Source organism: Loxodonta africana, chromosome 19 (assembly GCF_030014295.1).
Source record: "Loxodonta africana isolate mLoxAfr1 chromosome 19, mLoxAfr1.hap2, whole genome shotgun sequence".
Lineage (NCBI taxonomy): Eukaryota > Metazoa > Chordata > Mammalia > Proboscidea > Elephantidae > Loxodonta > Loxodonta africana.
The window spans coordinates 14344407-14488265 of NC_087360.1; the positions used below are offsets into that span (position 1 = coordinate 14344407).

General features: G+C 45.7%; 3 protein-coding genes and 1 non-coding gene across 7 annotated transcripts; 2 read left to right on the forward strand and 2 right to left on the reverse strand.

Annotated features, from left to right (window-relative positions):
- Positions 1-9276: 9276 nt before the first annotated feature.
- Positions 9277-37982, reverse strand: SPRING1 (SREBF pathway regulator in golgi 1). Of its 3 annotated transcripts, XM_064272259.1 has the most exons (6): positions 37745-37860; positions 36743-36837; positions 26371-26527; positions 22802-22953; positions 22325-22438; positions 9277-20465 (listed from the first exon to the last, which is right to left on the reverse strand). In XM_064272259.1, the coding sequence occupies exons 2-6, from the start codon at positions 36785-36787 to the stop codon at positions 20382-20384; spliced, it is 552 nt and encodes a 183-aa protein (XP_064128329.1). In that variant the 5' UTR covers positions 36788-36837; positions 37745-37860; the 3' UTR covers positions 9277-20381. The 3 variants fall into 3 exon arrangements, with proteins under 3 accessions (XP_064128329.1, XP_064128328.1, XP_064128330.1); XM_064272258.1 differs by lacking the exon at positions 36743-36837 and having other exon boundaries at positions 37745-37951; XM_064272260.1 differs by lacking the exons at positions 26371-26527; positions 36743-36837 and having other exon boundaries at positions 37745-37982.
- Positions 37983-38112: 130 nt separating this feature from the next.
- RNFT2 (ring finger protein, transmembrane 2) lies at positions 38113-109142 on the forward strand. Of its 2 annotated transcripts, none has more exons than XM_023559465.2 (10): positions 38113-40767; positions 41289-41347; positions 45936-46420; positions 49122-49198; positions 52887-52987; positions 63153-63306; positions 98728-98877; positions 100379-100444; positions 100588-100689; positions 108095-109142. In XM_023559465.2, the coding sequence occupies exons 1-10, from the start codon at positions 40744-40746 to the stop codon at positions 108227-108229; spliced, it is 1353 nt and encodes a 450-aa protein (XP_023415233.1). In that variant the 5' UTR covers positions 38113-40743; the 3' UTR covers positions 108230-109142. The 2 variants fall into 2 exon arrangements, with proteins under 2 accessions (XP_023415233.1, XP_064128331.1); XM_064272261.1 differs by having other exon boundaries at positions 38113-38316; positions 40591-41347.
- LOC111753158 (small nucleolar RNA SNORA15) lies at positions 56034-56174 on the forward strand. Its single transcript, XR_002788021.1, has one exon. It is a non-coding gene; the product is annotated as a small nucleolar RNA SNORA15 (small nucleolar RNA).
- An 8931-nt stretch (positions 109143-118073) lies between the features above and the next one.
- Positions 118074-139398, reverse strand: HRK (harakiri, BCL2 interacting protein). The gene is made up of 2 exons (XM_003419277.4): positions 138970-139398; positions 118074-118289 (listed from the first exon to the last, which is right to left on the reverse strand). The coding sequence occupies exon 1, from the start codon at positions 139299-139301 to the stop codon at positions 139026-139028; it is 276 nt and encodes a 91-aa protein (XP_003419325.1). The 5' UTR covers positions 139302-139398; the 3' UTR covers positions 118074-118289; positions 138970-139025.
- Between the last annotated feature and the right edge of the window lie 4461 nt (positions 139399-143859).

Consider the following 143859-nt stretch of genomic DNA (forward strand, 5'->3'; position numbering starts at 1 on the left):
TCTGGAAATGTAAAAGCCCAGGGGACTCTTTCTCCCTTCCGTGGTATCTTTTTCATAAGAATCACAGCATCAGCCCTCCCTGGCAATTTATCCCCCTCTCCAATGCCCACCAATGAAAATTCCATCTTTGGGCATTTGGTCCCCGGTCTGAGCACTGCCCACTGGGTGGGGCCTCTTCTAGACACAGGTGGTTGAAGAAGAGCCTTGGTCTTTGTGGACGGGGCTCATCAGGTCACCTGGATGCAGCGGGTGGGGGCAGTGATAACCTCGATTTCATCCGGGTCCTAGGGCATCTGATGACAGGACCAAGGCAATGTGTCGGTTTGGGGATGGCAGGAATATATCTAGTTACCACTTACTTTTTTCCCAGCCAAAATACATCCTTATTTACCTTTATAAAACACATAGTTTACGTTGAGTAGCTTGAAGGGTCCTTATTCATTAGGGAGAGAGCTACTTCAGAGAGTGTAGGAAAGACTGCTGGCTGCCACACCACCAGGGTCCCCCTTTGTAATAAGGCCCCTCTGTAAATCAGCCCCTTACAGAATGAGTTGGTAAAGGGAGGGCTGGGAGTCACCAGCCTGAGGGGAGAAAAGTACCCGGCCTAGAGACGGTGCAAAGTCCCCGGGTGATGCAAACGGCTAATGCACTCACCTGCTAACCAAAGGATTGGAAGTTCAAGTCCACCCAGGGACACCTTGGCCTGGCAATCGACTTCCAAACATCAGCCACTGAAAACTCCGTTGAGCTCAGTTCTACCCTGACACACATGGGGTTGTCATGAGTCAAGGTCAACTTGATGGCAACTGGTTCTTAGAGACAGTGCACTGTCAGTTCTGAATCAGCCGGAGACAACGGTGTGGGTCCCACAAACTCACAGAGCACCACTCTAGGATCCTGTGATGTAGAACAGAACCAGTCTAAGCCAAACACCTAATTCAGGGAGGGCACCTACACAAGGAAACCGCTGCTGCGACTGCAAGGATTTCAGCTTAGTCCAAACCCCTTGTTTTACATTTAGAATCCACTCAGCTACACTGACCACTAGAAGCTTTTGAGGGCCAAGTGTACTTAAGAGAAAGCCATTTTACTCGCGTGAAGGTCACAAAAGCATAATATCTGAGGGTTGGAAGGAGATGGGAAAGAATATTTGTTGAACGCAGCGTGCACAAGAAATGGTACGAATGTTATCTATTTAATCCGAAAGCCTGTGAGGAGGTATTTTCATGCCTGTTTTACAAACAGGGAAACTAAGATTCAGAATGAGGAATTATTAGTATAAAATCATGCTCCAGGAAGAAGCAGCAAACCCGTTGCTGTTGAGTCAATTCCGACTCATAGCAACCCTATAGGACAGAGTAGAACTGCCCCAAAGGGTTTCCAAGGAGCAGCTGGTGGACCTTTCAGTTAGCAGCTGAGCGCTTTAACCACTGCCACCAGGGCTGCAGTAAGGGGCAGGGCTGGAGATTAAGCCCAGGTCTGTCTGGCTAAAGCCTGTGCTCTCCACGCTGCGTTCCACTGCCTCCTTGAGGGGCCCCAATTAAAACCTACCACACACACACATTACCCACTGCCATCAAGTCAATCCAGACTCACGGAGAACCTATAGGGCTGGGTAGAACTGCCCCACACGGTTTCCAAGGCTGTAATCTTTACAGAAGCAGACTACCATTATCTTTCTCCCTCGGAGCGGCTACCAGCCTTTTAGTCCTCAGCTGAGCACTTTAACCACCGCACCACCAGTGCTCCTTCCTACATACACACACACAAACATACACATCTAACTCTGTACAAAGCTTTACAGTGTACGTTTTTAAACAGCTTTATTGAGATATAATTAATATATCATAAATTCTTATCTATTTAAACCAATTCAACGGTTTCTGGTATATTCAGAGTTGTGCAACCATCACCATAATCCCAGGACATTCCCATCGGCTAACAGAAACCCTGTACCTATTAGCAGTCACTCCCCAATCCCCGCAACCTCCAAGCTCTAGGCAACCACTAGTCTACTTTCTGTCTCTATAAATTTGCCTATTCTGGACATTTCATATGAACAGAATCATAATATGTGGCCTTTTGTGTCTGGCTTTTTTCACTTAGCATCACGTTTTCAAGGGTCATCCATGTGGTAGCACAAAGCAGTACTTCATTCCTTTTTATTGCCAAATGATATTCCATTGTATTCTGTAGACCACAATTTGTTTATCCATTCATCTGCTGATGGAACGTTCGGGCTCTTTCCACTTCTTGGCTATTACGGTGAAACCTGAGAGAGCAGGAACTCGATGACAATGCCTTGTGTTTTCGGGTCCCACAGGTTTTCCGCCTTTGACAGGCTGCAGTCTTATCACTTCTCTATCGCTTCTTTTAATGGAAAATATTTGAGTTTTCCTTCTCTGACAGGTTCCCACCTTACATTGGTTCCAGCTCCTGCAGGTTTTACTGCATAAATAATTCCGCTATGAACATGTGTGTACAAGTTTTCCTGCACATTTTTAAAAAATCACATTTTTACCCCTTTCACGAAAGACTGAAAGAAAAGTTATAAACACATGCTCTCACTGAACAACATTGCAGGTACTTACTGAAAAGACTGAAGCATTTGAGAAAGAAAGCAGCAGCTGAGTACGCTGAAAAGAAAACTGGGTTAGGAGTCAGGACACAGGAGTCATTAATTATTCTTCATTCGTCCAATAAATACGAGTAAAACACCTCCTAAGTATAAGACACTACACTAGTCACAAATGATTTTGCATTCTGACTTTCTATCATTTATTTAAAAAAAAAAAAAGTTGTTGTCTGTGCTGTTCCAGGAACAATCGAAGGTCAGTCCTTTGGCCTCATTCTCCTCATCAGCAAAGCAGGGAAAATACAGGTACCTGGGTGGGCTGGGAGAAGCAGGTATGATGACACACGTGAAAGAACTCTGGCATTATCAGGGACTCAACAGATATAATGACAATAACACAAACATTAATGATACAAGAAGTGATCTGTACCTTCCCTGCAAACAGGACAAAGTATTGCTGCCTGCTCGATGATGAAATACCAAGAGTTATAAGCTTCCTTCCCTTCTGGAAAAGATACAATTTTAGTAAGTGGTTTAATATTTAATACCACCTCCAAAGGTGGACGGCCACAGGTGCAGGGCAGAATGAAAACAATCAGCCGATGGTACCTGACAAGCGGCGATAGGCAAGTGAAAGACAGAAAAGAACGTCTGTAGAATCTTGATTCCCGGCCTTGCACTTGCTCGGCTCTGCCAGCAGATGGCGACAAGGTTCTGCATGGTGGCATTAGTGCAACCATTGGCAATGAAATGACAAGGACGGGGGCACCTGAAGCTGTGCCACTTGGAGACCTGTGCACCTTGTCAGTTACCTGGAGAGGTTTAAACACTGCTAAGCACACTGTAAAAAAAAAAAAAAAAAAAAGAGGCATGTGGAACAACGATGTGTTCACAACAGCTACAGGAATCTGATAAAACTTGCAAATGGTTTGAACTTCAACTCCAGACAGTCCCCAGAACAAAGACTTCGGGGGGGGGGGCATTTAAAACAACTTCATGCAAACTAGAATCAAATAATTAGTTTTCTAGGGCACATCCTACTGAGTTTAGGGCACATCCATTCTAAGGAATATCATCATCCATTAAAAATCAAGTGGTATTAGGCAACAAAAGCAGAAGCAACAAAAGAAAAAACAGATAAACTGGACTTCATCGAACTTAAAAACCTTTCAGCTTCAAAGGTCACCACCAAGAAAGTGAACATACAACCCACAGAATGGGAAAAAATATTTTCAAACCATCTATCTGACAAGGGATTTATATACAGACTACATAAAGAACTCTTACAAATCAACAACAATCAAACCAATAACCTAATTAAAAAATGGGCAAAGGATCTGAATAGCTATTTCTCCAAGGAAGATATGCAAATTGCCAATAAGCACATGAAAAGATGCTCAACATCATTAATTGTTAGGGAAATGCATATCAAAACCACAATGAGATACCACTTCATACCCACTAGGATTAAAAAAAAAAAAAAAAAAAACAGATAACAACAAGTGCTGACAAGAATGTGGAGAAATTGGAGCCCTCACATGTTGCTGGAAGCCCTGGTGGCATAGTGGTTAAGAACTATGGCTGCTAATCAAAAGGTCAGCAGTTTGAATCCACCAGGCACTCTTTGGAAACTCTATGGGGCAGTTCTACCCTGTCCTACATGGTCGCTATGAGTCAGAATTGACTCAGCGGCAACGGGTTTGGTTTTTTGGTTTTTGCATGTTGCTGCTGGGTAGGTAAATGGTGCAGCAGCTTTGGAAAACAGTTTGGTGGTTCCTCAAAAAATTAGAGTTACCATGTTGTTGTTGTTAGATGCTGTTGAGTTGGTTCGGACTCATAGCGACCCTATGCACAACGGAACAAAACACTGCCCGGTCCTGAGCCATCCTTACAATCGTTGTTATGGTTGAGCTCATTGTTGCAGCCACTGTGTCATTCCACCTCGTTGAGGGTCTTCCTCTTTTCGCTGACCCTGTACTTTGCCAAGCATGATGTCCTTCTCCAGGGACTGATCCCTCCTGACATGTCCAAAGTATGTAAGACGCAGTCTTGCCATCCTTGCCTCTAAGGAGCATTCTGGCCACACTACTTCCAAGACAGATTTGTTCGTTCTTTTGGCAGTCCATGGTATATTCAGTATTCTTTGCCAACACCACAATTCAAAGGCGTCAACTCTTCTTCGGTCTTCCTTATTCATTCTCCAGCTTTCACATGCATATGATGTGATTGAAAATACCATGGCTTGAATCAAGCACACCTTGGTCTTCGCAGTGGATTAATTACTTTTATGTGTTATCTTTCTAGCCATGATCTTGAGTTCCCACACAGGTGATGGGGGGGAGGGATGTATGATAGGGCAATTGTGGTTCACCAAGGGGACTGGTCAGTTTTGCATTAAAAAAGAGCATATAGGGAGCACAACAGAGAATCCCTGAGGGAGCAGGAGAACAGTGGGATGCAGACCCCAAATTCCCATAAAAAGATCAGACTTAATGGTCTGACTGAGACTAGAAGAATCCCGGCGGTCATGGTCCCCAAACCTTCTGTTGGCCCAGGACACGAACCATTCCGGAAGACAACTCATCAGACAAGGATTGGACTGGACAATGGGTTGGAGAGAGACGCTGGTGAGGGGTGAGCTACTTGTATCAGGTGGACACTTGAGACTGTGTTGCCATCTCCTGTCTAGAGGGGAGATGGGGGGTAGAGAGGTTTAGAAACTGGCAAAACGGTCACGAAAGGAGAGACTGGAAGGAGGGAGCGGGCCGACTCATTAGGGGGAGAGTAAATGGGAGTATGTAGTAAGGTGTATATAAGTTTATATGTGAGAGACTGACTTGATTTATGAACTTTCACTTAAAGCACAATAAAAATTATTAAAAAAAAAAAAAAAAAAGAGCATATAGGATGATCCTACCACCACCAAGGAAGAACAGCTAAGAGCAGAGAGCACATCCTTTGGACCTGGGATCCCTGCACTGAGAAACTCCTGGCAGCAGCTGTCCAAGAGGGAGAGAGAGAAAGAAAGGTGTAACCCCGAAGACCGTGAGATGCAGTGGCAAGAGACACCCAGCAGCAGAGACCCGGCAGCAGGAGACAGCGGGTGGACTTCCCAGCCAACAGAGAGAGAAAGCTGAGCACCTTTGGGCAAAGGCCTAGGGCCAGGGAGAGGAGTGCCTGTGAGCACAGCTGGGGAGAGGCTGTCCTGATGGAAGAACTGTATCCTGAGTGTTCCTGAGCCTGCACTGTAACTGTTACTTCTCTAATAAACCCCATAATCATGAGTATGATCTGTGAGTTGTGTGTGGCCACTGCAAGGAATTATCGAACCCAGTAGAGAGAGCTATGGGAGGGACGGTTGGTGTCAGAATTAGTCAAGATGGGGGAGAGAGGAGGCTTGTCTGGCATTCACCTCGTGGGAGTCAGCCTTGTGCTATTGATCTTGGTTCTCCTTCCCCCTTGTGAGGTTGGAGGTCAGACACTGCTCCACACAGTTTTTATGGTCCTCAAAGCTACATCTTCACTTTTGAACACTTTTTAAAAAAGGTATTCTGCAGCAGATTTGAGTCCCCCAAGGGAAGGAGACGCGGGGCCGCTGAGCCTCTGGAGGAGAGTACAGAAGGTTCCAGCACTACACACTGCCCACTGATGAGTCACCTGGAGCACTGAAGATCACTTTAAAATCCACGGTCCTTTATGCTCTTTTGGAAGCCTGTCCTACAGACTGCAGACCTTGACAGAGCAGAGTTGACTTTGGGGGACACGTGGGCTGTCTTGAGCTTAGATAAAAGGGCCCTGGGTGGCACAAGCGGTTTTTAATCAGCTGGTAATCTAATTCCGGCCGTACTTCTTCCAAGACAGATTTGTCCATTCTTTTGGCAGTCCATGGTATATTCAATATTCTTCGCCAACACCACAATTCAAAGCCGTCAACTCTTCTTCGGTCTTCCTTATTCATTGTCCAGCTTTCCCATGCTTATGATGCAATTGAAAATACCATGGCTTGGGTCAGGCGCACCTTAGTCTTCAAGGTGACATCTTTGCTCTTCAACACTTTGAAGAGGTCCTTTGCAGCAGATTTACCCAATGCAATGCGTCTTTTGATTTCTTGACTGCTGCTTCCATGGGTGTCGATTGAGGATCCAAGTAAAATGAAATCCTTGATAACGTCCATCTTTTTTCTGTTTATCATTATGTTGCTTATTGATCCAGGTGTGAGGGTTTTTGTTTTCTTTATGTTGAGGTATAATCCATACTGACAGCTGTGGTCTTTGATCTTCATCAATAGGTGCTTCAAGTCCTCTTCACTTTCAACAAGCAAGGTTGTGTCATCTGCATATGGCAAGCTGTTAACGAGCCTGCTTCCAACCCTGATGCCCCATTTTTCTTCATATAATCTGGCTTCTTGGATTATTTGCTCAGCATACAGATTGAATAAACATGGTGAAAGGACACATCCCTGATGCACACCTTTCTTCATTTTAAACCACTCAGTATCCCCTTGTTCTGCCTGAACAACTGCCTCTTGGTCTATGTGCAGGTTCCTCATGAGTACACCTTTATGTGTTCTAGAATTCCCATCTTTCACAATGTTATCCATACAATAGAATATTATTTAGCCATCAAGAGAAATGAAGTTCTGATACATACTATGACATGGATGAACCTTGAAAACACTACGCTGAGTGAAATAAGCCAGACAAAAAAGGACAAATATTCTATGATCCCACTTATATGGAATGTCTGGAGGAGGCAAATGCATAGATGGGAAGAGGGAGGAATGAGGAGTTACTGCTTAATGGATACTGAGTTTCTGTTTGGGGTGATGAAAAGTTTTGGAAATGGATAGTAATGGCTGTAAAACATGGTGAATGTAACATCACTGAACTGTACATTTAAAAATGATAAAATGACAGATTTTGTTATATATATACTCTACCACCATTAAAAACCAAACCTGTGTCAGAAGACGGTGCAGTTTGAACGTGTCACTGCGTGTGGAGAATGTCACACAGGAGGTATTACATACATGTTGGTTTTCCTTGCCTGGATAAAAATGGTTGAGGCCCATCCCACCTTTTGTCTTGGTGAATGACAGGGAGAGAAACAGGGGTGGCCATGGGCTACAGGCGATTATTTAAGCCTTGGGTCTTACCTGGCACCAGAGGAACCCCTGTCTTTCTTCCCCGAGGGCTACGTTCCTGAGTCCCTGTCTACAAAAATGACAGGACCCAGGGAAGAGTCCTGAATTGTCAGCACCACCAGATGGTTCTGCAGCTATAAAAATGGTTTCATTGTTTTAGAAAGAGGGGAGCTCCGCACAGACACGGGTCCCACAATCCTTTGACAAGGACCTTACTAAGGGCAGAAAACCTGTGGAATTGGTGCCACCAAGTGGTACAGCAGGCAATTGTTGGTGTCCGTGCTCCTCTCCCATTCCTTTTCTTCCCATTCCTCAGTCCTCTCCCCCATCCCTTCCCCTGAAATAGTGCCCACAAGCGTCCTTTATCTCTGCTGCTGTCCTTCAAGGTCTGAAAAGGCTGCAGTGAAAAGAGAGGGTTTTAAGATCACATTGAACTCCACCACACAGTTCCTCCGGGTGCTCAGTGGGGTCAATGAGCTTATTTGTGTCAAATAAACGAATCCGCCTTTCTGCTCAGCTGCCTGCAATAGTGTTTATCTCCGGTTTCCAAGTCGGCACGGAGCAGGTTGAAGGCAAAGGCCAGGAAGGGTCCGCATGCTACAGGCTGAGTTCTAAGAGCACATTCAGAGCTGCTGCCAAAATGGAAACCTCCCGGAAGAAACTGAGTCCCCCAAGGGAAGGAGACTCAGGGCTGCTGAGCCTCTGGAGGAGAGTACAGAAGATTCCAGCACTACACACTGCCCACTGATGAGTCACCTGGAGCACTGAAGATCACTTTAAAATCCACGGTCCTTTATGCTCTTTTGGAAGCCTGTCCTACAGACTGCAGACCTTGACAGAGCAGAGTTGACTTTGGGGGACTCGTGGGCTATCTTGAGCTTAGATAAAAGGGCTCTGGGTGGCGCAAGCGGTTTTCAATCAGCTGGTAATCTAATCACTGGCAGTTCGAACCCACTCAGTGGCACTGCAGAAGTAAGGCCCAGGGATCTGTTTGCATAAAGATTACAGCCGAGAAAACTCTGTGGAGCAGTTCTACTCTGCCATCACATGGGTCGCCATGAGTTAGAACCAACTTAACAGCAATGGGCTTGGTTTTCAGGTTTTTGAGCTTAGGTATTTCTCTCACTGCACCAGACACCCAGTAAGACTACCCATATACCCTTCCCTGACCCTTTTTTTTTTTTTTAATTTCTGCATTTACTGATTGACTAAAATGAATGCCCTGCTTAAGAGTCTTGGAGTGGAATTTTCCCCATCTCTCTCAGCTCCCTCAGGAAAGTGGGAGTCGAAACGCCAAGATGCACTGGCCTGCGTAGATCAATTCCGGTCGCGGGGGAGGGGGGGACGGGGATGGCTGTAATTTATTTGCCAGTAACAAAAAGACTTCTCTCCCCACTGTGCATAATCAGTCAAGGAAAACGGATGCAGAAATTCAAAGCCAAACTGGTGTAGAAAGGTAAAACGGCTTTAACCTCTCTCTTGGCTTCAAATTTAGATGCAGGAAGACATAAGTAGCTTGTGCATTTTCTGCTCTGCAAATGAACTGGCTAAAATGGGATTAAATCAACCCATCGGGAACTGTTTATTTTACAAATTATACGTATGGCAGGAGTCTACTTTTATTTACATACAAATACAAAATACACAGTTATTTACCAAATCCAGGCAAAGCTTTATGTCACCACTTCAATGAGTAGTTACCTTTGGGGGGCAGGAAGATAACTAATTTGGAACAATTTCATTTCTTTGCAATTTCCTACGTTTTATGGTTTCTGCTTTGTAAGTACAAAGAAGTGGAAGGAAAACCTTTTACTGAGCAATGACTACGTAAGTCCTAAATAGGATTTCCAAGACGCTCTGAGTAGCTGGGGTTAAGCACACCTACGTAATTTAGCACTGTATTAAGGTCCAACTATTTTTTTTTTTATGTAGAGCAGCTCTGTGCTTCCCTGCCAAAAGGCAGCTGTTTTCATGATGGAAAACATGGCAGCTGTTTTCACAGGCGCAGAGCAGCAGTGATACGTTGAGAAGAACATGGCGTCTATTTAAAAATTTCGGAAGAAGAGGCAGAAGCAGTTAAAAAAAGCAGTTAGGTGCAGTCAAAATCATCAAGAGTGCAGGGTGAGAGCCCTGGTTTGAGGAAAGCAGGCTCCACGTGGCTCGTCCCCACTCACCCCGTGAGAATCAAAGCCTAGGACCAAACTGCTGGGAGACAAGGGGTCTGAGGGGTCTGGTCAAGCTTTGGGGCCTTTGGCTACATGCAAAACCCAGAATTTTAAAAATCTGTAAGCTACCTTGGCAATCACTCTCATTTGACAAACGTGGGAATCAAAGCCAGAAAAGGTTAATTTACTCAAGGTCATTAATGCCTGTGTGGTTCTAGTCAATAAAATTAGGATGCTATCACATACTTCCTGTTGTTACCTACACACACACACACACACACACACACACACACAGCCAAAGTATGGAAATATACCCAGAGAAGCATATATAATGTCATCACATTTACCATTCAAATTAGCATCAACTGACCAGATACTTACAAAGGGCTAAGCGGCAAAGAAGTATTTAATTCAACATTTCTTTCTATCTTGACATCCCCCCAATAAAACTTGATACAACACCCCAATCCTTTATAGGATAGAAAACACATCTCGTCAGAAATAGTAAGGCGTGGCCAACATAGTCTAAAATCTTGAATTTCGGTGACAATAGTGACGTCTCATTTAGACTTTCCACCCTTTTGACTTTTGATTTTGGGATTATTTGACTGCAAACTTACCAGAAGCTTGCTTACTCCACCCTGAACACAAAATTTACCTATGAAAAAATTCCAACAAATTTGAAGAAACTATTTACCCTACCAAAAACTTTGAACACATTCACTTACAAACAATGCGTTTTTAATAGCGGCATGTTTTGGTCCCACCAATCCCGTAAAATATGCAGTCCTGAGAAACCAGGGAACTGAACTTCTGTTAAAGTATTTGAAAACCTATCTCACCCATTGGCTGTGACTGGAAAGTTGTTTTGTTTCTTTTACTTTCATTTTATAGAAAGTTTTGGAGTTGAACTTAATAAAGTTGTACGAACAAAGACAACAGCCGGGGTCCCATTCACACACAAGTCTGCCCGCGTGAACAGAATCCCTCTGCTGCACCCACCACCTGGCCGCAAGACTGCTGTGGGCCACTTGTTTAACTCCCTTTATGTGAAAGCAGACTGGACCAGGAGTGTGGTAGTAATCTGACTAAATGAAAATGGGGTCATTGATACACAAAGCTGCAGTCAAACTGTGACTCTATGGGGAAAAAAAGCCTCACAGGAAAAGAGCCTGGAAGACAACACACCCCACATGAGAAACACTTGTGTTAGGAAAGAAAACACCAATAACTCCACTATCTTCTTAACTTTTTTATTGTTACTATTTACTTAAGTGGAGCCCTGGTGGCACGATGGTTAAGAGCTCAGGCTGCTAACCAAAAGGTTGGCAGTTCAAATCCACCAGTAGATACTTGGAAACCCTTTGGGGTAGTTCCACTTTGTCCTATAGGGTTGCTATGAGTCAGAATCAACTCGACGGCAATGAATTCTTGTTGGATTTATTTACCTAAGTACCCTGGTGTCGCAAATGGTCTTCGCTAGACTATTAACCTAATGGTTGGCGGTTTGAATTCACCCAGAGGCACCTCGGAAGAAAAGCCTGTAGATTTGCTTCCATAAAGGTTAAAGCAAAAAACCAAACCTGTTGCCGTGGAGTCAATTCTAACTCATAGCGACCCCGTAGGACAGAGTAGAACTGTCCCATAGTTTTCTAGGCTGTAATCTTTACAGCAGCAGGCTGCCGTATCTTTCTCCCGCAGAGCGGCTGGTGGTTCAAACTTCAGATCTTTTGGTTAGCAGCCAAGAGTTTAACCACTGTGCCACCAGGGCTCCCTCCATAAAGATTACAGCCAAGAAAACCCTATGGAGTGCAGTTCTACTCTATAACACATGGGGTCACCATTATTTGGAATAGACTTGACAGCAATAAGCTTGTTTTTTGTTTCATGTAATATTTTCTTTATGGAACAACTGGTTTTCTAACTGAGATCAGTTAGCACCTTTTTTCCATCCCCCTGTCCTCAAAGTAACTCCATTCAAAATACAGCTGCCGAGGCAGTGATGAGAGCAAATCTGTCGTGGAAGGGAGGGGAGAGGTTTACAAGCCTCCAGTTCGTTCTGCAGACAAGAGGCTTTCTGCACTTCGTGGATTATGTTATTGCAGTGAGAACACCACGGCAGAGTAATAATGCCATACCTGGAGGCAGCGCTGGGCTGGTAGAGACCTGCAAGGAAGTACACGTGTCCTGTGGGAATTTCAGGGTAATTTAATCAGCAGCTCTTCAGCACAGCAGAAAGCAAGTGCAGGGAAATAATAAAGTCAGCACTAGGTTACTGGTGGCTCCTCTGTTCAGCCGAAGGGAGATATACGACCTGAGACAGGGTTTCTCCTCTGTGGCGCTACCGATATTCTATGCCGGATAATTCTTTGGTGTGGGGGGCTGTCCTGTGCGCTGTAGGATGTTTAGCAGCATCCCTGGCCTCTACCCTCTAGATGCCAATAGCACGCCAAGCCTTCACCAAGTTGTGAAAAAAATGTCCCTAGACATTGCCAAATGTCTCCTGGGGGACAAAATCATCCCGTTGACAATCACTGCCCTAGATCAACTGGAAAAGCTGGCTTGTGATGTATGAGCTACTTGCTTCTGAGTAATACAGGACTTAAGGAGAAAACGCAACAGGCTCCAGGCTTCCTCCGTTTAAGGACGTTCTGTAGTAATCAGTATGAATAAGGCAGAAAAACTGGCCAAGGTCACACACAGGCAATTCACCAAGTATGAATCACAAATGGCCCATCAAAACATGGAAAAGGGTTCACCCCACTAGAAAGAAAATAAACTCAAATTAGAACACTGAACATCATGCTTGGTAAAGTACAAAGTCAGTGAAAAAAAGGAAGACCCTCAACGAGATGGACTGGCACAGTGCCTGCAACAATGGGTTCAAACACGACAACGGTTGTGAGGATGGCACAGAGCCGGGCAGTTTTCTTCTGTTGTATGTAGGGTTGCTATGAGTTGGGACCTAACAACGACAACAGAACATTGAGATTCACCAGCAAAGAGTTAATACACGATAACACAGGATTATCAAGGATATGGATTAACAGATACTCCCATAGGCTTCTAGGTAAGTGTATAAATATACAGAAATAAGTATACAAAAAGTATGTAAAATGATATCGATGCATTATTTGTGGTTAAAAAAAAAAACCTAACCTGGAGACAACATAAATGTCTTCAATACAGGGTTAACTACGTTATTGCATATCCAAGCAACTGAACACTATGTGACCATTAAAAATAATTATATACTCAGCAAAAAAATAAATAAAATTTTTAAAAAATGATTATATAGTTTGTCGTACTGTGGTAGCTCGTGCGTTGACGCGATACTGGAAGCTTTGCCACTGGTATTACAAATACCAGCAGGGTCACCCTTGGTGAAGACATTTCAGCTGAGCTTCTGGACTCAGACAGACTAGGAAGAAGGACCTGGCAGTCCACTTCTGAAAAAAATTAGGGAGTAAAAACCTTATGAATAGCAGCAGAGCACTGTCTGATACAGTACCAGAAGATGAGCCCCTCAAGTTGGAAGGTACTCAAAAGATGACTGGGGAAGAGCTGCCTCCTCAAAGCAGAGTTGACCTTAATCACGTAGATGGAGTCAAGCTTTTGGGACTTCATTTGTTGATGTGGCGTGACTCAAAATGAGAAGAAACACCTGCAAGCAGCCATTAATAATCTAAAAATGGAATGTATGAAGTATGAATCTAGGAAAACTGGAAGTCATCAAAAATGAAACGGAACACATAAACATTGATATCCTAGGCATTAGTGAGCTGAAATGGACTGGTACTGACCATTTGGAATCAGACAACCATACAGTCTACTATGCCGGGAATGACAAACGGAAGAGGAATGGCATCTCATTGTCCATTGTCAAAAAAACATTTCAAGATCTAGCTTGAAGTACAACACTGTCAGTGATAGGATAATATCCATACGCCTACGAAGATTAGTTAACAATGACTATTCATATTTATGCAACAACCGCTAAGGCCAAAGATTAAGAAATTAAAAGATTTGAACTAACTTCTGCAGGCTGAAATTGATCAAACATGCAATCAAGATGCAGTGTTAATTACTGATGACTGGAATGGAAAAGCGGAAAACAAAGAAGAACTGGTAGTTGGAAAATATGGCCTTGGTGATAGAAATGACGCTGGAGATCACATGATAAAATTTTGCAAGACCAATGACTTCTTCATTGCAAATATCATTTTCCAACAACATAAACGACTATTATACACATGGAGGAAATCCTGGTGGTGCAGTGGTTAAGAGCTACAACTGCTAAACAAAAAGTCCGCGGTTTGAATCCACCAGGTGCTCCCCGAGAACCCTATGGGGCAGTTTTACTCTGTCCTTTATAGGGTCACTATGAGTCAGAATTGACTCGACAGCAATGGGTTTGGTTTTATACACACGGACCTTACCAGGTGGAATACACAAGAACCAAATCAACTACCTCTGTGGAAAGAGACGATGGAATATCTCAGTATAATCAGTCGGAACATGGCTCATAAGCAAGTTCACGTTGAAGCTGAAGAAAATGTGAGCAAGTCCACGAGAGCCAAAGTACAATCTTTGCGATATCGCACCTGAATTTAGAGACCATCTCAGGAACAGATTTGACACAACGAACACTAATGACAGAAGACCAGATGAGTTGTGGAAGGACATCAAGGACATCGGACATGAAGAAAGCAAGAGGTCATTAAAAAGACAAGAAAGAAAAGACCAAAAAATGTCAGAAGATACTCTGAAAGTTGCTCTTGAATGTCGAGTAGCTAAAGTAAATGGAAGAAATTGATGAAGTAAAACAACCAAACAGAAGATTTCAGAAGACAAAGTAAAGTACTATAATGAAATGTGCCAAGACCTGGAGACAGAAAACCAAAAGGGAAGAATACACTCGGCATTTCTCACGCCAACAGAATTGAAGAAAAAAATCAAGCCCTGAGTTGCAACACTGAAAGATTCTAAGGGGGAAAATATTAAATGACGCAGGAAGCATCAAAAGAAGATGGAAAGAATACACAGAGTCACAGTATCAAAAAGAATTGGTCAATGTTTAACCATTTCAGGAGGTAGCATATCATCTAGAACCGATGGTACTGAAGGAAGAGGTCCAAGATGCACTGAAGGCACTGGCGAAAAACAAGCCTCCAGAAATTGACAGAATACCAATTGAGATATTTCAACGAATGGGTGCGCCGGTGGAAACGCTTACTCATCTAGACCAAGAAATTTGGAAGACAGCTACCTGGCCAAAAGACTGGAAGAGATCTGTGTTTGTACCCATCCCAAAGAAAAGAGATCCAACAGAATGCGGAAATTATCGAACAATATCATTAATAGCACAGGAAAGTAAAATTTTGCTGAAGATCATTCAAAAGCAGTTACATCAGTACATTGACCAGAACTGCCAGAAATTCAAGCCAGATTCAGAAAAGGATGTGGAATGAGGGATATCACTGCTGATGTCAAATGGATCATGGCTGAAAGCAGAGAATTACCAGAAAGACGCTGTGCTGTGTTTTATGGACTATGCAAAATCATTCGACTACATGGATCATAGCATGGCAAAGAATGAGAATTCTAGAACACTTAACTGAGGAACCTATACTTAGACCAAGAGGCAGTTTTTTAAACAGAACAAGGGGATACTGAATGGTTTAAAGCCAGGAAAGGTGTGCGTCAGGGTTGCATCCTTTCACCACACTTACTTAATCTGTATGCTGAGCAAGTAATCTGAGAAGCTGGGATATATGAAGAACAACAGGGCATCAGGATTGGTGGAAGACTCATATTAATAACCTGTGATATGCAGATGACACAACCTTGCTTGCTGAAAGGAAGAAGACATGAAGCACTTATTGATGAAGATCAAAGGCCACAGCCTTCAGTGTGAATTATACCTCCACATAAAAAAAAAAAAAAAAATACAACTGGACCAGCAACATCATGGAAAAAAGACTGAAGATGTCAAAGACTTCATTTTACTTGGATCCACAATCAACACCCACCGAAGCAGCAGTCAAGAAATCAGAGGATGCATTGCATTGGGCAAATCTGCTGCAAGAGATCTGTTTAAAGTGTTAAAAAGCAAAGATGTCACTTTAAGAACTAAGGTGCGCCTGACCCAAGCCAAGGTGTTTTCAATGGCCTCATAGGCATGTGCAAGTTGGACAATGAATAAGGAAGACCAGAGAAGAACTGATGCCTCTGAGTTATGTGTTGGCGAAGAATATTGTATACACCGTGGACCGCCAGAAGAACGAACAAATCTGTCTCGGAAGAAGTACAGCCAGAATGCTCAGTAGAAGTACGGATGGCGAGACTTCGTCTCACATACTTTCAACATGCTGTCAGGAGGGACCAGTCCCTGGAGAAGGCGATCACACTTGGTAAAATAGAGGGTCAGCAAAAAAGAGGAAGACCTTCAACAAGATGAATTGACACAGTGGCTACAACAATGGGCTCAAACACAGCAAGGATTGTGAGGATGGTGCAGGACTGGGCAGTGTTTCTTTCCATTGTACATCGGGTCACTATGAGTCGCAAATGACTCAAAGTCACCTAACAGCAACAATATGTAACATTGAAGGATGTCCACTATAAGGCTGTTTTCTAGAGGAAAAATGTCCAGAAAAAAGTCATGCATAAGTTGCTTTTAAAACGGAATAAAAAAGAGATGTAATGATTACCCTTCCACACCAGGGGTCCACTTTCCTCCACCTTTGCTTATGACCTGACATTGTCCCCACAGGGTCCTTTCCCACACTGACACCTCACAACAACCCAGGGGAGGCAGACGTCGTTATCCTCATTTTTCAGATGAAAGGCCAGAGACTCAGTAAGACGCCTGCCCAAGACCACACCATTAGTAACCCGTAGTCACTAACTGTTGTTCGTTGCCATCAGTCGATTCCAACTCACGGCAACCCCAAGTGTGCAGAGCAGATGCTCCACAGGATTTTGAAGGCTGTAACCTTTCCGGAGCAGATCACCAAGCCTGTCTTTAGAGTCACCTCTGGGTGGGTTCGAATCCCCAACCACTCAGCTAGTAGTTGAGTGTTTAAGCATCTGTGCCACCCAGGGACCCCTAGTTACTAACTACAAGGTAGGATTCTACCCTGCCTAGGAATAGTATCCCAAATAAGCAACATCTCCACACATTTCCAAATTATCTGCGAATCCTACGGCGGTAAAAGCTTTGCTAGAAACCCTTCCCCCAGTTCCCCTGGACTCACAATCACTGAGGCATTCCCCTGAGGCCCTCTGAATCATCTTTGGGGAGCACGCTGAAAGGTGTAATCACTACCCTAAAACCCTGCCTCTTTTTCCAAGAGCTACCAATACCAGCCCCAGGGTTCCAAGCCATGGAGGTGATCACGCTCTCCTTTGGATGTGCCTGTATCAGAGCCCAAAGAGCCCTAGTGACACAGCGGTTAAACACCCAGCTGCCAACAGAAAGGTCTGCGGTCCGAACCTCCCAGCCACTCCGTGAAACCAAAGAGTAACAATCTGCCTCTGGAAAGATTACAGCCTTGGAAACCCTGTGGGGCAGTTTTACTCTGTCCTATAGGGTAGCTGGGAAACGCTGGTGGCATAGTGGTTAAGTGCTATGGCTGCTAACCAAGAGGTCAGCAGTTCAAATCCGCCAGGCTCTCCTTGGAAACTCCATGGGGCAGTTCTACTCTGTCCTATAGGGTTGCTATGAGTCAGAATTGACTCAACGGCAGCGCGTTTGGTTTTTGGTTTATAGAGTAGCTGGGAGTTGGAACTGACTTGGCAGCAATGGGTTTAAGTTTTTTTGGGGGGCGGGGGGAAGTATCAGAGCTCTGTTCATACTCTACCGTACGTTTCCTTTCCCGCTAGGCCCATAGCTCATCTTTATAGCTCCGGTAAATAAAAGAATCAGAACGAGGGGAAAAGACTTTGAATTACCAAATTACCTTTAAGCCCAAAACACCCAACAGATAACACATTTTCTCCTAACCAAAGATGTTTTCTCCCCTTCTATGACCCTTTCCTAAACTCTAAGCATGTATCACACACTTTGCTGGGCTCTGGTATACAAAATATGACAAGGTCCCTATTTCTAGAAACAAATCAGAGTGGAGAACAGGGAGTGGAGGGCAGAGAGGAATCTTGGTTGGAAGGTTAGGGAGGCTGACGACATTCCAGGTCCTTCAGTGTCCTGGCTTCATTATGCAGTCTGAAGTGTCGCGAATTTGCAAAACAGTGAACATACCCCTAATAAACTAATAGACAGTACAAAAAACATATTCCATGGCCAAAGGAAAATGACCTTTGGATTATCAACCTAATTTGGTATTTACGCCACCTCTTCCCTCTTCTGACCTGGACAACTGAAACATATACACCCTCGAGGGAGATGTTTACAGATGAGTCAGCCTAGGAACAGATAAGAAGCGGTGGAAAGTGCGTTGGACCAGGAGTCGGAGATGAAGCTCTTGTTTTGGCTCTGCCATTAAGTCTCAGTGGGGACTCTGGGAAGTTAGTTCGCCTCTCGCTGTTTCCTCATCAATGAGGTGGGAATACAAGCAGGCTTAATTCTCTCTCCAAGGGTGACAGTTATTGTTTGGGAAAGCATTAGAAATATACAATGTGTTTTTCAAATACCAAGCTGGAGAGGACTGGTCAGTAGACGTGGTTGACCTACAACACAATCTCGTCATGTTAAATCTGTGTTATATTGCTCAAGAGTTAAAATAAGCTCAAAGAAGAAGTTGACACCAATGACAACCTAGGAAAGACACTCAAATTCTGAGTTACCAAAAGGAGTAAGATGGTAAAACATCTAGACGTGCCACAATTCTTTCACATGCAAAGATTTAGCACCACTGAATACAGAGAGACTCCAAGAAGTACAATGCCAACAGAGTAAATTCCTTTGGGTCTAGCATTAAAAAAGAACTGCCTCACAGTTCTGCCTCTGTTGTTGCTGTCAGGTGCTGTCAAGTTCGTTCCAACTCATAGTGACGCTACGTACGACAGAATGAAACACTGCCCAGTCCTGCACCATCCTTATAATCACTGCTGTGTTGGAGCCCATTATTGCAGCCACTGTGTCAATCCACCTCGTCCAGGGTCTTCCTCTTTTTTGCTGACCCTTTAAGAAGGCTTATTTAGAGAAGCAAAGTACTTTGGGAAGGTAAGTGTGAAAGGTAGGAGGAGGAAGTTAAGGATTACCACTACATACTGTAAAAACATACTGGAAGACAAACACGGCCAAAGGAGAAAGCGTCACAGAAAAAAGCACTGAAAGCTCCTCGTAAAACTAGACGTAAGTTCAACGTGATGGGTAAACTCCACGTGGTAAGATGGCGAGTGGTGAGCCCTGTTCCTAGGTCCACGATGTGAACAACCAAGAAAATGAAAGAGGCTTGTCCAATCCCAGGGATAGTGGGGGATTCTAAAAGGGTTGTGAGTTAACGTGGCTCCCGAAATCAAAAAGCAGTACTATTGAAGGGGCACAATAGCCTGACCTTAGGACCTAATACTTTAAGCCTCAAGCTAGAGAGATTCAGTGTTACAGCAGAAAAACAAGGAGCCTCTCAAGTGTGTGGATCCAGGACATACCGCAATCCACCAGCCCGCATCCTCTAAGCCGTGACAGTCAAACACAGCCCCCTCCCCTGACCCAGGGCACGCCTGAAAGTCTTTTCCAGCGCTTTGACAGGAAGTTGGGCTTTCTTTTCTTTTTCTAAACACAGGCTAGCTATGCACTTTTGCAACTGCAAGTCTTAGAGTACCAACTGCTGTAGATCTTGCATGTGATTAGAATGGAACAGTGTCTTCAACTTTTCGGGTAATTTTATATGTCAGTGTATGGTTAGAAGGTTGGTGTTCAAGGCCCACTCTGGAAGATGCTGTTAAAACAAAAACAAAAATAACCTCCTAGAGAGAAAATCCACGTTCTAAGAGACAAAACATTTTACCTGGGCAACAGGATAATTTAACTCATGAAATACAAGAACACAGGACAACAATAAACAACTAAATTTCCTTGAATATAGTCAACTAGAAAGGCAATGCATTTTCCTACACAAAACATTGTACCTTTCCTACTACACCAAAGAAATTCAATAAATAATTTTACAGTGGAAGGGCCCAGGTCAAAAGTGTAAGTGAAAACTTGAGTTTTGACATGGAGGTAACACAAGTCATGGAACCGTAGAGTCATCCAAGAATGTCAACAGGCCTGGAAGCTCGGCCCGCAGTTTAGTCTTTTCCAGGTGAGGGAGCTAGAGTTTCCAGGCTGCTTTACAGTACAGTTCCATCTGGTAAAGCCCAGGCACTGAGTGAAGCCAAAGCGTACAACACAAGAAAGGGTCAAAGCCAAGGTTTCTTCACGCCGCCTTTGTCTTCTTCCGCCGAGGCAGCGTGAACACCGAAGTCGGGCTTCAGGCTGGTAGTTCTTCTGCAGCGCCCTCTTCACCCTGCTTTAAGTCCTCTGTGCCCATCACGCAGGGAAGAGTTCGGGAGGGCTCTCTCCATAGCAGTACTTTGCTATGGGATCCCTATAGGTGTTCTCGTGCTGCACGCTCTGTTGGCAAGAGGGAAGATAAGACCGCCGTGAGAGACAGTAGAGTTTCGCTGACACCTCCCTCACAGAATGGCAAAAGTCACAACAGGACTGCCATCAGACACTCCCTGTAGGAGCCTGCCTGCATCCATCTCCAAATATCACTAAAAGGCTCCAAGGCACTTTCTGGAACAAGGAGGAACACTTGACACAGGCTGTCACAGAAGAGTATTAAAATGGAAATGCACATTAAAATGGCATGCACACTTCTTTTTATGTACACTAGTGAGTTTTTTTTTTAACAACCTGACTGTAACCTGGGTATCTCAAGACAGCTGATTTTTCTCACATTATATTAAGTGAGATTAAGAACCAATAGGTATTTTGTGCCTGATCCTGTGCTTCAAAGAAATTCAGCTCTGGGTACCGAACCCTGCAGAGAGATTAAGGAGATGCACTTCGAGTCGCTGCCACAAAGTTTATGTACCTACAGGTCTGGCACACAAGCCAAACCCCACACCACCACTCAAGCCTTATTTGGCTCAGCAAATTGCAAGTGTGCTTTCAAGCAGACAATCATCCCCAATGGCTAATTTTTGAGCAATTTGTTTTCATACAAGCAACTTGAGTTTTTGGCTAGTCTGGAGTTCGTTAATTAGCCCAAGAACAATGCTAAGCAAATAAATTGAAAGTATTAATCCAATTTGATAGACACACAGCCAAATCTTCTCTTTCTTGGGATACTGTTATCAACACAAATTGAATGGCAATTGGGAAGTCTCTCTTTACAATAAAAAAACAGTCAGAAAGCATAGCAGCTTCACTGAAGATTGGAACTCCTGGGTTTTATCAGTTAAGGAAAAAAACACTTCACCTTTTCTAGCATTTCTCAGAATTAGAGAGACTCTGAATCAAAATGAGTCATGTGTTCAGCCTTCTTCCACATTTCCTTTAGAGCCCATTCAAGTGGAAAGCTCTTCAAGCAAAACAAGACTATCAGGAATTTCTTAATGTTTTCAAATGCTCGTTATAATCCCTGAAATATTGATCCAATGATGCTGAACGTGCTCAGAGCAAAGCAGAGACATGAAAGAGGGGTAAAATCAAAAGGTGAAATACAGAAGCCTGACCAAGGGTACGAGGGTTCTGGAGAATGACAAATAACTCGGTTATCATAGATGAAGCCAGGACAATCTGGGACGCACCATGAATAGAAGCCAGAAGAAGCATGCCTGCGTAAAAAACATGTCTGGGGATTGCACAAAGAGCTACGATAAATGCCCAATCACAAAAGCAGGGAGACAAGAATACAGAGAGCGAAGGGAAGACTAAAGACTTTCAGACGCTGGCAGCAGCAGGTGCAATATGTGGTACCCAAAGGACAAAGCAGTTAATGACAGCATGCAAATAAGTATTGAGAGCTTGACAGCCAGCAGATTTACTCATGTATTTTTGAATACCCACCTGCCCATCCCCTTGAAGTTCTAAAATAAATCGCAACTCTGCACAGAACAAATTACTATTTAAACAAGTGGCTGCTGCAAAACCTTAGTCAAATTTCAGTCTGACAGAGTGGAGAGAACTTCTCTCAGGAATTAATGCACACCACCCAGACTTAAAAATAATTTTAAGCTCCCACTTAATGCACAGACATGCAATTCAGATAGGAGAGATACGAGCTGATTAGACTTTGATTTATATAAATCTTACTTTACCATTCTAAATGCTACCATTATGCCACGCAAAACCAAACAATGCTTGACATGGCTTCACGTGAGTCATTTCTCCCTAATCATATCACAAAAATGACCTGAGCACACCTTGTCTCGCCCCGCCTCTCACCTGCCCATCCCCCAGCAAGAGAAATTACAGCTTCTGACCTGGGATGAGGTCCTGCATTTAGCCAAGCACAATTCAAAGTGATCTTCTACCGCCATGAAGAGGTTCTGGAACGCCACGGCTGCCCGGCTGAGGAAGCGCTCCAGGAGCAGTTGCTATGGAAACAAAAGTTTGCACCTGTAATAAATTCCAGATGAAGCCAGCAAAAGGTAACCTTGGATATCTCTCCTTAACTAAGAGAATGTGGCTACAGGGACAGAGAGGGAGCTGGGTATCTTATTCATCAGCTACCTGAACAGCAATACAATGGTCCACTCTGCAGAAGAACCATTCGAGCAACTGAGCACCACCTCCTTCCCTTGCAGACAAAGGCGACTTCACAGCAGCAATTTTCTGACACCTACAAAGCTCCGTTCCCAGTTCTGTTTTCAAAAGACTCTCACACGAAGAGTCTAGCACTCACCATGAAGTAAAGGCAGAAAGGAACAGGGGGTGTAGCACGAGGCGACGCCACATACCTTGCTGGGCTGCAGACAGCAGGAGACACAGTACTCGTACGCGCTGCAGCAGCCGTTAGACAGGCAGCCGTTGCAGCAATACTGCTCTGTGCTGGGGACGTTGACATTACAGCAACCGTTCACCAGCAAATCCTTCCTTTCACAAACATACCCTGAAAGTCAGAGACTAACCTTAGCATAAAGCCAGCAGTCCTCCCATCCCTGATCGTGCAGAAACAATGCCAATACCGCGCTCGAAGAAGCCAGAGACAGAATCTGCAGCCCGGAACATCCCAAGCACCAAAGAGCCAGAGGTCAGACAGAATGTGTTACGGGAAATGCGCACTCCCGGGTTATAACCAGGTTCCACACCACAGCCCGCCTACGCTTCAGTCTGCTGTCACACATCTGATTTAACCACGTCCACATTTTCCTATGCTAACCTCTGCAAGGCTATCTTTCATCACGCCTGAAGAAAAATGTCAGTCTTTTTCAGACAAAATCTGAAAATAAAAAAAAATCAAGGTGAGAGCCTTCTAAGTTAGAAAAAACTCTTTAGAAGTATCTTTCGAATTCCTGCCATTTATTCAGTGCCTTTAATTTTTTTATATATTTTTAAAGAAGTAAATAGCTATTACCTGACCTTCATAAATTAACTTAGGTTGTTTATAAGTACAAATGCCAGGATTCAATAACCGTCAGCATTAGGGAATACAGAGTTTTCTAATACGCAAGGCAGAGCAACTTCTTAACTCCCTCTATCCCTCAAATCCCATGGAAACCCTGGTGGCATAGTGGTTAAGAGCTACGGCTACTAACCAAAAGGTCAGCAGTTCAAATCCAACAGGCACTCCTTAGAAACCCTATGGGGCAGTTCTGTCTTATAGGGTTGCTTTGCTATGAGTCGGAATCGACTCAACAGCAATGGGTTCGGTTTTGGTTCTCAAATCCCATCATTTATCCACATACATACCCTCCGACCCAGTTAATTCATGCTCAACTTTAGGGAAAGAATCTCTTTACAAGAGTTAATTTATTGTTCAGAGCTGCTAAATTGACATTTCTCTACATCCTTCTGGGAGTGGGGTAGAAAAATGTAGAATAAGTCCATGAGGGATACCACCTGGCCCTTGGGAAACCCCAGGTGCACGCACGGGCCCATGGGTGCACGCACGGGCTCTCAGGTACAGAGCAGCTGTTACTAGCATCACTCCAGTCCAAATGCCCCAGCTTCTCAATCCTCAGAGACTGAGACTTGGTGAAGTGTAAGGTTGTTGTCAGTAACTACTCTGGAAAAAAAAGGCTGAGCAAAAGCAAGCGGCTGCCAGTAGAATGATGACTGTGGGAAGAGACTAAAGAGGCCCTCACTTAACAGAACCAGGCCCAGTTACCTGGGAGCTGATGCCTTTTTTTTTTTTTTAACCAGGCAATTCTGTCTTCTAAATTAAGACGGCAGGATTCTAATACCACAGTAAATGTTTCCGGGAGTCACCTTAGCTATTCCTACTAATTTTTGTCACGGGGGTTATAAACAAACAAAATGTATCCAAATAAGTCAGCATTTTTCTCAAAATTCTGCCCAAAATAACAAATGCACAACAACCCTATGGCCTCGGCATCCAGAAGATACCAGATATTATGTGATCTAAGCTCCGCTTGTTGAAATTATTTTTTTCCCCCTTCTTTTCCGTATCGTATCATAAGTGTGAGCTTCTCAGGCCCTCTTTTTCCTCCCAGTGCTAACTTCCAATACTTGGCCTTGAAAGCCACACAGGTCCTTCTAACTTCTTCTCAAAGAAAGCTCATCAAGAGTTCTTATTCTGCATCATCAATCTACTCGTGCAAATGTTACTTCCAATGAGTCCTGTAAGATCACAACCTCCAAGTGTGTTACTATGACCTGGGAAAGTAATTCCCAGCCTCCGGAAAGTTTGTAATTCTAATTGGTTGTCTTATTTAATAATGTGTTGCTCTGGCAATATTCACGCTGGCATCTAGTTTTCTAAATGGCATAAATTCTTGGAAGTTTTCTTTATTAAGCCAACTTACCTCTTCTCCCCCTTTCACAGAGCTGAGGTAAAACCTGTGGCTCTTGGATTTTTATGTATTTATTTTTGAATCTTGGGAGTTTTTTACGCAAGGAGCCTGAGAGTGTGTTTTGCCTAAATGAATCAGAAAAAAATCTTTCTTTTGATAGCTAAGACAAAAGAACATGACAAGCTGTTCATAATTCAATGCTAAATATTAAAATATAACATCTCATATTTTCTCACTGAATGTCATACAGTCTGAACTCGAAGTCAAGATACTTGGTCCTTGTCCAGTTTTACTCACTGACATGCTGTATAAGTTGCAGAAGTAATTTTCCTCTGCTATTCTCTTAAACCTTACTCTGTTAAAAAAAAGGTTATTTGCCACATTATTTGTTTCTTAAGTGGGACTATAAAAACAGAGATTGTAAGTGGCATCATTGCCGAGTAGAGTGTTTTAGTTGTGCAAAATTTTCCAGCTCTTCTACTCTATCTGGGTAGTTTTCCTGACTCCTTCCTTCATCTCTCATCTCTTGATGACATTACTTGTTAATTTTGAGATCTTTTGGAAAGAATCTTTTTTTTTTTTTTAAACAACAGGGCATTGTGGTCTTCATTGTAAGGACAGTATGTATCTTCATTTTGTTTAGCTTAAGTATAGATGAAGATTCTAATACAAGGCTCCCTGTATCAATACACACTGTCAGGTTAATAACCCAACTGTTCTAGGAATCTTTGAAAAAGAGTAAATTTTATTTTTGCAAACAAATAGAAAAACAGGTTATTGCAAACTGCCTGTTGAAAAAGAAAAATATTCATCATCAGGGAACTCTGGACGCTGGTTGGCTGTTTAACATTAAGGAACAATTGGATTTTTTTAGTGTGGTAATGGTGCTGTGTTTATGATTTGCAAAAATCAGATGAAATATTTAAGAAAGGCTTTCCGCACAGTGCCCAGTAGGAAGAAAGAAGAGCTCTACCAGTTGTCTAGGCTAGCCACCTAACCCATGCAGGAAGCTCCTCTCTTAAAGCTTACAAGGAAGCAAGAAAGCTCTGGGAGAAAGCCCCAAAACAAACAAACTCATGTTTTAGCTGCAACAGTAACACATTTTGAATGTGTTTATAATTCATTTGAAACTATTTGATCAGTCACTCAACAAGTACATTTCCGAAGTGCTAACACCACAAGGGCATTATTGAGGTTACCGAGGAGGAAAACTGAACTCTTATCCTATAGAGTTTACCAACAAGATGCAAAGGGTGGCAAGATTAGAAAACACTGGGGATGGGGAGATTGGCAAGCCGTCACCTGGGGACCAACGCATGATCAAATGCTAGATGACAAATTACAGGCACAAAGAACGCTTAAGAGTTATCAAACCAAGCTTCTCTGACATTAAGGGGATCCTCAAACAACGAGTGGGGCAAGAAAGAGAAGATGTGAGAAATGCTGGAAATGAAAGGAAAAATGTATCGTAGAGAAATCCCTGTAAAATGCCCTACAAATGGCCCCACCAGTGTATTTCACCGATTGCAGGAGAGGAGGAGACTCAGCCTTACCAAGTTCATCCGTGATGAGGTGCTTCCCTTGAATGGAGTTACGGCACTGATTGCTTGGCCGACTGCTATTGCCCAAGTTAAACTGTACTTTCCAGGCAATGGGCTGATCATGGTCTTGAACCTGGAGGAGATTCCGATCTCTCACTGCCCTCTCCTCCTACAAAGAGACCATAAATGACAAAGTTAAAGTACGGTTTCTCTCATTTTCACCAATTTCTCATAGAAACTACAGCGAGAAGACAGAAACGCTGTAAAAAGCCTGAACAACGGGCATCTGTATTCCTCCACATAAACAAAGTCAGAGTCAATGTCATAAAACAAAAGTAAAATAAAGCTGGAAAAAAAGTGAGGCCCTGGTGGCACATAGTTAATAGCTTGGCTGCTAACCAAAAGGTAGGCAATTCAAATCCATCAGCCGCTCCTTGGAAACCCTATGGGGCAGCTCCACTCAGTCCTATAGGGTACTAGGAGTTGTAATCGATTCAGCAGCAATGGGTTTTTTGATTTGGAAGTAAAAGAAATTAGGGTTATGCTTTAGAACTGTCATACTTACACGCTGGGCCCCCGGGTTACGTGCATATTACAAATGTGCCTCATATCCCTGAAGTGTTAACTTTACGAAAACCTTTGAATGGGGAAGAGTTTTGAGCTTTTCCTTTCTGACGGCAAGTCTTTCAACACATTTTTTGACACTAAAACAAACAAACTGTGGAACAGAACACAAAACCTGAACAAACTTTTACAGGAAAAGAGGAAACTTCAAAGAAATGTTTCAACTGTCATTTCAGGCAATACCCAACACCTCTGGAGCACAAGGCCGCTTTCATCTGCAGTCAGGAGTGTTGCAGTAGTGCACGTACGGGAATACTGAGTGAGGAAGCCAACCTGGGGCAAGATGAAGCATGTCAACTTGTAAATCCCTTCTATGAAAGAATACTGAGTATGTAACGTTTATAGCATCCCTTTCTTTACCCACATACCAGAGTGAAGAGTTACCCCGGAGGAAAGAGTTTAGACCACCCTTTTCCTAGCCTTGAAGCTATGTGGGATCGAGCTTTCAAAACTGCTGTTAAAGGAACTAAGAAGAAGGTGCCTGAGTGCCAGAAAACAAGCCAAGCATGACAGTCATCTTCTGAATGCTTAAGCCTATTGTTAAGAAAACAAAACAATCAATACAAGATTCCCTCCTAAAGGCTTTTTGAGTACATTAAACATTCTACCATTGTAACGAGAGTGCCAGTGTTCTGTGGCTTCTGCCATTAAGAATAATCTGTCATGTGTCATTGTTTAAGCAAAAACGACTAACCTTGAAAGTCTGATGGTAAAGCTTACACACATAAAAAAGAAAAAAAATCCTTACAGTTACTAAAATTTCTTTAGGAAAGTGAACTGGGAAGAACTATTAACATTTAAAACGCACATACCCACATACACTCCCGACCAGTAAAATCATTTTTGAGCCCTGGGCAGCGTTTTGTTCTGTTGTAAATGGGGTCGTTAGGAGTCAGACCTGACTTGATGGCACCTAACAACATCCTGTAGAGACCATCAATGTATAAGGATGCATGAAAATGTTTAATTACACACAGCATTGCTTAAATGATGGAAAAAACCTGGAAACTCATCAACAAATGACTGAACAAATACCGGCGTAGCCACACCATAAAAAAAAAAAAAAACCTAGCTACGATTGATAACTATCTAGTGTACTGGTTCTTAGGCCTGACTTCGACATTATATTATGTAGGGAGCTTTAAGAAATTCTGATTCTTGAGCCCAACTGTAAACTAACTGAGAATCCAGCAAAAATACTGGGAATCAGTATTTCTTTAAAACAGACATGGTTGGAGAGCATGGTATGTTTTTGGTAGGTGCTGCCGATGGCAACTCACAGCAACCATTTACGACAGAGTAGAATTGCCCCATAGGGTTTCCTAGGCTGTCAACTTTATGGGAGCAGATCACCAGGTCTTTTCTCTTGCAGAGCTGCTGGTGGGTTCGAACCGCTGACTTTTCAGTTGGCCACCGAGTCCTTTAACTGTTGTGCCACCAGGGCTCCTGTTTTCCATGGTATATTAAGTGAAAAAAGTTGCAGAATGGTATTATCACAAATTACATTATCCTAATGATAACAATAATATACACAGACACGTATGTAAGAGCACAAAGGTACACTCCAGGCTACTGACATGGGAGGGATACAGGTGATGATTAACGTCTTTCATCCCCTTTGGAATGTTTATATTTTTAATTTAAAATAAAAATTATAAAGATACTATGAAAAACAGATTATTAACAGGGCAATTTGGGTGACAAGACTACGGAAACTCTGTACTATTGTTCTTTGCTGTAAATTTTAAATTGTTCCAAAATAAAAAAGTTTACTAAAAAAATAAATCACCAACATTAAAGACAAAATATCATCCACAATCCAATCACATAAATAAAGTGCTTTTTACTTTTGCGTATTAATGTCTAGCCTTTGACCCCTGGCATTTACACTACAAATTAGTATGCTTTATATTCAGTTCTTCTTGACACTAATTGGACAGTAACCAATTTTCAAGTACCTACATTGTCTCGATAATCCCATTTTCCAGACTATATAATAATCCATCATGTTCATAAGCTATAATTTAGTAAACACGTCAACATCTAGTCAACATCTAGGCCCATCCCAGGATTTTGTTGTCATCGATAGCACTGCAATAAAAACGTGGAGCTTTTTTCTATTCCCTTGAATAACGTGTTGCAGTAAATATTACCGGAAGCACTGTCAACGCTATACGAAGCCAATAACTTCCCAAAGGTTATATTGCTTCTAGGATTGCCAGCATTACAACAATAGTGCTTACAATTTTACCATCACAAGTACCAGATTTTGTTCTTTCATTTACTAGGCATAAAACAGTCCCTCATGGTGGCTTTAGTTTGTATTCTGTTCCCTCCCTTTGGTTTCTTTTCAAGGAAAGCACTGAAAAAAATTAAAATAAAGGAAATCGTGGTCTCTAGCAGAAGCAGGACAGGTTATCAAAAACAACACCTATATTCCTCAGTTAGCGTGAGACGCTAAGCGGAGAAGTGTTGGGGATATGAAGCAATCACTTTGGTGCACGCTGTGACTACACGTAAATTCATACTTCTCTGCCCTGCTGGGAGCGTATCAGGTAACTGCATAATCAAGCTATATGCAAGCTACACTGAGCTTCAAATGCGACCCTAGATAAATAGCCATAAAGACCATTAAGAGGTGGTCAACATAAGTAAACTGAATCTATGACAAGGTTAAAATGCTCTTAACATTACTCCCAAACTACCCTGTTAGTCTTCCTTGGAAAAAAAAAAAAAAAAAAGTTGACGACATCCCGGAAGGACCTCTTCAACATAATTTCATTCCTGATAAACAGGAAATCAATTCTCCCAGCACTTGAACTTGTTTTCAAACATGAATATTCAAGACTTTGCCAAAGAGCCAGATAAGTGAGAGTGCCAAGACGGCACACAATTGTAATGAAGTAGCACTCCCTCACTTTTTCAAAGGCCCAGTCCCGCAGAGGGTGCTGTGAAGGGACACTGGGGGAGTCCTTCAGGGGAACTTTCCCAAATTGTTCCACTGATCCTATTAGATTGTCTCAGTTTTAAGTTTTTCCCCGTATATATTTTTTTTCATTCAAGGTTCATTCAAAACGTATTTATTGCATTCTTACAATGTACTAAGGATACAGAGACAAACATAGAGAGGGTCCCTAGCCTCAAACAGCTTCCAAAGTGGTGGATAAAGAGATACGTACATAAACCAATGCAATAACTTGCTGTAGATGCTACAAAAGCTGTCCACATGTGGTGCACTGGGGGACAAAGAAAAGAACAGGAGCAAAAAGGAGTGAAAAAATACACAAGAACTTTCTTCATAAATTGTGAAGAGCTACAGGAGTATTTTTAATTACTAACGTTTGTTGCTTAATCAGAGTTCCTCAGTTTTAAAAAATGGATATATGAACATCTGCCCTGTGTATTTTTCAGGGGTTATCCTGAGAGTCAAATGAGATAAATTTTTTTCCATGTAAGTTGTTAAGCACAAGGCAGCATTGTCATTTAAAAATGTACTTTGGTTCTTAAAAAAAAAGAATAAAGTGATAAAGATCAGAAGGTATACTAGATGTCCAATATTCCGGCAAGCTTAAGTACAACCAGATAACGGGAGATTCTCCTCATAAAAAAAAATTATGCTTACAATGAGCTTTTTATGATGGAGGAAAACTCATATGTTATATGAAGAAGTGGTATGTCTCAACTATATTGAGAAAAAAAAATCTATGGAAAAACAGTAGAAAAAATATAAATAGTGGATACCTCTGGTTGGCAAGATTACAGGTAATTATTTCTCTCCTTTACTCTGTGTAATGTTTTACAAATTTTCTGAAAAAAATAAATGAACCCTGGTGATTAGTGAAAAACAAAACAAAAAACCAGATTAGCAACTTTCTCCTACGGTTTATCACACTTCACTTTAAACCTGTTGCTGATTCCGACTCAGAGCAACCCTTTAGATAGTGTCTGGCTTGGCAGTAATTTACATACTCAGTTACTTTAAAGCTGAAGATGTTACCATATTTTCAAAGAGCCAGGCGAATAGCTTGGAAACTTTCAGGAGCTGCACCACTTGTACAAGTATGAGGGCATTTATTTACACGAGAAGACCTCTACGGTCCCTTGCAACTCCCAAATTCTGAATTTCTTTCATCGCAGCTCTGATGCCCCACACAGAGTTAGGATCGTTCTATCATATCATCCTGTTTTGTTCTCTTCACATCAGAAATCATGATCCGGAATAATTTTCCTTATTTACTATTTGTCCTTTCTACCTTCTCGCAGAATATAGGCTCTTGGAGAGCAAAGGCCCTTTCTGCTTTGTTCTACACTGCATCTAGCAGAACAGGGTCTAGCACACAGTTGGTGTTCACTAAACATCTGTTAAATAAATGCATCCAAGTCACCTGGCACCACTCATCATTCCCAACCCTCTCCCCTAATCGCATCCCCACCATTGCCACTAATTCCTCCTATGCTCCCATCTCTACAATTTAAAATTATCCCCCAAAGCATTAATTAACATGAAAACGAAAGAAAAGAGGAATTCAAAGCAGCAGAGGGTAAACACCTATTCTCTAGGCAAAACGCTGCCGCATCTGCTCCGTGAGCTCATAGTCTCACTGAAGCAGAGCTAAGGATCGTTCGGGGCTCTGAAGCTTCTCATAGCCCCTTCTCCATTAATCCTAAAAGCCCCTGGATGTTCCATGCCGCATCTCCATTTTACAGATCAAGAACCCGAGGCTAGGCAAGAGGAAGCAAAGCTGCCTGGCGTCACACAGCTAGGGAGCCACACAGCTAGTGAGCCACTCAGCTGGTGAGCCACACAGCTGGTGAGCCACTCAGCTGGTGAGCCACTCAGCTGGTGAGCCACTCAGCTGGTGAGCCACACAGCTAGGGAGCCACACAGCTAGGGAGCCACACAGCTAGTGAGCCACTCAGCTAGGGAGCCACTCAGCTAGGGAGCCACACAGCTAGTGAGCCACACAGCTAGTGAGCCACTCAGCTAGTGAGCCACTCAGCTAGTGAGCCACACAGCTAGGGAGCCACTCAGCTAGTGAGCCACGCAGCTAGGGAGCCACACAGCTAGGGAGCGGCAGGTGACGGAAGCTGCAGCCTGCAGGGGAGCATTAGTCACAGCGGGCTAGGTCTGCGCTTCTCAGAGGTTTGGGTCCTAGGACTCCTAACGTTACCGAGGACCCCATTATGTGGCTTTATGTGGGTTACTGCTATTGATGTTTACCACGTTGTAAATTACAACGTAAACTCTTAAAATCTGTATTAATTCATTTGAAAACAATAATAAACCCATTACACGTGACATAAATAACATGCTTCTGTGGAAAAAAAAAGCTGATTTAAAAAAAAAAATTAGTGAGAAGAGGGGTAATGTTTTTACATTTTTGCAAATTTCTTTGATGTCTGGCTTCATGGAAAATAGCTGGATTCTCATTATCTACTTCTGCATTTAATTTGTTGCTATATGCTGTTTTAGTCGATGCAGAGGAAGAAAACACACCTCACAAAGATCTGTCATTGGAAATGGGTGAAGTATCTTAATAGATAATTATGATTATTCACCTTTGAAACGACCCAAAAACTTGGCAAGTGGTACTTTCTTAAATTCACAGCAAATGGTGCAGCCACTCTGGAAAACAGCCTGGTAGTTCCTCAAAAAGTTAAACATAGTTACAATTTGACCCTGCAATTTCACTCCTAGATACATACCCCAGAGAAATGAAAACATCTATTCACATAGAAACATGTACACAAATATTCAAAGTATCATAATAGCCAAAAGGTGGAAATAACCCAAATGATCATCTAATGATGAATGGATAAACAAAAGGTATATCAATACAATGGAATATTTACATTAAAAAAACGAGGCACTGATACACGCTGCAACATGGATGAACCCCGAAAACACTGTACTAAGTGAAAGCAGTGAGTCAAGGAATCTCTCAGGCAACATGAAGGGGACTCCATCTCGACACGTGGCCTCCAAGATCAACGTGGCCAGCAAAGGCAACGTACACTACCCAAAGCTGCCTGGAAGTGACAGCCTACATCTTCTTAGCCGAAAGAAGCCACACAGCCGCTCCTAACTTAAAAGAGGTGGCAGAGTTGATCCCACCATGTGCCCAAAAGAAGGGTAACGAGGTTATTTGTGAATTACACTGATAACTAACGCAGGAGGTAAGGCTGAAAACATACATGAGGGTATGGCCCAGCAGGCAAAATATATTCCAGAATCCGAAGGATGCAGCCTTGACTTAGTTCCCTCTGCCTGTTGCCCGACTGGAATGTAGACCCACTGCTGCCAAATCGCCTTGATTTTCAAGAGAAACTGGAAGTAAGGATTTACACACAAACTCAAAATTTTTCAATTTTTTTTTTTCTTAAACATTGTACAGATTATCTGTTTTTATCTCTGTAACAACGGTTAAGAATTAAGAACAGGGGCTTTAAAATCAAGCAGACCTGAATCCACTTCTCTTCTTGAACCTTCACAAAGGAAGAGTGTTTCACATACAAAGAATTTCCACTGTGATTAAAAAGAGAAGCCAATACATCAGGGGTCTTAAAAGCTTGGCCAGCAGTCACCTAAGATGCATCAATTCGTCCTGACCCATCTGGAGCAAAGGACAATGAAAAACACCAAAGACACGGAAAATATTAGCTCAAGAGACAAAAGGGCAACATAAACCAGAGGCTCCATCAGCCTGAGACCAGAAGAACTAGACAGACGGTGCCCAGCTATCACCAATGACTGCTCTGACAAGGAACCCAACAGAGAGCCTCTCTCTGATGGAGCAGGAGAAAAGTGGATGCAGAACCCAAATTGTAGTAAAAAGACCAGACTTCAAATGGTCTGACTGGGACTGGAGGAACCCCAGAAGATAGGGCCCCCGGACTCCCTGTTAGCCCAGAACTAAAATTATTCCCGAAGCCAACTCTTCTGAAAAAGATTAGACTGGACTATAAAACATAAACTAACACTCACGAAGAGCGTGCTTCTTAGTTTAAGTAGATACAAGAGACAAAATGGGCAGCTCCTGTCTGGAGGCGGGATGAGAAGGCAGAAAGGGACAGGAGCTGGTTGAATGTACTTGGGAAACCCAGGGTGGGAAGGGGGAATCTGCTGTCACATTACAGGGATTGTGGCTAGTGTCACATAACAACGTGTATAAATTTTTGCATGAAAAATTAACTTGAGCTGTAAACTTTCACCTAAAGCACACACACACAGAGAAGACAAGCCAATAGTAAAATGGTCAAAGAATATGAAAAAGCAACATAAGAAGCTCAATGTTCAAATTATTGAAAAGCATAAAACGTTCAACTTGACCAACAGTCAGAGAAATATAAATTAAAATAATAACGACTAGGAATAAACTTAAATTTATAAAACTTATTTGAAGACAATGTTTAAGTGTTATTGAGGGACACAAAGAAGGCAAACACTCGGAAAGGTATATCATGTATGTATCAGTCAGCTATTGCCACAACAATGCTGCATAAGAAACCACCCCCAAACATGGCAGAATAAAACAATATGCATTTATTTCTCATTCACGCACCTGCAGGTTGGCCGGCATTTTTAAATATAAGTTTATATAACCACAGAGATGGCGCCAAAGAATAGAGACCAAACTTAACAATGGTTATCTCAAGGGAGTGAGAATAAAGAAAACTGAGGTGCAATGAGTACATTTTCTTTTACCTCTCTTTATTGTCTGATTTCATAATGGGCAAGTATTACTTTCAGATATTTTTAGACACTAAAAACGTGGCTGATGTTTTCTCAGAAAAATTGCAGGGGAGGGAATGGGCAGTTCATATGATTTCAGAGGTCATCTACTTCAACTCCCTCATAATAGAGGCACCTCTAACCTTAGAGATATCGAGTGGCAAAGCTGGATCACTAGTAGCCCTAGTGCAGTGGTCACAGGCATGGACTTTGAGGCCAGGCTGCCCCCGGCTTGAACGCTCACCCACAGTGTGACCTTCAGCAAACCCTTTTCTCTGTGCCTCACCTTTCTCAGCCAGGAATCAGGCGACAGGGTTACTGTACGTTTCAGAGAGTTAACACATAAGAAAGTGAGCATGGAACACAGCAAATGCTTAGTAAGCATGAACCGCCATTATCATTATATCTATGCTCCCCGGGCTTGCAGGTCAGGGCTTCCTTTCATAACTGCAGTATAGAACCTGAGAAATATGCTTAAGTTTGAAGGGAAAAAAAAAAGAGCAGGTCGGGCTGGTTCTTTAATTTAGTAAAAATGTACTGGGCACTGTTTCAGGTTCAGCACTGAGTGCTGGGCATAGAGAAACAAAACGGGCAGGCCCTCTCTTTGCGGAGTTCAGTCATCTCAGAGGGGGAAAGTCCTTTGGCCACAATGATAATTAAAAAAAAAAAAAAAACAGTGGCTGTCAAGTCAATTCCGACTCATGGAGATACCATGTGTGTCAGAGTGGAGCTGTGCTCCATAGGGTTTTCAGTGGCTGATTTTTCAGAAGTAGTGACTGCATAATACAATGTGTTAAGACAAAACAGAACAGTGTTTTTTACACGTTGGGGAAATTAGAAAGCAGAGAAACTTAGAAAACTAATAATTTGCCAACGGTTTCAGAGAATTGTCATCATCATCCCTCCCCTAGATCACAGAGTTAAATAAGAAAAAAAAGACACGCTATAATAAAAAATATATATATAATAAATATATAAAAAATATAATAAGAAAAAGGAACAAGGCACCCTGGAGTGCTTAAATGGCAGGTATAGGGGAAGGTGAGTGTGGGCAACATCTGAGCCACAAGAGGAAAAATTAGGAGGAGTGTGCCAGAGAGAAGAAAAGGAAAAGCTATTGCAATTAGAAAGATCAACACTCAATGTTTGTTCAACCGATATTTGAGTGTCAGTGAAGTGCCAGGCAGTATTCTAGGGGCTGGAGATTCTATGAACAAGACACGTAAGATTCCTATTCTCAAGAAAATTTCATTCTAAAAAGGAGAGCGAGGAGAAACAGATAAACAAGTATCAAGAAATGTTCAGTTAGTGATCCCTATCGCCAAAAATAAATAAATAAAGCAGGTCAACGGGCAAGGAAGTAATTTGACTATGCCACTGGGTACAGCTGAAAGCTGTTAATGGTTAGTTTGACCTGAAATGACAAAAAGATTCAACCATGCAGAGATCTTGGAATACCGTCTGGATTTTGATCTGAGCACAACAGGAAACCAAGGAAGAATTAAGCTCAAGGGAGTGTTGCATTGATTTTTGAAAAAGATTATCCTCCCTATTGCGAGAATAGACTATAGGTTAAGCAAGGAAGCAAAGACCTGCTGTAGGCTACTACTGTGGTGATCCAGACAAGAGATGACAGTGGTTTAGATGACAATAGCAGCTGGACTCTGAGGAGAGATGAACAGATTTAGGATATACTGAGGAGGCAGAGCCATGGTTTGGACACAGGGAGTGAGATTAAGAGAAGAATGACGTATTCACAGGTTGAACAAATTGGTGAACAGTAATGCCATTCCGGGAGACCGGGAAGACTAGGGGAGGAACAAGTGTTGGCAGACAGCAGGCGGAGGAAAATCAAGAGTTCTGTTTCGGCCCCGTTTGAGAAGTCTACAACACATTCAAAAAGATCTATCAAGTAAGTAACTGGGCATAAGAATTTGGGTTTTTCTGGACAGGTCTAGGCAGGAACTATAAATTGGAATATCAACAGCATACAACTGGTATTTAAACAGTGGGGCCAGAGGAAATCACCTGCGTCAGGTAGAGAAGAAGGCAGAGGACTGAATCTTGGAACATTCAACAGAGGTCCATCAGAGAAAAGGCAACACTCGACTATGAGAAGGCGTCTGTGGAGTAGCAAAAAACACAAGTCACAGAAACACAGCAGTTCACATGAACTTCACCCATACATTCCAGCCAATGAAGAGGCTTACAACACTCAGCCCCTGTTTGCCTAAAGTCAGGTGTTCACATCGCTTATTTTCTATTCTTTTACACATTTTATTTACGAACTTGACTCTTGGGAGGGAAAGGTGGAGCATTCAATAATTACATCAGGATAAGAGCACACACCAGAGCTGTCCACTGCTAAAAACTCAAACGCTCAAGTTGGACTTCTAAACAAACTTATTAATGCCTTGGGTAACATTTACCACCAAGGCACCTTGCCATTTCTCCCAGAAACTGCCACAGGGAAGAAAAGCTCAGAAGGAAGGAGGGGAGAAGAAAATTCCACTCAACCAGGTTATGCACAGAAAGGGCACCTCACTGGGCCTGGTGAGTCACCCAGGTGGAACCGCAGAGCCCCAAAATAAACGACTGGCAGCCCCGCCTATGCTGATTTTGCGGCTCACTTACTGGCCCCAGTCACCTCCACCTCTCCAGTCTTGGTTTCCCCGTAGTAATACGGAGCCCCCCATCTTCCAGGACTGCTGCGAGGTTTAAGCGCGAAAATGCACGCCCCACTCTCAGCACAGGGCCTGGGACTGGAATGCACGTTGGCGACTAGAAGAAGAATAACAACAGCCTAACAGCCCACGGACTGGGTTCTAGTCCCAGCCCTGCCCCTGGCCTAACCCACGCCTTCTGCTCCCAGGCATCGATGAAACCAGCAGGTCCTTTCGCCCGTCTGTGGACCCGAGAGAGAACTCCTCGCCTCTCCGGCAGCTTCCCTCGCTTCGGGGAGGGGCCGGGCGGCCAGGGCGGCTCCCCGGGGCGCCCGAAGCAAAGATGGGAAGGAGGGCGGCCACTGACCTGCTTCAAGGTGCTGGTGAGGAAGTAGACGAGGGAGAGCCCGAAGACCAGGGCGAGCACCCATCTCTTCCTCAGCAGCCGGCGCCACACCATGGCCGCCAAATTCACCATCCCGGCGCTGACGCGGGGTGTGGCGGCCGGGGCGGGGAGCGCGGCAAGCCCGGGGCCCGGGCGGCATGGCCTCTAAGTACCCGGCAGCTCCATCCCGTGAGCGGGCGCCGGCCCCACGGCCGCGACCCACCAACTCCCGGCAGCCTCCCCGCGCCGGAGCGCGCCGCGCCACGTGACCTCGGCCAGCGCCCCGCCTCCTCCCGGCGCGTCACGCCTCAGCTCACTGGTCCCTGAGGAGGGGCGGCCTCCTATTGGCTATAGCCCGGGAAAGGGGGCGGGCAATCGTGTGCGTAAGGCCGGAGTGGCTGTACTCGGGTTCTACCTCAAACCGAGGCAACCCTGAGAAAGAGCTGAACTGGAGGCCGGAAGTACTCGGAAGTCACGTGCTTCCCGCGGCGCGTGAGTGATTGGCTTGACGAGACGTGAACGATGCTGCTGTGATTGCTGAATTGTCTGGGCAGGTAAAAAAGAGAACCGGGTTTTTTTTTCCCCCCCTAACGTTCTGTGTAATCTCCTGCCCTTGCAGCTCTAGAGCGTTCTGCGCTGTGCTTTGGTAGCAGGAATGATAAACGCTCGCGACGTTGTATCCGACGTGCACCTGTCTGCTCCCAATTCAAGTAATGCAGAAGTCCTTCCCTTGCATGTGTTTAGGTGCAGCCTTGTAGCGGCCCGGGGATGCAACGTTAAACATCGCATGCACAAAAAGTCTTGATGTAATTTTTCATAGGGATGAGGTATGATTTATGAAGCAAAGGGTTAAAAAGCGTTTCATTCTGTCATTCAGATGCATCCCACATGCAAAAAATACATTCCACAATTTGATGTTGGAATAATTATGTACGGCCTAATTCCAACGGAGAATCTGAAACCCTTTCGAAAGCTAACATCTGAAAGTAGAAGCTGGGGCATTTGATTTAGGAAGCTTTGTCAGATTTATGGATGGAACCTCGGACCACTGTATTTTTTTTGCCACAAGGATTTGCAGGTGATGAGGAATAATTGGGGTGGGGTGGGCATTAAGCTGAGTTTTGCAAGCTCTTGAAAAATATTTATGTAATGACCCATTTCTCAGCTAGTTTTCTAGGAGAGAAGAGGCTTAAGTGGTGCTGCTCCCTCAAAAAGGCTGATCAGGGTTAGGATTAAACGGAATTAAACAGCCAATAATGGTGCCCTGAAAGGAGCCCTGGTGGCACAGTGGTTAAGTGTTTCGCTTCTAACCAAAAGGTTGGAGGTTGGAACTCACCAGCCGCTCCATGGGAGAAAGATGTGGCAGTCTGCTTCCATAAGGATTACAGCCTTGGGAACCCTGCGAGGCAGTTCTACTCTGTCCTGTAGGGTAACTCTTAATTGGAATCGACTCAACACAATGGGATTTTTTAATGGTGCCCTGAACTGAGGATCAGATACCATCTTTGGTTCTGGTACAAAAAAATATCCAAGGATGCTAAACCTATGTATGGAAAATATATGGCCTTTTTTTCTTCCCTACGGTGAAAGAGCTATTCATAAGGTTTTCCTATGCATGTGAAAGCTGGACGATGGATAAAGACCGAAGAACAATTGACGCCTTTGAATTGTGGTGTTGGAAAAGAACACTGAATATACTATGTGCTGCCAAAAGAATAAACAAATCTGTCTTGGAAGAAGTACAACCAGATTGCGCCCTAGAAGCAAGGATGGTGAGACTACTACGTCTCACATACTTTGGATATGTTGTCAGGAGGGATCAGACTCTGGAGAAGGACACCATACTTGGTAAAGTAGAGGGTCAGCAAAAAAGAGGAAGACCCTCAATGAGATGGATTGACACAGTGGCTGCAACACTGGGCTTAAGCATAAAAACGATTGTGAGGATGGCTCAGGATTGGGCAGTGTTTTGTTTTCTTGTACATAGCGCTGCTATGAGTTAGAACCGACTGGATGGCACCTAACAACAACAACCGTGGTGAAAGGGGTGGAGGGAATAGGAATCTAGGAAAAGGTAACCGGGAAACCTATAAATGTATTCATTGAATAAATCCTTGCTGAGTGCTACTCTGTGCCAGACAGTGTTCTAGATGCTGAGGTAGAGCGGCCCATGAGGCAGACAGGATCCCTGCTTTTATGATGTTTACATTCTAAGGGAGACAGATCAGAAACAATTAAGCAAGTGTGTAAATAAATAACAAAGCAGGGCAATTTTAAGAGGGATCCTGAGGTGAGAGGACACTGGGAGGAGGTGCCATTTGACCTGAGGAAGCTAGCCATGCAACATTCACAGGGAAAGGCATTCCAGGGAGAGGGAACAGCAAGCACAAAGGCCCTGAGGCAGGGACAAGCTGGCGTGTTGAAGGAACAGAAAGGTCAGTATGGCCGGGGCGGGGGGCAGTGGCAGAAGGGGAGAGTGCAGAGAAATGAGGTTGGGAACGTAGATGAGGGCATATCAGGTACAACTGTAGTCATGGATTTTAATCTGAGCTTGGATTTTATTCTTATCTCATTGACAAGCTATTGGAGGCTCCAATGCATGTTTTGTGTATTTCCCAATCAGAACACATAGTTTGACAATAGGATGAAACACATGAAGGTCATAACTGTCCTCAAGAGTCCACAGAGGGGCCAATGAGAGGCTAAGGAGACATGTTGAGCAGAAGGAATGATCTGCTTGTAGCTACTCATGATGTTCCAAGACTTACGAGTACTGGTGTCCTCAAGGTGTCCCATGGACTGTTCACGCAGGTATCTGTCCCATCCAGGGTCTGCAGTCTTGCAAGCTCCCCTGACCTGTGCATCCCTCTGGAGAGAAAAAGGACGTGGAGGCCTGCTCTCTCTGGGATCCTGGGATCACAACCCCACCAGGAGCCCTGAATGCCCACCCCAGGTGTCGTCAACATGGAGTTCTGAAGTCCATGTGGCTCCTCACAGTGAACCAGGTGATGTGTCTCCATTAGCACTCACGTCTCCATTACCACTTTATTAAATGTGAGAAGGGAAGGAAGCTTTGGGGTCAGCCACTCCACCCTTTCCTGTTTAACAGTGGAGAATCTGAGGGCCAGAGAGGCTACTGATTTGTTTAGGGGTACATAGCAAGTTCAGGGCAGCATCCGTCCCAAACCCATGTCTCCTGACTCCCAGTCATTCACTGCTCACTTGACCACCTCCAGCCTCTTCTTCAACTGCTGCCTGATTCACTCCTTTCTCCATTCACCTTCCCTTCAGACCCCTCTCTGGGTCTCTTCATCCTCATCTGTGAAATGGGCTGACAATTCCTTCCTCATAGGATTGAACGTTGAATTGAGGGCTGAATGGCTTAAAAGACCAAAATGTGGCTTTGAAAATGTATATGTACTCTAGGAATGTGAAGTATGATTATTACCGCCCTATGATTACCATAGCAACCTGACAGGCAATGGGAGCGATTGGAAACTGGCTCACGCCCTGTGTTGGCTTTCAGGTGTTAAGGAAAATGCAGAGGCGCCACAGCAGCAACACGGATAACATTCCACCTGAAAGGTAGGCTCCCCCCATATTGGTGCCATCAGGGAGCACTGGGCTTCGTATGGTGAGGGGGACAGCCCAGAATCACCCAGGGGAAGCCAATTACCTAAAGTCACACAGGCAGGAAATGGCAGGGCGGAGATATGGGCCCAGTCCATTGGCCCCCCGAAGTCTGTGCTTTGAGCCAGCCATATTTCAGCTACGGTTCCATCCTGCTCTCCTCTCCTGGGCTGCCTCAAGCTCCAGCCCTTAAATGAAAAAGTTGGAAACACAGCCTCTGCCCCTAAGGAATATTCTTTCTTGGTGAGGCTGAAATCTCAGCTGCGTGCTGGGCAGAGGCCCAGGGAAGGCAGGCCAGCTATAAAAAGCCCCTTGGTGGGCAGAGTATCCCCTGAGAATACCCAAGGTCCCCAGAGCCCAGTGAACTCAGAGTGCTGGCAAGTTCAAGGAGGGCGGGAGGGCTTTCTAGGGCCCCATGGAACAGCAGGTGAGAGAGGATAGTCCCCACATGGGCCAACGTGGGCACCTGCCAGGATTTCTGCTTTCTGATCAGCTTCTTGAAGTGCAGAAAAAGCTCAAGGACCCTTGAGGATTATAGCCATGGTGTTGGTTGTTGTTGTCACTATTAATACTGTTATTATTATTATCCAGAACCCAAAGGAGTTGGACCACACACTTCCTGGCTCCAAAAGCCAGCAGGGACAGGGCACCCAGGGAATGAGTAGCTGTCTTCAACAAGTACCCTACCTTGTACAATGTTTATGAAAACTTAACCCTAGGTCAAGTTTTCAAAGCCAAAGGAACCAGCCCTGAGATTTCTCCAGACTGGTGTTGCCTCTACTGTTTAACAGGGGTTCTGCAAGATATTAATAGGCTTTCCATGAAAAAAAAAAAAGGTAGTAATTCCATGATCAAATAAGTTTGAGAAACACTGGATTGAAACAAAGCTAATTTTTTCAACTGCAGGCCTTCTCAGAGCCTTTAGTTTGCTCATTCATTCATTCTCTCAAATAATATTTATTAAGCATCCTGTGTGTGCTGCCCTGGTGGTGCAGTGACTAAGAACTTGACTGCTAAAAAACTTGGCTGCTAACCAAAAGGTCAGCAGTTTGTATCCACCAGCCGCTACTTGGAAACTCTGCAGAATAGTTCTGCTCCGTCCTGTAGGGTCGCTCTAAGTCGGAATCAACTCAATGGCAGTGGTCTTTGGTCCCCTGGAGCAAGGCCTAGGCTAACGCGGTGGCGGAGGACTTGAAAGAAATATAAATGCCTGGGCCCACACTCTAAGATTTTGGTTCAGCTGGTCTACAGTGGGGCCGGGCACCTGTATTTTTTCTAAAGCTCCCCTGAGTGATGATAGTGTGCGGCCAGTATTGGGAAAGGTTGATAGGAGTAGAAGAAGAGATAAGCAGTAAAACGATTGCTGTGGTCAATCCCATGCAGGTGAGGTTAGGGTATCAGTTTCCTAACTACTGTAGGAAATTACCACACACTGGATGATTTAAAGAGAGCCCTGGTGGCACATTGGTTAAAAGCTCTTGGCTGCTAACTGAGAGATCAGCAGTTCGAACCCACCAGCTGCACAACGGGAGAAAGACGTGGCAGTCTGCTTCCGTAAAGGTTTACAGCCTTGGAAACCCTAGGGGGTAGCTCTACTCTACCTGATAGGGTCACTGCGAGTTGGAATCAACTCGTCAGCAGTGGGTTTGGTTTAGTTTTTGAGTGATTTAAAACAATAGAATTTATTCTCTTACCATCTGGAGACTAGAAGTTCAAATTCAAGGCCATACTCTCCCTGAAGGCTCTAGGCGAGAATCTCTTCCGTGCTTTTCTCTGAGCTTCTGGTGTTGCCAGCATTGTTTGGCTTGTAGATGCATCACTCCAGTCTCTGCCTCCATTGTCACATGGCTTTCTCCCTATGTATCTGCCTGTGTCTTCTCTCCTCTCCTTATAAGGACACCAGTCATATTGGATTAGGGCCACCCTAGTGACCTCATCTTAACTTGGTTACTTCTGCAAAGACCCTGTTTCCAAGTCAGGTCACATTCAGAGGTACAGGAGTTTAGAACGTTAGCACGTTAGCATATCTTTTGGGGGGATATAATTCAACATATAACAAGGTGCAACATGAACACGGAGCAGGGGGCTTGACATTGTCTGAGAGGTAGGGGAGGCTCCACCTGGGAAGAAAGATTTTAGCTGAAATCTGATCAATGAGCTTAAGTTACACAGATGAGGTGGGGTGGAGATGGCAGCCAGTGCAAAGGCCCTACAGAAGGAAGCACTTGAGTAGTGAGAAAGAGGCACATGGTGAGGTTGGAGTTTACAGCTGGATCATAAACTCTGGCAAGTGCATCTGTCTGAGCCTCAGTTTCTTTATCTGTAAAGTGGGGGTTGATTTGGGCTGCAGCAAGCAGTCTAGAATGGGCAGCGCTGGAAGAATAGTGAAATGATCGCATATGTGTTTTTTAAAAACGCAGCCTGGTTTCTGAGTGAAAAATAGATTATACAGGGTCAAGTGTGAAAGTGGTATAAAACCTTCTATGGAGCCTCCTTCCTGCTGCCATTTTTTGACTAGAAGATATGGGGCATACATTTATTAAGCACCCACTGTGTGCCCCAGGACTGAGTCCGGAGGAGAAACGAAACTCAGCTCTTGTTTTCAGTAAGCTCAGGGTATATTTGGAGTGTCATAGGATCTGTGGAGGTGCCTTGGGGGCTCTTTGCCCCTCACATACATACACACATCAAGCACTTATATCTGTTGTGTAGATTGAGTTTCCACATCATGATTCTATTTGAGAAGTTAAGTCCAAGAGAAGAGAGATGGTATCCAGAACCTTTGGACAAGGTGTCCCTGAGAAACTATACCCAGTTTGGGGCTCTCTGTTCCCAGAGGGGAAACCCTGGTGGCATAGTGGTTAAGTGCTACGGCTGCTAACTAAAGTTCAAATCTGCCAGGCGCTCCTTGGAAACTCTACGGGGCAGTTCTGCTCTGTCCTGTAGGGTCGCTATGAGTCAGAATCAACTTGATGGCAATGGGTTTGGTTTTTTTGGGGTTTTGGTTCCCAGAGGTGTGACCCCAAGCTCTCTGTTCCTCCAGCAGTGGCTCTGAAAGGGCCACTGAACCCTTTGCCTGATTCCGACACCAGAGGCCTGAAGTCTTCCATAAGGACTAGAGATGATTATTGAGCACTTACTGTCTACCAGGTACAATGCAAGGGGTGTTTTTAAATGTGATCCCGCCACAGAAATCATTCTTTGCATGAATGAGGTTCCTGCTGAGGAAACTGAGTGCAGGGCTGTTAAGGCCTCTGGAAAGGATGGAGCCGGGGTTTGAATATGGGCCTCTTTGTTAAGTCTTCTTCCCATTAAAATCTAAATCTGCTGCCGTCGAGTCAATTCCAACGCATAGTGACGCTGTAAGACAGAGTAGAACAGCCCCATAGGGTTTCCAAGGAGCGCCAGGTGAATTCAAACTGCCGACCTTTTGGTTAGCAGCCATAGCTCTTAACCACTGCGCAACCAGGTTTCCCATTACAATCTACTGCCCCCCAAATACCACCTATGGCCAAGGCTGAACTCCCTTGGGAACTGGGAGCCATTGAACTTGATTCTAGAGCCAGGGCCATTGAGTTCTGAGGTTATTCTAGAGTCGTAGAATTCTGTGCTTCCTATTCAGTAAAGTATGGTGGTTAAGATGTGGACTCTAGAGTCAGTCTGCCTGGGTTCGAGTCTCCCTTAAAGCATTGATTACCAGCTGTACCACTCTGGGCAAGTTACCTATTTCTTTGTGCCTAAGTTTCTTTATTTTTTTTTTAATTGTACTTCAGTTGAGGGTTTACAGAGCAAACTAGTTTCTCATTAAACAATTAATAAACGTTGTTTCATGACGTTGGTTGCAAACCGCACGACATGTCAACACTCTCCTCTTCTCAACCTTGGGCTCCCCGTTACCAGCTTTTCTGTCCCCTTCTGCTTTCTAGTCCTTGCCCCTGAGCTGGTGTGCCTATTTAGTCTCGTTTCATTTTATGGGCCTGTCTGATCTTTGGCTGAAGGGTGAACCTCAGGAGTGACTTCATTACTGAGCTTAAGTGTGTCCAGGGGCCGTACTCTCAGGGTGTGCCTCAATTTCTTAATCCGTAAAATAAGGATATTATTACTAGGGGTCCCTGGGTGGCGCACATGGTTAAATGCTAACCAAAAGGTTGGAGATTTCAGTCCACCCAGAGGTGCCTCAGAAGAAAGACTTGGTGATTTACTTCCGAAAGGCCACAGCCATAGAAAACCCAGGGAACACCGTTCTAATGTGATACTGATTGGGCCATCATGAGTGGGAGTTGACACAGTAGTGGTTGGTTTCTATATTATTACTACATTATTGTTGTTATTATTACCAACCCACAGGGTTAATAGGAGGATTTAATGATTTTGTTAGGCAGAGCACTTAGAAAAGTATCTGGCACATAGGAAGTTTTCAATAAAGGTTATGACCCTATTTCTGTCATTGCTGATACTGTTGTTTGCCCCCAGTCTTCCACTGGAATGGTGTCTATTTTTCTATCTGCCTGACTTGGTGGGTTTTCTCTCCCCCTGCCCCCAGAAACCGCAGTCAAGCGCTCAGCTCCGAGGCGAGTGTGGATGAAGGTGGCGTCTTTGAAAGTCTGAAGGCAGAAACCACCTCTCCCCCAGCACTCTTCTCGGGCTTAACTGGCTTAACCGGCCTCCCCACAGGCAGCATCCCTGCCAACCCCTTCCCGTCCAGTCTGGTGCTGGGGTCCTCGGCCAGTGGCGGAGACGTGTTCATCCAGATGCCGGCCTCCAGGGAGGAGGCCGGGGACCGGGGGCAGGGGGGTGCCTACCACCACCGCCAGCCCCCGCACCACTTCCACCACGGCCACCGCGGGAGCTCGCTGCTGCAGCACGTGGGCGGGGACCACCGTGGGCACTCAGAAGAGGGGAACGATGACCAGCCCGGGACGCCCGCCCCTGCCCTGTCAGAGCTAAAGGCTGTCATCTGCTGGCTTCAGAAAGGGCTTCCATTTATCCTGATTCTCCTGGCCAAAGTCTGCTTCCAGCATAAGCTGGGTGAGTGCCTGGGTGTGGTTAGCCTGGGGCATCACCTGGAACCTGTGAATCCGGGCCAGGTGAAGGCTGTAAAGGCAGACGGCATTAAAAAAAAAAGTTGCCCTGGAATCAATTCTGACTCATAGCAACCCCACAGGGTTTCCAAGACCTTTGGGTTAGCAGCTGAGCTCTTAGCCACTGTGCCACCAGGGCTCTGACGTGGTGCATAGTGCTTAAAAACCCAAAAAACCAAACCCATTGCCGTCAAGTCAGTCCCAACTCACAGATACACTATAGGGCAGGGTAGAACTGCCCCATAGGGTCTCCGAGGCTGTAATCTTTATGGAGGCCGACTGCCACATCTTTCTCCTGTGGAGCAGCTGGTAAGTTCAAACCACTGACCTTTCAGTTAGCAGCTGAGCACTTTAACCACTGTGCCACCAGGGCTCCTTTTGCATAGTGGTGTGGCATTCTGAGTCAGACCTGGGTTCAAATCCTGACGGATGAGCTGTGTGACTTTGGGCAAGTAACTTGCCTTCTCTGAGCCTCAGTTTTATCATCTGTCTGGAAGTGGTAATGATAGAAATGTCCTCAGATGGTTGGTTGGTGTGAAGCAGTATAGTAAATAAGGTCTGAATCCTGGCTCCGCCTCTCCCTAGCTGTGTGGCTCTACGTAAGTTATTTAACCTCTCTGCGCCTTGGTTCCATCATTTGTAAAATGGGGATTCTAATAGTACATATTTCAGAGAATTGCAGTGAGGTTTAAATGAGTTAATACTTGTAAAGCACTTAGGACGGTGCCTGCAAGTAGTAAGTGCTGTGTAAGTGTAGATTATTATTTTTATTGTATCTTTTGGAGTCCCTGGGTGGCATAAACAATTACACGCTCGATATTTATCATGAAGACGTAAAATACTTAGCAAAGAAACGCACATAGCACCAAACCAAACTTGTTGCCATCGAGATAATTCCAACTCATAGCAGCCCTATAGGACAGTAGAACTGCCTCTAGGGCTCCAAGGAGCAGCTGGTGGATTCGAACTGCTGACCTTTTGGTTAACAGCTAAGTGCTTAACCACTGCACGACCAGGGCTCCAGTACATAGCAACTGCTCAATGGGTATCACCTATTATTGTTAGGAAATAAGGTAATGATTCATAAAGTACTTAGCCTAGTACCTAGCTCGTACTTAACATTCAATGAACGATGGGTGTTCTACCGTTATTATTACGGTTATTTCTTTTTGTTTTGTGGTCACGATGCTGCTGTGCCCCAAAGGAATTCTCAAAGTGGTTGTATTTGTCTTATGGTAGGAAATACCGCGTAGCCTACTGCCTGCCATAAGAAAATATCCAGAGGAGATTAGGCTTATTTGTCCCTCAAATCACCAGCCAACTCAAAGCACCCCATGTTTCTTGGGGGGGCGTGCTACTGGATGAACTCATTTTCTAGTCCTGGAAATGGAAGTGACCATGCCCCACCTTCTCTTGAATTTCGGCATACGCACAGCTAAGTTTTGTTCTTGAGTGTGGTCGTTTTCTTCTTCACTTGGCAATTTTTTTTTAATCAAATAGGAGAGTAGAAGGAGAGATTGTGACATTAACTAGTTTTGATTTTCTATGTATCCAGTGAAGAAACGCACCATCTCTTACAAAGCAGATTTGGGGAAATACCTGGAGCCCGTATACTGTGAAAAAAGTAAAAGCTGGCTCCGAGCATGATATTTAATTTTTTTTACTGAGCAGCATGACAGCTTCAGCATATTGTATAAAATGTGAATCCTGTCTACGGGAACCAAAAGTAGGATGTGAAAATCACTCAACCCACTGGTTACCATCAAGTCAGTTCCAACTCGTGGCAACCCCCTGTATAGCAGAGTAGAACTCTGCTCCGTAAGATTTTTTGAAAGCAGATTGCCAGACCTTTCTTCCAAGGTACCTTTGGGTGGACTTGACTTGCCAACCTTTCAATTAGTAGCTGAGCATATTAACTGCTTGCACCACCCAGGGACTCCATAAAAATCACTACTCAGGGAAAACTCCAGGATTCCAGCTTGGCAAAGCTTGGGAACAATGAAATGAAATACAGAAAAAAATTCAAGTATGTCTCCCTGCTGCCTGGATGATATTTACCTGTCAGCTTGGAAACTTTTTCTCCTTTAACATTACACTTTAATTCTTTATGCTGTTGCCGTCTTCTTTGTGTGCTTTTATTACAAACACGTATTTTGGGTTCTTTTTAACAGTGAAATGATATAGATACCATTTACTAAAGCTAGAGATAATACAATTTAGACATTATCACTTCAAAGTCCCTGCTGTTGTTATTCTGCCCATTTTACAGATGAGGAAACGGGCTTAGAAAGGTGCGGTGTCCTGCCCAAGCTCACACACAGAAGAAGTGGCAGAGCCTGGATTTGAGCCCAGGTCTACAGAGCCCATAGTCCTATAGTGCAATAAAATGCCCCACAGTGGCCTAAATTCCATCCCTAAATCCGATGCCTATCCTCAGAGTGGGTCAGGGTTCCCAGTCGTCTACATGGCAGCCCAAACCCTCCAGAAGTGGGATTTTCCCTCTTCTGTGAGTTTTTTTTGTGTGAGTAGCCTGTATGCTCCGAGGGCACCAGGGATGGGTCTTTTTTAACTTTGCTCACAGGCCCTCGCAGGCCCAGTGCCAAGCCTGATGATAAGTCAGTATTGTTGGACCCTCCTCTATCCCGCAGGCATTGCTGTGTGCATTGGGATGGCCAGTACCTTCGCCTACGCCAACTCTACGCTCCGAGAACAGGTCTCGCTGAAGGTGAGTCACCTGGTGTATTAGTCTTCTGTGGCTGCTACAAAAAATGATCACATACTTAGTGGATTAAAACAGCACAAATTCATTACCTTACCCTTCTGTAGATCAGAAGTCCAAAATGGGTCTAAAATCAAGGGATCAGGATATTACTTTCTAGAGGCTCCAGGGGAAAATCTGTTTCCTTGCCGTTTCCAGCTTCTAGAGGCCTCCTACATTCCTTGGCTTATGGCCCCTTCCTCCATCTTCAAAGCAACAGCATTGCTTCTCTCTAACTATTCACCCAATGTCACATTTCCCTCTGACTCTCTTCTGCCTCCCCCTTTCACTTTCAAGGGCTCTTATGATCACATTCGGTGCACCTAGGTAATCGAGAATAATCCCCCCTTTTTTTTAAGGTCAGCTGAATCACAACCTTAATGCTGTCTGCCGTCTTGATTCTCCATTGCCATGGAACTTAACGTATTCACAGATTGCCGGGATTAGGATGTGGACATCTTTGGTGACCATTCTTCTGCCAGCCACCTGTGGGCAGATCCCCAGAAATGCCATCCTTCTCCTGCAGCCCCCAGGAGCAGTGTATCCTCTGTGTGCTCCTGGCCCAGTCCCTTTCACCCTTCTGGCATTCAGTCTGTTAGCTCAATTCCAACCCACCTTCACGGTGAAGACCGTTCCACTGGTGCTACTGGGTTTCACCACCATCATCGTGAGTCCGCTGTAAGATTGGCTTTTTAGTGACTATTTGCCTAGCACAAGTCTAAGCCCACTGCATATGTCATCTTGCCAGTTCATCAGTAAACAATGGCTCAGAGACACCAAGTTCTTTGTCTGAGGTCACACAGCCAGTGTAGGTGGTGGCCTCAGCATTTGAACCCAGATGGTTGACCCAGAGCCTATGCCCATCCTGGGTTGAAATCCCAGTTCCTCCACCCACTGTGAGCTTTTGAACAGATTACCTTGGTAACCTCAGCCTCCGGTTGCTGCCTCAGATGAAGGGTCTTTTCGTGCTAACATCAGAGACCCATTGAGAGGACTGGATGAGATTGTGCATGGAAGGTATTTAGCACAGGAAACATTTAATGGCAGTTTTTTTTTTTTCATATATTTTTTACACTTATGATTTCTACTGCACATGGGATCTCATTGTCCTCACCTTTGACCTTTCTCTGTGCCCTCTGCTTTCTCAAAATTGCTTAGGCTTCCCTGAGGCATAGAGGACAGCTTAGCCTCCATTTGACCCATGAGCACCTTGAGGTCCAGAATTGGGACTGGAGCCAGAGGTTCTTCTTGACCCTTAGTCTCATCCACTTCATTTAAACTCCTGCTGCTGTTGTTAAAACAGCAGGTAAACTCAGTACCACAGTGGGAGGCTTTGGAGGCTGGCTCCCTCTCAAAGGCAATAAGACCCAGATGGGGCCTTGAGTTGAATTTTAGGGGCCTAGAGTATTTTTTTTTTTTTTTTTTAGAGTATGCCTGGATCCGTGGGCAGGCTTCTAGGAGTCCTGGAACCCTATGAAGCTACACGTGACGTTTTGCCTGAATGCGTGTATTTCCTGTGAAAGAGGCTCCATGTGACTGTCAGAAAGCTTAGGAATCTCAGTTTCTTACTAGACAGCTACCCCCTTTGTCCTTCAGAGTGTAACTGCTCAGAGCATGGCTTCTGCCCCCTTTCTGCTCCGCCGTTGATCTGGATTTACCGAGAATTAAACTGGAGTCTGTTATTTATTGGGGTAAAAAGGACTGCCAACTGGATTAATCCCATTGATAAATAAGAGCAGTTGGTTTGTTTGAGGTGGTTTCTAGGGTCGTTGACCTTGAATGCTCCTGGAATAATGGGTAGATGGAGATGCACCATTTATTTTGTCCACTCTGTGGACATGTGTATCATAACAGCACGTGGGGCACTGGGCTATGTCTGGAGACAGTGCGTATTGAGCATTTACACAGGCAAGGTTACACTGGGAAAGTTATGACCTCATCTTATGCCAGCCCTGCAGCCACCCTGGTCCAGGAAAAGATGCAGGTTTGAGCATTAGCAGCAGAGGGGTCTGTGTCTGTCTGCCAGGGTACACACGCTCTGCTCTGTACCTCCTCCGAACATTTCCAAGGATTTGCTCTCAGGCCGAGAAGCTACTATGAAATGACAAATTGAGAAAGGTTTCCCGTTTCTCTTTCTGAAAGTAAACAGAAATGAGGATGGAGAAAGATACTTGGGGCTGGATTGTGAAGGGCTTTAATGGTCAAGGTGTATGAGTTTGAATTCCATCCTATAAATACGGCTCTGCAATGAACAACCAGCCCTGGGGAGTGTCCCAGAAGTCCATTCCAGGAAAAGTTAGAGCAGATGTTTCTAACCAGTAGATCTGAATCTACTGCTGGGTCATAAAGCCTTAACAATCAGACTTAGCATTTAGTGAGCCTGAAATATGTGTCTGTACCAGACTGAATGTTGTGAATTTCTGACTCACAGACAACTCGTACTTGTGCGTTAATGTTACGTAAATTCACCCTCACGTTGACACGCTTGAACCAACCCCCACTTGCAACAAATTCTTCATCACAATCACCTTCACTTGGTACACATGCAGCTTTTAAATCACTGAAAAGTCTTTGAGCCTTTTCTTGGACTAACCCAAACCCACTGCCATCGAGTCAATTCCAACTCACAGCATCCCTATAGGATGGAGTAGAACTGTCCCTCAGGGTTTCCAAGGCCATAAATCCTTACAGAAGCAGACGGCCACATCTTTCTCCCACAGAGCAGCTGGTGGGTTCGAACTGCCGACCTTTTGGTTATCAGCTGAGTGCTTTAGCCACTGTACCACAAGGGCCCCTGTCTTGCACTAAAACCAAAACCAAACCAAACCCTTTGCCCTTGAGTTGATTCCGACTCGTAGCGACACTATAGGAGAGAGTAGAACTGCCCCATAGGGTTTCCAAGGAGTGGCTGGTGGATTTGAGATGTCAACCTTTTAGTTAGCTGCCAAGCTCTTAACTATTGTGCCACCAGGGCAGGTAAGGCCAAATAAGAACCATATGCACCTGTTCTGATGTACCTACAAATTCTTGAAAACACACTTAGGAATGGATCTCATTCATAACTCAGGGACTGCCTGTAGAAATGTTAATCCTTAACAATACCCCATTTCCAAATGAGGACACTGGGGCTTAACACATGTGCCCTTGAGCAACAGTTACTTAACCACTCTGTGCCTCAGTTCTTAGCAATAAATGTAAGTTAACAGATAGCTGTGTGCCAGCCAGTTTTCAGCATTTTATGTACACAAGTTCTCAGAACTCTGCAACGTAGCTACTAATATACCCATTTTGCAGATAAGAATAGGGAAATACAGAGAGTTTAAGTGGCTTGCCTGGGCTGCACAGTTCCCAGGTAGCAGACCGAGGATTTCAACCTAGACTGTTCAGCTCCAGAGTCTGTGCTGCTAACCACAGTGCTTTCCTGTGTTTCTGGATAGTTCTCCATAAAGGTTTCCACCACTCTGTCAGCTTCTCTGTGACCACCCCTTGAGTTCAAGTGAAATGGAAAGATGCTCATGTCCTTCCATTCAGCATCAGCTCTGCCTTCTCCAAACCCTCGAGAAAGGAAAAAGTTGGTACTCATCACGGAACATTCTAGAGTGTTCTGCCATGGGTGCATTGCAGCTTTCCCACAGGTCTCTTGCTTTCTCTCCAGGAGAAGAGGTCGGTGCTGGTCATCTTGTGGATCTTGGCCTTTCTGGCGGGGAACACCCTGTATGTGCTCTACACCTTCAGTTCTCAGCAGCTATACAACAGGTCAGCAGGAGAGTTCCACTCCTACAATGGTGTGAAGGGGAGTCGGGGCTTGGTGGGCTTGGGACACCGAATCCCTTTACCTGAGAATGATGTAGCAGTAACTTTCAAATTCCTCCCTGTTATATACACACATATACCTAGAGCAGCACCCTCCAGTAGAAACACAATGTGAGCCAAATACGTAATTTTACATTTTCTAGTAACCACATTAAAAGTTTTTTTAAAGAAATAGGTGGAATTAATTTTAATAGTAGATTTTATTTCACTGGACGTACCCAAAATGTTATCATTCCAATAAGCAATCAATATAAAAAATTACTGAGATGTTTTACATTTTTTTATGTTAAGACTTTGCAACCTGATATTTTATACTTACAGAACGTGCCATTTCAGACTAGCTACATTTCAGTCCCCAGTATGGCTGGTGGCCTCCGTATTGGACAGTGCAGACCTAGAATATTTCTGGAAGGATGCATGGGAAACTTGAAACAGTAGCTGACCATGAGATGGGGACTATAGATCAGAAACTTACTTTTCACTGTGTAGCTTTTTGTCTCTTCAGTCTTTTTTCTTCCTTATGAATGTAATAGCTTTTAAAAATTATATTAATGTATATATATATCTTTTTAGTCTATAAAGATACACACTTAAACAGAGGTTAGCGAACTACAGCCATCCACCTGTTTTTATAAATAAAGTTTTATTGGAACACAGCCATACCCATTCATTTACATGCTACTTTCCTGCTACAGTGGCAGAGTAGAGTCATAGCAACAGAGACCATATGGCCTACAAAGCCTAAAATATTTACACTCTGGCCCTTTCCAGAAAAAGTTTGCAGACCCCTAACCTAAAATATTAGCTATATTTCTCTAGGTGTTAGATAGGTGGGTTATTATTTTTTTGTAGTCATCTATATTTTATAGTTTTTTTGTAATTTTTTAGATAGGTGGGTTATTATTTTTTTGTAGTCATCTATATTTTATAGTTTTTTTGTAATGAATATGTATTTTTCCATAAAAATAGTAGTGCTTTTTTTTTTAATTAGAGGGTAAAAATGTCTACTCATCTGGTTTGAGCTGGGCAGAAACAAGGGTACAGGGCTCTTGACCCAGTCATGTAACTTCTCAGGTGACTTATTAACGCAGCATTCTGTGCAATGTGACAGGCGTGCGGCAAAGCCAGAGAAATCAAATGGATCACTTAGCCCTGATTTAGCATAAACTTCCTTAAAATATCCCCATCACATTGGTAGCCCACCCCCTAGAAATTCTTTTGAAACAAGGAAGCTGCCCTTCTAGATCTGCCAGCGTTAACTAAGCAGGCAGGACCTCGCTTGCTCACTCACATAAGTGTGTTAAAAGGCCAAAAGTTGTCTTTACTAAGTTCTTTCAGGACTGTTGCTAGTCAGTTAGGAGTGAGTTTCCCCTGGTGCCCAGCGTAGTGCTTAGTTCATAGCATTTGCACTATTATATTTGTCAAATAAATAAATATATCAGAATTTTCTAATAACTATATTTTAGAGCTGTTTTAGGTTTATGGAAAATTGTGCAAAAAGTACAGAGAGTTCTCCTATTCCTTCTCCTGCCTGTGCACTGTTTCTCTTATTATTCCCTTGCATCTGTGTAGTATCTGTGTTATAACTGATGAACTGATATTGATATGGTATCACTAAGGTCCATAGTTTACCTTAGAGTTCACTCTTTGCGTTGTATAGTCCTATGAGTGTTTACAAATGTCTGTCACTTCCACCTTTACAGTATCTAGAAGAATAGTTTCACTGCCCTAAAAATACCTTATGCCCCACCTATTAATCCTTTTCCCTGCCCCCCTGAGCCCCTGGCAACTACTGATCTTTTCACCGTCTCCGTAGTTTTGCCTTTTCCGGAATGGCACATAGGTGGAATCGTACAGTATGTAGTTTTTTCTGATGGGATCCTTTCACCTAGCAATATGCATTTAAGGTTCATCTGTATCTTTTCTTAGTCTCTGAATTTTAAAATTAACTTTATTCTTCTAATTTCAAAAGTAGTTTATTTTTAATGGTAAAAAGTTGGAAAACACATAAAAAAAACCCAAAATCATTTCCAATCCTATCACCCAACAAAAAACTAAAACCAAACCCAGTCCAAGGAGCGCCTGGTGGATTCGAACTGCTAACCCTTTGGTTAGCAGCCATAGCACTTAACCACTACACCACCAGGGTTTCCAATCACCCAACAGAAACTCTTAATTTTTACGTATATGTGCATATTTGTTATGGAAGTTTTATCAGACAGAACATACCATTTAATAACCTTTTCTTTTTTATTTAGCAGTGTATTACTTTAAGTCAACAGGTAGCATTTATTGAAGCTTCCGCTGTGTGTGCCCAGAACTATATTAAGAAAACCTGTCAAAGAGGGCCCTTAGGGTTACTACTTTAGCCAGTCGGGCATTCTTTCTTTAGGCATTGCATGATCCAGGGGCTCAAACAATTCAAGAAAAGGTTAAGAAGAAGGCCTGAAAAAAAGACAGGAACCAGGGAAATTTCCGGAATTTGACAGCCAGAATTCATGGACATTCACTCTGATGTCCAGCTATTGGCATGATTTGATTTTTTTGCTGGCAGTCTCTATTTCTCCTTTGCAATTCAAGAGAAGAGCCCCTGATTGGCTTTTCGTAGGTCGGGGGTCTAGTCCTGGCCCAGACAGCTGTGGCAGGACAGGGCCACAGAGTCCAGTGGGGATGTAGGGGTTTTACCCGAGAATGGCTGTGGTGAGCGGTTTTCAGAGTAGAGAGGCACGGGCTGGGAAGACACCCCATGTTAGCTACTCCACAGAATCTGAGGGCTCTTTGCGGAAGGGTCCTAGGAGACCGAGGGGAAGTCACAGATCCATATCAAACAAAAAATAGCCCTGGTGGTACAGTGGTTACGACCTCAGTTGCTATCCAAAAGGTCAGCAGTTTGAATCCACCAGCCACTCCTTGGAAACCCCATGGGGCAGTTCTATTCTGTCCTATAGGGCTGCTCTGAGTCAGAATCAGCTAAGGGTTTTGGGTTAAGGCACCGCCGAATACTGTGTTCTTTTTATCAATAGTTTACACAGCCAGACACCGTGCAAAAGTACAGTCTTCTCTTTTAGGCAGTTATGGTGGCATGCTGAGTTTTTTCCATACCATGTCATTATTACAGGTGAATACAAATAAATTAACTAATACCAAGCTTAAGGAGCCCTGGTGGTGCGACGGTTAAGTGCTCGGCTGCTAACTGAAAGCTTGGCAGCTCCTACCCACCCAGCAGCTTCGTGGGAGAAAGACCTGGCGATTTGTTTCTGTAAAGAATACAGAAAGAATATAGAAAACCCTATGGGGGCAATTCTGCCCTGTCACGTAAGGTCTCTGAGTCGGAATCGGCTTAACGACACCTAACAACAACAACGGTAGTGCTGAGCTGGCAAGAGCTGCTTAAGTGCTCGTTAAATTGAACTGTTCTGCAAGTTGAATGTTAGCTGCTTGTACTACGGCTTTCAAATGCAATATTTACATTGCTGTGGTCATAGTGAACCATGATTCTCAATAAATTAATGGCTTTTATTAAAAAAAAAAAAAAATGGTTCCTAGACTTTGGGATTTCACAGACCATTAAAACATCCCCAAAACAAAGTCCAGGGGTCCACCATGTATACCAACATGTTCTTTTAATTAAGAACATCTTAAAAAAAATGGTGATTCCCCCCCCACCATTATATCCTAAAAGAAAGGGATTTTAACACCAAAGGATTAATAAAGAGCAGTCCTTTAGGTGGAATAAATTTAGATTCATTTAAAAATATGTATGTTTGATTTGAATAGATGGAAGATTTACAATGAATTTGTATTATGATTCTAATTTTAAACTGTAATGAAGTAAAAAACCAGTATGTAATGGTGGGAAAAAAAAAATATTAGGGAGTCACTGAGCTAGAGAATGTCACCAGGCTGGAGGTGCCCACTGCAGAAACCAGCAGGACTGTTGTGATTGAAAGAAGAGTTTCTTGTGGATGAGCTGGGGGCTGGGGGGAGAGAGAAAGAAGGAGGGGAAGAATGTCCGTCAGGGAGAGCCTCTAGGACAAGGTGAAACTCGAGCCAGGCTTTCTGATGATGTTCATCTGCCTTGAAAATGCACTTTGAGGAATGAACGGTTACCCTACCCTCTGAAGACCACCCCAAAAAAGCAATTTGGAGAGGCTGTTCCAAGGCATCAACACCCATCTCACATCCTGCATTAGTTATGTGGTTCCTGGTGGGGAGCAGAGGAGGTGCAGTTTCCCAGAACCTTCGGTAGATTTCCAGCTGAATGCTATTCTCTGGCCACGGTCAGGTTCACAGGCTCAGACCTCTGTGCCCTCGTCAAGCCAGGGCCGAATCAGACTGGCAGCACAGAGCGAGAGAGCCAGAGTGGCTGGAGAGAAACGGACCAGAGCAGACTCCTCTTCCTTACTGCTGTCTCAGATCTCAAATCTGGTTGCAGGTGATACCAACACCACCTTTTCTTATTTTGTCCTCCCAGTGACCAAGCAAGGTATCACTATGTGTATTTCCCAGGTGAAGAAACAGAGCCCTAGAGAAGCCAAGTACATGTTTTCAGAGTCACATGGCTCTGGACAGCAGAGCCAGCCACCCAACAGCCAACTCTGTCCAGAGCTTAGGGTCTTAACCACCATCTCTCATCAGAATCACCCAGAGAGTGTCTTGTAAAAATGTGTATTCCCAGGCCCCACCCCAGACCTAGTGAATCAGAATCTCTAGGGTGGGGCCCAGGAATCTGCCTTTTTTATGATGTTGCCTGGTCCCTCAAAGTGTTTGGATGTGTCTAGGAAAGTTCTATGCTTTCACTTTGGTCCAGTTGTGCTGACTTCCCCCGTATTGTGTGTCGTCCTCCCCTTCACCGAAGTTGACACTTGTCTGCTATCTACTGATTTCCCTTCCCCCTCCCTCTCCACCTCAGGTGATTCTGAGGCATGTGGAAGTTTGAGAACCTCTCAAGTGTTTTCTGGTTCTTAATTCTTGCTGTGCATTGGAAATTCTGATTTAATTGGGCTGAGTTGGAATGGACATCAGCAGTTTTCAGAAACTTCCCTCTTGATTCACATGCACAGCTTGGGTTAAGAACCTCTGCTCTTTGCTCTAGAATTGGAAAGATTTGACACCACCTTGCTAACTATATTCTCAAAAAGGAGGATTTCAATCCCAGTGACATCATCAGAGAACTAGGTGTGGTTGGCTGCCCATCTCCTCTGGAAGTAGGGATGGTACCGTTGACACCCTTTTTTTCTCTTTTACTTGGAAGAATCCAACCCTTCTGGGCTGACTAAGACAGCACTAATCCCAGACCGACTCTGTCGAGCTTGAGTCTCCACCTTCTCCCATCCATGATCCCTTCCATACAGCACAATTGTATCAGTCAGGATCAGTTTTGCCATTGCTGCTATAACAAACTTCTACTTTCACAAACAATTGGACACTTGGCTACTAACTGAAAGGTTGGCAGTTTGAATCTGCCCAGAGGTCCCTCAGAAAAAAGACCTGGCGATTTACTTCTAAAAGATCACAGCCATTGAAAATGTTATGAAGCAAAGTTTTACTCTGATACCCATGGGGTTGTCTTGAGTCAGAGTCAACTCAACAGCATTTGGGTAAAACAAAAAACTTTCTCATTAGTTTATTTCTTGCTCATTCACAACCCAATGCAGGTTGGACAGCCTTCCCCCATCTTTTAGCTATACCATCTGGAACATGTAGCCTCCAAGGTCACTTTGGCAGAGGAAGATAGGGAAGCAAGGACTCCCACAAGGGCTTTTAGGGGAACATCACTTCCTGGAAGTGGTGACTATCCCTTCTACCTACATCCCATTGGCCAGAACCCAATCACACAGCCCCAAATTAACTACAAGGGAAGCTGGGAAATGCTGTTGCTGCTGTTATGTGCAGTTGAGTGGAACTGCTCCATAGGGTTTTCTAGGCTGCAGTCTTTACAGGAGCAGATCGCCAAGTCTTCCCCCCATGGAATCACTAGAAGGATTCGAACCACCAACCTTTTGGTTAGCACCCAAGCACTTAACTGTTGCACCACCAGGGCTCCTTCTAGGAAATGTAGTCTTCGTCTATTCCCAGGAAGGGGGAACTGTGGTGAACACAGTTACCTGTGCCACAGGAATCCATTAGTTAATAGCAAACCAAAAGACCAAACCCATTGCCATCGAGTCGATTCCGACTCATAGCAACCCTAAAGGACAGAGTAGAACTGCCCCATAGAGTTTCCACGGAGCACCCGGTGGATTCTAACTGCTGACCTTTTGGTTAGCAGCCATAGCACTTAACTACTATGCCACCAGGCTTTTTGGTTAATAGAAGGAGTGTAAAATGATAATAACCTATCAACTGTGCCGACCTGACCAGGGTTAGCAGAAGAAACTTCTCAGACAGTTCTCAGGTTTGCTTAGTTTTACGTATGTTTTTTTCCCAACCAAAAACCCTTCCTTTCTTTGTTCCGCATCTTGACTGTGCTCCATACCTCTCTGAATCTGTTTGTACCACTGATTAGGGGGATTGTCTGTGGTGCTGCCTACTTGCATTCCTAAATTTGGTTTATACACCCATTTCTTATTAGGTGCCATCAAGTCAATTTTGACTTACAGCAATACCACGTGACGAAGCAGAGGTGCCCCATAGAGTTTCCTAGGCTGTAATCTTTATGGAAGCAGATTGCCAGGTCTTTCTTCCTTGGATCCATTGAGTAGGTTCAAACCTCCAACCTTTCTCTTTGCAGCTGAGCACTTAACTGTTGTACCACCAGGACTCCTTTTTTGGTGGCACCCTGCCATGTTTATAATACAGGGAGGGTTTGGTGGTCCTAGGTCCCTCTTTGGTCTGTGGTCGTGCCTTTCCCTGTGATAATCCCAGGCTAGCTGATTGACTTCCACAGTCGGCCCTCTCTGTTATCTTTCTATGATTGCAGCTAGATGGAGACCTGACTTACACTTTGTGTGTTTTATCTCAGAGGCATTGGTTGGTGTTAAATGCATTTATCAGGATTTTCTCTTTTCATCATTTTTGTGCTTTTCCTGTTAGTTTTTTTTTGGGGGGGGTGTGCAAGGGTGTTTTTCCACAGGTTGATAATTGTTTGTATTTATTTTTAAAGTACTAGAAATTGAATTTAATCCTCTAGGAACTAAAAGATTTGACATCACCATCACTGTTATATTCCTAGAAAGGAGGATCTCCATCCCAATGACACTATCAGAGAACTATAATAACTTAATTAACTATGTAACTAATAACATACCAGTTATGAAAAAAACCAAACCCATTGCAGTTGAATTGATTCTGACTCACAGCAACCCTTCAGGAAACCATAGGGTTTCCAAGGCTGTAATCTTTATGGAAGCAGACTGCCACATCTTTCTCCCATGGAGTGGCTGGTGGGTTCAAACCACTGACCTTTCGATTTGCAGCTGAGCGCTTTAACCACTGTGCCACCAGGGCTCCTTACACCAGTCATATGAACTGATAAATATTTTATTGTCAGTTTTATTTCTCATTAGGTGCCACTGCCAGTAATTACAGTTATTAGTCATAAAATAATAATATTAATTATGGTACAGTTATGATGTGTCAAATGTTTCATACTTTATCAGAAACTTTCGATTGTCTTTTAACATTTCATTTTCCTAGTTAGCCTGTTCAAGTGGATAAGGTAAGAGTTAGCTTGCTCCTGGTTTCAGAAATGAGGAAACTAGGAACGACTGAAAGAGATTAAATTATCTGCCAAAGGTCACGAAGCTGGTAAGTGACGGGATTAAGAATCCCAGATGTTGGGGATTGGTCCTTGAATCCTGGGCAGATTCAGCCCCAGCCTTCCCTGGGCTGAGACTCATCAGGAAGGGCCTAGAAGTCCCCCAAGTATACTGTGCTCCTTGGGAGACAGCTAGAGCCTACAGGACCCCACCGACCTTACATGAATGGCCGCTCAGACTTGAAGGCAAGGAATCCCTCAGAGACAGAGCTGGGATGTGGGAAGGACACTGGTGGTTTTACAAGCGATTGCCTACCAACATAGATTTTTTTGCTAACATTTGCCTGCTAACGTTGTTTTTGCCCTGCTCTAGCTTTTTTAAGGTTTTTACTATAAATAGAAATGTATTGTTTTCTTTTTCTTTTTTCTAATAGAAATAGGTATTTTTTTAAATAAAACAGAGGCCAGTGCACTCCTGTTATCGTTAGCTGCTGTCAAGTCAGTCCCCAACTCGCGGTGACCCAGTGTACAACAGAACGAAACGCTGCCTGGTCCTGCACCATCCCCATAATTGGTGTGAAACAGACTGTGGTGCTCCATAGGGTTTTTATTGGCTGAATTTTCAGAAGTAGATTGCCAGGCCTTTCTGCCCAGTCCATCTTAGCCTGGAAGCCCTGCTGAAACCTGTTTAGCACCATAGCAACATGCAAGCTTTTCCCTGACAGATGGGCGGTGGCTGCTCATGAGTTGCACTGGCCAGGAATCAAACCTGAGCCTCCTGCATGGAAGTGAGAATACTACCACTGAACTATCTCTGCCCACCTCCCCGTGTACTCCTACTGTGCTACAATAAGGAGGCCTCACTTTGCACCCGTTTCAGACAGCCTGGCAGAGTACTTGCATAGCATTTAGAAAGCAGCTATTCTGTGCTGTGTATACTGTTCCCTGCTTTGGCGGAGACAGATGGGACTCAGTCTGGCCTCTGCTCAAAGCCACTAATCCAGTGAGAAGAGAGGAGAGGGGAACCCACACAGATTGAGTGCCGCTTCCAGTCCCAGCTCCACATTCTAGCTGAGACACCATGGGCAAGTCATTCCGCCTCTTAGTGCCCCAGTTTCCTTTACTCAGAATGGGACAGTCGTAGTACCTGCTTCATAGCATCTTTGGGAAAATGAAATGAGTTGAAATATATAAAGTGCAAGGAGCCAGGCTGCCATGGTGTAAGGTGCCAGAAACATTTAAGCTGCTGTTATTACAAATAACATCATCATCCTCAGAGGTGGTGGAGACCAGAGCTACTCGCAGTGTGGTCCATGGGCCAGCACCACGCTGAGAACTGTTTCTTGTCTGTCTGCAACGAGATAAGTACAGAAATTGAGCGCAAGTTTAACTTACCTGGTCACGGACAGGTAAAATGGGTTTCCACGCTCTAAGTAACACTGCTGTAGTATTAGGTCTGAGAGCCCTAACTGCAACCAAGATGCTTGGGCTCAAATCTACCTTTGTCCTTTCCGTTTTGTGTGACCCTGTGCATGTTACTTTACCTTTTTTGTGCCTCAGTTTTCTCATCTGGAAAACAGGGTGGATAAATTTTTTTTTTTTTTTAAATGGGGTGGATAACAGTGCCTGCCTTGTAGAGTTTCTGTTTTCATCATCATTGCTGCATGGCAGAGACTGCGCTGTGTCCATTATCACATCGAATCCTGCCAACAACACCATGAGGGAGGGAGTGATTCCTGTTTTGCTGATGAGAACACTGAGGTTTTCCGAGATGATGTTACCTGTGCAGAGCTAGGCAGTAAATAAATGGAGAAGCTTAGATTCACATTCAGGTCTCTGACGCGAATGTCTTTGTGCTTATCACAAATGAGTTACCTTTTGCTTGGGTAACTCTGAGCTTTGTTGTTATTTCTAGCTGCCACAGAGTCGGGCCCCAAAGCATGGTGACCCAGTCCTGCACCATCCCCACTGGGGACTGGACACTCCAAGCTTTAGCAGCTCACTTATAAAGTGGAGATAAGCAGTGTTCACTGTGCAGGGCTGTTGCAAGGATTTAATGAGATACAGTAAGTAAAGAGCTTAGCAGAGTCCCTGGCACATCAGTTTCCCCTCCTCCTTCCTTTCCTTCCACCTCTCTTCTTGTGAAGCTTGTTGTGGACCCATAAAACTAGAGGGACCACGGCAGTGCTCTAGGCCAGTCTCTTCATTTAACCCTTGGGGTAACTGAGGCTCAGAGAGGTTAAGAGACTCTCCTGAGATCACACAACAGATGAGTAGCAGATTCAGGGATAGGGTGAAGATGTCTGAGTCCCTGTTCAATAATATTACATGGCTCCCAGTATGAGTAGCAGAGCTGCTGAGGGTCACGCCCTCAGTGAGCATCCTGACTCTGGGAATCTTCCCCCATAGCCTCATATTCCTGAAGCCCAACCTGGAGACGCTGGATTTCTTCGACCTGCTGTGGATCGTGGGGATCGCAGACTTTGTGCTGAAGTATATCACCATCGCCCTCAAGTGCCTTATCGTGGCCCTGCCCAAGATCATCCTGGCTGTCAAGTCCAAGGTAGGCACTGGCTGTGGCCACCAGGCAACCCCAATCGTGCTAATTATGCAGGCACTCAAAGTGCCTTCTGGAGGAGTAAAGATGGGAACAGGCACAGTTGATGTCACCATATAAAATAAAGAGAACCTGACCTAGTAGATCCCATCTGCTGTAACTGTTGTTGTTATTGTTAGCTGCCATTGAGTTGGCTCTCGACTCATGGTAACCCCGTGCACAATAGAACAAAGTGCTTCCCAGTCCTGCACCTCCCTCATGAATGCTTGTGGATTGGACTGTTGTGATCCATAGAGTTTTCATTGCCTGACTTTCAGAAGTAAATTGCCAGGCCTTTCTTCCTAGTCTGTCTTAGTCTGGAAGCACCATTGAAACCCGTTCAGCATCACAACACCACACAAGCCTCCACTGACAGACAGGTGGTGGCTGTGCGTGAGGTCCATTGGTGTATATCAAACCTGGTCTCCTGCATGGAAGGTGAGAATTCTGCCACTGAAACCACCACTGCCCACTGTTTTTTGTCCATCATCTACCTCTTTTAAGTCCTTTAAGCTGAGCATGGCTCTTCATTGTATCTGCCTTTCTGTCACATCTCAACTCTCCAAGTTCCTACATTTCTAAGTTTCATTGTTGAAGGCTGCCTCTTCATCCAAATTTTACCTGAGAGAGAGAAGCATGTTGACTTGCCTTGGGCTCTGCATCTCTCAGGGGAGAATAGCCCCAATAGGTTTTGACACTCCGTGGCTTCTAGGAGCATGTTTTAGAAAGAAAACTGAGGCTCAGAAGGAAAGAGCTCTGTGATCGATTAGTGATGTCTGCCATGGACACAAGAGGGGGAAATTGTGGCAGTAATGCCTTGCAGTGGATCATAGGCAAAGGCCTGCAGGCAGATGATAAAGAGATCTTGGGGAATGACCATTGAGGACAGGAGATGTGAACCTAGGCACGTGAGAAAGCTAGCTCAGCAGTGACTGCCTAGAATAATAATAGCCTTAACAATAATAGCTTGGAATTATTGCGTAGCAAATTTGTACTCCAGACTCTATGCTAAGAATGCTTTAGGTATGAATTATTTCACTTAGCCTTATGACATCATCTGAGATAAGCACTGTAGTGGGTTGAATGGTGGCCCCCCAAAAGATAATGTCCACCCAAAACCTGTGAATGCAACCTTATTTGGGAAAAAAAGGGGCTTTTCTGATGTGGTTAAAGACCTCAAGATTAGATCATCAAATGTCCCTAGAAGAGAAAGGGAGGACACAGAGACAGAGAAGGCCATGTGAAGATGGAGGCAGAGATGGGAGTGATGCATCCACAAGCCAAGGAATGCCTAGAACCACTAGAAGCTGGAAGAGGCAAGGAAAGATTCTCCCCTGGAACCTTCAGAGGGAGTACGGTGCTACTAACACTTGATTTTGAACTTCTGGCCTCCAGAAATGTAGGGGAATAAATTTCTGTTGTTTTAAGCTACCAAGTTTGTGGAAATTTGTTACAGCAGCCCTAAGACACTAATGGAAGCCTGGTGTGCAGTGGTTAAGTGTGCAGCTGCTAACCAAAAAGTCAGTAATTCGAATCTACCAGCCACTCCTTGGAAACACTGTGGGGCAGTTCTACTCTGTGCTGTAGGGTCCCTATGAGTTGGAATCAACTCGATGGCAATGGGTTTGGTTTGGCTTGGTTTAGAACAGTAGTAGAGGTACCATTACACTCATTTAGGGATGAGGAGATCGAACACTGGATAGGTCACAGTGTCTCGTAGCGGTAGAATTAGAATTGCAGCCCAGGTCTTTAGAGCTACAGTGAATTTGAGAGAAAGATAAGGAAGGCAAGAAGCTAATGGTTACTCATCACCTACTCATTCGGGGTTCTTGCTGGATTCTTTCCCATGACCTGACTCATCTAAGGCTGCCCACACCTCTGTGAGAGAGAATTTATCATCACCTCTTCAGAGAGATGAAAAGCTGAGAATATCCCTGTGGCTGCTGTAAGAACGTACTGAAACGATGGCTTAAAACAACAGGAATTTATTCTCTCACAGTTCTAGAGAAAGGAAGTCTAAAATCAGTATCTCTTGGTGAAAATGAAAGTGTCAGTAGGGCTGTGCTCCCTCCAGAGGCCCCAGGGAGAATCTATTCTTTGCCTCTCCCAGCTTCTGATGGCTGCTGATTGTCCTTGGCTTGTGGCCGCATCAGTCTATTCCCTGCCTCTGTCATCACACTGTCTCCCTCTCTTCTGTGTATGAACTCTCCCCCTCCTCGTTCTTATAGGACACACGTGATTGCATTTAGGGCCCACTTGGGTAATCTGGGATTGTCTCCCCATCTCAAGATCTTTGATTTAATCACATCCGCAAAGACCCTTTTTCCTTATAAGGTAACATGTACAGGTTCCAGGGATTAGGACCTGGTGTCTTCGTGTGGCCCTAATTCAGCCTACTGCACTGAGGCTCAAAGAGGGGTGAGGTAAGTTGTCCAGAAAATACCAGCTTATCGGTTAAAGAATCAGCATAAGAACACAAGTCTTCCAACTCCCAAGGCCGTGGCTGCTGCTTAGGACCAAGGGATTATTGCTAGGCACTAAATGGACCAGATGCCACAGCACCCGGGCCAACCCTAACCCTGATACTTTTCAGCCACTGGGTCTTGGGCAAGTCAGTCCCTTGGCTTCTTGAGTTTCTCCCGCAGAAAGCTAAGGTGTTAACAATGTCCCGCTTGAGATGCCGCAAAGATAAAAAGACTTAACGAGGATGTGGGTTCATTATCACCCGTACCAGTGAGGCAGGTGAGCTTTATGCAGCCTTCCACTGCTGGTCCTTACCTGTCCAGCATCCTTTCTGGTCTCCACTCCCTCCTGCCCCCTCACTCTGTTCTCTCTCCTTTAGCCAGACCCTACTTCTTTCATTTCTTTACACGTGTTGTATGCCACTGAGTCGATTCCAACGCATAACGACCCTACGCACGTTAACTTACTGCATTCTGACAGCAGCCCATGTGGTAGATACTCTTCTTATCCCATTTTCCAGATGAGACAACTGAGGCACTAAGGCACTGAGTAACTAGGCCAAGGCCACAGAGCTTCCAGAGTGGGCTGCATGCTCCCCTACACCTGCTGATCCTTTTGCCTCAAACACCCATCCCCCTTCTCGTGTCTTGATTAACTCCTGCTCCTTTTTGTTTGTTTTTATATTTTATTTGGTTTTTGTGTGTTTTTAGTTGAGGCAAAATTTACACAACAATTAATCATTTCTAAGTGTATAATTCAGTGGCATTTAGTACACTCACTGTGTTGCGTGACCATCGCCACTTTGTAGTTCAGAGATATTTTCATTCCTCCAAAAGGAAACCCCGTGCCATTAAGCAGTCACTCCTTATTCTTCCACCAGCCCCTGGAAACCATTAATCTGCGTTCTGTCTCTATAAATATGCTCGTTCTGGATATTTAATATAAATGGAGTCATACAGTGTGGGACCTTTGGTGTCTGGCTTCATTGACTTAGCATAAGGTTTACAAGGCTCATCCACATTGTAGCGTGTGTCAGTACCTCATTCCCTTTTTTTCCGGAATATCCCATTGTATGGATATACCACATTTGTTGATCCATTCATCTGTTGGTGGACGTTTGGTTTGGTTTTGACCATTTACCTATTGTAAATAGTGCTGCTATGAATGTGCGTGTACAAGTATTTCTTTGAATGCCTGATTTCAGTTCTTCTGGGTGTACTCCCAGCAGCAGAGTAGCTGGGTCATATGGTGATTCTCTGTTTAAGCTTTCAACAAACAGCCAAACTGTTTTGCATAGTGGTGGCATCATATTATATTATGTTCCTGGCAGGTACTGTTTTATCCCTGTTTCTTAGAGGAGAAAACAAAAGCAGTGAGAGGTGAAGCAACTAGCCCAAAGCCACACAGCTTGTAAGTTGCTGAGCAGGGATTTGAACTCAGGCAGTCCAACTCCAGAACCACTGCTCTTGGCTACTAGACATACCCACTCCCAAATAAGCTCCCTACATTTGTTTGGAAAATTCCTCAGCGTTGACGTAGGAGTCAAGTGTCCATACACCATCTACACAAAACTCCCCCATAGCCAGGCCAGAATTACCTCCCTTCCTTCTCTGTATAGCAGGCGCTGCTGGGGGCTGAGGGGGCGGGGACGGCACCCGGTACCCCTTTCCTACACCACCGAGTTATGGGCGACAGTTATTAATGCCTCCCTGGCAACTGTCCAGCTCCCTCTTTTTGATTATTACTATTTTATTCGGTGAGATTAATGTTGCAGGTCACAACGTAATCCAGCCTGTGAAAAGTGATGTGAATAGTCTCCTCAAGATAAATTGCAGGCTTGGAAAAGGTTCACAGCCTTTTCTTGCCTGTCTGAGTGCTGTCCCAAATCCTCATCAATCCTTGTCTGGGGAGAAGAAAAGGACGGGTCTTCATTTGCAGCTGGGGTGGGAGGGTGGTAAGAGCGCATCTGTCAGAGACCCCTAATGGCTCACAGCACAGATGCTCTTCCTTGGGCCTCCACACCATCCACGGAGAGGATGGGCTTCTTTTTAATATGATCATTATTCTATTGGAAGGGCTGTTGGTATTTGGGTTTGCTCGAAGGCCCCCGACGTGTGAGGCTGAGTGAGCCATCTTGTCTGGGGACTTTGGGAATCTCTTCATTTTCCTCCTGTTCTTAATCATTCCTCTGGCAACACCAATTCCCACCTGCTTCCTGACACAGGAGTGTCTGGTAGGCATCCTTGCACACCTGGGCCTCCCAGGAGAATCAGGCTGGTTGGCCAGCTATGATGAGGATGAGGTTAAAGATGGCAGCCACTGGTCTTCAAACTCAACCCAAACCACCACTCTGGCTGGGTGTTGAGCTGCCGTTTGTGATTATAGATCCAGATAAATTGTGTGTGTGTGTGTGTGTGTGTGTGTGTGTGTGTGCTTTAGGTGAAAGTTTACAGCTCAATTTAATTTCTCATACAAAAATGTATATACATATTGTTATGTGACACTAGTTGTATCCCTATAATGTGACAGCACACTCCCCCTTCCCACTCGGGGTTTCCTACCTCCATCCAACCAGCTCCTGTCCCTTCTTGCCTTCTCATCCTGCCTCTGGACAGGAGCCGCCTATTTGGTCTCATGTATCTGCTTGAACTAAGAAGCACGCTCTTCACAAGTTTTATATTTTATAGTCCAGTCTAATCTTTGTCTGAAGATGGCCTTTGGGAATGGTTTTGGTTCTGGATTCAAATAACTTTTATATATAACCCATATGTTGTGGCCTTGCCTAATCTGGTGCCTGCCCACCACTCTGACCTCATCACCTGTGGCTCTCTACATTGCTCACTCTGGACCAGTCTCAATGGCAACCCCACTGTCCCTCCAATGCGCCCAGTGCCTTCCATCTCAGGCCCTTTGCACATACCATTCCTTCTGCCTGGAGCGATTTTTCCTCTGATGTTCCCATGGTCATCTCCTTCTCATCATTCAACTCTTGGCTCAGATGTCACTTTTTCTGAGAGGTTGTACTAGGCCACACTATTAAAAATAGTTTCCCACAAACTACCACTCTGATAGCCCCATTTCATGTCCTTCGTATCATGTATTACCAGTATCTCAAATGATCAGATTGTTCGTTGATTTTCTCTCTCCATTGGAATGTGAGCTCATGCGAATAAGGGCCACTAGGTCTGCCTTGAGCATGTAATAGATATTAATGGCTGAGTGAAGTGCCTTGTTAATAGTTGATTATCTGTTGTTGGTATTAGCTGCCGTCAAGTCAACCCCAACTCACGGTCACCCATTAGACCATTGTGGTCCATAGGGTTTTCATGGCTGATTTTCAGAAGTAGATTGGCAGACCCTTCTTCCTACTCTGTCATAGTCTAGAAGCCCCCTTGAACCTGTTCAGCATCACAGCAACATGTAAGCCTCCAACGACAGACAAGCGGTAGCGGTGCTTGAGGTGCGTCAGCCGGGAATCAAACCTGGGTCTCCCGCATGGAAGGCAGCAACCAGGAAACCCCCACTGCCCTCCACCTGCTTATCCCCCGCTGCAGAGAGCTCTTCTCAGCCACTTCTCCTTTCTCTCACCAATTCCACATTAGTTAAGGACCTGTTCGCTTACAGTGAATCCTTGGATGGTGCAAACAGTTAATGTGCTTAGCTGCTAACTGAAAGGTTGGCAGTTCGAGTCCACTCAAAGGTGCCTTGGAAGAAAGTCCTGGGGATCAACTTCAGAAAAATCGACCACTGAAAACCCTATAGAGCACTTTTCTCTGAGTATAGGATTGGGTGAGGGCAGGGCAGACCAAAGTAAGAAAAGTAGTTTTCTCAAACGTGAGAGCCAAGAAGATTCACGAGGCTTTTTGTGCCATTGAAATCCCTACAGTTTCTGGGCCCTGAACCCAGCACTTTTGCCCTCAGAGTGCTTTCCCGTTGATTGAGTCATCTTCCCTCTTGGAGGGCAAGCTTTCCCCCTTTCCACTCCTCCCCTCCCAAGCAGACACCTGTCTACGCCGGGGAGCTCTGAGTTTCTAGGTCTGCACTATGGTTCTTGCAACACTCCACGCTCTAGGCATAAAGGCAGTGTGTTCGCACCCCTCCAGGAACCAGAGCTTTGTTACGTGGGATGCTGGAAAGGGCTAAAGCAATGCTTCGCAACCTGGAGTGATTGTGCTTCCCAAGAGGCATCGGGCAATGTCTGGAGACATTTTTGGTTGTCATACTTGGGGAAGGGGGTGCGACTGGCATCTAGTGAATAGAGACCAAGGATGCTGCTGCTGTTGGTAGCTGCAACTCAGGGCGACTCCACGCACAGTGGAACAGAATGTCGCCTGGTCCTGCGCCATCCCCAGGATTGGCTGCAGATCAGACCATTGTGACCCGTAGGGTTTTCATTGGCCCCTTTTTAAAAGTAGATTGCTACGCCTTTCTTCCTAGTCCATCTTAGTCTGGAGGCTCTGCCGCAACCTGTTCAGCATCACAGCAACACACAAGCCTCCGCTGACAGGTGGCTGTGAATGAGGTACATTGGCCAAAATCGAACCTGGGTCTCCCGTGGGGAAGGCGGGAGTTCTACCAGTGAACCACCAATGTCATGAAATGCACAGAGTATCTCCCCCACAACAAGGAATCATCCAGCCCAAAATGTCCATAGTGCCAAGTTAGAGATACCTGGGTTACAGGTTTGCTTTGTGGCCCTGGGTCACCTGTCCCACCCACCAGTTCACCTGTAGTTCTCTCTTCTGTTGAACACTTTTGCATTCATTCAGACGTCTCCCAGCTTTTTGCCAACCCTTTAAGGATTTTTTTTTTAATAGATAATGTAATCACAGGGTTGAAAAGTCAGAGTATCCAAAATGGTACACTGAAATCTGTGAGAGCTGGAACTCTGTGGGACTGCCCTGTTTTTCCAGGTCTCTCAAGTTTCCCACCTTTGACAGGGTGCAGCATACCACCTTTCCGTAACAGTCTAGTAGTGGAAAATATTTGAGTTTTCCTTCTCTAACAGGTTTGTGCCTTACACAGGCTCTGACTTTCACAGGTTTTACGGTACACAGTGAAAAGTCTCCTTCCTCCTGACCCTAGGCACTCACTTCTCCGTGGAAACCACAGTATTATCCCTGAATCCGTTCATAGCTATTATATATGTATATGTATATACAATATATATATAAAAGCAAATGAATTTATGTATTCTCTTAATCCACCTTTATATTTACCAATGGTAATATTACATACTTAGCTGTCATTTTACTTACGCACTTAAATATCTGTCTTGGAGATTGTTCCTTATAGATTAAAAAAAAAACAAATCCATTGTTATCAAGTTGATTCTGACTTGTAGTGACCCTGTAGGACAGAGTAGAGCTGCTCCATCGAGTTTCCTAGGCTGTAATGTCTACAGAGGAGCCCTGGTGGCACAGTGGTTTAAACATTTGACTGCTAACCAAAAGGTCAGTAATTCAAATCCACCAGCCGCTCCTTGGAAACCCTGTGGGGCAGTTCTGCTCTGTCCCATCGGGTTGCTATGAGTTGGAATCAACTCAATGGCAATGGGTTGTTTTTTTATTTTTTTTAATCTTTACGGAAGCAGACTCCCACATCTTTCCCTTGCGGAGCTGCTAGTGGGTTTGAACCACCGACCTTTTAGTTAGCAGCCAAGAAATTAACCACTGCAGCACCAGGGCTACACAGAAAATATAGCATAATGGTTAAAGCATGAACTCGAGCCAGATGCCTGTGTTCAAATCCTGTTTGAGAAACCTGTTGCCATTTACCAGTTGTGTGGCCTTGGGCAAGTTACTTCACCTCTCCCTGCTTCCATTTCTTCATCTGTAAAACAGAATAGTATGTACCTATATTAGTTGTTGGAATCGACTCGACAGCAACAGATTCGGTTTTATGTTAGTTTCCAGAGTCTTTGAGTGTTACAAATCGTTAACGTGTTCAGCTGCTAACACTAAAGGTTGGAGGTTGAAGCCCACTCAAAGGTACCTTGAAAGAAAGGCTTGGCGATCCGCTTCCAAGAAATGAGCCATTGAAAACCCTATGGGGCACAGCTCTGCTCTGACACACATGGGGTCTCTGTGACTCAGAGCCAACTTGACAGCAACAGGCTTATGTTAGCTTTCAGTTGCTGCCTGACAAATTACCACGAACTTCAAACCCATTGCCATCGAGTCGATTCTTACCCACAGGGACCCAGTAGGACAGAGTGGATCTGCCCCTTAGGGTTTCCAAGGAGCAGCGGATGGAATTGAACTGCCAACCTTTTGGTTAGCAGCTAATGTCTTAAAAACTCCTGTTTATTAGCTTACTGTCCTATAGGTCAGAAGTCTAGGCGGGCTTGACTGAGTTCTCTGCTCAGGGTCTCCCAAAGCCAAAACCAAGGTGTCAGCAGACTGGGATCTTAGCTGGAGGCGCTGGGGATGAATCCACTTCCAGGCTCATGTAGGTTGCTGGCAGAATTCAGTTCTGTGCAGCCGCATGACTGAGCTGCTCGTTTCTTGCTGGTTGTTGGCCAGGGGTTCCCCTCAGCTCCTAGAGGCCACTAGCTGGTCCTTGCATGTGGCCCCCTCCATCTTCAGGCCAGCAACAATATCTCAAACCCTCAGGCTTCACATCTCTCTGACGTCTCCTTTGCACCAACCAGGGAAAACTGCTTTTAAAAGGCTCATGTGATTAGATCAGACCCACCCAGACAATCTCTGTTTTGATTAACTCCGAAGTCACGTATTACTAACTTTCATTACATCTGCAGAATCCCCTTTGTCAGGTAACATGACATCTCATCATATTCACAGTACTGGGGATCAAGGGGAGGAATATTGAGGGGCCACCCTAGAATCCTGCCCACCACACTACCTCAAAAAGTTGTTACGAAGAAGATTCAATTGCACATCCCCTCGTATGCGCTATATAAAAGTTAACTTCTTTTTCTGTTTTTTTAAGAATCCTGGATTTTCTTATTGTGTTTGGATTAAGGACTTTTGAAAGGGATTCCTCTAGAGACTCTTTGGATGGTTTTGAATTGCTTAGCCCTCTTTGCCCAGCTGACTCTGTTGATTCTTCAGGACTCTGCTTAGGTGTTACTTCCCCACAGCCCTGTCAAGACACAGTTAGTGCCTCTCCTTTACCTTCCCACCACCCCCGTCACTTATCTCCTCCACTGGGTTATAAGTTCCATGGACAGACACACGTCTGTCATTCACTGATGTAACCCACCTCTTTAAAAAAAAAAAAAATCCTTACATTGGCCCTGTGAGATGAATGGTCAGGTTTACCTATACCCATTTTATAGATAAATAAAACTGAGGCTTGGGGAGACTAACTGGTTTGTTGAGAGTCACTAGGCTTGTAGGTGGCAAAGCTAAGACTCAAACCCAGCTCTTTAAGATATAACAATAACAGTTAATATTTGTCAGGTTTTTGTTTTTGTTTTTTTCCTTGTTTGCTTATTTAACTACTGTGTGAAGTACTTTATTTACATTATTTCGTTTGGTCCTGTCAACAACACGATGAGGTTGGTAATGTTATTATTCCCATTCTACAGAGGAGGAAACCAAGGGTCAGAGAGGTGAAGTCACCCAGCCAGCCAGCAGCAAAGACAGAGTGTGAGCCCAGAAGGGTGATCTGTCTGTCTACAGCTGTTATTAAAGTTCTCTCATCATCAGTTTTCACAGATGGAACAGAAAGTCAGCAACAAAGATACTAATCATTAGCAATATTAATATTACCTGAAGTTTAGTGTGCTTTATGCTCTTTAAAAACTTTATCTCCTTATCTGTCCTTGCTAAGAAGATTCTAGAGCCCATACAGAAGGCTAAGAAATTGTCTTTCACTATTCAGTCCTGATTAATAATCAAAGAGGTGCTAAGTAAAATAAAAAGATACCACTGTCACCAATCAAATTTTCCAAGTCCAGAAATAATGGAAATATTCAGGTTTAGTGAAGGAATCCGAAAATGGACAGTCTCAGACACTGATGTAGTATTTTTACTTTTATTAATGTATCCTAAGGAAATGATTAAAGATGGAAAGAAAGTTTTATCCATACAAATGTCCAATTAAAGAAAAATTGGAAACAACCTAACTGCCCACTAACAGGGGATTAGTGAAATAAACGATACCACAGCACATGAAAAAACAATGGTTGGTCTTCAGTTTCATAAAAAAGAAATTGTCTTTCTCTGCAGAATCATAGGGTTAAGGAAAGAGTACAGACTCTGAAATTAAACTTAGATTCAAGTCCCGGCCACACCACCTTCTTCTGCCTCTGGGACCTTGATGAACCTCGCTGAGCCTCAGTGGCCCCATTTTTAAATGGGCTGAGGCAGATGCCTCATGTCAAGGAAGTCTCCATCACAGTAAAACTTACTGAAGTTTTAATTCAAAAAAGGTTGTTGGGTTTGATCAAAAAGCACTTGATTTTTCTCCTGAGACCTGTTCATAGGAAGAGCTACATCATCAGGTTTCCTACTAACCCTTGAGTTTCTGCAAGGAGCCCTATTTGATATAAAAATATATTATCCTTTTAATATGCTTCGGGATCCTGTGCGCTGCTGTCTCACGTAGGACATCTGCGTCAATGTTCATAGGAGTCCTTCTCCCTTTTAAGGTGACTTCCCAGAAATTGCTCCCATCATTTCACTTCTATCTCATTGGCCACCACTGAGTCACACTAGCTGTAGGGGAGGCTGGGGAACCACATTTTGCAGCTGGGTGTCAATAACACATTGAAGTGACCCTATAGGACAGAGGAAAACTGCCCCCTAGAGTTTCTAAGGCTGTAATCTTTACAGAAGTCAACTGCCACATCTTTCTCTTGCAGAGCAGCTAGTGGGTTCAAACCACCGACCTTTAGGTTGGCAGCTGAGCGCTTAGCCACTGCACCACCAGGGCTCATCAGTGTGACAGTAGACCTAGGCAAAAATCAAGACTGTTTTAAAGGAGAAAGAAAAGAATGAATATTGGGAGGCAGTAGCAGTCTGTGTCCCAGGATGCTTATCCCCCTTTAGTCGATGAGAAACTCAGCAAGGCACGTTCACTTAGTCAGGCTCACACAGCAATGTAACAGAGCTATGACTTGAGGCCCTATCTCCTGAACACCAAGGGAGATGCCCCTGGAGACCAACAGTAATGGTATCATAAATAGTACATGGTAGTATAATTTAGTAGAAATAAATAGCTAATATACCAAGTAGTGTGCTGAGTGTTTCATGTGTTAACTAAATCCTCCCAACAGCTCTATGGAGCAAAAAAAAAAAAGAAAAACACCACACCTGTTGCCATTAAGTCAATTCCAACTCATAGTGACCCTATAGGACAGAATAGAACTACTCCATAGAGTTTCCAAGGAGCAGCTGGTAGATTTGAACTGCCAGCCTTTTGGTTAGCAGCTGAGCTCTTAACTAGTGTGCCACCAGGGCTCCCTCTATGAAATAAAGACTCTCATTACCCCCAATTTGCAGACGAGGAAACTGAGGTACTGCTCTGACGGATTGGTGGAAGGGTGAGTCAGGTGTGATGCAGGAAACAGGAGTCAGGAAGGCCGTGAAAGGTAACTACTAGATTCACTGTGCTCACAGGTCCCAGAGACAAGGAAGCACAGAAGGCCATGACGCAGGGCCACACGGAGGTGTGCCAGGGACAAGGTAATTACAAGCTGGAATTGTAGGAGACGAATTATGTATGGCAAGCAAGGTGGGGTTGGCTAGGTTGTGGGGACTCCCTGGGGACTGGGCATTTTGAATATTTCTGCAGGTTCAGGGGACAAAGGGACTGCTCCTAATTGTTGGGTAGCTGGCCCTGGGACAATTAGGATGAGTGTGTAGTGGTCTAGGAGCTGAGAACCTGATAAGGGGAGTGGCTGGAGAGTGGACTTAACTGCTCAAGAAGGAGGAAAGGACCAGCCTCCAGCCAGAGCCTCAAAACTGTGTCAAGACAGCATTTTAAGAAAATGGTATTGCAGGCATAGAGAGGGTGAGTGACTTGCTAAGGTCACGCAGCTGTTAAGTAGCAGAGCCAGGATTTGAACTTGGGCAGTCTAGTTTCAGAGCCCATGCTTTTAACCCCGTATACAGTCCTACCTCTGTGTCCATCTTTCCCCACCCCCACCTCCTGCCCTGCTGACCCAGTTTCCCCAACTCAAATGGTAGCAGCAACTACTCGGCAGCTGAGTCAGTTAGAATGGCTCCCCACCAGTCCTGCACCAGGTACCACCTCTTCCAGCATCCTCGGACCCACCTCCTCCTCCTTTCTCAGCTATCCCAGCCTTCCCTCCTCCGTCTTAGGAGCCAGCATATCACTTTTTGTTGTTGTTTTTGTTTTGTTTTGTTCCCTTCACTCCATTGCCCGGGAGACTTTCAAAGGCTACGTTCTGCTGACAAGGGATGCAGCAGGGACAGGCCCAAGCAGACACCTGGGACTTCCCGAACCCAGCCTCTGCATGGGCCTTTCGTATTCTGTATTATCTAGCTCACTCTTCCTGCCTGCTCCACACCCCCCAAGCTGTTGTTCCCCCACTGGGGCTGATGAAAAACGGTCTCAGACAATGGGGGACAGGGCTTGCCACATGGCCCCTGCAGTTTAATTTCCTTTAATTCATTTTATATTGAACCAAATGATACTGTTTGTTTTTAATGGCAAACACTCAGCACAGAGGAGTGGCGGCCAGGCCTCCTCCTGGGGAAATTAGGAACACAGCTGCTATTTAAACTCTCGAGCCCACCTCTTAACCCCCCACCCAGCCCCTTCCAGAGCACTGGGCCTTTGGAATCATTTTTTCCAGGTTGAAAGATGACACCTTTCACCAGCACTGATGGTCACTGTCTAAAGAGCTGGCCAGCTCTACCGCGCTTAGAGCCACCGCCCCGCCCCAAGGCACACTCTTCTCTGAGAATAACAGGATACCAGGAAGCAGTGCTGGGTCATGGCTGTTGGGTGTGCCCTTGCTCCCCTCACCATCACTGACCATCCTGGGCGGGTGCCTGGCCCCACCAGGGCCCACCCAGTACACTTTCCCACAGAGGCCGGGCATGATGGTTAGAACTGAGACCCCTTCACAGCAATTGCCTGAAAGCCAGATCTTGGGCTTCCTCCGTGGTCCTGCTGCCTCAGAGTCTGCATGTTACCCATCTCCCCAGGTGACTGCTGTGCAGAGTGGGAGCAGCGCTGGTCAAAAGGAGAGGCTCTCCACTCCCACTCGTACCGCAAGGTTTCCCGAGTTGCCCTTTGTGAGGTCTGGTGATCCAGTGCTTCTTGGAAGCTTGAGATGACTCAGAATCCTTCCAAAGTCCCTTCGTGCATAAGCAGGCCAGGGTCGGTTTCAGTTCCTCACAGGCAAAGAGAACTTTCTCGCATCCACGAGCCCCTTCAGCAAAGGCTGAAGGGATTCCAAAAGGGCTTTGGTCTGCTCCTGTCTTTGACGGGGCCCAAACTGAGATGATTAGAGATGACATTCCTGGGGCCTCAGATCCCTCAGAGGCTGAGCTGCACCCCTGCCCACTTGTTCACAGACTGTTAGACCCAGGATGTTGTTAGTTACCATCGACTCAGTTCCAACTCATGGCGAGCCCATGTACAACAGAACAAAACATTGCCTGGTCCTGCACCATCTTCGCAATTCTTGGTAAGCTGGAGTCCATTGTTGCAGCCACTGTGATTTGGAGTGCCTTCCAACTTAGGGGGCACATCTTCCAGTACTATATCTGACAGTGTTCTATTGTGACCCATAGAGTTTTCAATGGCTGATTTTCACAAGCAGATCACCAGGTCTTTCTTCCTGGTCTGTCTTAGTCTGGATGTACCACTGAAACCTGTCCACCATGGGTGACCCTGCTAGGATTTGAAATACTGGTGGCATGACTTCCAGCATCACAGAAGGAGGCAAAGCACACAGTACAACAGACCGACCAGTGGGTGGTGGTAGACCCACGACCACCACCTGTCATCTAGTTGACTTCAACTCCTGGTGCCCCCATGGAGTCAGAGTAGAACTGTGCTCCATTGCATTTTCAGCGGCTGATTTTTTTATAGTAGATCACCATGGCTTTCTTCCAAGGTGCCTCTGGGTGAGCTCGAACTTTTGACCTTTTGGTTAACAGCCAAGTACATTAAGCATGTGCACCACCAAGGAAGGCTCTTCCCCCACCATCCTCCAGATGAGGAAACCAAGGACCAAGAATGACTGGTTCCTGGTCACGTAATTTGTCTTTTCGTGTGTTCATCCTGCAAACATTTATTAGACTCCAAGTGCCAGACACCATGCTAGGCTATGCAGATGCAGGACTTTCAAGTTCAAAGCTCATACTCTGGCAGGGTGGCAGGCAGGGAAGCAGTAACCCCAGGGCCTGTGGGAAAACAGAGAAGGGCCACCTAAGCCAGCCCCCAGCAAAATCTTCCTAGAGAAGGCAACCTTGGGGCTCAGTTTTAGAAGATGGATGGGAGTTAGGTGGGTGAAGAGAAGCCAAAAGGGCATGCCAGGGAGAGGGGACAGCTGGAGCCAAAACACAGAAGGTGGAGACAGTGTGGCCTGTGCATATTTCCATATTTCTGGGTAACTGTTGAATGTCTCATCCCCACTAGACTCCAGGCTCCATGAAGGCAAGGATGATGTCTGCCATGCTCGTTCTTATGCACAGGGACATACAGTAGGTGTGCAATGAGCAGCAAACGAGTGAGTGAGTGAAAGATAAATGTTTGGTATGAATGTGCATGAAGGGCAAGGCAGGGAGGCCCACGCCCTGGCTCCCAGACCCGCCCTGCCCACCTTCCCAAACCACATTATGGGTATGCAGCTGCAGCCACCACTCTGGGGTGCTGCGGGGATTAATTAGCCAGCTAAGTGGTGATTATTTGCCTCTTCTCCACCTGAATGATTAGGGAGGCAACCAGGCTCCCTGAGGTGGCCTCAGTGGCGTCCACTTCACCTCCCTCCCGGTTGTGTGAGGGTCTGCCCGTCCACAGGGGACGCCAGCCCCAGGTGAGGTTAGGTTCCTGTCGTTTGCTCCTCCTGCTGTGGGTGGGTGGCTGAGGTTGGCCTGCACTCACTCATTTTTCTCCAGAAGCTCCTCCTTTCCTTTGGGGGAAGGAAGGGGGTCGAGGGAACCTACAAATGACTTTTCTCAGTTTCAGTCTGTCAAAAGGTTCTAGAGCAGACCCCACCGCTTTCCAGATGTATGAATGTCTCCGAGTTCCCTCACGAATCACATGTTTGTCCTCTCTCCTCCTGGCCAAAGGCACAGTGGCTGTTCCCTCTGCTGGGAATACTGTCTCCCTAGCTCCAGTCCCGTCAGGCTGACTCCTAATTTCCCTCAAGTCTTTGGTTAGTTGGCACTTCCCCTGGGAAGCCTTGACCAAACCCTGGCCTGGTAGGACCACTCACCTGCATGTTCCCCTGGGTTGCTTCTGTTTTGCACGCATCATGCAATGTTGTAATTACTGGTTTGTCTATCTCGCTGGAATGCAAACTGGGTGAGGCCAGAGACCAGGTCTCTGGTCTGTTTCATTTTATCCCTCGCCCGGTGCACGAAGTAGGCACTCAAAACACATACATTGAACTAAGTAACTAATGAATGAGTGTTGCAAAGGCATGTTTTCTCCAAACCAAACCCAAAACCCATGGCCACTGAGTCGATTCCAACTCATAGTGTCTCTGTAGGACAGAGTAGAATTGCCCCATAGGGTTTCCAAGGAATGGCTGGTGAATTCGAACTGCTGGCCTTTTGGTTAGCAGCCAAGCACTTAACCACTGTGCCATCAGGGCTCCTTTTCTCTAAAGTAGGCAGTGCCAGACCAGTGGAAAGGGTCTGCTAGAGCTGGAGTAAAACTGAACAGGTTCAGTCACAGCAGCTCCACTCATTTGCCATAGGACCTTGGGTAAGTCACTAGATTTCAATAAGCCTCAGTTTTCTCATCTGTTAAATGGGGATAGTTTCAGTGGGAAGATTAAATGAGATCATGCCTGTGAATAAAGCCTTTTGATCAGTGCAGCTTAATAAGTGGTAAACTAGTTGCCATCAAGTCCAACTTGTCGCGACCCCATGTGTGTCAAAGTAGAACTGTGTTCCACAGGGCTTTCAATGGCAGATTCTCTGGAAGTAGATCGCCAGACCTTTCTTCCAGGGTATCTCTGGGTGGACTTGAACCTCCAGCCTTTTAAATTAGTAGCCAAGCGCATTAGCCATTTGTACCATCCAGGGACTCCCAATAAGTGGTAGCCACTGTTTATTATTTAATGAAAAAATAAAGTAGGCAGAGGAGAAGGGGCCCCAGAAGACATGACACTGCTCCTTCCCGTCATTCCTCAGGAGTCTGATGATAGCAAGTCATTACAGCAGCCAATCGCCACACAGCTCCTATAGGCCAGGCACTGTCCTAGGCTCTTTCATTCATTCACTCATTCAACAGGTTTTTGCTTTTGTTTGGCCACCTACACTATGCTAGGCCTTGTTCTAGGTCCTGGAGATACATTGGTGAATAAGACAAGGCTTTACAGTACTGCTGGGGAGATAGATAATAAACGAGATGCTGAAATAAATATGAAATGTATCAGGTGGAGAAGAGAGAGCAGGGAGTGCCATGGTGGGAGTGGTGGGGGGCTGTTCTTTTAGACAGGGTGGTTAGGGAAGGCCCACTGAGAAGGAGACATTTATGCAAAGACTTGAAGGAAGCAAGGGAGCCTACCGTGCAGTCATCTGCAGGAAGGGTATTCCAGGCTGAAGAAGTAGCATGTGCAAAGGCCCTGAGGTGGAAGCATGCTTGGTGAGTTCAAGGAGCAGCAACCCAGTGTGGCTGGAGCAGAATGGGAGGAGGGCCGGCTTCATGGGTGTGTGATCTGTGAGTCGCACAGGGCCTATGCTTAGAAAGGCCCTGCACTTGGTTTGGAGCCGTGGTGGCACAGCGGTTAAAAGCTCAGCTGCTAACCAAAATGTCAGCAGTTCGAATCTACCAGCTGCTTCTTAGAAACCCTATGGGGAGGTTCTACTCTGTCTTGTACAGTCACTCTGAGTCAGAATTGACTCAGGGGCAACAGGTTGGTTTTTTTGGTTGCCATCTTAAAATTTTTAATACTGTTTTTATAAGGGGTCCTGCATTTTCATTTTACACTGGGCCCTGGTGGTAGGACATACAGTCAGAAAGATAGCAAGGAATCACAGCACCAGAGGCCACTGCTTGTCTTGAGTGTACTTTCTGACCTCTTCCCATCCTGCTGTGGAAGCCAGCCATCAAGAGAGAGATCTTAAAGTGAGATGCTCTGACTAGTCCGTCCTGACGGTCCTCATGGTGAGGAACAATTTCTCCCTGCATGAGTCTCTTGTTGTTTCTGTAACAAATTACTACACACAGGGCCTTAGATCAACCCAAATTTATCATCGTACAGTTCTGGAGGTCAGAAGTCCAAAATCAGTCTCACTGGGCAGAAGTCAAGGTGTCAGCAGGGTGATTCCTTCTGGAATCTCTAAGAGAGAACCTGTTTCCTTTCCTTCTCTAGCTTCTAGAGGCCAGCGGCATTCCTTGGCTTGTGGTCCCTTCCATCTTCAAAGAGCATCACTCCAACTTCTATTTCTGTTGTCACATTTCCTCTTTCGCTGCCTCTGCTTTTGGCGTCACATCCGCTTCCTTCCCTCTGGCCCTCCCGCATCCCTCAGACCCTTGTGATTACATTGGGCCTACCCAGGTCACCCAGGATAATCTCCCTAGCTCGAGATCCTTAACTTACTTTGACAAAGTTCATTTTTCCATGTACAATAACATATTCACAGGCTCCAGAGATTAAAACATGTACATCTTTTGGGGGATCCATTATTCAGCCTATCACTTCCCCCGTGTTGCAGATGAGGAAACTGAGGCCCAGAGGAGTGACTGGGCCAAAGTCATCCTTTCCCTTCCCCCCTCCCCCCAAACAAAAGAACAGATCCATAATTGGGACCCAGATCTGTCTAGTTCCAAGTCATGGGCTCTAGACCTGCAGGAAAGGAGGTAGCCTCTGCCTATCTCTGTCTCCTTCTCTCCCTTGCACTTTTCCCCCTGTACTTTGGGAGGCAGTCAGGCTTGGGCAGTTGAGGCCCAGAGCATTTGTGCCCAAGACTGTAGGTGACACAGGGACAGATAAGCACAACCATCCACCTGGGACCAGGACAGAGGGAAGAGGCCACCTTTCCGCAGCTAACAGGGTCCCAGGCCACCCCAGGCTTAATCATCAACACCTTATAATTAGGCCTCTCCTGGGTCCAGGGGAGCAGAGCCCTGCCCCTGCCGTGTTGCTGGGGCACGTGGGTTGGGCCCTTGACGTTCATGGACCTGAGGCTCTTAAATCACTGGAACCATGGCCAATGAAATTAAGCTCCTTACTATTACTGTTGGCGGACAGATTTCTTCTTGCAGCTTAGCAGCTCCTGTGGGGCCACAGCCTGACCCCAAGGACTCCCTGCAGCTGGCCCCAGGGACCTCAGCAAAGAGGCTGATCCTGGCCACCAGCATGCTTTCTGGCTTCTTCCCCATCTTGGGCATGGGAGCCAGGGAGCAGAGAGAAGATCTTTGTAGGAAATTGGGGGTGGGAGGGAGAAGGTGACACACATTATCCCTGGCTCTGGTCTTTAATAGTAAGTGTCCCCTTATCAGGAGGCAGGAGACAGTAGTAGGTAAGAGCATTTTTTTGAGTTGACATCAGACAGACCTGGGTTCAAATCCTACCTCTGCCACTTCAAGAACTTTTCTGAAACTGAGTCTTAGATTCCATTATCTGCAAATTTGAAGTAATAATCTTCCCTGCTCATGGAGCTGTTATATAGTCAGTAAAAAAAAGGTAGACAAGCGCATTTTCCGTTTGTGGCATTTTTTTTAAAACAACATAATATCTGTATACCCAGCTTAAGTAGAAAGTTTTACTAGTGCTTTAGAAACCCCCTGTGTATGCCTCCTGGGTTCCATCCTTCTCCCTCTCTCTCTCCCTTTGCCCTTTGAACCAACTCTTCGTAGTTTTTCTATCTCCTTCCTTGCTAAGCGACTATTAAAGACCAGTATAACCTTCTCCCTTCCACATACAATTTCCTACCAAAGTTCTTCCTCCTGTCTCCTCCTCTCTGTTACCAAGCAAGGGAAACTAGACATCAAACTTACCAGTACTGTAGTAAACACAGAATTAATAGGCCCTGACTAAGCAGCACAGGGACTTTACTTTGAGTAAAGTGCATACGTCAAGGGGCTTCCTAGAAAGTACAGAATGAGCCCAAGTTTCACGCTCAGACAAACCTGGATTTGAATATCAGCACTCCCCCGCAGCCTGCGCCACTAATTCTTAGCATTCACTACAAAGTTATTTATGGAGTGTCTACAGTCTGCCAGGCACTCGTGTGAGAATATGATAGTGAATGAAACAGACAGGGCCCCTGATCTCAATTCGGGAAATCAAAATCACTGTTAAACAAATAAATGCATACTGGGGCTTTCTCTGTGGAAATGACATCGAAGCTGAAACGTCTTCGTCATCTGACTAGAATAAATTGTTTTCTCATCTGCAAAATGGGGCCGGTGATACTCGCCCTCCTCACAGCTTTGCCTGTGGTTACAGGCCTTGGCACAGTGCCTAGCCCAGCACAGAGCTCAGGAAATGTCCTGTCTCTTGCTCCCTGTCCACCTTGGTGGAGTGTGTTGCTGGACATCTGCTGAGAAGTTGTGTTCATAAGCAGCTGTGTTAGTGCACATGTTGTAACCCTAGGCCTAGTGCAGCGATGGAGAACTTGCTGCGGGCAAGTGAAGGGTGCAGCCCTGTAATGGGGGTGAGGGGAGGACGAGGGACGGGGGGGGGGGGTTTGTCCACTGTCAACAGGAGAGGCTTCATCTTTTTCCAGAGAAGGTGCTAGAGAGTAATACAAAGATTCTGCTGGAGAATCAAATAAGCCTGGGTATAAATCTTGGCTCGGCAGCAGGTCACTTCACCTCTTTGAGCCTTCTGTACCTCATCTGTAAAATGGTTCATGTAATAATACCTCTTCGGTGGGTGTGTCATGTGGAACAGTGACTTCAGTATAACGTGCCCAGCACATCATGAACACCAGCAAGCGTATGGGCCATTATCATCACTGTTCCCACTAGAGCAAAGAGGAACTGAGGAAAAGGTGCGGAGGTGACTTCCTCAAAAGCCTTTTGGGTAAACTAGGGAGAGGGGAAGGCAAAGGACTAACACCACCTCGATTCATGTGCCTGCGCCACCATTCCCTGGCTGGGTAACCTGGGGCGGGTCCCTTACCCCTCTGAGCCTCCGCTCCCTGGTCTGTTAAGACAAGGCTGAGAACAAAACTTCCTTCACCGGGCGGCTGTGAAATCATGCAGGCTAGTCACCTTGCACCGCTCCAGAGCTCAAGTCCAGGGGACACTCGGATGACATTTTCAAATAAAAGGGCTGGTGTGAGCGGGCGAAGACACGTCGAAAAAAAATGGAAACGACACCTTTGCCTTTCGCAAACGGCCAGCTCCTTTGTCCAGAGAGCCAAAAGGACCTCAGGCCCGGGGTCTCTTACTGGCCAGGGGCAACGGGAGGCACCAGCCCGGAGTCGGCTGCACCGGCGGCACGGGGCGCGGGGCTGTGACCTCATCGGCCAGCGCCGTCCCGCGGGGCCATGAGATCATGAGATGCCGGCGCTCGCCGAGGAGTCGATTCGTTGGCAGCGCGGGGACGGACGGTCGCCCGCCGCGGTGATCTCATCCGGGCCCGGGGGAGGAGGAGGCAGGCGGCCCGGCCCGCCCGCGCCACCCGGGGGGGGCGGGGATCGAAGGCCGCCGCCGGCCGGTGACGTCACCGGCAGCGCCCGTTGCCAGGCGACGCGCGGCCGCCGGCCCCGCCCCCACGGCCGCGCTCTCGGCATCGTTCTGTCCTTGCTCGCTGTTTTTTTTTTTCTTTTTGTTTTAAGATATAACCCGCGTACGGTAAAGTGCTCTAATTATCAGTATACAAGCTCGGTGAATTTTGTATAAAAAAAAAAAATTTTTTTTTTTTTTTTTGACCACTACCCAGATCAGGGTATCGTACGGCTCTGTCCGATAGAAATGGAACACAGTCGCATAGGCAATGTAAAATTTTCCAGTTAGCCACATTAAAAAAAGTAAACAGAAACAGGTGACTTTAATTTTAAGAATATATTTTATTTAGGTCAATATGTCCAACATACAATCATCTCAACACGTCATCGGTATAAAAAATTTAAAGGAGATTTTTTACCTCTTTTTTTTTTGTTGTTGTTCCTTTTGATTGGCACAGTGGTTAAGCGCTACCGCTGCTAACCAAAAGGTCAGCAGTTCGAATCCACCACTAGCTCCTTGGAAACCCCGTGGGGAAGTTCTCCCCTGTCCTACAGGGTCACTATAAGTCGGAATCGACTCAAGGGCGATGGGTTTGGTTTGGGGTTTTGAATGCTTTGAAACCCCCTATGTAATTTACACTTTCGGTGCATTGCAGTTCTGAGTAGCAACATTTCAAGTGCTCAATGGCCACATGTGATGAATGGCTCTGTATTAGGCAGTGCAGTTCTATAACGTTTTCAGCATCTAACTGGAAGGCTTCCTGGTGACCCCTTGCAGTCAGTACTCTGTCAAAGATACCATTATTCTGAATTTTATCATTATCTCTCTTTTTTCTTCCTCTCTCCCCACATCACACTTTCTCTCATTGAGTCTCCCTGTCTTAGTGGCTCAAAATGCCAGGTGGGAAGTCACGTTGGATTTATATCCTAGCTCTACTGCTTTTTGGCAATTTTAGACAAGTTGCTTCACCTCATTGAGTATCTATTTTACTCATCTGTTAACTGCTGCTAATTGGTCTTAACTGTTAACTGGTGTTACCTGGTGCTATCTCCTAGGGTTGTTTGTTGTTAGAGTCTGGGCGCAGCTTGCAGGTAGTAAGTGTTCAACCAAGAAAATTTCATCACTGAATTATGAGCCTGTCCTAACCCATTGCTCTTGAGTTGATTCCAATTCATAGCAACGCTGTAGGACAGACTAGAACTGCCACATAGGGTTTCCAAAGAGTGGCTGGTGGATTTGAACTGCCAACCTTTTGGTTAGCATCCATAGCTCTTAACCACTGAACCACCAGGGCTCCAGGTCCATCCCTGTCCTTCCCTTTTTCCACTGGTCTCGTCCCTCTGCCCTCTTGTAATCCTCTCACTTGCTTAGCCTCCGACAGTCTGTCCCTCCCTCCTCTGCCTCTGTGTTTGCGCTTTCTCACCTGAGAAATGGAAATTGGCCATACCTACCTCATAAGGCTATGGGGAGGATCTGATGTGCAATTCCTGGTCCGTGTTGTTGTTAGTTGCCATCACGTTGGCTCTAACTCATGGCAACCCCGTGTACAACAGAACAAAATGTTCACTGGCCCCATGCCATCTTCATGTTCATTGATATGTTTGAGTACATTGTTGCAACTATTATAGCACCTTCCAACCTAGAGGCCTCATCTTCTAGCACTATATCAATCAATGTTCTGTTGTGACTTATGAAGCTTTCATTGGCTGATTTTTAAAAGTAGACTGCCAGTCCTTTCTTTCTAGTCTGTCTTATTCTGGAAGCTCCACTGAAACCTGTCCGCCATGGGTGGACCCTGCTGATACGTGAAATACTGGTGGCATAATGTCCAGCATCGTAGCAACACACAAGCTCCCATAGTAGAACAAACTGACAGATGGATGGTGGTCCCGGCCCATAGTAAGTGCTTAATGAAGAGATAAATTTGGTTCCTCTCCACCTCCACCTCTCCTGGTCTCTCCCTCCCAGGTTCCCTTTTTATTCAGGCCTGTGACTATCATTCTCCCCTCTCTTCTGCCTGCAGTCCCTTTTCCCCTTCTATTTCTATCTCACCCCCTCCCTCCCTTACTGCATCCCCCTCTAGACTTTCTTCCATTGCTTGTCCCCCCGCATCAACACGACTTTCTCTCATGATTACGTTAGTTCTAAACTTACTTGTCAAACCTCCCCCTGCCTTTAAAGCCTTCTCAAGATGGAGCAGACCTGGCTTGGGTGGTTTGTCCCCTCCACCCATCAGCTCAGCATTCCAGAGGTCGGTGTTCAGGCTATTTTGTTCTGAAGGGCTCTGTCAGCAGCTGTCCCCACCAGAGCCCTACAATCATAACAGACCTGCAGGCCACCTTCCCAGGAAAACAAGTCTTTGTTTTCAGGCCCCTGCACCTGCCCAGCCTGCTCGTTTCAGAGCAGGAAATGTGGCCCCATCCCCTGTGGCCGTTAGGCTCTAACAAGCAGTCCAGGGGAAGGAAAGCAAAGGAGGGAAAATCACCGTAGAGACAGAATGACTGCTTGGACTTCCCAGGGGCTCTTCTGACAATGGAGGCTAGAAGAAATTTCTGCTTACTTTCCCCCCAAGTTAAAGGAGGGCTTTTAAATGTGGTCTCCTTTCCTGCAGTAGTTCTGGCTAGCTTTCTGTTAAGGGGGTGTCCTCTCCCTCAAGGTGACTGTGAGTCACAGCGCTGTCCCACCATGTGACTGGGCCTGACCAATAATGGAACTCCATCACCTTGCTTATTCTGAGACCTTGGTTTTTACCAGTGGACACTGGACTCCAGCAGGGCTTCCAATACCTGCCACTCGATTTGGTAATTGTACCCAGGAAGGAAGAGGGTCACTTTTCCTTTTGGAATTCAAGCTGTAAGAGTGTTGACGTGGAGCTGCCAGTGGCCATCTTTCCTACCAGATATAGGTGGATCCAGCACTTCCTAGCTGTGTGACTAGAGGCAGGTTACTTAACCTCTCTGTGCCTCCATTTCGTCATCTGTAAAATGAGTGTTAATAGCACTTAACTCAGACTGTTGTGTGCAGAGTGGTACCTAGCACATAGTAGGAGATGAACTATCATCGTCATCATTATCGTTGCCATTATGGTGGAAGAGTATCCCCTTGGCAGGAGATAATGAGGCCTGCACACCAAGAACAGCTGAGACAACCCAGGCTGAGAGGTATGGAAGAAGAGGAGAGAGAGAGAAAGACAAAGCTGTATAGCAATATAGAAAGATCTTAGACCACATTGTTTGCATTCCTGGATCCAACTGTACTTGAAGCCAGAGGTACCTCCATATTCCCAGTTTTGTGACCCAATAAATCTCCTTCTTTGTGTAACTACTTGAGTTAGCTTTCTGTCAGTTAGAACCAAAAGTGACACAATTATGCATACTCTTAAATCACTAGTTCTTGTAACAGTGCTTGGGGCCCAGAATATCAGAACTGGACCAACACCCCCATTACACAGAACAGAAGACTGAGGCCCAGAAAGGGAGAGCAATTTGTGAAGGCCACGGGTCCACAAAGGATACACTCTAGCTAGCTTACTTCAAACTCTACATTTTTAACATTGACTTCATATCACAAATGTATTCTTTCCCACTCTGTTTTCCTGGTCCACTGCCATCCCGTTTAATCAGGCTTAATTCATTTTGTCTGTTTTTTTTTTTTTTTTTAATGGTTGCCAAATTGCTAGCCATGGCTATAGCTAACGCTTACTGAATACATACCATGTGCCAGGCACTGAACTCAGTGCTATCCATGCTTTAGTTCATTTAAAACCTAGTGCCGTCAAGTCAATTAGTTCATTTATCGTCCCAGAAATCCTAGGAGGTAGATACTGATGAGGAAACTGAGGCATAGAGGGATGAAGCAACTTGCCTGTGATCACCCAGCAATTCAAGCCCAGGTCATCTGACTCCAGAGTTCATGACTTCACCATCATGCTTGCTCAGACTCCAGGGTCTTACCAACTTGTAAGAGACAAAGGGCAAAGAACCCAAAATAATAGTGGCTTAAATAAAAGAGAAATTTATGTCTTTTTCATGTAAAGTCCAAAGATAGGCAGTCCAAGCCTGGTATGGTGACTCCTTCCAGCTTACTGCCCTACCAGTTCTAGGGTGTGGGATTCCTCCTCACGGTCCAATGTGGTGGCTAGAGTACCAGTCGTCACATCTAAGCTCCAGACCACAGGGTGGAAGAAAGGGGGAAGAATAAGGCCAAAAGTTCCTTGAAATTGCCACATGACACTTACATTTATGTCTTAGCGACTAAAATGATACCTATCTACACCTAAGTGCGAGGGAAGCTGGAAGATGTAGTCTTCATTTGAGATAGCTGTGCATCCAACTAAGAAATTGAGGGCTGTAGTACTAAGGAAGAAGAGAAAAAGAGATGCAGGGGTGACAGCCAGTAGCTAGCACCACACCCTGGCTAGCCACAGGGGAAAGATGGGGAACGAGATATGGTTGCCTACACTCATGAAGCTCACAGCCTAATCAGTGAAACAGGTAACAACAGCAGTAATAAAGTTATTGAGCACTTACTCTGCCAGGTGCTTTACATGGCTTATTTAAATTCAGAGATTCTTGAATATTTTAGACTCAGAACCTCTTTATACTCTTAAAAATTATTTAAGACCCCCAACGATCTTTTGAGAGTTTTTTTTACAATACTTATTTACTAATTAAAGGAACACTAATTAACCCATTACGCTGTTAACGTAAATATTTTAAATGAAACATACCTATACTTAAAAAAAATTTTTTTTTTTGTTTTTGTGAAGGGGCATTGTTTTACATTTTTGCAAATTTCATTAGTGACTGGCTTAATAGATGATAAGGAGCCCTGGTGGCACAGTGGTTAAGTGTTTGGCTGCAAGGTCGGCAGTTCAAACTTATCAGCCACTCCTCAAGAGAAAGATGTGGCAGTCTGCTTCTGTAAAGATTTACAGCTTTGGATACACTGTGGGACACTTCCAGTCTGTCCTGTAGGGTCACTGTAAGTCAGAATTCACCCCACCTCAAGGGGTTTTTAATAGAAGATACCAAGATTCTCACATTTGTTGGAACATTACATGTCATGTAACTTCAGGAAAACTCCACAGTGTACTTGTAAGAGGGAGTGAAAAGCAAGTAATGTCTTGGTATTATTATGAAGTGGAGCCCTGGCAGTGCAGTGGTTAAGAGCTATGGCTGCTAACCGATCAGCAGTTCGGATCCACCAGCCGCTCCTTGGAAACTCTATGGGACAGTTCTACTCTGTCCTGTAAAGTGGCTATAAGTCAGAATGGACTCTGCAACAACGGGTTTTGGTTTGGTATTATTATGAAAGTAGTTTTGACCTCACTGACCCTCTGGAAAGGTCCTGGACCATACTTTGAGAAGTGCTGATTCAGTTTGATGCTCATGGTAACCGTATATAGTAGGCACTGTCAAGTTCACAAGGTTCCCCCGATGCAAACCCTGAAACAGGGATTTGTGTGCAAGTTGTTTTTTTGGAAGGTGACCTCTGGACGCTCAGTGAGGGAGTAGCAAAGAGGATTTCATATATATGTATAAAATCATCCCCAATTTACAGATGAAGAAACTGAGGCTCAGAGAGGTGAAAATTAGCATCCAAAATCAAGATTTAGTAAGTGGCAAATTTCAACTTGGAATCTCAAATCCCATACCCTTAACCGCTGTACCATCCTGCCTCTAGATGAGAGAGTGTGTATGAAAGAGATTGGTAAAGAGGCCGAGCTGTATAAAAATTCATTATTAATCTTGATGCAGAGAAAAAAAATTTTCATTTGCCTCTCCATCCTTGATGCATTTGTACCACTAACCGCTCTGAGTTTGTGTCTCCTCCCTTCCTCCCCATCCCTGTAATTCTTCAAATCATCTTTCCTGTGTAGATGTGTTTTTTCCCTTAAAAAATTCCCCTTCTCTGTTCATTGCTCCTTGCTTCTCAGCATCCCACTCTCCTTCACGTACCACCCCCTTCTGGAGTCAGCCCTCTGTTGTTTCCTATTTCACTTTTTGTCAAGCCCTCCACCCCACCTTCCATCCCACCCGAAAAGTCAGAATAGAATCCGCCTTCCAAACACGACTGCTCCCTCCCCGAGTATCAGAATCCAGGCGGAGAACCTTCGGTGCCCAAGCACGTTCCACAGCAGTTGCTACCGTTCCCCATTCCCCCATCACAGGTGGCAGGGAAGCCAGACTGCTCAGCGTCTGTTTGCTTTCCTTGTTCTCTGACACCCCGGAGAAGCCACACACTCTATTTGGTGGTCGTCAGAAATAACATGCTTAAGAAACCTGGAATTATAAAACTGCTTAATTAGGCAGACATGGTTTCCCTGGGATATGCCCAGTTTTCCCCGGTGGTTTTATCTCCTTCTCAAAGTGGCCCGCCCCTCCGCAGCTAATTGCTACCTCTAACATGGTGCCACAGGAGCACTCACTCCTTTTCATTTTCCGTGACATCCATGCTTGCTTACACAGAGAAGTTCTCTCTCCCATGTTCCAACATTCCTTCTCCGTTAGTGAACTCTAGAAGTGAGCTTTAGCCTCTGAGGCCCCCGAGTATTAAATGAGCACCTGCTATGTGCTCGATGCTGGGGATGCAGCCACAAAGCAAATTATCTTGTCTCTGCAGTGGGAGAGACAGATACTAAGATAATTTTTAAAACATTGTGAGAAGCACTTTGAAGGACTGCTTCAGGGTGCTCTGGGAGGGTATAACAGGAGGATCAAACTTAGTAAAGGAGCCTGGGAGGGCTTCTCATAGGAGGAAACATTTAACTGAGACCCAAAAGATGGATAGGTAGGTGTTAGCTCAGCAAAGAGTAGAACCAATTGCTGTCGAATTGACTTCAACTCACAGCAGCCCCATGTGTGTCAGAGTGGAACTGTGTTCCATAGGGTTCGGTTTTTTTAAATTTTCATTGTACTTTAAGTGAAAGTTTACAAATCGAGCCAGTCTCTCATACAAAAATTTGTATATACCTTGCTATATACTCCTAGTTGCTGTCCCCCTAATGAGACTCCATAGGGTTTTTAATGGCAGATTTTTTGGAAGTAGATTGTCAGGTCTTTCTTCCAAGGTGCCTCTGGGTGTACTTGAACCTCCACACTTTCAGTTAACAGCCAAGCGCGGTCATTGTTTGTACCACCCAGAGACTACCAACAAAGAGTAGGGGGACTGGTGCTCCATCAGCAAAGGAAGAGCTTGGTGTAGTCAAGGAACAGGAAGGAAGGGTGAAGAGGCTGGCATTTGAGCCTCCTGAGAAAGTCTAGGGATGTGTTGGAGTCCCCATTGTGACTTATGTCAGTTCTGATATCCTAGACCAGGTGATTGACAAACTATGCACTGTAGGTCAAATATGGCCCTTCACCTGTTTTTGTAAGTAAAGTTTTATTGATACACAGCCATGCTCATTTCTTATATGTTTTCTGTGGCTGATTTCACTCTACAAGGGCACGGTCGAGTAGCTGCAATAGAGACTATATTGCTTGCAAAGCCAAAGTATTTGCTGTCTGTCTTTTTTCAGAAAAAGTTTGCTGAACTCTCTTCTAGATCACCTCAATAGACAAGTGAGAAGCTTAGGGTCTGGGATAGGGGGTGAACTCACAGCTAATCTCTGAGGATTGAGGGATCCAACGACAGTGATCAAGTCTAAATAAGAATAATAAGCTGGTAGGTGACAGAGCCAGGCTCCAAGCCCAGGCTGTCTAGCTCTCAAGGCTGCCCTCAACCACTAAGCCAGCCTGGTTATGGGAGGTTAACCTAAGAGGGGGAGCAGAAGGGGGCCAGCAGGATCTGTCAGGAGAGTCAGCCAGACACCAGAATGCAGAGACTCCCAGAGACACAGGGACATAAGACCTTTTATCTAGTGGATGTGTCCTGACATGCCATGAAGCCAGGCAGACTGAGCAGGAGACTGCCCACTGACAGAGCACAGGGGCATTAGCCATCCTTTCTCTCACTCTTTCTCCCTTGTCCTCCCCACATTCCCTTCACCTGCCTGACTCCTACTTGTCCATTAAAATAGCACTTCTCCAACATGACTGTGCACAGAAATCACCTGGGGGACCTTGTAAAATTGCAGATTCCAATACAGGAGATCTGGGGTTAGTCCTGAGATTCTGCAGTTCTCACAAGCACTTAGGAGATGTTGATGCTATTGGTCCATGGACCACACATTGAGTAGCAAAGGTTTCAACATCACCTTAGGTGATACCTTCTCTTAGAAGGCTTGCCTAACCACCACCACCATCACCACCCCCACCCCGATACACACCATACCTCAGCTTTGCTCCCGGGTTCCCCTGGTGTTTCCCTCAAGCATAGTTCTACTACACTATATTGTAATAAATTGTTTACTGCTGTCTTCCTTAATAGGTGGCAAGTTCCTTGAGGACAGCAATGATGTATTAGTTATTTTGATATCACCAGAGCCTGGTTCACAGTGGGCACTCAGTAACAGGAGAGAGAGGAGTATAGTGGGAAAGTGAGAGGAGGGAGGGAAGGAGTAAGGGGAAGGTAGATGGTGGATAGATGTATGGATGGATGAGAGGTGTCATGAGGAGGGGGTCGCAATGACTACTCCAGACGATTTGTGTCTTTCCACAATGTCTTCATTAGTTATTAGGCACACAGGTTCTTGGCTACCCTGGATGCCAGAGATCTCAATTCACCAGGGGAAAGGAGAGGGAAAGCAAGCAAGCTTACGGCAAATGAGGATGGTATTTGGGCTTTGTTGTTCTCTGGTCCAGGCCAACTCTTGACCACGCCATCATTGGTGGCTCAGATGTCACATCAGCCTCGGTCCCTGAGAATCTCTCGTGGATTTTTGTCATGTCCCTTGAGGACAAGGGCTTATTATCCCTTATCTCTCAACGTATGACTGAAGCAACATGTGTCGGTTCGGGAGTGAACTAAGGTAAGCCTGGTGAGCTGCTGCAGCCCACTGTTTCCTAGCTCACTGAGTCTCGACCCTCAATGTATGACCGAGTTAGCAACATCCCTAGGACCTGGGAATAAGCCCAGGCGAGCTGCCGCAGCCCACTGCTTCCCAGTCCGCAACATATGACCGAGTTAGCAACGTCTCTAGGACCTGGGAGTAAGCCCGGGTAAGCTGCCGCAACCCACTGCTTCCCAGTCCACAACATATGACCGAGTTAGCAACGTCCCTAGGACCTGGGAATAAGCCCAGGCGAGCTGCCGCAGCCCACTGCTTCCCAGTCTGCAACATATGACCGAGTTAGCAACGTCTCTAGGACCTGGGAGTAAGCTCAGGTGAGCTGCCGCAACCCGCTGCCTCCGAGTCCACAACGTATGACCGAGGTGGCTCTGGTTATGACTCCAAGTAAAGCTGAGTCATAGTGTCCCTTGTTTTGTACACACTGGAGCTCTTTGAGCCCGTTTGGTTGGTATTGATAAGTCCTTGTTTGTGACTTCGTTGGTCCCAGTGTCTTCTGTTAATAAGGTGGTTTTTCTCCTCTAGGTTACATCATCTTCGTTATCTCTTTTCTTCACGTGTTGTTCGCTTCTACATTTGCTTTCAGCTAGCCTGCTCTCCACAGGAGGGAAGGAAGAAAGGAAAGAAGACGGATGGATGGATGGGTGGGAGGATGAATGGAAAGAAGGAATGTTGAATGGATGGATGGAAGAGGAGGCAAGAGGGAGGGAAGAAGGAAGGGTGGATTGACGGATGAAAGGAGGGAGGAAGAAAAACACAAAGACAGGAAAGGAGCGTTCTCTGGGAATGCCCTGAAGTCACAGAGGCATGGCAAAAGCAAGTTAAAAGTGGAAAGTTGGGAGAGACTGGGCTGTTGATCCTAGATGAGATAGAACATGCATTATTTGAGGAATTTGAGAGAAAAGAGGGAAGTGTGGGGCAGCTGAAGTCAGGTGGTTCAGGAAAACAAAGTCCAAAACATGGGTATTCTGTAGAGCCTGGGGCCTGCTGTCAAGATATAGACAGGATGGGGCAGCCCTAGTCATTCACTGAGCAGCTATACCATTGGTCCAGTATCCCATCATGCCATTGGTCATGTAAAACAAAGATGGTGGCCATCTCCCACATCTCTCCTCCGCAGCCCCCTCTGCCTTCCCACAGGCTCCAGAGGGATGTTTGTGGGAGTAAGGAGAGGAAAGTCCCTTGGGAAATGGGGATCTCACAATGGGGAGGGGGCCAAACAGCCACAAGGTCAGGCAGTTGGGTGAGTGTCCTTGATCCTTGGCAGATGTGGGAACATCTGCTTCAAGGGATCCCTGCCCATCAGAATGGAATATAAAGGGGTGGTTATAAGTCTCTGGAAACCCTGGTAGCGTAGTGGTTAAGTGCTACAGCTACTAACCAAAGGGTCGGCAGTTCAGATCCGCCAGGCGCTCCTTGGAAACTCTATGGGACAGTTCTACTCTGTCCTATAGGGTCGCTATGAGTCAGAATCGACTTGACGGCACTGGGCTTGTTTTTTTTGGTTTTATAAGTCTCCATCCACATGCTAGGTATCATCCATCTGACGGATATACAATATATTTTTATAACATTTATTTTTTCTCTCCAATTTAAACATATATGCTTAGTACAAAAAAAAATTGGAAAAAGACAAAGAAAATGAATCATTTTGTATGCAGCATAGGTTAATAACAGTCTTTACCAGGATGAATATTTTTTAATTTTTAATTTTGAAATAATTTTAGACTTAAAAGTTGCAAAAATAGAGCAGAGAGCTCCCATATACCCTTCGCCCAGCTTTTCTTAATGTTAACATCTTACATAATGATAGAACAGTGAGCAAAGCCAGGAACTTAGGGTGGATACCATTAACTACTACAGACCTTATTCAAACCACCAATTGTCCCACTAATGTCCTTTTTCTCATCTAGGATTTTTTAGGATTGAATCCAGGATCCTACATTGCATTTATTTGCCATGGCTCCATAATCTTTTCCCATCTGACAGTTCCTTGGCTTTTTCTTTGTCTTTCATAATCTTGACTGTTTGGTTAATGTGTCCCATGGCCTGTTTCTTCACTGTGAAGTTACTATTTTTCTAGGATAATTTTTTAGTGGCTACATGGTTTTCTGCTGTCCAGTTCTGCCAGAATCAGCCCCTCTTTTTGTATCTTTAGTTTGTTACCTTTTTCCTGTTTTATTGTTACAAAGAGTGTTGCAGTGATGTTTCCAACTGGCACAGCCTTGCACCTCTCCCCGGTTATTTTGTAAAGATACATTCCTAGAAGTAGAACTGCTGGAGCAAAGATTATTTGTATTTTTAAGGCTATGGATGCCTGAGACAGTGTTACTTGTTTGTATGTTTGTTTGTTTTAATCGGCTTTACTGAGATATAATTTAAATACAGTAGAATGCACAAAAATATATGAAGCATACATTTCAATGAATTTTAGCCAACATACACATCCATATAACCAGCATCTCAATTAAAATATAAAATATTTCCATCACGCTCCCATCAAGATTGCTCTTTGCCCCCTGGAGGTTCACTCCCCTCACCCCTTACCCCAGGCAACCACTGATTTGATTTCTGTACTCACAGTTTAGCATTACCTATTCTAGAAAGCCGCATAAACCAGAATTATATAGTATATACTCTTAGGACTGGTGTCCTTGATTTGACACTAATGTCTATGAAATTCGTTCATGTTGTTGCATGTCAGCCATTCCTTCAATTCTATTGCTGAGTAGTATCTTATCTTATAAATATACCACAGTTTGTCTTTTCCTCCATTATGGATGTTTGGGCTATTTCCAGTTTTGGGGTATGATGCATGAAGCTTCTATGAACATTTGCATGCAAATGGACATAATTTTTGTTTTTTAAATATTTTATGTTTTCAGTGAAAGTTTAGGAAATTGGACTCTGATTTAAAAATTTCTGTCTGTATTGTTCAGTGACCTTGGTTACATTCTTCACAATGTATCAGCATTCTCGTTATTTCCATTTTGGTTCTGTTTCTATGAATCTAGCTTCCCTGTCCCCGCTACCCTTCTCATCTTTGGTCTAGAGTAAATGTTAACCATTTGGTTTCATCTAGACAATTATTTTGAGGAGTACAGTACTCACAAGTGATATTGTTTGTTCTATGGGCCAGTCAGTCATTTGGCTGGAAGGTGACCTTTGGGAGCAGTTTGAGTTCCAAGTTTAAAGAGTATTTCAGGGCAGTAGTCTCAGAAGTTCGTCTAGCCTCTACCGTAAATGGACATAATGTTTATATTTCTCCCAGGTAAATACCTGGGAATGGAATTGCTGGCAGTAAGCTAGGTATGTGTGTTTAAGTCTGTTAGAAACTACAGGCAGGGTTATTTTCACCTTCATTTTATAGCACAGGCTATGGAAAGCTTGAGGGACTTGTCCAAGGGCAAAAGGAGGAAGGGAAGTAGAATTTGTTGACCACTACTCTGTACCAGGAACCCTGGTGGTGCTGTGGTTACGAGCTCAGCTATTAACCAAAAGGTCAGCAGCCCAAATCCACCAACTGTTCCTTAGAAACCCTATGGGGCAGTTCTACTCTGTCCTATAGGGTTACTATGAGTGGCAACCAACTCCACGGTGATGAGTTTTTGGTTTTGACTCCGTACCAAGAAAGAGCCCTGGTGGTGGAAAGGTTAAGTGCTCAGCTGCTAACTGAAAAGCTGGCAATTTGAAGCCACCCAGCAGCTCTGTGGGAGAAACATCTGGCAATACCAAAAACCGAAACCTGTTGCCATTGCTTCAATTCCAACTCATAGCAACCCTATAGGACAGAGGAGAACTGCCCAGTAGGATGTCCAAGGAGCGGCTTAGTGGATGCAGTGGATTCTAACTGCCAACCTTTTGATAAGCAGCCCCACTGTTAACCACTGCACCACCAGGGCGCTTCCATAAAGATTACAGCCTGGAAAACCCTATGGGGCAGTTCTGCTCTGTCACATGGGGTCGACAAAATAATCAGAGACATGTGCAAGGATGTGCCAATTGGAAACATTATGAACATTCTTTATAACAAAAAAAAGTGACAAACTAAATGTACAAAAGAGGGGCAGATTATGAGTCAGAATCAACTCGATGGCACCCAGCAAGACTCTGTTCCAAGTAAAGAGTAGTGGTTCAAGGGTAGAATTCTCACCTTCCATGCAGGAGACCCAGGTTCAATTCCCAGTCAATACACCCCATGCGTGGCCACCAGCCATCTGTCAGTGGAGGCTAGTGGTTGCTATGACACTGAACAGATTTCAGCAGAGATTCCAGACTAGGAATACTAGGAAGAAAGGCCTGGCAAGCCACTTCTGAACATCAGGCAACAAAAACCCTATAGATCACAACAGTCCAGTCTGCAACTAATCATGGGGATGGAGCAGAACTAGGCACCGTGTCTTTCCGTTGTGCATAGGGTCCTCACGAGTCAAGGCCGACTCGATGGCAGCTAACAACAACAAGCTCTGTGTCAGGCACAATTCTAGGTGCTTTTCATGTTCAGCTCATGTAATCTTCAGAACAATCCTATAAGGTAGGAATTATGATTCCCACTTTGTAGATGAGGAAACGGAGACTGAAGAACATCCAGCAATGTCAAGATTCAAACCCAGCTCAGTCTGAGTCCCGGAGTTCATGTTCATATATCAGATATTCCTCCTGCCTCCTTGGAGGGTGTAAGGGGTGGAGCTGGGAAGGAGGGCACGTGTCTCCCCAGCTCTCAGCCTCATGGCCTGGCCTCACCTGCACCCTGTGGCCCATACCCAGCCCATGGCCCCGGAGACAGCCTCCAGTCATGCCTAAGTCAGCCCTCTGGAGATGGTGTCTGGGTGCAGGGGCAGGAACTGGGCCCCACATTTGGCTGCAGCAGGAGCCAGGGAGTGACTCCACGCTCCAGTCCTCTGCCAGAGGTGTACAGTTTCTGCCTCCCTGAAATGCGACACTCAGTGGTTTGATCTTCAGGGCTGGTGGGCTACAGGCGAGGGCAGTGGGCAGGGGCCGCATCTCCCCAGCTGTATCTCGGCCCCATTAGGAGTGGGTCTGAGTGCTTTCCAAAGCTGATTAATGGTCTGCCAGTGACCTGAAATGTCATTACTGCTCAGGCCAGGGCCCCCCAGCTCGGTCCTTTGGGTCTTTATGGCTAATAATAATTGATGCTCTTGGTGTGGTTGCAGGGAAAGTTCTATCTAGTCATCGAGGAGCTGAGCCAGCTGTTCCGATCACTTGTCCCCATCCAGCTCTGGTACAAATACATTATGGGCGACGACTCCTCCAACAGCTACTTCCTGGGAGGGGTCCTGATCATTCTCTACAGCCTCTGCAAGGTGAGGTGGCCTGGGGACTGGAGGAGTTACTGGGGAGTCCCCATGGGACAACCACCCTAATTTCTTGCCTGTGAAGCTCAGCATATGCTAACCTTTCACACAGTCCTCTTGACAACAGCCCTTTGAGATACATACCAATATTGCTTCCATTTTATGAATGAGGAAACTGAGGCCCAGGGAGATAACATAACTTGCCCAAGGTGTCACTCAGCTAGAGATAATAGGAAGAGCATGAAACCCAGGCAGAGGTGCCCCCCAAAACCTGGAGTTTTCAACTGACGGAAAACGTTGCCACTAAACTTGTTTTCTGTCCTTCTTAAATTGCACAACCTGTACCTCCTCAAATCAGTATGCAGTCCTTCTCTCTTCATCATTATTACAAATTGATTTTTCTCCCTAACAATAAAAATACCCTCCTCTTTCTTTCTCTATTTCTGGCTTTAGAGAACTCTGGGGAAAATACGTGTGTTCTTCTCTTTCCTTCCTCCCAGGAGGACTAGCCAGGCAGCGCCAGTCATCGGAGCTAATCCTACTTGCAGATTCTGATTGACTGGTAGTGGCTGACTGGAGTGCCGGGTGGAAAAGGATTATCAGGCTCTGAACAGGCTGAGGAGTCCTGGTGGCATAGTGGTTAAGAGTTTGTTTGCTAACCAAAAGGTCAGGAGTTCAAATCGACCAGCCACTCCTTGGAAACTCTATGGGACCATTCTGCCCTGTCCTGTGTAAGGTTGCTATGAGTTGGAATTGACTCAGTGGCAATGGGTTTAGGTTTGGTGGTCAGGCTGAGAAGAAGAGTGCTGTGATCAATTAGCAATGCCTGTCCTGGGGTCGGGAGGGAAAAAGGTAGTATGCGTGCCACATATTTGCAATCCTGGCCTAGGCAGAATGGGAGACTATTGATACAAAGCAACAAGACAAAAGGCAAGCAAACCTGACAGGGATAAGAAAGTTCGAATCTGATGAGGTGCTCTGAGAAATTCTTGAGTCAAAGACTGGGGTTGTCTTAATTTCCTAGGGTTGCCTTAGCAAAATGCCACAAAGTGGGTGGCTTTGGAGAACTGAAATTTATTATCTCACGGTTTTAGAGGCTGGAAGTCCAAATCAGGCTATCAGTCATGTTGATTCCTTCTGAGAACGCTGGGTGACAACCTCTCCATGTCTCTCTGCTGCCTTTCGGTGGCTCCCAGCGATCTTTGGTGTTCCTTGGCTTAGGGATGCACTGTCACGTGGCGTCTTTTCCCTGTGTCTGTCCTTTTTTATAAGACACCACTCAGATGGGATCAGGACCCTCTTTACTCCGGTATGACCTCATATTAACCTAGCTGATAACATCTCAAAGACCCAGTTTCCAAACAAGGTCATATTCACAGGGACAGGCATTAGGACTTCAACACATCTTTTGGGGGGACACAGTTCAATCCATAACAGGGCAGTTGTTCAGGGGTGGTTGGAGAGAACCTGGACAACCCTTTCAACTATCACCCTGTTGTTGTCCTTTCAGTCATTTGACATCTGTGGCCGCGTGGGTGGCGTTAGGAAAGCCTTGAAGCTTCTGTGCACTTCTCAGGTGAGTAGGCTTCAGAGGGTCCCGATGGAGGTCATGGGAGCCCAAGCGGTCCTTTTCTCACCCCACAGATCTCACAGTGCCCCCGAGGCTGTCGCGCCTCTGAGAGTCTAGCACTGAGTTTGTCCCTCTCCTCCCTCACACAGAATTATGGGGTCCGGGCCACGGGGCAGCAGTGCACGGAAGCCGGTGATATCTGCGCCATCTGCCAGGCTGAGTTCCGAGAGCCTCTGGTCCTCGTGTGCCAGGTGAGCGGGGTTCGGGTGAGGCCATGGGAGGCTTGAGGCTGGGGACAGCAAGGTCCCATGAGAAAGCTGGGAAAGTCTGTCCCGTGACCAGACCTTGGGGCTCAGGGATGGGTCTTTGGGGGCAATCTGGCCTAATCAAGACTGGAATCAGTCAGACCTAGGTTCAAATCTCAGCTCTGCTTCTTACTAGCTGGGTGGCCCATCTTGTAGATGAGAAACCTGAGGCTCAAGGACATGCAGTAAGACAAGATTTCAAACTCGGCTCAGTCTGAGTCCCAGAGTCCATGTTCTTCACCAGATACCCATCCAGTGAAATGATAAAATGGTGAATACTTCACCTCCCCGAGCCTCAGGTTCCTCATCGGTAAAATACCAAATTCAGCATGACATAGGGTCAGAATATCCTGCATTTGAATCCCAGAGGTACCTGTTATGCCGGGTGGGTCACTTTGTCACCCAGAGCTGTAGGCATGATAATAACGCCTACTTCATAGAGTTATTATTATGATTAAATGAGATCATCTATGAAAAGAGCTACATTTGAATTATTCAGCCATAGAAGCTGCTGTTAATATCATTACAATCAATATTATCATTTGTTTTCATTATTAGTTGTAGGTCACTGTCATATGGTGGTAAGTGCTGCTCAGTTGCTTTCCACTCCCCAAAGGCATCCCCCCACCTCCTTCCAGCATCAGGGACAAAGATATCAATTCAGCAAATGTGTATTGAGTCAAAGCATCACAGCAGACATCAGGGTGGGGGACAGAGGGCACACACACACTGTCCCCTGCTCTCGAAGCTCACGGCCTCCCTGGGGAGACAGACACATACATAAATAACTATGAAACAAGGCAGGCAGTGATAAATGCTGTGTAAGAGAGATTCATGCCTTGTCTCTGGGGACGGGGGTAGAAAGTGAGGGATTCCAGACTGGGGAGGCTTTTAGGGGAATGGGTAAGCCTGGAGACCTGAAGGAGCGGGAAGGCATCTATCCCCCACCATGTCTTCCCAGGGATCCTTTTTGTACATTAGAAAAAAATACTTTGTGATTGCAGTTTTGGGGTTTTAGGGATTATTTTTAATTTTTTACAAAAATTTTAATTTTTTGGAGCCCCTGGGTAGGGCAAACGGTAACGCACTCGGCTGCTAACTGAAAGGTTAGAGGTTCAGGTCCACCCAGAGGTGTCTTGAGAGAAAGGCCTGGCCATCTACTTCCAAAGCAACAGGAGTTGAAAACCCTACGGAGCGTAGTTCTACTCCGACACACGTGGGGTTGCCCTGAGTTGGAGTCAGCTCCACAGCGACTGTTTGGTTTTAATTTTATTTATTTTTAAGTTGGTCATATATTTGGACAATTCCAAATTTAAAAAGACTATGGAGACGTGACAGCTCAGTGCAGTGTGGGACCTGGATTGGATCCTGAAACAGAAAAAGCCATTTGTGGAAAAATGGATGAAATCCAGTAAACTCTGGAGTTGAATTTTTTTTTTTTTTTTTTAGGTACCAATGTAGATTTTTTCTTTGTGACGCTTGTACCACGGTCATGTGACCTGATAACATTAGGGGAGACTGAAATTGGGTGAGGGGTGCTTTCTTTGCAACTTTTCTGTAAGTCTAAAATTATTCCAAAATAGTTTACCTGAAAAATGTTTACAATAGCCAAGGAGCCCTGGTGGCGCAGTGGTTAAGAGCTCGGCTGCTAACCAAAAGGCTCGCAGTTCAAATCCACCAGCCGTTCCTTGGAAGCCCTATGGGGCAGTTCTACTCTGTTCTATAGGGTCACTGTGAGTCGGAGCCCACTTGAGGACAACGGGTTTTCCAACAGCCCAAAGGTGGAAACAACCCAAGTGTCCATGAACTAATGAATGGATGAACAAAATGTGGCATACATGTACAATGAAGTATTATTCAGCCATTAAGAGAAATGAGTTCTGATATATGCTACAGTATGGATGAACCTTGAAAACATTATGCTGAGTGAAATAAGACACAAAAGGACAAATATCGTATGATCCCACTTCCATGAAATATCAAGACTAGGCAAATGCATTGAGACAGAAGTAGATTAGTGGTTTCCATGGGTTGGGGAGAGGGGGCAATAGGGAGTTACTAAAAAAATAAAAAATTGTTTTAAGATACAAAGAAGAGAATGATGACAAGCCTCCCACCCTCTAGTTACCGAGGAAGGCAAACCATTATCGCCAGTTCCCTTTATAGCTGCCTACCGTTGCATTTTATGGCTAGGCCACAATTTTTTTAACCATTCTCCACTTGATGGGCATTTAATAGTTTATGATCTTCTGTTATCTTTACACATAGGGCTGTCACGAATAATCTGGGAGATGGGGAGATTAATCAAACCTACCTGGGCCCATTGTGTTGATTAAATGAGTTGATCCAGATGAATCATTTAGAAGCACACCTGGCACATGGTCAGGGCTCAAGAAATACTAGCTCTTATTATCACGCAAGCAGCCCTGGTGGCTCAGTGGTTAAGTGCTCAGCTGCAAACCCACCAGCCACTGTGTGGGAGAACGATGTGGCAGTCTGCTTCTGTAAAGATTACAGGCTTAGAAACCCTATGGGGCAGTTCTACCCTGTCCTGTAGGGTCGCTAGGAGTCAGAATCGACTGGATGGCAACAGGTTTGGGTTTTTGGGTTTATTGTCACACAATACATTTCACACATGTGCGAGTTCTTGGTAGGATAAATTCCTAGAGGTGGAATTACTAGGCCAGAGGGTGTATGGTTTTGACAGATATTGCTAAATTGCCCTCCATAAAGAGCGTATCAGTTTATGCCTCCAGAGCGGAGTGTGACAAGGCCTCTTGCTCCCCGCCCTTACCAACACTGCGTTGTCAAGCCTTTTTTTTTCCCTTGAGCTTTGCCAATCTGACAGGTGAAAAACACTATCTCCGTGCAGCTTTCATTTGCATTTCCCTAATTATGAGTGAGGTTGAGCATCTTTTCATATGCTTCAACCATCTGTATTTCCTTTTCAGTAGCAGTGATTATTTGAGCATGATGCCAAGGTCAGAGTCTTTTTTTTTCTTTCCTTTCTGGCAATCTCTCCAAGCCTCCGTCTGTTTGTCTCTCTTCTATTCTTCTCCTGGTACCACTACCTCTTCACAAACCTGATAGAATTCTTGGGAGGGGCCAGACAAGAATCACCACTGTCCCAGATCTGGGAGCAATGACCCTGCCCAGTGGTGGCTCAGGACCACAGACATGCCCAGGCCAAGCACAAGCACACACCCTAGTCTTGCTCTGTCGTGGGGAGGAGATGGGCTGTGAGCCAGACCTGGAATGGTAGAGATGACTTTATGGGTGAAAGCACCTAATGAATTCCTAAATGCATTGAATGAATGAGTGAACAAATGAATAAATGCTTCAGGTTAAATGTTGCTTCCTCAAAGAAGCCTTCTCTGATGCTGTCTCTTCAGACTAGGCAGTGCTCCCAGCTATTTGGTTTCATAGATCTCTGGGCTTTTCCTTCACAGCATGGTTAAATGGTTGTATCAGGTCTGTCTCACCTGTGCCAGATGATTAGCAATTTAAGACTGGGGACCACGTCTGCCTTGTTTAGCAGCAGAGCTATAGTATGGCTTAGTAAACATTGGATGGATGGGGTAGGTCGGACGGATGGATGGGTGGATGGGTGGATGGATGGATGGATGGATGGATGGATGGATGGATGGATGGATGGATGGATGGATGGACGGACAGATATGAATGGGATGGGATGGATGGATGGATATGGATGGTGGCAGGGTGGAGGAGTTAGCAGGTGAGTACACGCGTGGGTGGATAGAGGTATAAGTGGATAAGTGACCGAGTAGATGGGCAAATGGATGGACAGGTGGATGGGTGAAGAGGTGGGTAGATGGGTGAATGGTTGGATGATGGATGAATGAATAGAGGAGTGGGATGGATAGACAGAGGAGTGGATGAAGAACCCACTAGGCCAATGGAACATCCTGTCTCCCTTTCAAAGGGTTATCAAATTAAGCTCAGTATTTAACTCCCACCCCTCTCCTGCCCAGAGCCAGGCCTGGGAAGCAGACTGTCTGTTGAAGCTAGTCAGGCAGATGCTGAGCATACCCAGAGGTTGGAACTCTTGGCTCAGACAGAGTGCATCTGCCCAGTTAGTCAGTCAAGTATCTACGGCATGCCTCCTGCTCAGGCTACAGGGGTCCAGGGAAAGGGCATTTGGAACATGAAGTCAGAAACTTGGTTCATTTGAAGGAGTCCTTTGCTAAAGAGAAGAGTTAAGAGTGCTTTTAGAGAACAACCTGGCTGCAATTCTTGGTGACTTTGTTTTAATATGCTTTATGATATAAAGGAAAAAGGGCAAGAGAATGGTGACTGTTACTGATTTTGTATTCACTGTGCCCACACTTGACATTTTTCCAGGTCTTGTCTGTTTCTGTCCTCACAGCCATCTCATGAAGGAAATATTAGTCCTATTTTAGAGAAGGAATCTTAGGCTCAGAAAGGTGAGTGGATTTGCCCGCAGTTCCACTGCTCCTAAATAGCAGAGTCAGGATTCAAACCCAGATCCAGAGGCCATGTCTTTTCCACCAGGCTTAACCTCTTGTTCTGAGACATTCTAAAGGCTGCATTAAAAGATGCAAGTGCTTTTCCTGGGCATTCCTGAGAATCCCCTGTCTGCCTGAGCCTGTGCACAACACACTGCCTCCCAGGAAGGAAGGAATGGCCGTGCTGAGATCAGAGCTCTTCGCACCTGCTTCCGACACCTACATCCATCCAGCCATCCATCTGTCTGTCCGTCCGTCCGTCTACCCATCTGTCCATCCACCCATCCGTCTATCCACCCGTTCGTTCATGCATCAGCTATTGATTGAGCACCTACAGTATCTCAAGCACTGACTTCCTAATCCTGAGCAGAATATTTCTCTTCTGGGACCCTCCATGTCATTGTCACCCAAGAATGAAAACACTTGTCTGGAAAGCCTGCATGTTAATACAGTCAAATGAGATGACGTGCAAAGATAGCTATGCGTGGGTTTTGAAAATCATAGTGCGCTGCACCAATATTCAGCATTAGTGTTTAATTCAAAGGTCTGGACATAGCTGGCCTGGTTTGTGCAATCAAAGGTCTGCGGTTAGGGGTGCGTGTATGTCTTTTCCCTGTCTGGTGGTGGTGGTTAGCTGCCGTCAGGTTGGCCCCCAACTGATGACAACACCATGCCCAACAGAACGAAACACTGCCCAGTCCTGTGCCATCCCCATGGTCGGTTGTGGATCAGACCATTGCAATCCATAGCGTTTTCCTTATTTTGGAAGTAGATAGCCAGGGCTTTCTTCCTGGTCTGTCTGAGTCCGGAAGCTCCGCTGAAACCTTTTCAGCATCATAGCAACACGCAGTAGCTGCACTTTAAATAATGTCATGTTTCACAATCTTCGAAGTACTTCAGACATCCCTTCCCACATTTTCAATGTGTGATCACTAGACACAGTCATGGTCTTCTAGGTCAGCTGGACAAGAGTACCTGCCTTCATACACTTCTTGTGTCAGTCATCTATTGCTGCAGAACAAGTTAGCCTGAAACTCAGTGGCTTAAAGCAGCACACATTTATGATCTCACAGCTTCGATGGGTCAGGAATCTGGGCACGGCTTAGCTGTGTCCTCTGCTTTAGGGTCTTGCACAGGCTGTAGTTAAGGTGTCAGTCACAGCTGGGGTCTCATCTGAAGGCCAGGCTGGTGAAGGATCGGCTTCCAAGCTCAGTCATGTGGATGTTGGTGGGATTCAGGAGCTTCACACAAGCTGCTTCTCAGCCTGTAATGCTCTCTCTCTACCACCCAGTTAACTCCTGTACATCTTTCAGACGTCAACTCATGCATCCCCACCTCCAGGAAGCCTTTCTTGACCACACCCAGATCAGTCTGGCCATCCTGTTATACACCCCCGTAGCACCATGGAGCTCTCCTGTAGAGCAGTATCTACAACTGGGCACCTACTGAATGCTGTGCTAGGAAAGGGTTTACAAGGAGTTTATAGTCTGGCCTGGAAAAGGAGATAATAAATGATAAACATAGGATAATAATTATAGTAAAGGTAATATTTGTAGAGTGCTTACTATTTGCCAGGCATTATTCTAAGTGATGTTACTTTTTTTACTTTATCTTGCTTAGATTTTTATATTACTATTTCCCCCAAACCTTTTATTTTGAATAATTTCAGCCCTACAGAAAAGCTGAAGGGCGTTAGATTGAACGTCCTTCTATCCCTCACCCAGATTTGCTGATCATTAACATTTTACCCCATTTTCCTTTTCTTGGTACAATTTTTTCCCCTAAACCAGTTCAGAGTAAATTGCAGAAATGTTGATTCTTCATCCCTAAATACTCAGTGTGCATCTCCTAGGAGAAGGATATTCTCCCTCATAACTACAATTCCACTTTCACAGCCAGGAAAACTGATATAATATTATCTAGTATATAGTACATATTCAGATTTCCCCAGTTGTTTTTGAAATGTGCTTTATAGCTAGGGCTTTTTTTCCCCCATCTGGAATCCAATCAAAAATCATGCACTGCATTTGGTTGTCATGTCAGAGTAGTTTTCCTGTGTTAATTAATCCTTCTATAAGGCGGTTACTAATATTATCCCCATTTTGCAGATGAGGAAAGTGGGACTCACGGAGCTTAAGTCACTTGCCTAAGTTTATAGAGCCAGAAAATGGTGGAGCCTTCTGGCCTCGTTCATCATTGATCTTTCTGGTCCCCCTGCCTTCTACTCAACCCAGCAGCCAAAGGATCCTTTTAAAACATTGATCAAATTAGGTCATGCCTTTGCTCAGAGCCCTCCCAGGGCTCCCTACTTCTCTCAGAATAAAAGCCGAAGTCCTCACAATGCCCTACATGGCCCTACACTGTCTGCCTCCCCAGCACCTCTCTGACCTCATCTCCTCTATTCCCCTCACCCCTGCCCCAGCTCAGCCATATTCTTCTCCTTACAGTTCCTCCAGCAACCAGGCACACTCCTACCCCAGGGCCTTTCCACATGCTGTTCCAGGTACCAGAAATGCTGTTCCTCCAGATATCATCAGGGTCACTCCTCACCGTCTTTTAAGTTTTACCCAAGTGTCACTAATCTCACTGAAGTCTTCCCAGGCCACCCTGTTTAAAATCACAACCCTCTGAAGCACTCTGTATCCACCCCTTGCCTACTTTTTCATCCTACCACTTACCACAAACTTTCTCTGTATTTTAGTGATTTATTTTGTCCATCATCTCCCCCACAAGAATGCAAGCTTCCTGAGGGTGGGGCTTGTCTGTTTTGTTTGCCGCTGTGTCCCCAGCTCCTAGAGCCGAGGGAGGCATGCTGTTGATGCTCAGTAACTAGTGGCCGGTCGTGCTGATTCCTGTCCCCCCAGCATGTATTCTGCGAGGAGTGCCTGTGCCTCTGGCTGGACCGCGAGCACACCTGCCCGCTCTGCCGCTCCGTTGCTGTGGACACCCTGCGATGCTGGAAGGATGGGGCCACCTCTGCGCACTTCCAGGTGTATTAGGGCCGGAAACCGAGGAATCAATGCCAGGCCCTCTGCCGCCCTCCCTTTTCCTTCCTCTCTCGTTCTGTGTGAGCAGTGCACCCTTCCCCTGTAAATGGGGAAGCCTTCCTCCAGCCCCACTGGAAGTCAGTTGAAAGGGAACTGATAATACATAAAGTCCCACCTCTTGGTTATTTTAACTCGTGGTGACCTAGTACCTAAGGCTGTGAACCGGGAGGGTCCTGAAGAGCCCTGCCTCTCCACAAAATGGCCCAGGACCACGGATTAGAGTCACTATGAAGCATCTTCAGTGTACACATGCTAGGCCCCACCATATACCTATACTCATTTAATGTACCAACCACTTAGCATGTACCAGGTACAGTATCTCGCATCCTGCTTGGGATTCCTTAGGTAATACAACAGGTCTATGATAGAGGTACTGTTGTTTCTCCATTTTACAGATAAGAAAACTGAGGCACAGAGCTTGATGTGGTGACTTCGCCCAAGGTCACCCAGCCAGCAGTGGCAGGCCAAATTTCCAACACAGGCCTGCCTGGTCTCAGAGTCTGCTTTGTTACCCACCAGTGCTGACCATCCGCTCAGACGCCCCAGGTGCAGGGCCCAGGAGAAGTGATTTAAAAAATCACAACAGGTGACTCTGATGCCCTATCTGGTTAGGGGTCAGTGGTCCAGGTTCGCAGCATGTTAAGAGTTGGACTGCATAGTGTATGCTAACAGTGAACATCATCTCCTAAAATCTAGTCGCGGCCGAATCCACAGAAAGACTGGGTCCTTAAAATTACTGTTTTTCTGGGCTGTGCCTGGGATGTTGAGTCACATGTGAGTATCAAGAAAGGCAAGCTACAGCCCAGATATGGGTACCACCCAGTCCCCACTCCCATCTGTTTGTTTTTTTTTTTTTTTAGTTGTGCTTTAGGTGAAAGTTTACAGCTCAGGTTAATTTCTCATTCAAAAATTTACACACATAGTTTCTGACATTGGTTGCAGTCCCCACAATGTGACAGCACACGCCCCCTTTCCACCTCGGATTCCCTGTGTCCATTCCTTCAGTTCCTGTCCCTTCCTGCTTTCTCATCCTGCTCTTTGACAGGAGTTGCCCGTTTGGTCTCATAATGTTTGATTGAACTAAGACACACATTCCTCACATGTGTAATTTTTTGTTTTATAGGCCTGTCTAATCTTCGTCTGAAAAGTGGGCTTTAGGAATGGTTTTGGTTCTGGGTTAGCAGGGTATTTGTGGGGCCATAGTTTCGGGGGACCACTCCCATCTTTATTTCTCTCCTCTTCCTTCTGTCCTTGCCTTCTCCCTCACTTAAGCCTCAGGCCTGTCAACAGCTCCTGTGGACATCGTCTTCTCCGCCAGTAGCCTTCAGAGCAAAAGGGACGATCCATGTTATGGGTTTTTCCACAAGCCACAGTGGTGGCAAAGAGCACAGTTGCAATCAGTGTTTCTTTTTGTAATGTCTGTAACAAAACTCCTTCTCCACCTGTGAGACCCTCCCCCCTTAGAAGTCTGAGATACGATGGAACAGGTGACCACATAGAAGCCACTGGAATCTTGCCTGCCCTACCCCTCTCCCAACTCTATTCTCTCATTGTCAGCCTGAGCACAACCGGCTGGTGCCCGCGGCGTTACCAAGAAAGCAATCTGTAAGGCTGGTAAGCAGATTAGCCTGCGAGCCCCAGAAGAAATGGTGGGCCCCTGGCTACCCCCTCGTCCTGAGCCTGTATTAACATGCTCCTCACCCTTCTAGATTCAGGGCATCTGCCCCCAGATGCCACCAAGCCAGCACTTTTTCCTTTGCTTGACAACCCTGGCTCTTTCTCAGTACCCAGCAAGACATCTCTTCCAGGGCAGTGTGGCATCTTTCAAGCTCTGTTACTATGGAAATGGCCGTGATGTTATAATCCCACTTGCCCAGATAATCAAGTAGGAAGGGGAAGCCAAGGGAAATGGGGCTGGATGGGTGTGGCTGCTCTATTCTCTACGCCTTGAGGAGTAACTGAAGGAAGGCAACAGGAGCTTCTGTCATTGGTTTTTGTCAGAAAGATCTCCCTGCCTGCAGATGCCACCAAGGAAGCACAATAAATTAGAGCTGGAGAAGACTTATTAAAGGGGCCGCTTGGGATGGAGCAGACAAAGCTGTTTGTTGGGAGTCAGACCTGGGACCTCTGATTCCAAACTCTGCATGGATTTGGGAAGTCACTTTACCTCCCTGTAGCCATCTCCGTGGTGACAAAATGTAGTATATTACCTGCTGGGTAACAGGGTAGCTTACCAGTGAATATGCCAGTGGTTTTCTCTAACATTCTGAAAATAATGAGCCATGCCTCGGATGCTGTAAAGAGCATGATATGTGGGGTGTGCTCGGGGGTGGGTGGGCTGGTTTAGTTTAGGGTTTTATTTATTCATTCTAAACCCTCTGCGGGGAAGCCCCATCTGGAGGTTTCCTTGTGGGTGGGAGGATTTAACTTCTGCCCAAAAGAGGAAATGTGGAGAATGCCATTTTCTAAGCGTCAAAGAGGAAAATCGGGCTGCATGGTTTCCCCAATGCTAGTTCAACAGCAGCCTGGAGTCCCTGCTGTAAATCAAGAACAACATTACTCTCCTTTGCCCGTCTTGGCTCTGTAACTCATTTGCTGTAAGAAGGATTAATCAAGTATCAAGTTCACAGTCTCGTGCTCTTAATATTTTATGATTCACTGACTCGAGTTCCACAAATATAAAAGATCTTGAGAATAAGAAATGCGATAGAATTAAAAGGCATGATTTGGACCCGGGTATAATTTCATCACTTCCAAAAGAGGAGAGCGTGCTAAACACTGGGGAGGCATCCAGACTGCTATGACTTGGAGAGAGGAGATGTGAGGTGACTGTTGGAATCTTCTAGTACTTGTGCTCTGAGCCAAACAGAGCTGCCTGTGGTGTTTTTAATGTCGTAAGTTCCCGTCTGCTGATAAATATCACCCTTCAATGTAACCTGTGTTTGTGGTCTTGATTCTCCTTTCCCCTGTTGGAACCAAGTGGAACTGTTTTAGAACAAATGAGAAGTACATGGTTGTTCAATGTATACAGCTTCCAACCGATTTAAACCGGTTTACTCATGGCCCAGGAAGCGAAACCAGAACAGACTCAAATTGTTGGAATTCGAGTGATCCAGAGAGATAACTGGAATGACAAAAATTACAGGTTGAAGCCCTAGAATGGGAGACTTGGAAGAGGTGTAGTGAGCCCTTTCAGGAGCCTGATGCATGAGATTGGATTATTGCCAAGACTGTGGAGAATGACACATTCGAAGTGGCTCAGTCAGCCACCATCTTTGAGTGGCGTTTCCTGCTCTGCTCAAAATCCATTAGGTGAGAGATTTGGTTGCTATGCAACATGTACACTGCCCTTGTTTTCTAAGAGGGAGATTAGGTTTCTAGCAGGGCCTCAACTCAATTTTTTGTTCAATTATCCATCTGGTTCACCCAAATTTTAAAAAATTTTTAAAAAATTGGATCTGTTCCAGTTTTGGTTCCTCATCCATGACTGAACCAGGAAGAACTGGCTCAAAGCCCTAGTTCAGTGGAGTTATCCTTCAAGCAGACCCTACTGAGGTACACGTGATTTACTGTGGAAGCACCCCCATCCCAGTAGAAACCATCCATAAATGAATGAAATAGGACAGAGAAGGGGAAGAAGCCAGTCAAGAGTGTGACTTCAGGGTAGGTCCCAGCCTCAGCCTGATCCTGCAGGGAGTTCTGGAGCAGAAATTGCACCTCAGAGTTTGTCCCCAAGGAGAGCCAGTCAGTCCTTGCCTGTGAGTTGATGGGGGGGATCTTGCAAGCACTTCAGGCTCTCCATTGAGGAGGCCCCAGTGCCCAAGGGCAAGCCTCTGAAGGCTCCAGCAAAACTCACAAAGCTGTGGGATGGGAACACAGAACTGGTAAAACGAATCAGAAGGGATTTCAGTGTGGTACCCACAGTGCCCACTAAGTGGTCAACTATAGGTTGGATGGACCCAGACTATAGAGGCTGGTCAAGAAGTGCTGCCAGATTATGATAGACATTTAAATGTAAATTGACAGCATTAGGTGACAATTCCTGCCCCTCAGGGCAACGTTATGAGGCCAACCATGAAAAGTATCATCACCCAGAACCTTTTGGCTCCAAGTGTTAGAAAATCAACTCAAACTGGCCTGAATAAAAGAAGGATTTCATTTGGCTTGTGTACTGGCATAGGCTTCAGGCACAGCTGGATTCAGAGGCTCCAGTGACGACACTAGAAGCATGTCTCCCCATCCCTTGATGCTGTTTACCTCTGAGATGGTCTATTTTCGGGCAGTTGCATCCTGTGCAAGATGGCCTCCAGCATCTCTATGCTCACATTCTACCAGCTTAACAACCCCAGCAAAGACAGTTTCAGCTTCCTTAAAGCTCCCACAAGAGACCTGAGCCTGACTCTCATTAGTTTGTCCCTGAAACAGTTACTATAGTCTGTGGGATCCAGAGCTCTAGTCAGGCCTGGGTCAGGTGTCAAGCCTGGAGACAGGGATAGAAGTGAGTGGGAAGGATGGGATCAGCCCCCCTAAATCACATGGACTGAGAGTGAGCAAGGGTCTCCAAAGGAAAGGAGGGGATCGATTTTCTAGAAAAACAACCTGCCCTTCGCCCATCATTCTTAGGAAGATACTAGAACCTGGTTTCCTGGTACATCTCAGACCAGATAAAAGCAGGTGAAAATCACCCGACCCAGAGTGGTTTATTTGCCCATAGCTAGAGAATCAACCTACAGGCTCATGAACATATCACATGATGCCATACATTAATTATAGTTTTGTCTACTGGCCTTGAAATGCTGGGTAAGTTTCCCAAACTCTGTTGCCCAACCCAAGGGTATTATTTAGGGTAACCTTTCTCTTGGGGGATTCTTAGGAATAGGACAGAGAAGGGAGGTGAGTGTCTGGCCTTCTGTCCCCAAGGAAGATTGGGGTGTGCAGGATACAGGGGCCAGGATTCTTTCTCCCTCTTGTGAAGCCAGATACTCCCATAGTCTTTGGGGATCAACCTTCCAAAAGGAAATGAAAACACAAAGACTGTTGGCTACAAGTACACAACCAATTTTTTAATAAAGTCATTACAAATATGTACAAAGAGTCTCCAAGGTATGAAATTCCTCTTACAAAAGATGAATGAACCAACCACGTCAGAAACCGGAACGGAATATACCCAAGCTTATTGCCTCTGTGGCTGGGTGAGGGGCCTCACCGAGGTTCCAAATACCCCCACAGCCATCCCTACCACACACACAGGCTCCTCAACACTTATAGTGCAAAAGACCTTGGGGAGCACCTTGGGGGCTCAGGTTGGGGGGAGGGCAAGGAGGAAGTAAAAGCGTCCCATGTTCTAGGAGAAAAGTGGGACGGACCCTGTATGCAAATTAGATGCTTCTCCCGGGACCTTATGGAAACCTGGAACAGGAAGGGTAGGGAATAAATATATAAAATCCCAAGCTAAACTGTCCAACCTGCCTCTCACGATCCCCAAAGGTGACACTTTACAGCAGACCTAAGTCAGGCTTCCTGCTGTGCACTTTGAACAAACAACTCCATGGAAGGACATCAGGAAGAGATCCCACTAGCGTAGCAGTCCATTCATGGCCTTGGGGATCACACAGATGTAACCAAATCCAAGTCAACCACTTAACTATTTGTGTGGCCTTGGGCTGAGTTGATTAACTTCTCTGAGCCTCAGTTTCCTAAACTGCCAAAGGGGAGTCATTATCTAGAGTTGGTGTGAGGAAGAACTGAGGGGATTCCACACAAAGCATTCAGCACAGTGCTCGGGAATGGTGAGCACTCAATGAGTAGTAGCTTTTATGGTTGTGGAAAGCAGCAAAAGCCAGGCTTCCCATGCTGGGAATGAGTTAAGATCATAGGCTAAAAATTTTTAACAGCCTTTAGATGCCTCAAGAGCATGCTAAACACCACAGAGCAACCTGCCAGCAAGGTGTGGGGTTACAGTGGTGATCCAAGAAATCTGTGAAAAATCGTGAAGCAGACGAAAGGGGCATCTAACATCATCTGGTTCCACAATCAATAAATGAGTCTCTTCAAGACGGTGTCCACAACTTGGCACATTGTTGGTGCTCAGTAAATGTTGAATGGGTGAATGAAATCTTTTAAAATAATTTATTTAAACTTCAAAAGGACTTTGACATCAATTTCCTTCCTCCATCAACTCCCATGGGTCAAGGCCAGGGTGTCTAGCCTGCTCCTTCGACCCCCTTGCTTCTGACCCTCTGACTGACCCAGGCTGACTCAAGGGAACATCCAGAAAAGGAATTAGTATCAACACAAAGGAACAAAACTTGTGTGATAGTCACTGCAGCTTCGAACACCAGGTGGACCCTCAAAAAGTCCACGGGGGTGAGCCAGTATCCCAAAAGATACTTGTGTAGGAATGGGGGAGGGATCCCCTAATTTCCCAGCAAGGGGAAGTGGTGTTTTGTAGCTGTCTGAAATACAACAGATCAGCTACATAAATTGTGAAACAGAAATCACAGCTCCATTGTTCTGTGACAGTATTTTTAAATCACTAGTTTTTCATCAAAAGAGGAAAAAAGTGACAACTGGAAGAAGCGGAAGTCACCAGCATCGCAATGAAGGGGGGGGGGGACACGAATTGTGCCCTAGAAGACTCATGACAGAATGGACAACGGCCAGTGGGGCTAGCAGGCTTCCCTAAAGAGACACTTCAGAGTCCCTGGGTAGTGCAGTTAACAGCTCTCGGTTACTAACCAAAAGGTTGGAGGTTCAAGTCCACCCAGAGGCACCTTGGAAGAAAGGCTTGCTGATTTACTTCCCTTGGAAGCCCTATGGAGCACATATGGGGTCACCATGCATCTGATCAGCTCCACGGCAACTGGTCAAAGAGGCATGTTACTCATGGTACACCTATGGCAAGGGGAATACGAAATGGAAGCCCACGTTTGAAAGGGAGGAAAGAGATCTTACTTGCTTGTGGCACACAGGGTGGGGGAGAGAAGCTTCCTAGAAGGGAATGGATCTCATCTGGGATGCTGAAGTCCCAGGAGGCCCCAGACTCTATGGCCTCCCCCACCCCCACCTCTGAGAGCAAGCAGCCCCATCAGCAATGAGGAGGCCCTTCCGTTTGCCCCTCACCTCATTATGCAGTGAGCTACCTAAACGATGATCTCAGAGGCCTCCTTCTGCTTTGTGCGGACACACACACACACCCCACTGTCTGCTGAAACCCGATGAGGTCTTTTTTAAAATTTATTTCAAAGCCTCCCTCCCTCCCTCGCTCGCTTGCTCTTCACGGATGCTCTACAGTGAAGCTAATCAAAATCAATGACTCCTTGGCAGCTGGAGAAAAAGGGGAGAGAGAGAGGGAGGGATGGTGCCAGCACTTTGCACACTGTGGAAATAGTAACAAGAAAAACAACCCACCCCGCTATCTCATGCAATCCAGTAATGCAACAGGACAGACACTGGGAGCAATATATACATATATACACACATACATACATATATATATATGTGTGTATATATCATGCCTCAATTTCCTAATACAAATGTCCATCAAGAAGTCAAATTTCATATAAAAACAAGCATTAAAAACAACCCCTTGACAAAAATCGGGGGCAGTCGAGAAGTGCACTCCAATGAATGATGTGCAAGAAAATGCAGGGATTGGATAAATACACGGTTTGTAATAATACATGAGAATTATGTACAAGGAACTTGGCTGTAAAGCGTCCTCAGGAGGTCATGGGTGCCCAGCTCTCTCAGCAGTTTGGCTTCATTGAAATCAAAATGGCCCGAAATGCCAACCCCACCATTTGGGAGTTTGGATCCTTCAGGGGAGCTGTATTAAGGTAGGCAAGTCAGGGTCCAACAAGGGTTTCTCTGATCTTTCACCCTTCTCCTGTGCTTAAGTGGCCAAGTATGTCCCCATTGTGGTCTTGAAGGTACAGGCTTCTAAAAGCAGAGAACTGTGATCAAATCCAACAGTAGCGATGCCAACCCCCTCCCCCGGAAAATGGGGTGAGCTGGAAAGACCTAGGCTACGGCTAAAACCCAGCAGCTAACAGGTGCCTAAATATAAACAGAGACCATGTCTCATATCCTTCTACTTAATTTGCCTTCTCTAAGTCCGTGCCTTGGTGGGGATGTCACCAGCTGCTCTTGCCACCCCTGCTTAAGCGCCTGTGCCTTGCACACATCAGCTGTAGGGAGGGCTTGAGCTAGGCTGAGAAACAAGTTCCCCCGCAAACAAGCTTTCCTTTTCGCTTTGCTGAGTTCAAAGGTGTCTGAAGGGGCTTCCCTTGTCTTCAGCAGTTCTGGGTTGCATTTTTCTTTCAAAGGTTATTTAGGAAAACATAAGGCATGGATTAATAAAAAAGAAAGTAAGAAAAGAAACCATGCTCCCAGCTTGCAGCAGCATGGGACGTGGGACCTGGCTATTTGCAGCAAAGGCTATGCGGGGAGGGACCTTAACAACACCTGATCCCTCTGCTGACTGCTTAGAACTGGAAGGCTTTCTGCCAGCCAGCCCACTGACCCCACTGGACCCCCTGTCCATACATATTGAGTGGTGACTGCAAAGCCAGCCTTGTAGAATGACTCCATCTCAATCTGCAGCCTGACACCCCACCATTTCAGCTTTGAAAATGGATGTGCCTGATACTCTGTTCAGAGAAATAATACCTGTTTTTATTGGATTTTTAAAAATGAAAGCAAAAAATAATTATTGCTCCCTGAAGAGTCTTTGCAGCCAAGTCTCAGTCCAGCACACATCTTTTTTTTTTTTTTTTTTAAAGCCCTTCTAGAAACTTCTGAAAATAGCAGCTTATCCTGGAAAAAGCAGACTGTCTGTCAGTCATTGAGACGCTGGTGCATTTCATTTGAATGACCTGTTCCCTCCCCCAACATCCCTTGCTTATAAATCACCCTTGACCCAGAACATAGCCATTTCTTGGCTCTTTAATCCATAAAACCTAAGCCCTGAAATCCCCTTGAGGAGTGGGGGAGGCCATGGGCTGAACTCCCAGGATACTTCTGCAGGGGTGGAAAGAAGACAAACTTGTCACCTATAAGGCCACCTTTCCATATCACTGGAAACCATGGAGTCACTCAATGCCATCCCCTCTCTTTTCCCTCCCAGAGCCCAAGGTTTGCTCCAGAACACTTCTGGCTCCATCCCAGTATAAAGAGAATAAAGAATCAAGTGGCACTTTTGCGACTCCTCCCTTTAAAAAAAAAAAAAAAACCCTAAACAGCAAAATAGAAATCTCTCTTGTCCCCTGGCCTTAGAGGTCTATCAACAAAATAACATGGCAGCACCAGCAAAAACACAGGTAAAAAAAAAAACCACAGGTAGCACCGGCAAAATTTACATAAAGCACCAGAGACACCAAATCGGTAGGAAAAAAAAAAAAATCCCATTTCTCTTGCTGTGACAGCGGGATCCATCTATCTAGGTATGGAGACATAGAGAGATTAGGACTTGTCAAGATTTTTAGAGATGGAGATATCCCAGACCGCCCTCACAAAATTGGCTCCCAGTCCACCTCAATGTCTTTTCTATCTTGCCTTTTGCAATTTCCCCTCCTCCACCACCAGCATCTATCCCCCAGGCAGTTGGTGGACTCTGAGGCTAATTCCCACCAGTCTTTGGACATTCTCTCGGCAGGCATCTCTCTTCGGGTGCCCCAGACATGAAAGAGAATCAAAGTTCACATTGCAAGGTGCAGAAAAGGAAGGGGACCACGTCCTCGACAAGGCATGCACTGATTAGCAATATTCATATTCTTTTTTTTTTTTTTTTTAATATATAGAGCTGTATGTAAATAGCATCAGGGTGTCTGTTTCTGCAGCTGTATAGCCAAAGGGCTTCCCCAGTCCTGTTCCACATTTCTACTATTGCTCCAGGCGCTGTCTTTATTCTTCACTTCCTTCTCGAAGTGCCAACCACCGCCTCTCAAGCTCTGAGCTCCCCCTCAGGAAAACGGGAACCAGCTTTCTCCAAGGACACAGGGTTTTTACCAACCTGCAGAGAGAAAGATTTGGATTTCGGTCAGTAGGCACATGCAGACAGCTGATGGGGATGACGTCAGCGCAGAGGGCTCTGCACAGCCAGCCTCCAATTGTATGTCGGGGCAGAGGGGGGGTGGGGACAGCAACTAGACACCGAGCTCTGATTTTGGAAGAAAGGTCCCCAAGAGCTAGTCTTCGGGGTCTCCACATTAGCTCTGTCCGTGTAGCAAGCTCGCTTAGTATACACTTGCACACACACAACACCCTGCTCTGTTTTCAGACTTAGATCTTTACATAAGCATCTTCTGTGTCTGAAAACAAGAATACAGCCATGCTATCTTCTCACTCCTCCAGATTAGGAACAGGACCTTCATCTATTTATTTCATAGATCCCTTGTCAAGGCAGAGTTGCAAGACAGCCTCTACTCTCATTCTTTCATTCATTCATTCAGTCACTCATTTATTCCCAAGCATGCCGACCACCATTCAAGGTGCTGAAGATCCAACGATCTTGCCCTTGAGGGGCTCAGACACCAACAGAGGAGGACAGAAAGAAATTGATAATGACAGTCTTATGTGACAAGCATGAACCTGGGTGCCCATGGGCGGCTCACGTGGGAAAGGGGGAGTCCTCGGAGAAAGATGGGGTCCCCTGCTGAGTGTGGAAGGATATCAGGGAATTACCCAGGAAGAGGAGATGAGGCACTCTGGGCAGAGCAGAAGAAACAGCACATACTCAGGAGAAATGAAAACATGTCCACACAAAAACATGGACGCCAGTGTTCACAAGCAGCATTATTCAGAATAGCCAAGTAGAAGCAACCTAAATGTCCATCAACTGATGAATGGAAACATACACTGTGGTCTGTCCATACAATGGAATATTATTTGGCCATAAAAAAGGATGGATGAAAGTTGGAGACATTATGCTAAGAGAAAGAAATCAGGCACAGAAAGCCACATACTACATGATTCCCTTGATATGAAATGCCCACAATGCGCAAATCTTTAGAAACAGAAAACAGATTAAGTGGTTGCCTAGGGCTAGGGGGACGGAGATTGAGGAGTGGCTGCTAATGGCTACAGGGTTTCTTTGGGGGAGATAAGAATATTCTAAAAATTGATCATAGGGAGCCCTGGTAGTATAATGGTTAAGAACTCAGCTGCTAACCGAAAGGTTAGCAGTTGGAACCAGCAGCTGCTCTAAAGGAGAAAGGACCTCAAGATGTGCTTCCCATAAAGATTACAGCCTAGGAAACCCTATTGGGCAGGTCTACTCTGTCCTATAGGGTCACAGTGAGTCAGAATGGACTCAAAGGCACACAATAACAACTGCAAAATTGATTCTAGTGGTAGTTGCACAACTCTGAATATACAAAAAAACAATGACTTACATACTTTAAAAGGGTAGAGTTTATGGGACATTAATTATATCAGAAAAAGGGAGAAGAGAAGGAGGAGGGGAAGAGGGAGAAGAAACAGCCCAAGAGAAAGCAAAAGGAGAGGACCGAAACAGCATGACTAGGTCAGGGCCCCGCTGGAGCTGTTGAAGCTCATGCAAAGATGGTTGATGAAGCCTGGGGAGGGAGGAGTGTGGGCAATTAGCAAGGGCTACGAGTTAGCAGGGGAGATAAAAACATTCCACAATAATTGCCGTGCGTGTAATGCAAACCAGCTGATATAGACGAAAGCGAGAAGGAAGAGAGATGACATTATTTCCATTTGGAAGAACAGGAATGGTGTGCTACAACATCGCCCATTCGTCCCTCCAGACCCAAACTCACCTTCTCCTTCCCCTGCCCCCATGCTCTGTGTCCCCACATGTTGACCTCATCAAGAGGCTCTCTTGCTCTCTGGCTTCCTGCTGGACACAGGCTGGCCACAGCTCCTGCCAGGTGGCCCACTGGTAGAGCTATAGCCCCCTCTCTAAGATCCAGATCCTATTTTTTCCGCTTGCCCCTTCAGGCTAGGAGTAGTAACATCTCCCCTCCATCACCAACCCTGGGGTATTGCATCACTCCTTGTTGGTTTCCTACATACTGCCCATACCGGCCCAAACCTTTACCAAACTCTCCTGTGATTTCTCAGTTTGGGGGTGCTCTCTGCCTCTTTCCTGGGCCCTGATCAGTACATATAGCTGCATGAAAGAAACAAACAAACAAAAAAACCTGTTGCCGTCAAGTCAATTCCAACTAATAGCGACCCTCTAGGACAGAGTAGAACTGCCCCATAGAGTTTCCAAGGAGCACCTGGTGTATTCGAACTGCTGACCTTTTGGTTAGCGGATGTAGCTCTTAACCACTACGCCACCAAAAGGTGGGTTATGAACACTGGACCACACAATCCACGTTAGCTGACCATCATGAGGATCAGAATTCATGACTGCAAGCCTTCTGCTTTTGACCTGCTTCTTGTTGCTGTTAGGTGCTGTCGAGCCAGTTCCGACTTATAGCGACCCAATGTACAACCGAACTAAAACATGGCCAGGTCCTGCACCATCCTCACGATCGTTGCTATGCTTAAACTCATTGTTGCAGCCACTGTGTCATTCCGTCTTGTTGAGGGTCTTCCTCTTCTTCGCTGGCCCTCTGCCAAGTGTGATGTCCTTCTCCAGGGACTGATCCCTCCTGACAACATGTCCAAAGTGCGTGACACAAGTCCTGTCACCCTCACTTCTAGGTAGCATTCTCTGTAGGCAGCCTATCTGATTTTCATTCTTCTGCCTCTAAATTGCTGCGTATACAGGGCGTTTTTCTAAGGGAGTTTCCTGAGGTGGCTAACCAGACAATTCCTGCACCCACTTACGTGTCTGGGTTGGTGTCCACAGTGACACATCAACAGCAGAAACATGACAGCACCAACAGAGGTGTGCTTCCCGTGCTACGGACACCATGTCACCATGTCCCATGATCAGGGGATGGGCCATTTGAAGGGATCTAAATTGGACACCCTAAGCTGGGGATCTGTTGTCGTTAGTTACCACAGAGCAGATTCCGACTCGTGGTGAGACTAGAACTGTGTGCAGACTACAACTGCTCCAGAGTTTTCGGTGCTGTGACCTTTCAGAAGCTGATCACCAGCCCTGTCTTCCCAGGTACCTCTGAGTAGGTTCGAGTGGCTTACCTTTCAGCTAGTAGTCCAACGCTTAACCCTGTACGCCACCCGGAGAAAGTCGCGAGGGATCCAGCACACAGAAATAGTCACATAAATGTGCAAGGATGTATGCCTGAGGGTGCTCCCTCCAGCTGTATTCATAGTAACAGCAATTTGGAAACAACCCACCTGGCCATTGATAAAGGACTAGATTAACATGTTAAGCTACACACATCTTAGAAAGACTCCATATTAGAAAGAGGTAGATCTATTTTTATTCTATTTTAGTTACTATTTAAATGCTGCTTGTGACCCATTAAATTAATCTCATGACTCACTAACCCATTGCTGTTGAGTTCATTCTGACTCTTGGCAACCCCACGTGTTTCAGAGTAGAATTTCACTCCATAGGGTTTTCAGTAGCTGGGACCTTTTGGAAGCAGATTGCCATTCCTTTCTTCCAAGGTGTTTCTGGGTGAGTTTGAACCACTAACCTGTCAGTTAGCAGCTGAGTGTGTTAACCGTTTACACTACTAAGGGACTGTAGAAAGAGGTACATCTAAATTGTGCTCAGACAGGACAATGGCTATGATTCTTAACTGAAAAAAGAAAATGGTCAGAGCATGATCCCAGGTGGTTTTCCTTTAATTAATATGTGTGCATGTGTTTCATATATATAGATTTAAAAAAAAAAAAACCCAAACCCATTGCTATGGAGTCAATTCCAACTCATAGCGACCCTATAAGACAGAATAGAATTGCTCTATAGATTTCCAAAGAGTGGCTGGTGGATTCGAACTACCAGCCTTTTGGTTAGTAGCCATAGCTCTTAACCACTGCGCCACCAGAGCTCCATATCTATAGATAGATAGATACACATGCAAATATATATCTGCATGTAAGTATTGCTGTGGGTTGCTGTCAAGTCAGCTCTGACTCATAGGAACCTTATATATTAACATTGCCTGGTCCTGTGCCAACCTCACAATTATCAGTATGTTTGAGTCCATTGTTGCAGCTGTTGCGTCAGTCCATCTCATGGAAGGTCCTCCTCTACTTTACTGAACATGACGTCATTTTCTAGCGACTGGTCTTTCCTAATGTCATGTCTAAAGTGAGCAAGACAAAGTCTTGCCGTCTTTGCATCTAAGGAGCATTCTGGCTGTACTTAAGCACATAAAAAGGTATGACAGAGAGGCAAAATAAGAGCACAGACTCTGGAGCTGGATCCCTGAGTTGGAATCCTGATTCTGACGCTTAAATCTGTGTGACCTCAGGCCAGTTGTTTAACCTCTCTGGGCCTCCATTTCTTTGTGTGGGCGAAATAAGCGTACCTGTATCGCTTTACTTTACATACTTTTGTATTGTTTTCTCTTTCTTTTTTTGGAAGGAGCAAGTATTAATTATATAGTTGCAAGCTATTTTAAAACCGTCAAGTCCACCACCAACTAGGTGTCACTGTCCTGCACTAGGGATGTGTCCTCTCAACCTTGGCTCATAAAGAACTTTCTCAGATGCTGACTCACAACCAAAGCTCAAGACTGAAGACAGTAATGAAATATCTTTTTAAAAATTTCCCTGGTCCCACTTTTCACCCTGATGCGTAGTAGTTAAGTGCTATGGCTGTTAACCAAAAGGTCGGCAGTTGGAATCCACCAGGCGCTCCTTGGGAACTCTATGGGGCAGTTCTACTCTGTCCTATAGGGTCGCTGTGAGTCGGAATCGACTCAACAGCAAAGGTTGGTTTGTTTTTTATTTTCATGTGGAGAGAAGAGGAGGGCACAGGTGCGGAATGTGAAAGCTCAGGGTCCTGACTTCTTGAGCTGCAAACCGTGACACCCCCACTGCAGTATTCAGTGAATCAGGACCCTCACTCCCCTTTTCCTGTACAAGATCCCTCCTCCCCCACGAAACCTTTCATAAGCTGAAATGGCATAAAGCAGAGAATCGATTACCATTAATTTATATGGGAAAAATTTTTAAACATTCCCAGGCCCCAAAAATAACCTACTAATTCATCTTAGGCTTTTCTAATACCTCAGGACACATCTTGCTAACGGATAAATAAAATAAATCGCGATAAACCACAGATGCTCACAGACGCAGTTCAAAGCTACGACAGCTTGATGCTGAGTGTAGTTCCCTGGGAAGGAGCCTGGTGACTGTACTCTGGATGGTCGGGGTGCACACTGCCTTTAACAGCTCGCTGCAAAACAGTGAATGCTATTCCCGCTTTTTACCTTTTTTTGTAAAATCAGAAATCCTCTTCAGATTTCTTTCAGTTGTCAAAAACAGGTACTAATGTAGATCTTTTGTAAAAGTGAAAAATGAACTTTGGAAAAGCAGGGAATAATCACATCTGAGAAGAGTGTTGTTAGGTATTCGAAGTCTTCGGTTCCCTCCTAAACCAAAACCTGTTACCGTTGAGTCAATTCCGACTCATAGGTTCCCTCCTAAGAGGTCCCAATTAAAAAAAAAAGAAAAAAATTACTGTTCTTGGTGAAAATATATACACAGCCAAGTACGACACCCATTCAACAAATTCTATAGGTACAGTTCAGTGACAGTGGTTACATTCTTCACATTGTGTCTTCATTCTCACCATGTCTTTCCAAATTTAACCACCATTAATTTAGACTAAAAAAGAAAAAACAAAAACCCAAACCCATTGCCATGGAGTCGATTCCAACTCACAACGACCCTGTAGGACAGAGTAAAACTGCCCCATAGGGTTTCCAAGGAGCGGCTGGTAGATTCGAACTGCTGATCTTTTGGTTTGCAGCCAAACCCTTAATTACTGCACCACCAGGGCTCTGCCCCCTAAACTTATCATCTGTGCTTTAGAGTTACTATTGTCAATTTGATCTCATATACAGTATATAATTCTTTAAAAGAGCTTAGTGCTCAAGGCAAACACTCTTTACTAATTGAGCTAAGCTGTTGTTTGGCTTAAAAGTGACTTCAGAAAGGGCCACATGAACTAGAGACTTACATCATCCTGAGACCAGAAGAACTAGATGGTGCCTGGCTACAACTGATGGCTGTCCTGACAGGGAGCACAACAGAGAACCGCTGAGGGAGCAGGAGAACAGTGGGATGCAGACCCCAAATTCTCATAAAAAGACCAGACTTAATGGTCTGACTAAGACTAGAAGAATCCCGGCAGTCATGGTCCCCAAACCTTCTGTTGGCCCAGGACACGAACCATTCCCAAAGACAACTCATCAGACATGGATTGGACTGGACAATGGGTTGGAGAGAGATGCTGAGGAGTGAGCTACTTGTATCAGGTGGACACTTGAGACTATGTTGCCATCTCCTGTCTAGAGGGGAGATGGGAGAGTAGAGGGGGTTAGAAACTGGCAAAACGGTCACAAAAGGAGAGACTGGAAGGAGGGAGCAGACTGACTCATGAGGGGGAGAGTAAGTGGGAGTATGTAGTAAGGTGTATATAAGTTCATATGTGAGAGACCGACTTGATTTGTAAACTTTCACTTAAAGCACAATAAAAATTATTTTAAAAAAATGACTTCAGGGAATAGCTTTGTTTCAAGGTTTAAAGATTGTTTCAGGGCGAGTGGCGCCTGGGGTCTTAAACGCTTCCGAGCAGCCATCTAAGATGCATCAGATGGTCTCAACCCACCTGGAGCAAAGGCGAGTGAAGAACACCAAAGACGCAAGGTAATCATGAGCCCAAGAGTCAAAAAGGGCCACATAAATCAAAGACTACATCAACCTGAGACCAGAAGAACTAGATGGTGCCCAGCTACAACCGATGACTTCCTTGACAAGGAACACAACAGAGAACCCCTGAAGGAGCACAAGAGCAGTAGAATGCAGACCTCGAATTCCTGTAAAAAGGCTAGACTTAATGGTCTGACTGAGACTAGAAGGACCTCGGAGCTCATGGTCCCCAGACCTTCTGTTAGCCCAAGATAGGAACCATTCCCAAAGCCAATACTTCAGACAGGGATGAGACTGGACTATAAGATAGAAAATGATCCTGGTGAGGAGTGAGCTTCTTGGGTCAAGTAGACACATGAGCCTATGTGGCCAGCTCCTGTCTGGAGGGGAGATGAGAAGGCAGAGGGGGACAGAAGCTGGCTGAATGGACACGGAAATAGAGGGTGAAGAGGAGTGTGCTGTCTCATTGAGGGGAGAGCAACTAGGAGTATATATATAGCAACGTGTATATAAATTTTTGTATGAGAGACTGACTTGATCTGTAAACTTTGACTTAAAGCACAATAAAAACTAAACTAAAATAAAAAATGCCACAATAGGAAAAAAAAAAAAAAAGGATTATCTCAGGGCAGTAGATTCAGGGCTTCCTCCAGTCTCAATGGGTCCAGGAAATCTGGCTTCTATAAGAATTTGAACCCAATTTTAATTTAAAAAATACCTTTTTTTGGCGCTTACTATTTGTACAAATGATAAGTTACAAATTCCAATAAGAGAGAAGGAAATAAGAGGAAAGTTCCCTTTTCTCTACCCTAAATCCCACTCCCCTTCCCAAAGGCAGCCAGTATTAACAGCTGGTTGTATAGCCTCCCAAAGTATTTTGTGTGCATCTACAGACACCTTATTTATTTAAGGAGCCCTGGTGGTGCAGTAGTTAAAGTGCTCGGCTGCTAACCAAAAGAGTGTTGGTTCAAACTCACCAGCCACTCTGTGGGAGAAAAATGTGGCAGTCTGCTTCTGTAAAGATTTAAAACCTTGAAACCCTATGGGTCTACTCAGTCCTTTAAGGTCACTGTAAGTCAGAATTGACTTGATGGCAGTGGGTTTGCCTTTATTTTTTTCTGCCTACCATTATGTCCCCAGAGCTCAGCACAATGTCTGGCACATAGTAGGTGCTCAGTGCAAGAGAATAATGGTGACAACCTCCCAGCTCTTCATCTTTGGCTTCAGAGAGTTGGTTTTAACCAGGGAGCTCAAATGATACCAGCTGTCCTAGTGCCTAAGATCCATGGGGAAAAGCTCTCCACAAAAAAATTCTTCTAGAAGGAAGAAGGTTGCTTTGGTCTCTTATCACTTAAGCCTCCATCCATCCATATAGATTATACTGGCAAGTTAGGAATCCGTATGCTAGGAAGACTTTGAGGTTTTGAGTGTGCAAAAAAGAGGCCATCTGATAGCCTCTGGAAGAAGTATTTGCTCCCCTCTGTCCACCCCCTTAACTATCAGTGAATAGTAACCAATGTTATCAATGAATAGTAATTAAGTACCCAAAGTCTCATGGCAAGGGAAGTAGTATTTCACGGAGGCAATGAGACCTGCAAACTGTTTCCGTCTCTGATACCTGGATCTCCTTCTTTCTCTGTTGCTCCAGGTGATTAGATACCAATTGTTGTATATTGGATGGCCTCTCGCAAGCTTTTAATACCCCAGGTACTACCCACTAAACTAGGAGGAAGAGCAGAAACTCTTAAAATACCATTAGGCAAATCGACTGGACAAGCTCATATAACCATCTGGTGGTTTCTTATTTCACCCAGTTTGTCCCCAGCCCCTGGATTATCTTCCTCTCCCCTGCCACTGTTTTAGGCTAGGTTTTCAGAGGGGCAAAACCAGTGAAGCATAGAGAGAGAGAGAGAGAGAGAGAGATTTATTTCAAGGAAATGGCTCATGCCATTGTGGAGGCTGGCAAGTCCCAAATCCGTGGGACAGGTGTCAGGCTAGAGGCTTCTCCTGACTCATGTGGTTACAGGGGCTAAGGAATCCCAAAGTACCCGAAGTCTATGAACAAAGACTAGAAAAGTCCTAGCTCCCACCCACTACAAAATTATGGTAGGTGGGCCTTGAGTGCCAAACTAACTTGACTTCCAAAAGGAGAAGCACTGAGATTTGGGAGGAAATAGCTCAGCACAGAATCAACACCAAATAAAAGGTGCAGACCTTTCTTAAAGTAAACTGTGACCTATAAAAATAGTCATATGTACCAAAAGACCCCTGGTAGTGATGTGGTTAAGAGCTCAGCTGCTAACCAAAAGATCAGCAGTTTGAATCCACCAACCGCTCCTTGGAAATCATATGGGGCAGCTCTACTCTGTTCTATAGGCTTGCTATGAGTTGGAATCGACTCAACGGCAATGGCTTGGGTTTTTTTTATATGTACCAAATGTTTAAATATGCTTATCCCTTAACTCAGCAGTTTCACTTCTAGGAACTTCACTTTCTGTTTGCAAAGTTGTCCAAACAAGAATTTTTGGTACAACCTTGTTTACAGGGTCAGAAAATGAGAGATGACTGAAATGTCCCTTGGGAGAAGTGACCGATTAAGTCAATCATGGTCCACCCAAGCACTGGAATAGCATGCAGCCACTAAAACGGATGATGAAAACCATTCTTCATAGACATGGGGAGATCCCAACGACCTAGTTTTGCGGGGGGGGGGGGCGCGGACAGGAGGTTACCAAACAGCATGAACAGTATGATCTCATGTATTTGAAATAGAATACATGTGAGGGTGTGTACAGGCGTCAAGGAATGTCTGGCTGGATGGTCCCCTAAACCAAGGGTCACAAATTTAAAGGCATTGAGCCTAATAAAGTGCACCCTTTAGGGACTGGAGCTAGCTGAAGTGTTTGCATCCCATCTGTTGATGTTTTTGACCCTCATCTCCAGCCTGTTGCTGCCATATGGGAACATAGACTCAGCGTTATCTCATCTTTCCATTTTTCAAGGACAACTGGATATACAGGCATCTACATGAAAATGCCTGATTTTTAAGTGTTGGGGGAAAAATATGCAAGCCAACTAAAACTCAAAAAAAAAAAACAGACGCGTTGCCATAGAGTTGATTCAGACTCATAGCAACCCTATAGGACAGAGTAGAACTGTCCAGTAGGGATTCCAAGGAGCAGTTGGCGGATTTGAACTGCCAGCTTTTTGGTTAGTAGCCAACGCTTAACCACACTGCACTAGGGCCCCAATAAAACTCAACTCAACCCAACAGTCTACCAATTTTCCACCCCTTCCTTAGATACTTAGACTTTCTTATACTCTGAGTCAGCTAGTATTTGAAACCAACTAGAATTTACGCACTCAGCTGCTAATCGAAAGGTCACAGTTCAAACCCACCCAGCAGCTCCATGGGAGAAGAGACCTGGTGATCTGCTCCTGTAAAGACTGCAGCTTCAAAAACCCTATGGGGCAGTTATGCTCCATCACATGGCATTGCTATGAGTCAAAATCAACTCAATGGCACCTAACAAGAGTATCTGTGCTATCTCTGGGCCTCAGTTTCCCCATCTGTAAGGTGAGGGAGTTGGGTTAGATGGTCTCCAAAGTCCTGTTGAGCTCTGGCTGTGACCTTTAGAGTCACAGATCCTTGGAGAATTGGATAAAACTATGGTTTCTCTCTCAGGTAGGGAGAAGCAGAAGAGTATGAAATCAGCTGATTTTATGTCTAATTTCTAGGGGTTCACAAATTCCCTGAGGCCTACCCTTATTCATTCATTCGTTAGTGAATGCCCCCTCTGTGCCAGTCACCATGTCACCATGCTAGGATACAGTCATGAGCAAAATAGACATGGTCTCCACTCTTATGGGCCAGGTTGGGAAGCCCTGTCTTTCAGATTCTCCCAGACCTCGCCAAGTGGCTTAAGCAGCTGTTGGGGAGGCAGGATTAGCAACTGCTTTAAGGAAAAGGCTCAGATAAGTCCCCAGAGCTCCCATCCATGCCATGAATATTGACCCCTGGACTGAATTTTATACCAAATAAGGACAACACCCAAGGTCCCTGCGTGGTGTAAACAGTGTGCTCTTCACTACTAACCTAAAGGTTGGTGGTTCCCTCGATGGTGCTGCAGAAGAAATGCCTGGCGATCTGCTTCTGTAAAGATCACAGCCAAGAAAACCCTATGGAGCAGTTCTACTCTGTAACACATGGGGTGGCCATGAGTCGGAATTGACTCAATGGCAATGGTTTTTTGTTTTTTTTTTAAGACAACATATACTGCACATCATTTCACCATTTTCTGAATACCAACAGCATGATTTATCCTGTGCTAAGTTAGATCATAGCATGTGTCCCTTACACTAGGAGCTCACAGCTTAATGACAGAGACAAGACAAGGTCAGCTCTTACAGTGACTCACACCTAGTGACTGCCTACTACATGACAGGCCCTTTATACACCATGTCCCTTGAAATGCAGGTGCTATTATTATTGCCAGTTCACAGATGAAGAAACTGAGGCTCAGAAGGTAAAGGGACTTGCCTAAGGTCACACAGCTGATAAACGGGAGATTGGAGACCTGATCAGAAAATCTGCCTGGTTCCAAAGTTCATGTCACTTTCCACCAAGCTGCCCTGCCTCAGACTAAAATATTGGTGAGTAAGACAAACGGTGGCCAGTGGTTACCTATTGCTAAACAGTGCTAAAATATTTTAAACTGGGGCTGTCCTTGAACATAGAATGACTGCATATGTGATACCTCTTCTTGAATCCATCCATTTCATTGTCCCCTGACACAGCCCCACTCTCTGAGGACCCCCAAGGCTACTTTTTCTTAGTTTCCCACTATCTGTAATTATTAAGCACTGTGCACCTGACCCAAGCCATGGTATTTTCAATCAGCTCATATGCATGCAAAAGCTGGACAATGAATAAGGAAGACCAAAGAAGAAATGATGCCTTTGACTCCTGGTGTTGGTGAAGAATATTGAATATACCATGGACTGCCAGAAGAATGAACAAATCTGTCTTGGAAGAAGTATGACCAGAATGCTTCTTAGAAGTGAGGATGGCACATCGTCTCATGTACTTTGGACATGTTATCAGGAGGGACCAGTCCCTGGAGAAGGACATTGAGCATGGTAAGGAAGAGGGTCAGCCAAAAAGAGGAAGACCCTCAATGAGATGGATTGAGACAGCAGCTGCAACAATGGGCTCCAACACAGCAAGGATTGTGAGGATGGCACAGGACCAGACAGTTTTGTTCGGTTGTGGGTAGGCAGGGTCACTGTGAGTTGGAACAGACTTGACAGCACCTAACAACAATACGGGCTATACCCAATAATATCAAATTGACACAATTCCTGCCCTCAGGGCGACTGAGTACAACCAAGCAAGCAGGGACGCTCCCCAAACCTTAGTGACATCTAGCCATTTTTAGAGTATGTGAGAGCACACGTGGCTCCTTGCATGCCTGTCCCAACTTCAGAAAAAAGGCTGCAAATCCTAGTGATGTCACTAAGGTTTGGTCTCCTGGATACAAACAACATTCAACAAGGAGACAAAAGATTTAGCTGAGGACAGTAACATCCAGCTCAAGAGCCAAGTCAATAGCCACGTTAAGTACATGGTCAGTGTTACGAACGAGAAATGGGAACAAATGGTAATATTTGTCTAGAAAACCCTTATGGACCCTTTCACAAGATTTTATACTCTTCAGACAACCTTTACGGAGTTCCTGGGTGGTGCAAATGATTAACATACTTGGCTGCTAATGGAAAGGCTGGAGGTTCAAGTCCACCCAGAGGCACCTGAGAAGAAAGGCCTGGGGATCTACTTACGAAAAAATAGTCACTGAAAATCCTACAGTGCGCAGTTGTACTCCGATGCACAAGGGATTGCCATGAATCAGTTGACTTGACACCAACTGCTTTCTAGATAATCTTCATAAAAGAATATTAGCACAATCTTTGATATCAAAGTTCCACCTCTAGAAATTTTTAAGAAAATAACCATTGATATGCAGCAAGAGTTATCTACAAGGATGCTGCTGTTCACTATGTTGGAAACAATCAAAATGTCCAAGAAAAGCAGATTGGGAAGTAATGATGGAAGACCCCTATAATAAATACTAAGCAACCACTAAGAAGAATGTGATAGAAAAATATTTTATGACATGGAGAAATGTCCATGATGTACTGAAAAAGGCAGATTACAAATAATATATTCAGAGTGATTCCATTTGTTAAAGTACCTGTCGATGCATTATAAAAAATGCAAAGAAATATACCAAAATGTTAACAATCAGTAGAGAGATAAAAACCATCAACTAACAGTTTTTTCCATCATTTCCAAATATTTGATAATGAATTTGCAATATTTTTTATAATCACACAAAAGAATTAAGGAACATTACATGAAATTTTCCAGAGCAATTAAAAAAATTTCATCTTGCCCAGTTCTGCAGCCCATAGGACAAGGGTTCAGTGGTGGTAAACCTCTGTGGGGCAGCCATTTGGGCAGGCCGATTTTCTGTCCAGACAGCAGACTGTTAACGGATCGAACTATATGCCCACAAAAGATGCGTTGAAGTCCTAACCCCTGTACCTGTGAATGTGACCTTGTTTGGGAAAATAGGGTCTTTCTTTGAAGATACTACCAGTTAAATCATACTGAAGTTAAAACCAGAAAATCAAACCCGTGGCCGTAGAGTAGATTCTGACTCCTAACAACCCTGTAAGACAGAGTAGAACTGCCCCATAGGGTTTCCAAGGAGCAGCTGGTGGGTTTGAACTGCTAACCTTTTGTTTAGCAGCCAAGCTCTTAACCACTGTGCCACCCAACCGAAACAAAAACAAACCATGCCATCCTATCGCCCTGCATTTGGACTTCGAGCCTCCAGAACTATGGGAAAATAAATTTTTGTTCTTTAAAGCCACCCACTGTGTGGCACTTTGTTATGGGTGATACAAATGGTTAACACACTTGGCTGCTAAATGAAAAGCTGGAGGTTCAAGTCCACCCAGAGGTGCCTCGGAAGAATGGTCTGGCAATCAGCTTCCAAAAATCAGCCATGGAAAACCTAATGGAGCACAGTTCTACTCTGACCCTCGTGGAGTTGCCATGAGTCCAAATCGACTCAATGACAACTGTAGGAACCTAAGACAGGGGTAAAGGAGCTTTCTCCTTTTCTTGGTATCCAGCAGTAATAAAAGGATGCATCTCACAGATGTGGGTTAGACAGAGGCAAATCCCCCACCCAATAGCAGGAGCGTAGTTTACAGCAGGAAGCAGAGGGGAAATAATGCCAGCTTGAACGGTGAAAGTTCTTAGGCAATGGAAATGCAACCAGTATCCATAACATGCCCTCTTACACTGAGGTCTGAGCTGGCACAGGGGTCGATAGGACCTTGCAGACCTTGGCTTGGAGCTGAAGTGGTTCACTTCCCCTGAGAGGTTAGGGCAGGGCTCAGAGCCAGGCCTCCTGCCTCTTGAAGGAGTCTGGGAGCACCTGGAGGGCAGGGGCCTGGCCTTGGCCATGTCTGCATCCCCGCATTCTAGTGCCTGGCTCAGAGCTGGTGCTCAGTTCATGTTTGCAAATGGGTGACGACTGATGACAGGATTCAGTCCCCTTTATTGCAGCCCATCTAATCCCACTTTTGTTAAGTGTCTCCTCATTCACCATTGGCATTTGTGAATCCCTTTACTTGGAAAACCTCTCTGAGCTTGCTTTTCTCACCCACTTCAGCGTGTCCAGTGGCTTCCCATCGATCAATCTTTAGACTCAGACTCAAACTGAAACTCCCACCCATGGTCCAGTCTAGCCCCTGTCTACCTCCCTGGCTTCTTCTCCCCCAAGTTCATATGGCCTTAGCCACACTGCTCGTTTTCCCCTTCCTCATGCACACCGTGCAGAGTCTGACCTCTAGGCCACTGGACTTCCTAGTCTTTCATGGTCTTCACATGGCCACGTCCTTCTTGTCATTCAAGTCACAACTCCAGTGGTTCCTCCTCAAAGTGGCCTTCCCTAGCTACCAGGGGTAAGGAGTCCCCAGGCACTTTCTGCTGCATTGTTGTTGTCGGCTGCCATGCCGTTGGCCCCCGACTCATGGCAAGCCCATACACAACAGGATTGGACCATTGCAACCCACAGAGTTTACACTGACTGATTTTTGGAAGTAGGTCACCAGGCCTTTCTTCCTTGCCTGTCTTAGCCTAGAAGCTCTGCTGAAACCAGTCCAGCACCATAGCAACACACAAGCTTCCACTGACCTTCACGGATTATCTTCAGAGAACCTCAGCACTTTCTGAAATTATCTCTGCATAAGATTGCATATTCCAAAGATGGCCACAACAATATCTCCTGTTTCACATGGTCTTCTAGAACCTGTAGAAGGTTCTACTCCCCCACACCAAGAAGTAGCATCTGATTTGAATTTGGGTGGGCTTGAAACTCACTTCTAATCAACAAGACCTCCAAAGCTAGGTCAGAAAAGGTGAAGCAGCTTTCACTTTGTTCTCTGAGTCACCGACTTTTGGAGCTGAGTCACCGACTTTTGGAGCTGAGTCACCATGCTCTGAGGCTGCCATACTGTGGGAAGCCCAGACCACGTGAGGAGGCTCAATGGAGGTGTTCTAACTGACAGCCACACTGAGATCCCAGCTGACTCCCAGCATCAACAGCCAAACATATAAATGAAGATGCTTCTTGATGATTCCAAGCACCCACCATCCTGAAGCAGAGATAAGTCACCCCTGTTAAGCCCCGCCCGAATTCCTAATCCACAGAATGTGTGAGCATAATAAAATAGTTTTCAGCTGCTAAATTTTGGGGTAATTTGTTACACAGCTATAGTAGCTAGAACAATCTTTATTTTCTTATTGTCTGTCTTCTCCCACTAAAATGTAAGCTCTCTGAGAGCAGCAGCTTATATGTCTAGGTCCTTCCTGTATCACAGTGCACTGCACACTGTAGGCACGCAATAGTTAATAGCTGAATGAGTGAAATAATCTGAATTTGGGGAACAATACTACCTATCTTGAATAGTTTTTGACTCATGGATTCAACACATATTTAATGTGCACCTACTATGTGACAAGCAAGACACCAGGGGCTAGCTCACTGTTCTGGTGAAATTCTACAATTCACTCAGTGATGATAAGGAGGGAAACAGAAGCCCCCATCCCACCCCTCCCTACCCCCCAACGCAGGTCTGAAAAGCTGACTTTTCAAAAACCAGAGGAAGCTTGCCAAGTCCACCCAGCCACATCTGGGGGTGTATTTAATTATCCCTGAGTGTAGCTGTTTTTACATCCACAGCTCTGTCACTTTTGTGCTGGCCTCTCACTAGACAAGCCTATGACTCTCGACAGGGACCATGTGGCAGGAAGGCTGCCGGGGACCTGCACATCTGGCCCCTTCACGGGGTTCCTCCCCAACAGCTATCCTTTCCAGCTCCCTCCCAGCCTCCTAGCAGAAGCCCAGGCTTTCAAGATGTAAATGTAATCCTGGCTGGGGTGCAGCGGGCAAGGAGGGAGGCTGGCCTGCGGGATGTGCCTGCAGGTTTAACCACTTAATTCCCAAAGTACCTGCCAAGAACTAGTTAGCGAGTCTGGCTGGTGGGCCAAGCTGTCATTAATTCATTAAAGCAGGCTCCTGCTGGCCCATTAGCTTCCATGCCGCTGACCACCTCCCCTCCTGAGCCTGCAGAGTTCTCCTTTTTCCCTTCTGTGCAGTCCCAAGGCAGGAGTCTGCCTACCCCAGCCTCACTTCCCAGCCAGATTCCTAGGCTCCATGCCCTCTCCCTCCCACTCCCTCTCTTCTCCCTCCCACGCCTCCCCCAGCCAGCACTCACCATAAAGCATCTTTTGTTTCCTCTCTCTTGTATCTCTGAGCAGTGACTGGTTAAATCCTACCCATCCTCCTCCAGGCCTCCCCAGTCTCCTGAGGAGCTTCCCCCAGGGAATCTCACTAGTGCAAGAATTCACTGCTCACCACCCCTCTGCTTGCTGCCCAGTGTTTCTTTTCTTCTCCTGCATTCCCCAAGGCATCTTCAAGAAGCAGGCCCTCAAAAACAGAGACTGCGGTTCTGACTTTGCTCTTGATCCTTTGGATGACTCAAGTGGACTCTTTTGTCCTCAGTTTCCCCTTTGAAATAATAAGAATGGGAACCAATCATATAATATATAGGGCCCTGGGTGGCACAAATGATTTGTGCTCAACTAACTGAAAGTTTGGCTGCTGGAACCTACCCAGGAGTGCTGCGGAAGAAAGGCCTGGTGATTTGCTTCTGTAAAGATTACAGCCAAGAAAATCCTATGGAGCAGTTCTACTCTGTAACACGTTGGGTTTCCATGAGTCAGAATCGTCTCTATGGTAACAGATTTGGTTTGGTTTTCTGGTAACCATATCATAACATCCTCTTGGGTGCACTAAGTGCCAGGCATTGGACTGGGCTTTTTAACGGATGAGCTCCTATTATTTTCCCAACAGCCCTAGGGGAAGTTATTGTTAGGTGCCATCGAGTCCATTCTGACTCATAGCAACACTATAGGACAGAGTAGAACTGCCTGTCGGGTTTCCTGGGCTGAAATCTTCATGCGAGCAGATCTTCGCTCATCGCGACATCTTTCTCCCACGGAGAGGCTGGTGGATTCCAACCTCTGACCTTTCAGTTAGCAGCAGAGCAGTTAGCCACTGCACCACCAGGGCTCCTTCTGGTGGTCTTAGCTCCATTTTACAGATAAAGGATAGGCTCAGAGAGGTAAGGGTGCTTACCCAAAGTCACACTGCCAGCAGGGGGCTGGACTGGGACTTAATCCGTTCCATCTGACCCCTAAACCCATGCTCTTAATCATTATGCTATCTTGGCCCTTCTGGCACTGACTTCCCAAGAGGGCAAGTAAGAATGGTGCGGAATTGCTAGCAAAAACAATGGTAAAATGTTGTCTACTTTGGGAAAGAAAAATGTTAAGTGCACTATAATACAACATTCATGTCCGCTTCTTATGCACCAGGCACTGTTCTACAGCTTTCTGTATATGAATTCATTCAGTCCTCTCAACAGCTCTTTAGATTAAGTGCAGCTATTGTCGCCATTTTACATATGGGAACACTGAGTCTCAGGCTTTCATTTTTAGATGTCCTCTGAGAAAAGGATGGCGGGGCTCACAGGAAACATTTAAAACAAGTTTGTTGAAACTATTGATCCTGCATATAGATATAGGTAAGTCCACCCTTAATATCTAAGAGAAGAATTAGAAGTGGTGACTCCTGCCCTCTGTGGCTGGGACAGGCCTCCCTGAAACATCTATGGTACTGATGACCATTCCCGTTGCTCGGATAGGGTCAGGAAAGGTGGAGAACACCCTACGTTCGTACAGAGCTCAACATATTGTCCTTTCTTTAGTGGATCTTCTTTCACTTCTTCCTAATTTACTGGACCTGGGAAAAGATAGGTTTCCACAAATTAAACCAAAACTACCAGAAAAAAAGCTCAAAGCTGCAGGTACTCAGATCAGGATGTTGGCAGCGCTGGAGTGGTCCAGGGCAGGCCGAGCCCGGGAGGGGAGCGCGGAAGGGGTGGAGCTGGAGGGCAGCCACGGGGCTTTCCGGGGTCAGGGCCCCCCCGGAGCGGGGGAACCCCGGAAGTTGTGGCTGCTGGGGAAACCCAGGTTGGAGAGTGCAGAAAGTATAAGAACCTAGAGGCGTCGTGAGAGGGTGACCGGAGGTCAGGACGCAGCAGAGAACTAACTGGGGCAGAAACATAGTGAGGAAGGGGAAAGAAATTCTGTGACGTCGTCCCTCCACCAAGACGCCGCCCCAGAGAAACTCCTCTCTGCCTGTCACCTCTGCGGTGTGGGCCCCAGTCTCCCAGATGTTCTCCCGCGCCCGGGCGCAGAGGGGCGCACTCTGTCCGCCTGGCGCGGCCTCCTGGTGGCCTCAGGCCACCTACAGGCCCGCAGCCTCCTCTTCGAGGTCCCGGAGTGCCCCCACCCTGAACACACACACACACACACACACACACACGCCTTCATGGACACACATAGTCCCCCCCTGAGTGGGGGGCCTAGCATCCTGCACCCCCTGGTCCCAAGAAAGGGAGCGCTTTCCCAGACTGGCCTGGATACCAAGACCAGAGGAAGCCGTGTTCCGGCCCCCTCCCCCATGTCTAGGAGACTTCTCTCCCTTCCCATCTTCCCTTCTAAATTCACTTTTCCACTGTCTTGCAACTTGTTCTCCACTCAATTTCTGTTTTGCTCTAGCTCCTCCGGCCTTCCTTTCCCTCCTGGTCTCGAGGCCTGTGTTTTCTTCCCTCTCCTCCTTTCTCCTTTCTCCTTTCCCCCAAATTCCTCGCTTCTCTCTTTCGCTTGAATCCCTTTTTCCATTCCCGCGCTCTGCCCCAACAGTTTTCTGGGCCCGGACTTCGGCAGCCCCAGGCCACGCTTCTTCCGGCCGAGGGAGCCCCGGGCCCCTCTTCCGGGTGGGGCAGAAGCAACGGAGGGGAACCTCAAGCGCCCGGGATCTGGGCGCCGCCTGCGAGCCGGGCAGAGAACGGCCTGAAGCGCTCACCTCTCGTCGCCAGCGCCCGAGCTGCGCCGGCCCACGCGGCATCTGTCGCCCGCGCTCCCGGCTCACACCCCGCGCACCCCCGCAGCTCCCCGGGCGCTGCCACCCCCACGCTCCGGCTGCCGCCTCTCCCCGAGGGCGCAGACGCTCGGGCCTCGCCTGCGGGCGCCGCGCCAGCTTCCCGAGGTGTCGGTGCACGGCGGGGCTTGGCCCGCATCTGAGCGCAGGGTACCCGTGAGCCGTGTATTCATCCTGGTGCCTCTGGCTTTCTCACCTTCGACCTTCACCTTCCGGCCCTAGACCCACCTTTGATGGGCTCCGCCAGCTTCTCTCCACCCAATTTCTCTGTGGCGCTCTCCTCATCTCCAAAACCTCTAAGGAGCTCCTCACCCACGTTTGTTCCCCCAAGGCGCCTAGAGCACTGCATGGCGTAAGCTGGTGCTCAATAATTTCCTCACTCCAAAGTCCTAGCGCACAGTAGGTGCTCAGTACCGTCCTCCCATGGTATCAAACACTCTAGGCGCTCAATACACACCCGCACCTCCACTGCCTGCTCTCAAAACATCCCCTCCCTAAACCGGACCCAGCACCCAGAAGGAGCTCAATAAATGCTCAGATTAAGGCCTCTCTAAAAAAAAAAAAAAATTTTTTTTTTTTTTCAGGGGTTTGCCTTAGGGCTTCCGATCCCAACTTCCTTCGGGGACATCTTCTCCATCGCAGCTCCAACCGTCAGGTCTGGAGAAGATGAGGCGACGCTCCCTAAACGGGACACCTCACTGGAGAAGGAGCTAAGAAGTTGACAGAGTGGAGAGAAACTGCAAAGTGCGCGGGCCTTGGGGAGGAAGACGGAGCCAGCCGGAAACGCAGAGGGGAGAAAGCTGAGAAGCGGGCTGGAAGCAGAGGTGATGGAGACAGTGGCGACTTAGGGGCGGAGAACTGCTTCGAAGGGGACCTGAAATTGTCTTGAAACCGCGATAGATTATAATTATTTGCCGAGGCTTGAAACTACCTTCTCATAGCAAGCACACTTTTTACTTGCATTGTGTGTTTACCTGAAGGGCTTGTGGGGGCTAACGGTCGCCCCATCCCCCCACCCCGCAAGCCACCAGGCTGGAGGGAGTGGCAAGATGTGCTTAAGAAGTAGAAGAGAAATGGACCGAAACTGTAGACGTGATTCTTGGAAGGAGAGACTGGGACTCTGTCGAAGGGGATGGAGATCCCGGCAAGAGAAGAGAGAAGAGGGAGAAAGAGAAGGGAAAAGAAGAAAGCTAAACTTGTCGTGCTCCCGCTCCCGGGCCAGCCCGCAGTCTCCAATCCCCAGCTGCCGCGCCCTGGCTCTAGCTCGCGTACCTGTTGCTCGCTCCGGCTGGGTCTCGGCTCCGGCCCCACCAAGATGCCCTGCGTTCCTACAAGTTCCGCCTGCGGAGCAGCCAGGCCGCCAGCGCCGCCACCTGCGCCGCCGCGCACAGCCAGGGCCAGTAGGTGGGGAGCGCGCCGGGCGCCGGCGCCCTCCGGCTCCTCGCGCGACGCCGCCACATGGTGCGCTGGTGCAGCTCGTCTCCAAGCGCCTTGAGCCGAGCAGCGGTGAGCTGCGCGGCGGACGAGCGCAGACCCAGGCGACCTGCGCTGCAGGCGCACACGGCCGGGGGGCCGCGGCCACGGTGCAGGGGGCACGGACACATGACCGCTCGCCTCGCTTTCTCCCCGCGCTCGGGTTGCGCCTCGCGTCCTCTCCCTCCGGCCTGTGCGCCCGCCGCCGCCGCCGCCGCCGCCTCCGCGCTCCAGCAGCCGGGGGCCTCCCCTGGACACCAAGTTTCTCCTTGTGTTGTGCGTTTGTTGTGCTGACGGCGCTATTATTAATTAAAGTGTCACATGGTGGAGGGGGGCGGGGAGGGCGCGAGGAGGGGGGTTACATCATCCGGCCCCCGGGGGGGGGCTGCAGGCAGAAGAAACCGAGAGGTAACTTTTAACCCTAGCGACGCCGGCAGCGAGGGGCGCGCGGTGGGGGAGAGAAGGAGCGCGGCGCGCGGGGACGCGAGAAGGCGCCCAGCTGCGGAGGTCCTGGGCTTTGGGGGCTACGGGAGGCCCCCGCGGAAGCGAGGAGCGCGAGAAGAGGTTTTCTTCTTTCCCCTTTTTCTGAATTCAGCTCCAGTTCCGATTTGGCGAGAAGAGGAAGCTTGTTTGCCGTTTTGGATGAAGCTAATATCGAATTCTGCTGCTTTATTCAAAAATATTCCGAGATTGTTGTTTGGCTTTGGGGAGGTGGGTTGATTCAAAACCTTATGGGAGGGCCAGATTCAACCCGACTTGCCTAATTCAGGGCTAAGCTGGCACCTGAACACACCAGGCACACTCCCCCACCTCGCCCCTGGGATTCGCGGCCTGACCCTAATGCACCCGAAGCAAGGTAACAGTGATGGTGGAGGGGTGGTTTGGGGAGGTCGGTCCTTAAGCCCACAGGGCGCGGACACACACATTCGCGGCAAGGAGCGCCCGCACCCAAGAGAACCTCACAAGGGCCTTTCTAGAAGGAAACTCTTCTTTTTGTCTGCTTGCTTTTGTGAATATTATTTATCCGAGCAGGGTTACAGTTTCTAGCGGCGATCCCCAACTAATGCGCAGTGGCGACCCTAAGTGGCCGGCGGAGGGGAGGGGGACTTTAGCTCCCCTTCTTTGCAATCTGACAGCAGCCCTTGTGCCCCTCCAGTTGAGAAATTCTGCAGTTGTCACCACACCACTAGCGAAGGTACAGATGGGCGAGAAGGACACAGGATTCTTTGGGGGAGAATGAGATCTTCCAATCTTAAATCGACTGGGGGGGGGCTTGCCCTCCCCCACAGCACATCAGAGTATCTGCACACCTCTAGCTCCATGTAGGCCCCTAAGTTCATACAAGATTAAAGGACAGGTTTAAGTCTCCAAAAAGAAGCAATCACAGGCCCCCACCCTCATTGTGGCCAAGTTTCCTTGGGAGAGAAACTGTGTAAAGGCTGAGGACTGAGAGTTGTTTTGGGGACAACTTTGGGAACCAGGAAATGGAGGACCCCAGAGGTGGCTCCAAGATGCCGGTGGTTCTCGGTCCTTCCATTCTCTCTTTGCTACCTACCGGAAGGCCCGATGATTCCTTTAGTACCTGGGAAAATGTTCTTCGAAGCCTATGAAGATTTATCGGGAGGAGCTATTTCCCCTTGGCTTCTGCACATGTTCAAATGAAAAGATCAAGGCTCAGATTGTCAGCGCTACTGTGTGGTCTTGGTGGCGTTTACCCTCACTGAGCCGGTTTTCCTACCTTCAGCAATACCCAGCACTTAACTGAGCCTGCTGTGTGGGTCACTGGTCTAAGATCCTAGCCCATGCTGTCTCAGGGAAATCTCCCAACAGTTCTATGGAGAATGTGCTCTTATATTCCTATTTTACAGATGAGAAAACTGAGGCACAGCAGGGAAGGTCTCTTGCCCAAGCTCACAGAGTTAGTAAAAAGCTCAGCCTGCATCTCAACTCAGGCAGGCAGTCAGCTGCAGGCTCCAAAGTCTTAACCATGGTTTTATACTGCCCCCTGTAATCTGTGAGTATAATACCTCCCTCCCAGGATTGGGGCAGAGATTAAATGTGAGAAATGTATGCCAAGCACCTGGCATGCAGTGAGGCCTGGATAAACCTCGGTTCCCTTTGCTTCTGGCCAGAACCATTTCCCCATTCTCCTGGGACTTGCCTCCTTAATCCTTTCTAGTCTTTGCAAAGGGGCCCTGATCCACTGCCCAAGTGCAGCCTTCCAAGAATGAAGATACAGTGTCTATTTAAAAAGCCCTTTGGATTTAAATTGAACAATTCCCTCCTCCCCCCCTTTTTAATCTGCACACTTTTAACGGCTCACTTCATGGACATTAATTTTAATGGGACGATTATTACCCTGTTTGGAAGCCTGCCCCTCGAAATGCTGGGCTCACGAGGTGGCTGGGTCGGGTCCCAGCCGCTTGGATGTTTTCTGCAGCAGAGTGCAGCCTTGGCCAGGGGGACACATGATTCAGCCGAGGGAGAGGAGAAGGGGGTGATGAAAAAGTGGGAAAGAGGGGAGATCACTCTCTCCCCACTGTTCTGCATCTGACAGTCCCTAATCTGCTCACAATAGAGTTATCCTGCCCTATCCCACCACCCACTAACTGGAGGACTTGGCCTTGGGCCTTAGCTTTTTGGAGCCTCTGTTTCTTCAACTGCAAAGTGAGAATAATAACAGTACCTACCTCACGTGGTTGTTGGGAGGATTAAGTAAGATAATGTTGGTAAAGCTCTTAGCACAGTGCCTGGCATTGCTACTATTAATATTTTAAAATAGATTGTGTAATCACTAAATGATATGTTTCAAAGAATGTCGGTGATTCACACCCTCAAATATGTAGTTGCCCTACTGTGAATTCACTGATGTTGAGCAATATCCAGGAGTCCCTGGGTGGTGCAAGCAATTAATGCACTTGACTGCTAACTGAAAGGCTGGAGGTTCAAATCTACTTAGAGGTGCCTCGGAATAAAGTCCAGGTGATCAACTTCTGAAAAATCAGCTATAGAAAACCCTATAGACCACAGTTGTACTCTGACACGCATGGGTTGGCCATGAGTAGCAAGAGACTCAGTGGTAACTTTTTTTTTTTTTTAAGCAGTGTCCAGAAAAAGCAAAGTTTCAGGGAGAGTACCATGAGTCCTAGTGGTACAGTGGTTAAACGCTCGGCTACTAACCGGAAGGTTAGTGATTTGCACCCACCAGCTGCTTCATGGGAGAAAGACGTGGCAGTCTGTACTCACGAAAATTTACAGCCTTGGCAACCCTGTGGGGCAGTTCTGCTCTGTCCTACAGGGTCACTATGAGTTGGAATCAACTTGATGGTAATGGGTTAACACTTTAGTATAAACGAGTTTTTTATTTTAATGTTTAAATTAATAAACACATTATTGTTGTTATATGCCATCGAGCCGGCTCCGACTGACAGCAACCCTGCGTATAATAGAACAAAACGTTGCTCAGTCCTGCGCAACCCTCACAATCATTGCTATTTTTTAAGCCCATTGTTACAGCCACTGTGTTAACCCATCCCATTGAGGCTCTTTCTCTTTTTCTCTGACCCTGTATTTTACTAAGCATGATGTCCTTCTCCAGGGACTGCTCTCTCCTGATAACATCCCAAAGAAAGCGAGAGGATGTCTCCCCATCCTCACTTCTAAGGAGCACTGTGGCTGTACTTCCTCCAAGAAAGATGTGTTCATTCTTCTGGCAGTCCAAGGTGTATTCAATATTCTTTGCCAACACCATAATTCGAATGTATCAGTTCTTCTTTGGTCTTCCTTTTTCACTGTCCAACTTTTATATGCATACGAGGTGATTGAAAAGATCATGGACTGGGTCAGGTGCGCTTTAGTCCTCAAAGTGACATCTTTGCTTTTTAAGATTTTAAAAAGGTCTTTTGCAGCAGAATTACTCAATTTAATCTGTTGTTTGATTTCCTATTACCTGCTTTCTTCTGGTGCTGGAAGATTTCTCTTGCTGTTCTCTTTCTACTTGTTCAAGTTCTTGGGTTAATTCTTTGATTTTGGCCCTTTGTTATTTTTGGATGTGTACATTTATTGCTATAAATTGACCTCTGAGTGCTGCTTTTGCTGTGTCCCAAAGGTTCTGGTAGGATGTGTTTTTCATTCTCATTCGATTCTGTGAATTTCTTTATTCAATCCTTAATTTCTTCTATAACCCAATAGTTTTTGAACAAGGTGTTGTTGAGTTTCCATGTGTTTGATTTTTTTTCCCTTGCTTTTTCTGTTATTTCTACTTTAATGGCTTTATGGTCAGAAAAGATGCTTTGTAATATTTCGATGTTTTGGGTTCTGTTAAGGCTTGCTTTGTGGCCTAATATGTGGTCTATTCTGGAGAATGTTCCATGTGTACTGGAAAATAAATTTTACTTGGCTGCTGTTGGGTGGAGTGTTCAGTATATGTCTATGAGGTCAAGTTGGTTGTGGCATTTAGATCTTCCATGTCTTTATTGAGCTTCTTTCTGGATGTCCTGTCCTTCACTGAAAGTGGTGTGTTGAAGTCTCCTACTGTTATTGTGGAGCTGTCTATCTCTCTTTTCAATGCTGTTAAAGTTTATCTCATATATTTTGGTGCCCTATTGTTGGGTATGTAAATATTTATTATAGTTATGTCCTCCTGGTGTATTGACCCTTTAATCTTTATATAGTGTCCTTCTTTATCCT

Excerpts from the sequence above, each read along its gene's own strand:
- SPRING1 (XM_064272258.1), bottom strand. The coding sequence starts at position 37,855 with ATGGTGAATTTGGCGGCCATGGTGTGGCGCCGGCTGCTGAGGAAGAGA. Across the intron at positions 22,954-26,370 it reads CCTCATCACGGATGAACTTG|GGTATGTTTGTGAAAGGAAG; the intron begins GTAAGGCTGAGT and ends TCTGACTTTCAG. Across the intron at positions 22,439-22,801 it reads GCTGTCTGCAGCCCAGCAAG|CAACTGCTCCTGGAGCGCTT; the intron begins GTATGTGGCGTC and ends TTGTTTCCATAG.
- HRK (XM_003419277.4), bottom strand. The coding sequence starts at position 139,301 with ATGTGTCCGTGCCCCCTGCACCGTGGCCGCGGCCCCCCGGCCGTGTGC.
- RNFT2 (XM_064272261.1), top strand. The coding sequence starts at position 41,244 with ATGGGAGCGATTGGAAACTGGCTCACGCCCTGTGTTGGCTTTCAGGTG. Across the intron at positions 52,988-63,152 it reads TCTCAGCAGCTATACAACAG|CCTCATATTCCTGAAGCCCA; the intron begins GTCAGCAGGAGA and ends CTTCCCCCATAG. Across the intron at positions 100,445-100,587 it reads AGCTTCTGTGCACTTCTCAG|AATTATGGGGTCCGGGCCAC; the intron begins GTGAGTAGGCTT and ends TCCCTCACACAG.